Source organism: Doryrhamphus excisus, linkage group LG21, assembly GCF_037039965.1.
Source record: "Doryrhamphus excisus strain RoL-2023G ecotype Guam linkage group LG21, RoL_Dexc_Guam_v1.1, whole genome shotgun sequence".
Lineage (NCBI taxonomy): Eukaryota > Metazoa > Chordata > Actinopteri > Syngnathiformes > Syngnathidae > Doryrhamphus > Doryrhamphus excisus.
Window position 1 is genome coordinate 11,513,902 of NC_136377.1, and position 111,782 is coordinate 11,625,683.

The 111,782-nt window shown below is 39.9% G+C and overlaps 6 protein-coding genes across 6 annotated transcripts; 4 read left to right on the plus strand and 2 right to left on the minus strand.

The window, feature by feature from the left end:
• Nucleotides 1-1,061: 1,061 nt before the first annotated feature.
• LOC131138741 (cationic amino acid transporter 2) lies at nucleotides 1,062-109,478 on the minus strand. The gene is made up of 17 exons (XM_078787597.1): nucleotides 109,414-109,478; nucleotides 70,363-70,419; nucleotides 24,673-24,854; nucleotides 24,294-24,423; nucleotides 22,600-22,970; nucleotides 19,772-19,927; nucleotides 19,484-19,640; nucleotides 18,605-18,738; nucleotides 18,227-18,449; nucleotides 18,020-18,156; nucleotides 17,844-17,946; nucleotides 16,537-16,667; nucleotides 16,302-16,468; nucleotides 16,113-16,221; nucleotides 15,866-16,041; nucleotides 9,515-9,627; nucleotides 1,062-1,255 (listed from the first exon to the last, which is right to left on the minus strand). The coding sequence occupies exons 4-15, from the start codon at nucleotides 24,380-24,382 to the stop codon at nucleotides 15,923-15,925; spliced, it is 1,896 nt and encodes a 631-aa protein (XP_078643723.1). The 5' UTR covers nucleotides 24,383-24,423; nucleotides 24,673-24,854; nucleotides 70,363-70,419; nucleotides 109,414-109,478; the 3' UTR covers nucleotides 1,062-1,255; nucleotides 9,515-9,627; nucleotides 15,866-15,922.
• Nucleotides 10,273-15,149, plus strand: cdc23 (CDC23 (cell division cycle 23, yeast, homolog)). Its single transcript, XM_058087947.2, has 16 exons — nucleotides 10,273-10,424; nucleotides 10,807-10,879; nucleotides 11,269-11,406; nucleotides 11,471-11,513; nucleotides 11,576-11,681; nucleotides 11,748-11,880; nucleotides 11,953-12,130; nucleotides 12,203-12,300; nucleotides 12,385-12,466; nucleotides 13,090-13,243; nucleotides 13,312-13,431; nucleotides 13,509-13,584; nucleotides 13,656-13,717; nucleotides 14,259-14,337; nucleotides 14,470-14,589; nucleotides 14,673-15,149. Exons 1-16 carry the CDS (start codon nucleotides 10,312-10,314, stop codon nucleotides 14,835-14,837), a joined length of 1,740 nt encoding a protein of 579 aa, XP_057943930.1. The 5' UTR covers nucleotides 10,273-10,311; the 3' UTR covers nucleotides 14,838-15,149.
• Nucleotides 26,565-35,381, plus strand: casr (calcium-sensing receptor). Its single transcript, XM_058087938.2, has 6 exons — nucleotides 26,565-26,683; nucleotides 28,236-28,542; nucleotides 30,718-31,557; nucleotides 31,637-31,858; nucleotides 33,927-34,050; nucleotides 34,123-35,381. The coding sequence occupies exons 1-6, from the start codon at nucleotides 26,580-26,582 to the stop codon at nucleotides 35,256-35,258; spliced, it is 2,733 nt and encodes a 910-aa protein (XP_057943921.2). The 5' UTR covers nucleotides 26,565-26,579; the 3' UTR covers nucleotides 35,259-35,381.
• On the plus strand, nucleotides 36,717-43,203 carry b4galt4 (UDP-Gal:betaGlcNAc beta 1,4- galactosyltransferase, polypeptide 4). The gene is made up of 7 exons (XM_058087953.2): nucleotides 36,717-37,031; nucleotides 38,594-39,010; nucleotides 40,493-40,725; nucleotides 40,813-41,000; nucleotides 41,457-41,579; nucleotides 41,645-41,749; nucleotides 41,820-43,203. Exons 2-7 carry the CDS (start codon nucleotides 38,749-38,751, stop codon nucleotides 41,953-41,955), a joined length of 1,047 nt encoding a protein of 348 aa, XP_057943936.2. The 5' UTR covers nucleotides 36,717-37,031; nucleotides 38,594-38,748; the 3' UTR covers nucleotides 41,956-43,203.
• Nucleotides 47,426-60,906, plus strand: arhgap31 (Rho GTPase activating protein 31). The gene is made up of 12 exons (XM_058087937.2): nucleotides 47,426-47,879; nucleotides 52,130-52,232; nucleotides 52,443-52,587; nucleotides 53,922-54,004; nucleotides 54,104-54,211; nucleotides 54,295-54,437; nucleotides 54,500-54,704; nucleotides 54,811-54,932; nucleotides 55,182-55,238; nucleotides 55,330-55,974; nucleotides 56,142-56,281; nucleotides 56,362-60,906. The coding sequence occupies exons 1-12, from the start codon at nucleotides 47,780-47,782 to the stop codon at nucleotides 58,297-58,299; spliced, it is 3,789 nt and encodes a 1,262-aa protein (XP_057943920.2). The 5' UTR covers nucleotides 47,426-47,779; the 3' UTR covers nucleotides 58,300-60,906.
• On the minus strand, nucleotides 64,835-66,204 carry gsx1 (GS homeobox 1). The gene is given in 3 exon segments (XM_058087955.2): nucleotides 64,835-65,518; nucleotides 65,606-66,129; nucleotides 66,131-66,204. Coding segments are annotated over 3 exon segments (954 nt in total). The 3' UTR covers nucleotides 64,835-65,162.
• Nucleotides 109,479-111,782: the final 2,304 nt, after the last annotated feature.

Below are 111,782 nucleotides of genomic sequence, written 5' to 3' on the forward strand. Positions count from 1 at the left end.
TCCTCTTTTATTAGTATCGGACTTTCACAAAGGCAAGATGACAAATGATGTTGAAGGTTGGTTTAGAAAGAGAGAGAGAGAACTTTGCCTTGAGTTACTTAAAGTAAAAATCAATGCATGGAGATCTATGTAATCAGGAGATGACTGCAGAGATGTCCTTTGGCATATCTCACACAAGAGGATATTACAAAAAGTAATGTACATTTTTGCCATTTAAAGTATGAATCTACAGCTTTTTAAGCCTTTAGCAAAACAGACTTCCCCGTTTTTCCACCTTTCTTATATTACCCAAACATATTTATGTTGAATTTACTCGCACCATTTCACTCAGAGCTATTCTGCATCTTGACAATATAATTGAATAATGATTACATCAGCTCTGTGAGGCCACAGGCTCACTTTGGCTCAGCTAATGTATTTATAGCTTGAGGTCATGCCTTTTTGTTGTGCCGCTGTTGATGCATTACAAAGATATTTTTTATATGACATCGGCCTCATAAAATGACATCATATGACTTCATGCGCCGTACATGTTATGACTGGGCTTTGAGTTGTGCACAGTACCTGAAAAAAGTCAACACTATAGTGATGAGGATATACAATAACTGAGAGTAGTCAGTGTATAGCAGGGGTGGGCAAACTACGGCCCGGGGGCCACATCCGGCCCGCCAAGTGTTTGAATACGGCCCGCCCAATCTTTCCAAAGTATTTCATTTAAACTCAACATACAACCTGGCATCATAGCCTGAGCCAACCTTTTGATGGTTTCATCAATTAATTATATACAATATTATTGTTATATTTGCATATTTTATATAATAATAATATTATAATTATTATTTTAATTTTATTGTAATTATTATAATATTTTATTATTTTTTAAATATTTAAATATAAAATAATAAATAATAATAGCAGATTGCATGACAATTTTACAGATACAATAATACCAGGTGGACTGTTATATATATAGTCTGCCCCCCCCGTAAATTTTGGCATATCAATGCGGCCCGCGAGTCAAAAAGTTTGCCCACCCCTGGTGTATAGCTTGTACTCCAAATTGTGTCCAAAAACATCTTGGGCATGGAATTGATTGGAATCCTCTTCCACTGCTCCATGATGACACTACTGGTGGGTCTGGTGGAGGTTCGACACCTCATGCTCTTCCACCTTCTTTCCACTTGAGGATGATCCACAAGTACTCAATTGGGTTCAGTTCTGGAGATGGCATACTTGGCCGCTCTATCACCTTCACCTTTACCAAAAAAAAAAAAGGTCATCTTTGGGCAGTGAACCGCAGCTCCCCAGCACTCATGCAGCCCCTACATGACACTACCACCAGGCTTGAATGTTGGCGAGACACAATTATCTCTGTATTGCTAGCTATTAAGACTGCTATTCAAGCTGTACACCGGCTACTCTATCTATCTAAATCTATAATATTTAAAGCTTCATTTTAATACACTGAAGACCCTGCAATGTGACTAAACATGAACATTCTTTTTTTCCAGTGATGTACAGTTGCGTGTCTTCCTTTTCCTTTTTCTCCCGTCACCCTCCTTTGATTGACAGGTGAGTCCCTTTAACTCCTAAATTCAATCATCCCTTCCCTGCACATCCACATGCAGAGTCTGCACGTCTCTAATGTAGAATAATTAAATCAGAAATTAAAACAAAGACTCGGCCGGGTGCTGTTTTTTTGAGCTTGGTTAACCACAATAGATCTTGACAGGAAAAAGATAGACGTAAGAATAGACACACCGCAGTGGCTATTCTTAGATTTTACCTTGTGCGGGTAAAAATGTCAGTCAAAATCCACTTTTTAGCTTGCAAATAAAGATAAAAGTCACAAAGTGGTGAGTGTATTTTCAAATCAGCTGTCTGACGACTCCTTTGTCCTTATCCGCTTGATTATTCAGCTTTCTTTTTAATTAATTGTGTTTAAAGGCAACTTTGTTTTAAAGTGAATCAACTCGACAGAGAGAGAGGTTTGTTTTTTTTGTTTTTTTTTTTTTTACTTACCAAACGAATATAGCTTCTTTCTTTTTAAAAGCTGAAAGTGTTTGGCATGTACAAGCATGAATAATGTGTGAAGCAGTCTGAATGGAAGGGATAAAACGTGGCACAATGGGGACTCAGTGATGTTTCGCTTTTCTTCAAGCCTTTATGAGATTTCCAGCGTGCTGCTTCTTCTGGCCTTGATCTCAAACAGAGCCGTCCACGTTATATCATCGTGCACAAAAACGTTCTCTGTGCGGCCACTTCGTGTCAGCAAGTTCATCAAAAGTGTCCTGAGATGGGGTTGAGGCAGGGAGGAGGGGGAGGGGAGGATTGTAAGGGGTCAGCCATGACGTGGTCACACGGTCCCAGCAGAGCTAGCGGGAACAGGCGGTGTGCATCAGCGTTTGACATGAACCACAGTGTGAGTGTCGTGTTTCGTCTGCAGGGTCACGTCAACTGTTGCTTGTCGACAGGCCGCACAGGAGGTAAATTGTGTGTGTGTGTGTGTGTGTGTGTGTGTTCCATGTTACCAAACAATACATGGCAACCTTCCACTAGGGTTGGAATGCAACACTGGGAAAATAGTATTTCAGTTTGTGTGTCACTGTGAAAAATGTGATGTCGAGGTGGGGGGGGGGGCATTTAAACCTCTAGCATACATCACTGTTGTACCCTGATTTTTATTTTTTTAACCAGAATTTCATACGCTTGACCCCCTCTGCCCTTATAAGCCGTAGGGCTGCAAAAATCATCATATTCTGCTCCTTTCTAAAGATATACACATTCCCAGTCAGCATGTTGAAGCAATTCATTGATTATTTGCTCTGACAGACAAATATGAATGTTTTTACATCTGCACCAATCCTTCCAAATGATATGATGCACTTAAAACGACCTGACGTTTTGCAGTGTTCAATCATAGCCACATCATGAAAAAAACATGTAAAGAGATATCGCTACAACAGGGGTGCCCATCACGTCGATCGCAAGCTACCGATCATCGATCATTAAGGTAGTATGGATCGATTGCATAAACTTTGTAGATGTCAGTCAGCTAATATTAAGCTCCACTTCTGATTCGCAGAAGCCGTTAAAGGTGCTTCCCACGCTACTTAACAGCACCAGACACTAAAAATAATGTTTGTTATTTGATTCCAAAGTTCCTGTACTTGATCAGTATTATCTGTGTAGGAGAAATTGTGTGTGTATTTTGCAAACAGTACATCAATAATGACTTCCACTTGCACATCATTTTACAGGATGCAATTACAGTACATATCCGAGCCACTCAATAAAACCATAATAGTCCTGTCAGGTTTTTGTGTCCTTTTTCCCGCTTAATATCCACAATGAAATCATCAATCAAGAAAAAGACCAAATGTTATTCATTCATTCATTCATTTTCTACAGCTTATCCTCACGAGGGTCGCGGGCATGCCGGAGCCTATCCCAGCTTTCTTCGAGCAAGAGGCGGGGTACACCCTGGACTGGTCGCCAGCCAATCACAGGGCCAAATGTTATCCAATATTCATTTTTATCTTTACTATGCCTTTTCGCTATACCAATTACAACCATGGAATTTATCCTGTAAAGATCCCTGTAAAGGTCTCTGCCGGTTCGGAGAACATGTTATATACAGTAAAGTCTCGTTATATCGATATTGTCGGGAGTCGGAAAAAATATCGATATAACCGGACTGTCGATATATCCGAACTGCGCCGAACTGCATTAAAAGTGGGCAATAATGCACTCGACAATGTCGAGCAGCTTAAATCAATCTTTGCTTAAGGATTTCAATACCAAAAAAAGAACACGGCGAACGGCTGCTTCCAGTCAACTTTATTTTTCACACTTCCACCACCAGAGCGCAGCACACACACCGATTCCCGCACTTCCTGGTTCACAGGTCATGCTCAACCCGCCCCACATAGCTGGCCAAACACATGCCTGCAACAGAAGAACCAACTGCCTTCGTGGTTTCTCTCGTGTGTATAGATTCTATACACACGAGAGAAACCACGAACGATAAAAAGATATCTGAATACAACACAATTAAATACATGTATTTGTACACTTGTGTCTTCGTTGGAATAGGTGTGTATGCTATGTCAGTTGGTTCTTCTGTTGCAGGCATGTGTTTGGCCAGCTATGTGGGGCGGGTTGAGCATGACCTGTGAACCAGGAAGTGCGGGAATCGGTGTGTGTGCTGTGCTCTGGTGGTGGAAGTGTGAAAAATAAAGTTGACTGGAAGCAGCCGTTCGCCGTGTTCTTTTTTGGTATTGAAATCCTTAAGCAAAGATTGATTTAAGCTGCTTTTGTATCGATATAAGCAGACCAAATTGGCTGGCGGGAGATGAAAAGGGCATCGTAGTAACCGAATTATCATAATAACCGGGTATCGTACTAACGGAACTAATTATATCATAAAAGACTAGAAATTTGCCGGGAAATGAAAATAGTATCGTAATAAGTAGTAATTCGTTATAACCGATATTGATATAACGAGACTTTACTGTAATACCGGACCTTTCTGCAGTGCACGCTCAGTAGACTCTTCATTAGGTACATCTAGTTGCAATGTAAATTACGAGGTTCAATATTTTTACTGCTTGTATAACTGCACTGCATCATACTGAATGAATATATCTCATATTTAAAGCAGTAAAATAGGTTTCATGTGTGTGATGAAACAAAAATTTGCTGCACCAAGACTGCATATTTGTTGAAATTACATATTTAATGTTGGTGTTGTTAGCACACAGGCCTCACAGCTTGGAGACCCGAGTTCAATTCCACCCTCGGCCATCTCTGTGTGGAGTTTGCATGTTCTCCCCGTGCATGTGTGGGTTTTCTCCCGGATACTCCGGTTTCCTCCCACATTCCAAAAACATGCTAGGTTAATTGGTGACATTTCCACTGTCTGGGAAGGGGAAGTTTCTGATTCTGGTACGTTCTATTCAACATCATCCTCAGTTGTAATAATTTATTTATTTTCCTTTTTGTCGTTTCTGGAACCGGACCATAAAAAAATAATAGTTTAATTAACAGACCACCTGGGAGAGGTGTTATAGCTCATCTCTTTTTATTCATTACCGCAGTGATGGAAGGAGAGAACAAAGAACATGCTGTCCTAAATGAGTCATATCTCATTTGAAGAAAGGGAATGAATCCCAAAATGTATGTCCAAAAAAACACTGAATGATGGATTTAGTTAAATATTGTCTACATTTCTTTGACCTGAATTACACTTGTTGATAACAAGAACTCGAACCCAGGTCTTGCTGTGTGGTCTGCGTGCAAACCACTCTAACACCGTGCAGCCACAATAAAGAATCAGCATGTTTTTATCACTTTTGATATTTGATGGGCTGCACGGCGGTCGAGTGGTTAGCGCGCAGACCTCACAGCTAGGAGACCAGGGTTCAATTCCACCCTCGGCCATCTCTGTGTGGAGTTTGCATGTTCTCCCCGTGCATGCGTGGGATTTCTCCGGGTACTCCGGTTTCCTCCCACATTCCAAAAACATGCTAGGTTAATTGGCGACTCCAAATTGTCCATAGGTATGAATGTGAGTGTGAATGGTTGTTTGTCTATATGTGCCCTGTGATTGGCTGGCGACCAGTCCAGGGTGTACCCCGCCTCTTGCACCAAAAGACAGCTGGGATAGGCTCCAGCACCCCCGCGACCCTCGTGAGGAAAAGCGGTAGAAAATGAATGAATGAATGATGACGCAACCTATACAGACACAAATAACAAATATGAAATAAACAAATAAAATCCCTATTCCTCAAAAGAGAGGGCTATCACATTACAGCAGATAATAGTACTGGTGTAAAAGCATATCCCTGACAGAGATTTTCCATATAAATTGGCTAGCTTTATGCTCCCAGCGTCCTGTGGACTTAAAGTGGAGCGTGGGGAAACGGGGGGCTCACGTAACATTAGATTCATTGTGTCTGCTCCCGCTCCTCTCAGCACCTGTCTCAAAGGGCAAATTAATCCTGTACCCAAAACATCCACCCTCCTCCCCTCCAGTGTGTACAGACGAGACACATCTGTCTGTCTGAGGTCTCACCCGCGGCCTGTTGTCCTTTTTTTTTTTGGTCCAAATCACACACCACCTTCACACTGGGGATGTGTATTGCAGCATCCCTTTTGTTGTCCCTCTTTATCCTCATTGAGAACATTTACTTTGCAGGCAAAACATGTGGGCATGGAAATGTCACACTACCCCACAGGAGACAACCTATCTAAGCCAACCTTCATTTAAAATCAACATTACCAATAGGAAATAATGGAAATTTCATTCATATGTTCTGTGCCAAACTGTCACCTTTATTACGTGTGAAAACAATCTTTTAAGAAAACTATATACCACCATTTTACCATCAACGTTTATTCATTTAGTCATTCATTTTCTACTGCTTATCCTCATGAGGGTCGCGGAGGGTGCTGGAGCCTATCCCAGCTGTCTTCGGAGGCGGGGTACACCCTGGACTGGTCGCCAGCCAATCACAGGGCACATATAGACAAACAACCATTCACACTCACATTCATACCTATGGACAATTTGGAGTCAGCAATTAACCTAGCATGTTTTTGGAATGTGGGAGGAAACCGGAGTACCCGGAGAAAACCCACGCATGCAAACTCCACACAGAGATGGCTGAGGGTGGAATTGAACTTGGGTCTCCTAGCTGTGAGGTCTGCGTGCTTACATCTTGTCCATCGTGCAGCCCATCAACGTTTATTGTAAAATTTAAAAAAGAATAACAAATCAACTTCAAAGTGAGTTTCATTTTTGAATGATTTAACTTTAAATTCAGCCAGTAATCCATGTGGAGTAATGGTACACGCTTCTCCCTCGTGACACGTGGGTTTGATTCCTAGTTGCATTCTGAATGGCACCTGGAGTAAAAAAACTAAGTCAGACAAAATAGAGGGGTGTACTTCTGCTGTATATTCTTCTTATCCTATTTTTATGTTCTTCTCTTTTTGAGGCTTTTTGAGACACACGCATCCTCACCAAACGTTTACGCAAGATTTGCTGACACCTCACATGCAGATTTTCCCCAAACCTCTGGTCAAATACCAAATTGTACAACTTCAGCACCATTCCGCTTGCGAGGTTCCGTTGTCCACTGCTGTCAACACACAAGAGCAGAGAAATGCCACAGTGCCCCACAGGACAAACACAGTCCATTGCTCTTTTTTTTTATTTTATAGCCCATAAATGTGTTGTGTATTAAACAGCATGCTCTCCCATCTATCCGAGGTAGCGATAATGGTAATGGCATGCAAATAATGCTGTAAAAGCATGAATGTCAGGCCAGTGCTCAGGTGGTGGCTGGCCCTGATGAGACATGGCCGTTGGCTTCTCTTCCCCTCCAACTGAACATCGCCGGCCAATCACACAACTCCAAGCCGGGCCCTAAAGATTGAAACCCCGGGGACTGAGCGTGTCTGTTAAGCAGCTTTTTCATGCTTACTTACACAAACGCAACAGATGTACATAACTGCTTTGCCCACAAATGTGCTTATTTTTATGGCCTCAGACATTTTGGCCGATATTTTCAGGTTAGGATCTCAGTCGAAGCGCCATATTGCAGCACAGCTGCAATGCATCTGAGTTGTTTTTCATGCACATCCATATCACATTTCTGATTGATAAATAGAGTGGTAATCTATTTTTTTTTCATGTTGTATTGCTGCATGACGTGGACCGCCAAATGTACACACACACACATTCACTCACTCATGCATACACACAAAACAATCACAATGTCGGTGTGTTTCCCATTCAATTACACAGCTGTCTAAAAATTCCTTCTCAGCAGCTTCTTCTCACATTTTCTATTCCACTGCTCGTACCTGCAGGATATCCACATATGCGTGGGATGTTTAAGTGCAGTATTAGAGAGGTAAAGACGACCAAAAGTGTGCCCGGTTGCAAGAATGAGAGCAAGAAATGGGAACACGATGAGAACAAGAAAGCGAGGAAGGACTGAGTGAAAGGGATAGCTTCTATGGCCTGTCTCTGCACCTCTTTCAACCTGCTCACTGAGCCATGCGCTCGGCCTTGTAAACTGCAGTCTGACTTGATTACTTTGTCAGTCTTCTTATGTAAGTGGCTTTTGCTCGCCGTGCGAAATAGGCAAACATGTCCTGCAAAGGGTAAGAAGTGTGACGAGGCAAGCGGAGAAAATCATACTAAATTTGAGGAAAATTGTATTTTGCAATGTGCAAGAATAATATAGCATTTTTGTCCATATCCTACCATAACTTTTAAAAACTTTTTTTAGACTTTTTTTAGGTTGTGTAGCAAAGCAAGCACTAAGAAAAACACAAAAATATCTAGTTTAATTTTAGCTTCCTCTGCTAAATTAACGAAGAGATGATTGCACTATTTCGCTTGCACTTCTGCATAAGTGACAAGAATAAAGTGCACTTGCAATATTGTTTGTATTTACAATCATTCACAAGCGGTGGTAACACAACAATATGGCAGTGACTCACTATCACCTCTTGAGGTACAAGGTGGTATCATACAAGGCCATACATACATTTTCTATATACCTGGAGAAAACCCACGCAAGCACGGGGAGAACATGCAAACTCCACACAGAGACGTCCGAGCGGGGAATCAAACCCAGGTCTCCTAACTGTGTGGCCTGTGCGCTAACTACTTGTATGTTAACCACTTTTTAAAATCAAATACTAAAAATGGAGACTTGATACAATTAATGCCAAATTCAAATCCCATATATGAAAATAGCAACAACAAAAAAATCCCACTTAGGCAAAGCACACCATTAAGTAAATTTATTCAGCATTATTACATTATTAATTATGTGTTCTAATCTTGGATTCAATGGGGGTTTTGGTTCGCCTACTCAATGGTAATCTAGTGAAACACTGCCACCCCATGGCCAAATTAGGGACCATCTCTCAGACAGTTTCCATTGTAAAACACTTACTGCAATATTAGCGTGTTATGATTAGATTTTCAAATTCAGTTTGATTCAAATGTATTCCTATTATTATTATCAATAATTTTGACATTTTATTTATTCTTTTAATACTGCACAAGTTTTGTAGTGACATTATTGTAACTCCTATTTGCTTCCTGTTTTTTTTACACCACTATTTCCTGCCATACAGGAAGTGAAAAAAATGTGTGTGTGTGTGTGTGTGTGTGTGTGTGTGTGTGTGTGTGTGTGATTTAGCGATGCTAGGCAGGCAAAACAATGTATTTTTCTTTTTGTGCCTCAACAGTGGAAAACCTATGCATATCATGCATAGGTTTCCTGCTCCAAGACTTTCAACACAAACATGCATGCTATTTTAAGAGCGACCTTTCAACCTCATCAATGCACATTTGGTGGCTGCCATTTAGACGAGGGGGCTCCTAAGCAGCTCAGGATGCACCTGTTGCACTATTGTCTCAGGGTGCTGACTATAGATATACTACACATTGTCCTATATACGAGGAAATAGGCCATGCTCATCTTACCTCCGTGCCAAGATGGAAACGCCAAAGCCTGTGATGTTCCTGATGGTGATGGACAGGAACATGATGAGCTGTGCCATGCTGAAGCAGTGCTGTGTGGAGGCCAATGACAGCAGCTGGACAGGCCATTAAAAAATACACATTATTGTTACAAGTCAGAATCACAATGTACATGTTCTTTCAAAACCCACTGTTGAGTTATTGCTCATGAGTCACTGCAGCATACATGCAAGCAAGCAAATGTGGAAGTACATGCGAGATTTTATCATGGATGTGTTGTGAGGTTCATGCCTGATGAGGCACTGACTCTTTTGGATTATTTTTTATGTTTTTGATGTCAACAACAATTCACTTTTGTTTACAAAATGTCTTAATAATATTTTAAAATATTTCTTAGTACCATTTATTTATGCTTCATTAACTGTAAAAAAAATGCGTGTTCTTTTTATACAATTTATATGCATGTGAAGTCCATGTACATATAACTGATCCTATTCTGTTGTACTTGGATGCAACACGTTTGACACCTTGGACACATGCTGACCGAAGATATTCTTGCTTTCTGTTTTAACAAATACTTTTGTATAGTTTGATGCATTTTATAACGTAGTGCTTATTAGCAAAATGTTTGGTTTTAATAAGTCATTATACTGCAATCAATAACGTAATTGTCTTTTTACATTTTCAATTGAAGGTTAAAAAAAGACTGCTGTCACCTTATGAAAATAGGAAGTGACGTCATATTATAGGCGGTGCTAAGGTTTGTAAAGTCCACCAATAGTGTGTCTGCATTATCCGGTATGAACATGGCGGCGCTCCACAGTGACTTTGGGGACCTGGTGCAAATAAAGAAGCAGCTCATATCTGTGACATGGCTTTGTAAAGAAAGAGGACTCTTACAGAGCGCCAAGTGGTGAGACTGACTCTTAATAATAAACATGGCATTTTGTGACTCTTCGTTGGCCGCCGAACGACTCTTGTTTGTCTGTTAGCTACATTAGCACACTGTTATACAGACGCAACATTATACATAAACTAGCGTAATGCGTTACTTGTATAAGACTCGCTGATTTTCTGTCATTGTTTTTCATTCAGAGTGGAAGAAAGTCTTTCTTTTGTTGTAAGTTGTAACAATGTTGTAATGTAATGTTGTAATTGTAATTCATAACAAATAGCTTGTCTTGACAAGTTAGCTGATAGTTGGATAAAAAACGTGTACAGTAATGAAGTTGACTGTGATACATAAATTAACTGTATTCCGTGTAATTGATGTTCTTGTTGCGTTTGTGATTTAGGGCGTCTGAGTTGGCCTTTGCTTTGGATCCTCTCCCCAAAGATGCATTACCCACACCACAGCCTTTTTCAGAGGTTTGTTCAAGCCATTCAACCATTTTCTATACTGCTTGTCAATTTCGATGTGTGTAGATTAATGCACTTTTTACCATACATGTTTTATACCGTAAATAATGACTCCATTCTCAGACTACGTTCGAATTATTTCATTATTTTATAATCGATATTTTCGTTTCTTGTATTTGATCATTCGTCTTTTTTCTTCCTGTGTGTTTTTTTCTTTTTGTGTGTGTTATTCAACAGTAAAGTTCCAAATTAGCTTCTTAAATACTGCCCCCTGCTGACAGGTTTTCATACAGTCTCATATTTTCTCAGTCCCTGCCATGTTTACTTTGTAAACAGTAAAAACAACATAGCCAATAATGGATATCTAACATTCTTAATTACTTGTCTTCCACATACAGGAGGACATACAAGACCTTGATGCACTTTCACTCGCCAAATCTTACTTTGACCTGAAAGAATATGACCGCGCTGCCTACTTTCTGAAGGGCTGCACCAGTCAAAAGGCCTACTTCCTGTACATGTATTCACGTTACCTGGTATGTGCTTATTTGGGTTTTATGTCATTTTTATACTTGATATGATTGAGTTTTTTGTTTGCAGTCTGGGGAGAAAAAGAAAGATGACGAGACAGTGGACAGCCTAGGTGAGGACATTAGTGATTAAATGTGTATTTTTCAGTTTGATAGCTGATATGTGGTCTTGTAGGTCCTCTGGAGAAGGGTCAGGTCCGCAATGAAGGTTTGCGAGAGTTGAGAGTGGAGCTCAGTAAAAAGCACAGTGCGGGAGAGCTGGATGGCTTCACATTGTACCTGTAAGAAGCAGCCTCACTCTTTCTCGTCAGCGCTACGGTCTGTTGAGTGTATTTGTGTCATGGCAGGTATGGAGTGGTGCTACGAAAGATGGATCTGCTAAAGGAGGCGGTGGAGATTTTTGTCAAGGCTATTCATGCACTTCCTCTTCACTGGGGGGCGTGGCTGGAGCTCAGCAACCTGGTCACTAACATCGATATGGTTAGCTAACAGTTGGAAAAAGCCAGATCCTGCCACATGAAATCATCTTAAAAAATAACCTTCCTCTTCTAGTTGAAGTTGCTGTCTCTGGCTGACTGTTGGATGAAGGACTTCTTTCTGGCACACATGTACACTGAGTTGCAGATGATCAAGGAGGCGCTACAGAAGTACCAGAACCTCATGGACGCCGGCTTCTCCAAGAGCACTTATATTATCTCGCAAATGGCCGTTGCCTACCACAACATCAGAGGTTAATCTTCTAGCATCTCAGGAGTACATCCTCCTTCTGTAACAGTTCATTTCTTCTAGTGTTTCATTGCAGACATCGACCAGGCGGTGGCTCTGTTTAATAAACTGAGAGAGCACGACCCATATCGCATCGATAACATGGACACCTTCTCAAACCTCCTCTATGTCAAAGTAAGTTATGTGAGCATTTAGTGTATATTAGGACCTTTTCTCTAATTTTTTTAATGGTTGTACATGTGTGGTGTTCTTCTGCAGATCATGAAGCCAGAGTTGAGCTACTTGGCCCACACATTGGTGGAGATCGACAAGTACAGAGTGGAGACTTGTTGCGTCATTGGTATGTTTGATCATTAGTCAACCAACATGAATGATAAGGTCATTAAAGACTAGCAAGGCCCAGGTGTGAATGTGAGTGTAGATACGTGTCAGTACTACGACGGATACACAATGATACTACTGGTTTGTTGATGTGACCTACAAGTTTGAGGGAAGAGCTGCTGCCTACTGTATATCGGTATCAGTAATGACGTGCTTTTTTTTCCTCTTAAAATAACCTAAATGAGTGCTGCACGATGGACAAGTGGTTAGCATGTCTCACAGCTCAATTCCACCCTCGGCCATCTCTGTGTGGAGTTTGCATGTTCTCCCCATGCATGTGTGGGTTTTCTCCGGGTACTCCGGTTTCCTCCCACATTCCAAAAACATGCTAGGTTAATTGGTGACTCCAAATTGTCCATAGGTATGAATGTGAGTGTGAATGGTTGTTTGTCTATATGTGCCCTGTGATTGGCTGGCAACCAGTCCAGGGTGTACCCCGCCTCTCGCACCAAAAGACAGCTGGGATATGCTCCAGCACCCCCGTGACCCTTGTGAGGATAAGCAGTAGAAAATGAATGAATGAATGAATAACCTAAATGATAGTTTTAGAGGTTGTCATGGAATTAAGTGTGTGTTTTCCAGGTAACTACTACAGTTTACGCTCACAACACGAGAAGGCAGCTCTGTACTTCCAGCGGGCACTCAAACTAAACCCTCGCTGCCTCAGTGCCTGGACCCTCATGGGCCACGAGTACATGGAGATGAAGAACACCTCGGCTGCCATCCAAGCTTACAGGTCCGTCACAGCCAGGCTCTGTTGTGTAGAAGACATATAACATGCCAGATTGTGTTTGTGTGTGTCAGACATGCCATTGAAGTGAACAAGAGGGACTACAGAGCCTGGTACGGTCTTGGTCAGACTTATGAGATTCTCAAAATGCCCTTCTACTGTCTGTACTACTATCGAAAGGCTCACCAGCTCAGGTTTGTATGTGACCGTATTGGGAGCGTTAAATACAAAAAAAAAGACACATTTGGGTGACACTGATGTTGTCATGCAGGCCCAATGACTCCCGTATGTTGGTGGCGTTGGGTGAAAGCTATGAAAAACTGACGCAGCAAGCAGAAGCCAAGAAGGTAGACAATACTAATATGTACATTTTCTTAGTGCTGTGCAGTTTTTATATCTGTATTTATTGTATTTGTAGTGCTACTGGAGGGCCTTCTCTGTTGGAGATGTAGAGAAAATGGCCTTACTCAAACTGGCAAAGTAGGTAACACTCACAATGCGGCACACTCGGAAAATATTCACCTCTTACACATTTTATTATGTTACGTTTTGTTTGTTTTTCCATGTTATTATCATTATGGGATGTGGGGGTGAAAGAATGAATGTATTCCAATGTGGAAGAAGCTGTAAAAAAACAAAGTATGAAAAAGCTTCTCAATACACTGTAACATATTTTTTGTAGTTTTTTTGTGCAACTTTATGTCTCTAGAGTTTTTGATTAGGTAGGTAGGAAGTCTTTTTATTCGGGCTGACAAACGATTCAAAATTGTAATCAGTTTTTAAATTAGTCATGATTAATCAATTAATTAGCAATTATGTATGAAATATTCCTGTATTTAATGTAGAGAAAGATACATGACACAGGACAAAATTGCATGTGTGTGTATGTCACTGAAATGTGAGCATTATTATTTTGTTAGGGCTGAATTTTTAAATCCACTTCATACGTTGAATGTCTTAAACCTGCACCGAATGAAGTCTATTTTCCCGCTCTTATCATCATCTTGATTGACTCTTCAAGGCTCCACGAACAGCTGAATGAGAGTGATGATGCTGCTCAGAGTTACATGCTTTACATCCAAGACGTCTTCTCCTGTGGAGTAAGCCATTTTAAATGGACTCTTGTGAACAATCCTAACCTGCAAAGTATTGACGTTACGTCGTAATTGGCGCGAGAAGGAGCTCGTAGCCTCAAAGCCGACTTTGCTCAGGATAAATGTCGTCTTGCACAGGAACAACTGGAGCACACTGAAGTGAGCACAGCCCTCAAATACCTCGGTCAGTACTATTTCAAGAACAAACTCTACGACGAGGCGTCTCTCTGCGCACAACGCTGCTGCGACTACAACGACGTGAGTGTTTAACAAATGTAAAATTACTTGGTATGCAAGCAAGGCGCTAACCGTGCTGTATTTTTATTTCCTTTTTTCGAAAGGCGCGTGAAGAGGGAAAAGCATTGCTGAGGCAGATCTCTCAGGTGAAAGATCTGGCCGAGACGCCACCAGGTGTTCTGTTTGCACCTCTCTCAAACAATAACAACAACAACACAACACCCGTTAGGAGGGTGGTACCACTCCATGTTATCCCCTTCACACCCTGACCCCCCTGCTTGTTTCCTCGCGCTTGCAAGGACAATATTTGTATTGTGTTGCTTAAAAAAACATTTAGAACACTTTGATAAATCCTGTTAGAGAGGTTTTTCTTGTTTTGTGTTGCGTACAGTTGTTTGTTATTAAAACTACTTTTCTTCATAAAATGTGCAATCACTTTTACTATTACTATTGTAATGAATACTACAAAAAGCTCTATCTGGGGCCACATTTACTCTATGTATATTTCAGGCGACGTAACACAGTGTGAGTGATGTTGCTTCGTGGATATCAAATATATAGGTTGCGGATGTACCATAATGTTTTGCAGGTGTACCTATTATTTGGAGTGTACTTAAATTTAAATTAGGCTGCAGGTGCACAGATTTTGGATGTACCTAATATTTCGGGGTGAGGTGTTTTGATTTTTTGGGTATACCTGATACAGTAATTTGGCCATGGCTGTACCCCATATTTTATTATTATTATGTATTCTGGCTGTACCTATTATCTTGGTTCAAACTGTACCTAATGATTTGGGTGTTTTATTTTAGTAAGACAATGAACCTGCATGTGTCCCTACTTGATATTTGGGGTGTACCTGATACAGTAATTTAGCCACAGGTATACCTAATATTTAGGCCGAAACTATCTTGTATTTTGGGTATAACTATTATTTTAGTAACAGATTTATCTTTTTTTTTTTTGCCCTCGGTGTACCTGATATTTGAACTACCAGCCTAGACAATATTGTGGCCTCATATTTTAACTATATCTATTCTGGTGACAGTGTGTGTACCTTGTATTTCTCGATGAACGTGTGTAGTAGTAAATAATTGTGACATCGGTGATGCTCGGTTGGTTGAGAAATAACGGAATGTGTCATTATAATATTACAAACGGCAGAACCATTACTAACCATTACTACTAGTAAATTGCGATTTTAATTTTTATTTCCGTCGTATAAAACACAACAAAAATGAGTCAAAGGGATAAAATGTGATTACAGAATACAACTTTTTAGGAAAATCATACTGACCATGTGCTATTACTCATTGGTTGGTTTTGTATGAATAAACCAATGAGAGCAGTCGATTTAGTTGTCGTCATCAGTGTTGTCCCCCACAGTGGGAATACTGACTTGGTTGCATGAATTTTGGAGCCTTTGCTTCTGCACACTGTGCTGAACGCCGTAAGTAAAGTAAATGATTAAACCTGTTTGGACAAAAAAAATATACACAGTATTCACTCTCTCGTAGTGATGATTGTTCATATTCTTCACATACCTATGGCCATCCACAGGGTATAGCGTATCCATGTGTCTGATCCAAGTTGAACCATCAAGTAAATGTTGATCAAGGTGCTCGCTATAGGAAGCACTGGCACCAAAGGAACCTGTTTGTATGAATGGACAGAAAACGCCATCAACATCAAAAGGTGCTCAATGGGGTTGAGGTCAGGACTCTGAGCCATACCATGAAAGCAGCTGTTGTTGAACTTTGTGGTTGTCTCCATATGACGAGGACAGTGAAGATGAGCATCACGGTCACCACGACAACACAAAGTATGCTCCACCACTCTGATGCCTGCAGCGAGGACCCGGCTTGGGATATGAACAGACTCAGGATGGTGGCTAAAAAGACTGAGAAAACAAATCAATTAAAAACCACTCATTGTACGTCATTATAGTCATGGATGATGAATACTCACCGATACAAGCGCTCAAAACAGACACATTCTTTGAGGTCTGTGTGGTAGATTGTAAACCAGGGAAAAATAATCCACTGAGTGTAAATGCTTGTTTGGTGTCATTAGGAACATCATTGAGGTCCGCTTGGTACCTGTACAAGTGAAGACGTTGGGGTGGATCAATAAATGCTCAAAGACTAAATCGGACAGCTATTCTTAAGGGATGGTGCAATTGAAAAAAAATCTACTCCAAAAACCTTGTCAGTGATGCTTTATCTTACAGGAGCACTTGGTACGTTTTAGTAACGCTAGTCAACATCCTCTAGTCCAGGGGGGTCCAAATTGTAGCACATGGTTGTCTTTTTATTGCCCCGCGGCACATCCCAAAATTAGAATTTAACAAGAAAATAAACATCAAAAACCGCCATATTTTTACAAGAATAAAGTCAAGACAAAAAAGTTGTAATCTAAGTCATATTAAGTCATTATTTTTGCAAGAATAACACTAATATTCTTAGTTAAAAAAATAAAATTTTAGTAGCATAAAGTTCAAATATTATAGAAAAAAGTTGTAATATTATGGGAAACAAACAAAACTATTAGGAGAATAAAGTCAGAATTACCAAAACAAAATTTACCAGAAGAAAGTTGAAATAGCTGGGAAAAAAAACAACCCAAATTTTAAAAAACAGCTGTAATTTTACAAAAATAAAGTAAAAATATGATTAGAAAAAAGTAGTATTCTTATGCAAAAAAGTCTAAATTTTACAAAAATAAACTCATGATATTACGAGGGAAAAATAATGTCATTCTACTTACTAGAATCTAGTAGCATAGAATTTAAATATTAAAGAAAATATGTTACTTTTTAAAGTTAGTATTATTAGAAAGGAACAAATTCAAATCTTTTTTTATTAGGTTATACTATTGTGAGAATAATGTCAAAACATCTTGAGAATAAAGTCCTAATATTAGAGGAAAAAATGCTAATATTATTTGAGAAGAAAGCTGAAATATTTGGAAAATGAAAAAAAATGGGGAAAAAAGAGCAAAGAAGTTGATACTAATAATAGGCTTTTTTACCTATACATTATCACTAAGCTGAAATGCAGTTTTTAGCATATGTCAAAATATCCAGGTGGCCCTCGCATTCTTTCAGTTTCCATTATGTGGCCCTTACATTGGGACACCCCTGCTGTGATCTGTTAGTTTTAGCAACCTGCTCCATGATGGCTGCCGTGCAGTACAAATACCACATTACAAAGATGATAAGCATCATCCTGCCATGCACTTTGCAACAAAGTTACTGCATGTATGATGACTATTACCTTAATATGATAATGCATATGGCAACAAGAGTGTAGGCAAACAGGGTGCCAATGGACATCATGTCCACCAGTGCCTTCAGGTCAAACAATAATGCCATTATTGCTGCAAAATGACAAGCAAATAGTAAGCAATGTGATTTCATTGGCTTTGTATTTTGTTTACTTGTTGTTTTTACCTGCTACAACACCTGAAGCCAGAGTAGCTATGACAGGACTTTGTCTGTCACTCATCTTGCTGAGCAGGCGAAAGAGAAGGCCATCCCTCGCCATAGCAAAGAGCACTCGAGGCATAGGGAACATACACCCAAGCAGGCTGGGAGGAAAACACATAGATACGTCATCTCTACAGATAAACATGAGTGGCATGTTTGGTTGTGCCGTACCTTGTCGACAGAGCACAGAGGGATCCCACGGCTACAGCGTACTTTGCAGAACCCCAGCCCACATAGGTGAAGGCCATAGGAAGAGGGCTATTCACACTGAGCAAATAGTACGGCATCATTAGGGTGAGGGCGGCCGATACACCAAAATAAGCTAGGAAGCATATGAGGAGGGAAGCCACGATTCCAAGCGGGATAGCTTTTTGGGGGTTTTGAACCTCCTCTCCTGGGGGAAAAAGCACATGAAAGCACATGTGACCCTGTAGCTGTGTGAACGTACGATGGAAACCTGACTACCTGGTGTCTTAAAGAGCTGGGATAGAGAGTGGCTTGACACCTTACACACACAACAACCATACAGGTTGGATCGTTTTCGCTTACCTGTTGTTGCAATGCAGTCAAAGCCAACAAATGCATAAAAGCAAGTCGCTGCTCCTGCTAATGTTCCCTCAAAACCAAAAGGCAAAAAACCCCCGATGCCAAAACTCATCGTTTCATTTGCGGATGTTGTGTTTCTGTGAAAGAAAACAAGGACTCCATTTAAAAATCTACCCCAAAAACCTTGTCAGTGATGCTTTATCTTACAGGAGCACTTGGTACGTTTTAGTAACGCTAGTCAACATCCTCTAGTCCAGGGGGGTCCAAAGTGCAGCACATGGTTGTCTTTTTATTGGCCCGCCGCACATTCCAAAATAAGAATTTAACAAGAAAATAAACATGAAAATCTGCCATATTTTTACAAGAATAAAGTCAAGACAAAAAAGTTGTAATCTAAGTCATATTAAGTCATTATTTTGCAAGAATAACACTAATATTCTTAGTAAAAAAAATACATTTTAGTAGCATAAAGTTCAAATATTAAAGAAAAAAGTTGTAATATTATGAGAAACAAAACTATTAGGGGAATAAAGTCAGAATTACCAGAACAAAATTTACGAGAAGAAAGAAAAAAACAGTTTAAAAAACAGTTGTAATTTTACAAGAATAAAGTAAAAATACAAGTAGAAAAAAGTAGTATTCTAATGCAAAAAAGTCTAAAATTTACAAAAATAAACTCATGATATTACGAGGGAAAAATAATGTCATTCTACTTACTAGAATCTAGTAGCATTTAATTTAAATATTAAAGAAAAAAAACAAATTCAAATCTTTGTTTTAATTAAGTTGGACTCAAAAGGACTCAATTTACTTAATTCACCAACAAATTATCAATGTGTCTCAATATGTTATGGTAGGAAAAGAAGAAGAACAAATGCATACTTATATGCCATGAGGAGAGCCTCTTCATCGATGTACCAGTTGGTGATGTCCCCCTTGATGAAGCCAGCAAGGATAACAAAGAGCAGCACTAAGATGTTAACTGCTGTAAAAACCTTATTCACTATGGCCGACTCTTTAATGCCGAATGCAAGGATACCTAAAGAGGACAAAAGCACACACCACCATCATCATCATCCAATGCATCAGTGAGCACATATCAATTTGATAAACAAATCCAAATGCATATTTTGGTATATTATAACAAGTGAGGGGTGAGTAAACACATGCCTGCCAAGAGCAGAATAAGGAGAGCAGCAAAGAAGTCTGGGTAGGGAGCTAATCCTGGCAAGTCCATGGCTGCCTGTTTCCCCAGGGAATTGGCAATGACATTTCCAATCAGGTCATCGAAGGTTCCACTCCACGCTCGGGCCACACTTGATGTTCCTAACCACAACATGGGCATTATAAGTGGTATTATTAGGAGAGTAGGGTGGAATGGTAGGGTACAAACCACTTCTTATTGTCTGCTGTCTAATTGCAATGTTATAAATATCAGATCAACAAAATTCCTCACTTTCACTTTGTTGGACCGCTTGTTGCTAGGCGGATTCCATTGGTCACAATTATTGCTGTAGCACTTGTTGCTACGCAAATTTCTTACTCACAAAATAATTCCTTGGCACTTGTTACTAGGCAAATTTCATAAGACTCAATTATTGTTGAAGCACTTGTTGCTAGGCAAATTTCTTCCAACACACTTAATTCCATGGCACTCGTTACTAGGCGGATTTCATAAGACTCAATGACTGTTGTAGCACTTGTTGCTAGGCAGATGTCATAAGACACAATTATTGTCGTACCACTTGTTGCTAGGCAAATTTCTTTTAATTCCATGGCACTTGTTACTAGGCGGATTTCATAAGACTCAATTATTGTGGTAGCACTCGAAAATGGCTAGCAGATCAACAAAATTCCTCACTTTCACTTTGTTGGACTGCTTGTTGCTAGGCTGATTCCATTGGTCACAATTATTGCTGTAGCACTTGTTGCTATGCAAATTTCTCACTCACAAAATAATTCCTTGGCACTTGTTACTAGGCGGATTTCATAAGACTCAATTATTGTCGTAGCACTTGTTGCTAGGCAAATTTCTTCCTGCACACTTAATTCCATGGCACTTGTTACTAGGCGGATTTCATAAGACTCAATTATTGTGGTAGCACTCGAAAATGGCTAGCAGATCAACAAAATTCCTCACTTTCACTTTGTTGCACTGCTTGTTGCTAGGCGGATTCCATTGGTCACAATTATTGCTGTAGCACTTGTTGCTATGCAAATTTCTTACGCACAAAATAATTCCATGGCACTTGTTACTAGGCGGATTTCATAAGACTCAATTATTGTTGAAGCACTTGTTGCTAGGCAAATTTCTTCCAGCACAATTAATTCCATGGCACTTGTTACTAGGCGGATTTCATAAGACTCAATTATTGTGGTAGCACTCGAAAATGGCTAGCAGATCAACAAAATTCCTCACTTTCACTTTGTTGCACTGCTTGTTGCTAGGCGGATTCCATTGGTCACAATTATTGCTGTAGCAGTTGTTGCTACGCAAATTTCTTACGCACAAAATAATTCCATGGCACTTGTTACTAGGCGGATTTCATAAGACTCAATGACTGTCGTAGCATTTGTTGCTAGGCAGGTGTCATGTGACACAATTATTGTCGTACCACTTGTTGCTAGGCAAATTTCTTAGGGCACAATTAATTCCATGGCACTTGTTACTAGGCAGATTTCATAAGACTCAATTATTGTGGTAGCACTCGAAAATGGCTAGCAGATCAACAAAATTCCTCACTTTCACTTTGTTGGACTGCTTGTTGCTAGGCTGATTCCATTGGTCACAATTATTGCTGTAGCACTTGTTGCTATGCAAATTTCTTACTCACAAAATAATTCCTTGGCACTTGTTACTAGGCGGATTTCATAAGACTCAATTATTGCTGTAGCACTTGTTGCTAGGCAAATTTCTTCCTGCACAATTAATTCCATGGCACTTGTTACTAGGCGGATTTCATAAGACTCAATGACTGTTGTAGCACTTGTTGCTAGGCAGATGTCATGCGACACAATTATTGTCGTACCACTTGTTGCTAGGCAAATTTCTTTTAATTCCATGGCACTTGTTACTAGGCAGATTTCATAAGACTCAATTATTGTGGTAGCACTCGAAAATGGCTAGCAGATCAACAAAATTCCTCACTTTCACTTTGTTGGACTGCTTGTTGCTAGGCTGATTCCATTGGTCACAATTATTGCTGTAGCACTTGTTGCTACGCAAATTTCTTACGCACAAAATAATTCCATGGCACTTGTTACTAGGCGGATTTCATAAGACTCAATTATTGTCGTAGCACTTGTTGCTAGGCACATTTCTTCCTGCACACTTAATTCCATGGCACTTGTTACTAGGCGGATTTCATAAGACTCAATGACTGTCGTAGCACTTGTTGCTAGGCAGATGTCATGCGACACAATTATTGTCGTACCACTTGTTGCTAGGCAAATTTCTTAGGGCACAATTAATTCCATGGCACTTGTTACTAGGCAGATTTCATAAGACTCAATTATTGTGGTAGCACTCGGAAATGGCTAGCAGATCAACAAAATTCCTCACTTTGTTAGACCACTTGTTACTAGGCGGATTCCATTGGTCACAATTATTGCCATAGTACTTGTTGCTAGGCAAATTATTTTACGGTACAATTAATTCCATGGCGCTTGTTACTGGGTGGATTTCATAGGACAAAATCAATTCTGTGGCACTTGTTGCTAAGCAGATTTCATTTCTACATTGCAGAAATGTGTTATACCTATATTTTATATTAACTGAATTTTTGCTTATAATTTTATTATTAGAATTTGTACTTGTTTCAAGCATTTATTGTGAGATCATTTTGCTTATTTAAAGTAATATAAGTCCCACTTGGCTGTTTGAATTTCTAACTCGGGGCCTTTGGATATCCTGTCAACAGGAACAGGAAGTGATAAACCAAAGGAATTAAATCCAAAAAGACATTTGTCCTACAATGTGAATAAATTCTGGTATTTACCTATGACATAAGACAGGAGCAGGTTCCATCCAGTGATAAAAGCCCATATCTCCCCCACTGTCACGTAGCTGTAAAGATAAGCTGATCCAGTCTTGGGAACTCGAGCTCCAAATTCAGCGTAGCACAATCCCGCAAAGACAGAGGCTATGGCTGCTATCAGGAAGGAGATGATGATACTGGGCCCGGCCACGGTTCTGGCCACTTCTCCGGACAGCACATAGACACCGGCACCTAATGTGCTGCCCACCCCCAAAGCCACCAGGTCAAGGGTCGTCAAGCAGCGGCGAAAGTTGGACACCTCCCCTTCGGGCTCCAGCGGTTTCTTGCGTGTGAGACTCTGAAGGAAGAGCAGGATCTTTGCTCCAGGCATCCTAGGTTACAATATTACTAATGAATGAACATTTTCACCGTATTATTCACATTCTTATTACCGATATGGCAAATATTTGATGTAATTTTGCATAATTTCTGCAAGGCTTGGTGCATGTGGTCATTCATTCATTACTACAATGTTTCCACACAATGGCCAAAGCATGCACACACACGCTAAAGCACACAAAAACTAATTATATATAGTATAGCACAGGGGTGGGCAAACTACGGCCCGGGGGCCACATCCGGCCCGCCAAGTGTTTGAATACGGCCCGCCCAATCTTTCCAAAGTATTTCATTTAAACTCAACATACAACCTGGCATCATGGCCTGAGCCAACCTTTTGATGGTTTTATCAATTTCGTTTTTTGACATGGTCTGTTGTTTACAAAGTGCTCCTGAAAAAAGGGACACAAGCACATAATAATAATAATAATTATTATTATCAGATTATTATTAGATTATTAGATTATTATTAGATTATTAGATATTATAATTATTATTAGAACTATTATAATTATTATATTAATGCTAATTATTATATTAATTATATATAATATTATTGTTGTATATATTGTATATATAATATATATTATAATATATATATATATAATATTGTATATATATTGTATATATAATAATATTTGCATATTCTACATAATAATAATATAATAATTATTATTTTAATTTTATTGTAATTATTATAATATTTCATTATTTTTAAAATATTTAAATATAAATATAAAATAATAAATAATAATAGCAGATTGCATGACAATTTTACAGATACAATAATACCAGGTGGACTGTTACGTGTAAAATATATAGTCCCCCCCCCCCCCCCCCCCCTTCGTAAATTTAGTCATATCAATGCGGCCCGCGAGTCAAAAAGTTTGCCCACCCCTGGTATAGCAGGGTTATTCAAATGGTGGCCCGTGTGCCAGATTAATCCTGTGAATTACAGCAAACCGGCTCGGATGTTTAGTTCAAAACGTGGCAATATTTCACTCGTCATATAGAGCATCTTTGACTGGTGTTTTTGCAGTACGTACTCATATATAGAGGATCTTTGATCTTTGAGCATATTTTTGAAAAACAGCAGCATGCTCCTGTGAAATGGACAGGATGTACAAATACTGCTTATGATTAGATTTAGGACTTTATTCACATCAATATCAATTATTTTGACAATATACACACAATAAGGGAAAATTCTGGAAAATGTGTCGCAAAATAGGAAATTTCTTTGGAAAGTAATGCACACTAATCTTCCATTGCAAAGCGGATATTTTATACTTTTATGAAGACAAGGAGTCCCTTACCTTTCCAGCAGTGTCCTGCAGCATGTGAGTACCACCACACTTTCTGTGAGAATACATCCATTCCGTGTGGACTCTTCACAACTCTGCATTTTTGATGCATTATGTTACATTTCAAACGTACGTGCCATTTCTGGTGGAGAAAAAAAAAACAGAGCATGAAAGATGAATGGATTGAAGACAGTGAGCGACAGTCATTTCATAACATTACTGGTAGCCGATGGTAATTTGGGGTGTGTCTTGTCTTTGTGTGCAGACGATTAGTCTGAGGAACTGTCAAACATTAGGTTGTTTGATCAGAAAAGACATTTTACGTGAAAAAAACTGTGAAAAAGGTCAACACCATGCTAAGTAACCCTTTCTTACATCTCGTCATACGTACAGGATGTTCTATTGAGGATGCAGCATCAGCGTGGGGACACAAAGGAGTCAATAAGTTGTAAAGTGAAATAGTTTGGAGTCGAGACGTGTGCTCAGCAACAGATTGAGGTGTAGTTCATCAGAGCAGAAGGGGGACTGTTTGAGGAACCTAATGGTGCAATCCACAGCTTCTAGGGTTCTGTCCTGTAGATCAGCACATAAACATGCACATCATATCCAATGTAAAGCCAATTAGCAAAAATAAAAATACAAATCCAATCTAATCTGTTGTATTATTTAGTACTTGACTAAAACCTTCACACGCTTTCAGGAAAAGATTTTAGGGTGAGTAGCCTTTATTAGCTGAAGGAAATGGACAGGCCTTCTCCTCGTTAATGATTCATCAGGACCAAGAGAGCTGAGAAAGTAATTGTCCACTCAAGTCATTCTGCACTCAGGATATTTTGGTTAAACACCTTCAAACCACTTGCTTTTTAAATTTTTTAAATTTGCAGTATGAATATAGAGTAGATATAGTGAGCAGAAGGACTTGATGCGGTAAGTAATTTTTTTATTATACAAGAAAATATGTGACACTTGTTGCATAAAAAAACAAATTTTGTCAACTTCCACATAATTTTCACATTTTTAGTAATGAGTTTTTTTTCTTGAAAGTGCAAAAAGGTGAAGTTATTTATGTTTTGCTGTTGAATAGAGTGAATGTAGATTCAATGAAGAGAAGAAGTTGAAGTAAACATATGTGTGTGTGACAAAATTTACAGGGGGGGGGGCAGACTATATATTTTACACGTAACAGTCCACCTGGTATTATTGTATCTGTAAAATTGTCATGCAATCTGCTATTATTATTTATTATTTTATATTTATATTTAAATATTTTAAAAATAATGAAATATTATAATTACAATGAAATTTAAATAATAATTATTATATTATTATTATGTAAAATATGCAAATATAACAATAATATTATATATAATTAATATAATAATTAAAATTAATATAATAATTATAATAATCATAATAGTTCTAATAATATTATAATAATCTAATAATAATACTAATTATTATTATTATTATTATTATTATTATGTGCTTGTGTCCCTTTTTTCAGGAGCACTTTGTAAACAACAGACCATGTCAAAAAACGAAATTGATAAAACCATCAAAAGGTTGGCTCAGGCCATGATGCCAGGTTGTATGTTGAGTTTAAATGAAATACTTTGGAAAGATTGGGCGGGCCGTATTCAAACACTTGGCGGGCCGGATGTGGCCCCCGGGCCGTAGTTTGCCCACCCCTGGTGTAGAGTGTATAATATACTGTATATTCTGAAAGTGAAGGTACCAAGTGCAAAATGGGTTGCTGATTTATTGATTATCATTCATTTATATGTACTGATACGATGTACTACTGTAGCTTTTTGGTGTCTGGGAATAAGCAAAAAGGATATAGTCCATGATTGGATATGAGACTGTGAATAAAGGAGAGGCAAAGTGCAATTCTGAGGGTAAAGAGGTGAGAATATGGCAGCAGTTACTTCATTACCACGCCTCTGCCCCAGCATTTTTCCAGCAGTATTAGCGAGCGAGATGCAAGCAGGCTGCTTTAGGCTGTTCTCCACGGTGACTGGATTCAATGGCCACGGCAAGAGGCTCATTGGAGTGTGACTCCTCTCTTACCGCGTTCCCTTCATCACAACATTTGTGTTTCTTCCAACATTCAGATATTCTCTCCGCACTGTGAACATGAACGTCACACAGCAACACAGCAAGATCGATGAGCAGAGATAAACGTCGGCTAAATAAGATTCATTTCTGGTAGAAAAGATGTTATTTGTTCTCTGCTGTCTGCTGCTCTTTGGCTCCGCCTGTGTCATTTCCACCTACGGACCCCAGCAACGAGCGCAGATGACGGGTGATATCTTGTTAGGAGGACTCTTCCCCATTCACTTTGGTGTTGCATCCAAAGACCAAGACCTGGCAGCACGGCCCGAGTCTACACAATGTGTCAGGTGACCTATCAGCTTTTGCAAGGACAGTAATGTCCCTTTTTGAAGCATTTAGATTTAACGTGTACATAATAAAATGCCCAACAAGCACAATGGGACCTCGGTTTTCATAATTAGTTCCAAAAGGTCTGGAAAAAACCAATATATACAAAAAGTGATTGAAGTGATCCGAAAAATATGATCACAATTATAGAGAAGCTTTATACATTCACAAACCAATGAAAAAATTATTATATTAAATAATTATAATTATTAAATAATTATATTATGAATGTGAGTGTGAATGGTTGTTTGTCTATATGTGCCCTGTGATTGGCTGGCGACCAGTCCAGGGTGTACCCCGCCTCTCGCCCGGGGGACAGCTGGGATAGGCTCCAGCACCCCCGCGACCCTCGTGAGGAAAAGCGATAGAAAATGAATGAATGAATGATAATTATTAAATAATTATATTATGAATGTGAGTGTGGGCGGCACGGCGGTCTAGTGGTTAGCGCGCAGACCTCACAGCTAGGAGACCAGGGTTCAATTCCCACCCTCTGCCATCTCTGTGTGGAGTTTGCATGTTCTCCCCGTGCATGCGTGGGTTTTCTCCGGGTACTCCAGTTTCCTCCCACATTCCAAAAACATGCTAGGTTAATTGGCGACTCCAAATTGTCCATAGGTATGAATGTGAGTGTGAATGGTTGTTTGTCTATATGTGCCCTGTGATTGGCTGTCCGACCAGTCCAGGGTGTACCCCGCCTCTCGCCCGAAGACAGCTGGGATAGGCTCCAGCAACCCCCGTGACCCTTGTGAGGAAAAAGCGGTAGAAAATGAATGAATGAATGTGAGTGTGAATGGTTGTTTGTCTAAATGTGCCCTGTGATTGGCTGTCCGACCAGTCCAGGGTGTACCCCGCCTCTCGCCCGAAGACAGCTGGGATAGGCTCCAGCACCCCCCGCGACCCTCGTGAGGAAAAGCGATAGAAAATGAATGAATGAATTATAATTATTAAATAATTATATTATGAATGTGAGTGTGAATGGTTGTTTGTCTATATGTGCCCTGTCATTGGCTGGCGACCAGTCCAGGGTGTACCCCGCCTCTTGCCCGGGGACAGCTGGGATAGGCTCCAGCACCCCCGCGACCCTCGTGAGGACAAAGCGGTAGAAAATGAATGAATGAATGAAATAATGATATTAAATTAAATGAAATCAAAATTTAGAAGGCTTGGAGGGACGCCATCTTTGCCATCTTCATACTTTGAGATGAGTTCCTTCTTGAATTGAATAGTGTTTCTCACCTGCTGTATCAAATGCAGGATTTTTTTTTGGCCCCATGGTGAGTTATTTAGCAGTCACACTCAAGTCATCAACACATGGAGTGCTTTGGGCTCTGGAATCCACAGCATGATACAGTACAGGGCAAACAGACTATTGTATGATGACCAAAAATCTGAAAATGTTAATCGAAAACTGAGCCATAGAAAACTGGAGCGTTCGAAAATCGAGGGTCCACTGTACATTGAGCTCGATGTTGTTAGTGTTTTCTTAATCCGTGTTATGTTGCATCCCAGGTTTAATTTCCGTGGGTTTCGCTGGCTCCAGGCCATGATTTTTGCAATCGATGAGATCAACAACAGCAGCATTCTCCTACCCAACATCACCTTGGGATACAGGATCTTTGACACGTGCAACACGGTGTCAAAAGCGCTGGAAGCTACTCTCAGTTTTGTGGCACAAAATAAGATCGATTCCCTGAATTTGGATGAATTTTGCAACTGCACGGATCACATCCCAGCCACCATTGCTGTCGTAGGAGCTGCCGGGTCCGCAGTTTCCACAGCGGTGGCCAACCTACTGGGCCTTTTTTATATTCCTCAGGTAAGTAAAGGATATCCTGACTGTACACTTTATTCAGCTATGAAGCGTATTTGAAAATAATTGAAGGCGAGTTTGTTTTTATGTTATCTAAGTCAAGAATAAGTTTGTATTTTTTTTATCTGCCATTTTCAATGATGTGATTCTCAACTGGTGGGTTGTGATAAATTATCAGATAAAAAATATTTAATACTGTATACAGCTGACATCTGAATATTTTCCATCTCTGAAATGAACTTTGCACGTATTTACATTTTGCACTGTTGTATCTTAAGGAGGTTCTAAGTAGAGCTGGGAAGGTGAACAGAATATTACATGACATCCACATTTTTAAAATTGCTTACTCAAAATTATTTTGTCTCACTCCCATTTCTTCTTTTTGCATTTGCTCTACTTAGAACCTACTAAAGATCCAACAGTGCAAAATGTAAATTCATCCAATTTTCATCATGAGTGTAATTGTGTGTGTTCATGCTTTAAAAGTTTACACATGCCATTTAAAATTATAATAATGATGGGTTGCAACTCAGGATGTCAATATTGGTATGGAAAATGAGGCAACAACCTTACTAGCTCTGGTCACGGCATTTGTAATACACCTAGATATATAATCTACAATGACTGTAAAGGGCTGCCAGGGGGAAGTAAGGCGGCCTTTTAATATTTCTAATCTATTTATGACACTTCAGGAAGAAGCACACTGAGTCCCACGGAGCTAGCGTACATACTGTAAAGTAAGAAGAGACCGGAGCAGTGCTGAATTGATTGTATTAGTCCAGCATTTCATACTTTGCACTTTACTTTGTTCTTATATGGAGAGTTGTGCCACATACAAATGTGCATCTTTCAAAACTGTATGGTTGCTAGCATTATTTAATTGGATTCTTATTTGTGAATTTGTTAGGTCTAACCTGTCTTGCTTGTTGATAGATGGTAGAACATGTTATTATATTTTATATATGACTTGCTGAGGGTATTTTCATTTAGATATGCATAAAAACTCAAAATGCTAAAAGTTAGCATGGTAGTCCCAAAGTGTTAACGCGGTCCCATAGTGTCCCTACGTCATACCATGTGTGCATTTGCCCTTAGACATGAGTAAATTAGCTATAATGCTAACATGCTAATGGTTGTCATGCTAGCACCTAGCAAGATAACCTCAAGTACCGAAAGTGCCAAGGCTGTGCTATAACCTCCCTGCATAATGCCATGTGTGTATTTGCCTTTAGATATGAGTAAATTAGCTAAAATGCTAACATGCTAATGGTTGCCATGCTAGCACCTAGCAAGATAACCTCAAGTACCGAAAGTGCCAAGGCTGTTTTATAACCTCCCTGCATAATGCCATGTATGTATTTGCCTTTAGATATGAGTAAATTAGCTAAAATGCTAACATGCTAATGGTTGCCATGCTAGCACCTAGCAAGATAACCTCAAGTACCGAAAGTGCCAAGGCTGTCCTATAACCTCCCTGCATAATGCCATGTGTGTATTTGCCTTTAGATATGAGTAAATTAGCTAAAATGCTAACATGCTAATGGTTGTCATGCTAGCACCTAGCAAGATAACCTCAAGTACCGAAAGTGCCAAGGCTGTGCTATAACCTCCCTGCATAATGCCATGTGCGTATTTGCCTTTAGATATGAGTAAATTAGCTAAAATGCTAACATGCTAATGGTTGCCATGCTAGCACCTAGCAAGATAACCTCAAGTACCGAAAGTGCCAAGGCTGTTTTATAACCTCCCTGCATAATGCCATGTATGTATTTGCCTTTAGATATGAGTAAATTAGCTAAAATGCTAACATGCTAATGGTGGCCATGCTAGCACCTAGCAAGATAACCTCAAGTACCGAAAGTGCCAACCTCCCTGCGTAGTGCCATGTGTGTATTTGCCTTTAGACATGAGTAAATTATCTTACATGCTAACGTGCTAGCAATTAGCATGCTAGCACTTTTCAAAATTGTTATATGTGAAATGCCTCCAGCGGCATTACAGTTTCTTTGTTAGTTTGACCAAGCAGCTCCTTCCAATAACAGATTTAATTCATATCGGTATTGGTAATGAAGTGCTGGACAATACCAGGGCATCGAATATCGATAAGAAAGCCGTTATTAAGCATCTTTTGTCGCAACTTAATAACAATAGGAAAATGTGGGTCTATGTATTATGTTTCAGATCAGCTACGCCTCATCGAGTCGACTACTGAGTAACAAGAACCAGTACAAGTCCTTCATGAGAACCATTCCCTCAGATGTTTACCAGGCCACAGCAATGGCCGATGTGATCGAGTATTTCCAGTGGAACTGGGTCATCGCAGTGGCCTCTGATGATGACTACGGTCGGCCCGGTATAGAGAAGTTTGAGAAAGAGATGGAGGAGAGGGACATCTGTATTCACCTCAATGAACTCATCTCTCAGTACATGGAGGACCATGAAATTCAAGCATTGGCTGACAGGATTGAGAACTCCAGCGCCAAAGTCATTGTGGTGTTTGCCAGTGGTCCAGATATGGAGCCTTTAATCAAAGAGATGGTCAGAAGAAACATCACAGATCGTACTTGGATCGCCAGTGAAGCTTGGGTGAGCTCATCTCTCATTGCTAAACCCGAGTATCTCGATGTTGTAGCGGGGACTGTTGGTTTTGCTTTAAAGGCAGGACACATCCCTGGATTTAAAGAGTTCCTCCAACATGTCCACCCAAAGAAAGACAATCAAAATGAATTTATCAGGGAGTTTTGGGAGGAAACATTCAACTGTTATTTGGAAGACAGCCCTCGACTCCATGAAAGTGACAATGGCAGCACAGGTTTTAGGCCTTTGTGTACCGGTGAGGAGGACATCACTAGTGTCGAGACTCCATATCTGGACTACACGCATCTTCGTATCTCCTACAATGTCTATGGTGCGGTTTACGCCATCGCACAGGCCCTGCAAGACATCCTCACCTGTACACCTGGACATGGTCTTTTTGCAAACAAGTCCTGTGCAGATCTCAAGAAAATTGAAGCATGGCAGGTAAATCTTACATTTTATCTACAACCAAAGCTGATAAATACTTTGAACTGGAATCCAAATGAGTGTTTGTGCTACACAGGTACTAAAGCAGCTGAGACATCTAAACTACACCAAGAGTATGGGTGGCAAGAGGCATTTTGATGAGGGTTCAGCAAACTACACCATCATAAACTGGCACAGGTCTGCAGAGGATGGGTCTGTGCTGTTTGAGGAGGTGGGATACTACAATATGCACTCAAAGAGGGGAGCCAAGCTGCTCATTGACAAGACAAAGATTCTGTGGAATGGACACAGTTCCGAGGTACATGTAGTACAAGTTCAGCTTTTCATGGTACAGTAATGTGTTTCTACGGTAGGACAGGAATGGTAACATCATCTAAGTAAACAATGTGACATCATACCACTTCAGTGGATTAACCAAGCAAATAACTGCAGTGTTTAGCTTCGCCTCAGTGACAGGGTGTGGTACAAATGACTATGGTGCCTTTCATAGCTAAAAACACCTTGAAACACCTAAAGAACCTTGATGAGAGCAACATTTAAAGAACATTTCTACACAATCTCTTTATGGGCTCAAAGCCTGTGATTGATAACTTGTCATGGGTGTCTACTTTCAGTCTAAGTCAGCTGGGTAGGCTCCAGCACCTCCTGTTACTTGATCCGGCTATGGAAAGTGAATGAATGAATGATGAATGGGCCCTTTGTAGTGCCAGAGGGAACTATTTACAGTTGACTCTCACTTTTGTGAAGTGATACTTTTTTGGGTTTTTTGTTTTTTTTTTACATAAAGTTGTATGACATCCAGGCTCCAGTTTGCATGTTCTCCCCGTGTGTGCATGGGTTTTCTCCGGGTACTCCGGTTTCCTCCCACATTCCAAAAACATGCTAGGTTAATTGGTGACTCCAAATTGTCCATAGGTATGAATGTGAGTGTGAATGGTTGTTTGTCTATATGTGCCCTGTGATTGGCTGGCGACCAGTCCAGGGTGTACCCCGCCTCCAGCTCCAGCATGCCCACAACCCTAGTGAGGATGAGTGGTACAGAAAATAGATGGATGGATGTATAACATCCCCATCGGCAGTGTAGTGCATCACTGGTGACTTGGTAACATTACTAAGTTAGTTCTGGTCGGATTGATCTGGTTGGTAATGAGGAAACGTAATTCTGGTTAGTTACTGTGGTTACTTGAGTAAAGAGTTTAGCTTCTCAAACCAACATCTCAAACCAAAAAAATCGGATCTCACAATCCTGTTGTGTTACTTTCTCTCTTGTGTTGTATCACTGCATGCTGTCGCCTGTCCATTGTTGTGTATGTGGTGAAGATGGCTGCGACACTCGCATCTTTCACTGCTTTGGGACATATATAGTAAAGTCTCGTTATATCGATATTCTCGGGAGTCGGAAAAAATACCGATATAACCGGACTATCCATATATCCGATCCTGCGCCGAACTGCATTAAAAGTGGGCAATAATGCACTCGACATTGTTCTATAGTATAGAACACGGCGAATGGCTGCTTCCAGTCAACTTTATTTTTCACACTTCCACCACCAGAGCGCAGCACACACACCGATTCCCGCACTTCCTGGTTCACAGGTCATGCTCAACCCGCCCCACATAGCTGGCCAAACACATGCCTGTATAGAATCTATACACACGAGAGAAACCACGAACGCCAGCATGTACATATGAAAAACAGTGATTATTGCAAGCGATAAAAAGATATCTGAATACAACACAATTAAATACATGTATTTGTACACTTGTGTCTTCGTTGGAATAGGTGTGTATGCTATGTCAGTTGGTTCTTCTGTTGCAGGCATGTGTTTGGCCAGCTATGTGGGGCGGGTTGAGCATGACCTGTGAACCAGGAAGTGCGGGAATCGGTGTGTGTGCTGCACTCTGGTGGTGGAAGTGTGAAAAATAAAGTTGACTGGAAGCAGCCGTTTGCCGTGTTCTTTTTTGGTATTGAAATCCTTAAGCAAAGATTGATTTAAGCTGCTTTTATATCGATATAAGCAGACCAAATTGGCTGGCGGGAGATGAAAAGGGCATCGTAGTAACCGGATTATCATAATAACCGTGTATCGTACTAACGGAACTAATTATATCATAAAAGACTAGAAATTTGCCGGGAAATGAAAATAGTATCGTAATAAGTAGTAATTCGTTATAACCGATATCGATATAACGAGACTTTACTGTATATGTAAACAAGATGGCGGCGACGCTCATGTAATGACACCATCACCAAGTAGCCGGAATAGATGACAGTGTACAAAAACTATTTTTTGGAAATAATTTTCATACGACTGTAATATGTTCAGGATGGGGCCTTGCTTTCTCTGATGTCATACTTTGTCCAGGTGCCCTTCTCCAACTGCAGTGAGGACTGTGAACCTGGCACCAGAAAGGGCATCATAGACAGTATGCCCATGTGCTGCTTTGAGTGCACCGAGTGCTCGGATGGAGAGTACAGTAACCACAAAGGTACGTTACAGCCGATGACGTTGGATGTGTCATAAAAATGTTGTTCTAATAGTCATCTTATTGTTCACACAGATGCCAGTATTTGCACTAAGTGTCCCAATAACTCCTGGTCCAGTGGTAATCACACCTTCTGCTTCTTAAAGGAAATTGAGTTCCTCTCCTGGACTGAACCATTCGGAATAGCTTTGACCATATGTGCAGTACTGGGTGTCATATTGACAGTTTTTGTAATGGGAGTGTTTGTTAAATTCCGCAACACGCCCATAGTGAAGGCCACAAACCGAGAACTGTCTTACTTGCTGCTCTTCTCGCTCATTTGTTGCTTCTCCAGCTCGCTCATCTTCATCGGAGAGCCACACGATTGGATGTGCCGTTTGCGTCAGCCAGCTTTTGGCATCAGTTTTGTACTTTGCATTTCTTGTGTCCTTGTCAAAACCAACAGAGTGCTTTTGGTGTTTGAGGCCAAAATCCCGACAAGTTTCCAGCGTAAATGGTGGGGGTTGAACCTGCAGTTCCTCCTGGTGTTTCTCTTCACCTTTGTCCAGGTCATGATATGTGTGGTGTGGCTTTACAACGCCCCCCCTTCCAGTTATATGAACCATGACATCGACGAGATCATTTTCATCACTTGCAACGAGGGCTCTGAGATGGCTCTTGCCTTTCTCATTGGCTACACCTGCGTCCTGGCGGCTATCTGCTTCTTCTTTGCATTTAAATCCCGTAAACTTCCAGAAAACTTCACAGAAGCCAAGTTCATCACTTTTAGCATGCTTATATTCTTCATCGTTTGGATCTCCTTCATCCCCGCCTACTTCAGCACTTACGGCAAGTTTGTTTCAGCAGTGGAAGTCATCGCAATTCTGGCATCCAGCTTTGGCGTGCTGGCCTGTATCTTTTTCAACAAGGTATACATTATCATCCTCAAGCCCTCCAGGAACACCATCGAGGAAGTCAGGTGCAGCACGGCGGCCCACGCCTTCAAGGTGGCCGCCAAAGCCACGCTCAAACATGGCACGGTGTCCACGAAAAAGTCCGGCAGCATCGGGGGATCATCCGCCTCTTCCCCGTCGTCCTCCATCAGCCTCAAGACAAATGGTGATGGCGGCGAGACACCTTCTGGGAGGCACAAGCCGAGGGTGAGCTTTGGCAGCGGGACAGTCATGTTGTCTTTGAGCTTTGAGGAATCCAGGAGGAGTTCTTTGATTTGATAGTCGAACTTTTACATATTTTACCTTGGACTTTAAGTAATGTCATCATCTCTAATGTGCTTGTTTGAACTAATGTAATATTTGACACGATATTCATACATATTTTGTATTCACATTTGTTTATGATTACATAGGGATGTCCATAATCTGTCTCGGGAACACTTATGGACACTTTATTTTTTAATTTGCCTGCTATAATACTGTACACATTAAATTAAATGCACCATAACGTTATGATGGAGGATTTTCACTCCAAAAAAATGACAAGATATCCAACTGACACTAATAACTATTTTCTAGTTTAATAGAGAAAATGTGAAGAAAATATCAATAGTTAGCTGAGGTCTAGCTGTAATTTGTTGTCATAGCAAAGGGAACTTGGGAAGCCCTGAAAAAATGATGTTCTACCAATATTTCAATAAAAATGTCCATTATAACAGTGATGTTGCCAAAGTCTGAAGAGAATTTGTGAATTTGGAGTGTTTCTTGTTTTATTTTTGCACATCACTCTTTATTTGCTTATGTCGAGTATGTGACCAAAGCAAACAGTGCAGATGTTTCTCACGTGTAAATGCTATTCAGACTATGGGCCTACAGTAAGCGGCTGTGACGTAAACACACATGCAGTAGGAGCACCTTTACGGATGGCACTATTTGTTTAAAGCCAGAAAGCAAACGTGGATCATTTCCTGTGTGACTTACCCGAGAAGCTTGTTTGTTTTGGGTGAAACAAATTATTACAGTACAATGACACAGGTTTGAATTATATGGCTGTGTCAATTCCTTTGTATTCATGTTAGTAGTTACTTGTATTAACACAAAATTTGAAGTTAATTCAAAATATTAAGCATCATGTATAGAACAATTCTATCATTTTACTGTATGAATCATGTCGCGGTCTAAAAAAAAAAAACTTTTGCTGAAGCTTTATTTATTGTCGTGCAAAAAGAGACTGAAATGTTTTGTAAGGGTGACACGCTGGGACTGTCAGGGTCATAGTTGACCTAAAAGAGGCTGAGAAGCAGCTGTATAAAGAGCCTCTACACATGTGGATGTCCAGTAGAGACCAGCATGGTGTCCACATCTGATCTGTTGTGTGGAAGCAGACGTTTAAAGACATTTAATTCATGTCAGTCCTTGTTATTAATTAAGAGCTTAATATATAATAGAATAATAGAATGAAATTCCAACACATGCTAAAATTACTTTTGCGTTTTATTTTGAAAATAATACATCGGAAAAAACGCAGTTACTGTACTTCCTAACTATTGAGGTTTTCAAAACAAAATTAGGCAAAATATAAAATTCTCCGGAATAGCTACTACAAAGTTGAACATACCGTTTTGGCTTGTCAGGTAATTACATTTTATATCAATATATGGATGTAATCTGATACGGCACAGTTAAAACATAACACTTTTATGCTATTTGGTTTTATTATGAAGCCTTCCTACCGGAAGTGAATGTATGTAGGTTCACTTACAGCCGCTGCCTGGGAAATGGGAAATTACATCTTTTCAACCAAAGTGACACAAAAAATATTCTAAAATGTAGCAGGGATCGGGCTTATCGGGGCGTTTATGATGCGCGATGCACTTTTTGTAACGACTTTTAAAAGCTTCCGTCTCCGTTGGTCGGCTAACGTTAGCGAACTACTGAGATAGCCCATGTAAGGCAAAGCTACTGAGCTTGGATGGCCAGTTTGATCGAGGACTTCTTGTACAGTATGTAAACATGGAGAGCATCCGGGAGGAGAAGGACGTGTCGTGAAAGGTGCTGTGTCCTATCACTCACATTTTTACATATAATGATATAATGGATATGAAATAGTATTCACGTTGTGATGTTGCCTGAAGCTATAATCAGTGCTAGCTCAACAGTGGCCAAAAGACTAGTAGGCTGTTGTCTATACATTAATTTAGTCACGTGTGTGTGGTTGCTAACGAGTAAGTAAATGTATCATATTGTCAACACATTTTCATACTACCCTATTCGCTTTAGTGTAACTCACAATAGCCAGTTCCATTTTGATGCATGTGTTTTATGCAGAATTAATTATTCATTTGGAGAAGGGCACGTACTAAGCAATGAATATACAGTAAATGAATACGTGAGCAATATAATAGGTCACCTGCAATGTGATAGGAAACTAATGTTCACTTTACTACACTTCTATTCAAGATGTCCATTTTGTAGTGTCACTAATGGCTGTGAACTGTTAGAAAATGAAACATTTCCTCACCCTAATAAGTATTAAGTGCTACTTTTTCTATTATTCTTTGTTACTGTACTGTGCAGTTTTGTTGTTGAGGGCGTGGTTGACACTGAAGGACATCCAGTACAAAAACTGAGTATGGATCATAATAGCCGGTTTTTAGTTACACGGCCACTTTATGTGTCCGTGGTTGATGGCTGTAGTTTGCATTGGTGCAGAACAGCACTGGACAGAGCATTCCTAATGTGGATGAAACGAGATAATACCTCCAGATTACTACAAACTACAGTGGAACCTTTTATGTTGACGATCCTGGGAGTGGCTGAGTCACTTAACATAACAGAAACCAAATATTACCATGGTTTGACATGAGATTGGGATTTTTTTTTGTTAGTTTTCCTGTTTTTGTATACTTCATAATCTTATTTAATAGAGCTGCTGTGGTCATTTTGTCCTACGTGTCCGATGGCTCGCAAAAAAATGTAGTATGCCTGCTGGACAATAGGTTTCCTGCAAATTATTATATACTGTACTACTATATAGTATAAATGTACTGTGTGTGTACTGCGCGTTCTCACTGGGACAAAGAAGCTGAATGACTGACAGGAGGGTTCACTCACCCTGTTAAATCTGCTATAGAACCAACACGCCCAGGTGTTGAGACAGATGTGTATTCACTTCCTGTATAAAATGTAATTTAATTTAATGTTTACTTTTACTTTTTAGACGGGCCGTATTTTGGACAACCCTGCGCTTAACAGTCATTTGTAGCCGTTTTACACAGTTGAGCGATAATAATGAAATTAATGATGTAACACGTTGACACACAGAGACCTATTTTTGATGTAAATTTTATGTTGACCATGTATGTCAATGTTGGTTTAAGCGGGCAGTAATAATTAAAACACAGACATGGACAGCTTTGTTGGCACAATCAGGACTGACCTAAACTGGTTCCACTGGTTCAACCAGTGTTGGGGTCACTGTGTCGCTGGTGTCCGTGATTCCAGTAATGGGGCCTCTGGTATGAGTGATAGGGACCAGTCCAGGGTTCAGATATATGTTTACAAAGGTGTTTGTTATCTGTACTAACTCTCAACATGTCATCTTTCTCTGACAGTTGACGTGTTCCGTCAAGCTCAGAGTGCAGCACCAAGCTTCAGCCATGGAAGGTGGTTGTACCATCTGTAAAGCAGCAGCATGCTTCATCATCGCAGGATGACCGCTCCATCCAAACAATAAGAGCTAGAACAGTCGTGAGGTCATCACACCACCATGGGCATCTGTACATCTGCGTGCAAGATGTTGCGCAGGGGGAAGTACTTTTTCCTGCTGCTCCTCTGCTTGTCTGTGCTGGCATGGATCGCAATGTTTTCAGGAGAAACGGTCAAATCTGTTCCCGTCTCCTCAGCGGCACCGCAAATTCTTGTTAAAGGGGAGAGCACGCACGATACGGTGCACTCGTGGACATCAGTGGCAGATAAAGCAATTACTCCAACACCAGTACAGGAGTGTCCTCGGGAGTCGCCGCTGCTACGTGAGTGAAGATCCACAGTCGCTGTGGTGTTTGTTGTGTTTAAAATGAACACCTCTGCCCACTGTACACAAACCTGTTAGGCCAGGGGTGGGCAAACTTTTTGACTCGCGGGCCGCATTGATATGACAAAATTTATGGGGGGGGGGGGGGCAGACTATATATTTTACACGTAACAGTCCACCTGGTATTATTGTATCTGTAAAATTGTCATGCAATCTGCTATTATTATTTATTATTTTATATTCATATTTACATATTTTAAAAATAATAAAATATTATAATAATTACAATAAAATTAAAATAATAATTATATTATTATTATGTAAAATATGCAAATATAACAATAATATTATATATAATTAATAGAATAATTAACATTAATATAATAATTATAATAATCATAATAGTTCTAATAATAATTATAATAATCTAATAATAATAATAATTATAATAATCTAATAATAATAATAATTATTATTATTAGACTATTATAATATAATATATTAGTATTATTATTATTATAAATATAATAATAATAATTATTATTGTTATTATTATTATTATGTGCTTGTGTCCCTTTTTTCAGGAACACTTTGTAAACAACAGACCATGTCAAAAAACGAAATTGATAAAACCATCAAAAGGTTGGCTCAGGCCATGATGCCAGTTTGTATGTTGAGTTTAAATGAAATACTTTGGAAAGATTGGGCGGGTCGTATTCAAACACTTGGCGGGCCGGATGTGGCCCCCGGGCCGTAGTTTGCCCACCCCTGTGTTAGGCACACGGACTGGCATTAGAAAGGAGCAGATCAGTGGATGTTAAGACCAGACTGAGATGGTTTGGTCATGTGAGAAGGAGGGATTGTGGCTACAAAAATGCCTCAGATGGAGCTGCCAGGGAGGATAAGAAGGAAAAAGGGGTTTCAAGGATGCAGTTGGGGAGGACGCAGGTCTGACAGTGGAAGATACAAAGGACAGGGCAAGATGGATCCACAGTGGCCACCCCTAATGGGACGATCCCAAAGTAGTAGGATAAATATAATAATTACAAATAGCAAAAATCAATATCAATTCTTTCTAAAAGGTTCTATGAAAACTGAGGTTATTTTTTCAATAGGAAATCCTGTAAAGCCAATTAATCTTTCTTTAGCCTCATGGTGGACTATTTAAGCAACCGCATAGGATGCTTTGTTTGGACACTCGATTTCCCTGAAGGATACAGTACAATACAAACTAGCTTGTTATGTGCAATACTATACAAGTCAAGACAGTGATATAACATTTAAAAGTTCACCACCTCAGAGTTTTCACAGACAGCCTGTTCCTGGACACCAGCAGATACTGGATTTGTTTAGATTTGCATGGACAATGAAATGTTGCACAGAGTAAAAACTCTTAACTTGACAAAAAAAAAGTGAACGTAATGTAAATTAATTAAAACATCATTGATTGACTACTATACATTTTTTTTTAATTCCGTAGAAGGAGCACTGAAGCTGAACTTTGAGCCCTCCCTGACACTGAAGGACGTGGAGGCTGAAAACAAGCAAGTGGCTCAAGGTCAGTTTGAACCTTCATACTGCACGGCCAGGCACAGCGTGGCCATCCTTATTCCCCATCGCAATCGAGAGCGTCACCTCCTCTACCTGCTGCACCACCTGCACCCCTTCCTGCAGAGGCAGCAACTCCATTATGCAGTTTATGTCATCCAGCAGGTACTCATCCACACCGCGTACACGATGGTATTGCTGTCATTCAAAACCAACATCCTCTTACATGAATGTTCCTGCTGTTTTGAAAAGGCTGGTGATGCCACTTTTAACCGTGCCAAATTACTCAACGTGGGTTACTTAGAGGCACTTAAGGACTACAAATGGGACTGTTTCATTTTCCATGATGTGGACTTGGTTCCTGAAAACGACCACAATCTCTATATCTGCGATACTCAACCCAAGCACCTGGTGGTTGGGCGCAATTCCACAGGATACAAGTAAGTACATGGCAAAGATTCCTGTACAACATTTGTGAATTCTGTAGGACCCATTTTGCTTGTGCTAAACACTTATATGTGTATATTTCTTAGTGTTAAGTTGCCGTGTGATGAATTTAGCATTCACCGTGACTTAGAGTGTTCTATCCTGCAATTTCCAATGGGTTGACTGTGGGCTGTGAGTTTTCTCATGATAAACACGATTGTCTATCACCTAATCAGCTAACTGCAACCAAAAAAGACCTGAAGGCCATAACAACTGTAAATCTAATTGGAAGTCAATCCTGAATTAGAGGTGAATAAAACAAACAGAAAAGGCTCTAATGCACATTGTAATGTCATACAAGTGCTGGTTTTCAAATATGGTGACCAAGTCACAGTTTCATGTGGATAGAAGGCCAAACAATGTTTTCTTTAAATACTTGTGGCCTCAAAGGAATATATTTCTTCCCCAAGGCTGCGCTACAAAGGCTACTTTGGAGGCGTAACAGCCATGAGCAGAGAGCAGTTCCATCAAGTCAATGGCTTTTCAAACGGCTACTGGGGTTGGGGAGGAGAAGACGACGACCTCTGCACCAGGTAAAACACAAACAGGAACTTTTGGTAGCGGCCATTTAACCGTACTGTACGATGTTTACTGGTAGGGTGGAACTCCAAAAAATGAAGATTGTGCGGCCGCCTGCTGACATTGCCCGCTACACAATGGTATTTCACAAACGGGACAGCGGCAATGAAGTCAACAAAGATAGGTTGGTACATTTTTTTAAATTGGGAAAATGTTTCCTTAATGATTTTTTTCCACCCCCTTTCCGCTTCCAGGATGAAGCTTTTAGGACGAACACCTATGGTATGGAAAAAGGATGGACTCAATAGCTGCTCGTATAAGACCTTGTTAGTGGAGAGGCCGCCGCTGTATGTCAATGTGACCGTGGACATTGGGAAGCCACAGAGCTGAGGTTTCAAATCTCAAATCAAATTGGTAAACAGAAAAAAACTACAACCGTGTAGTGTGTAAGACAATACATGCACACTTGCTGCAATGTGAAAGTTTATGCTGATCACTTCTTTGTCTTGTATGGTAATGCAAAACCTCAGCTGTGTTTGGGGAGAGGGGGGCGAATCTGGACAATTCCAAGAGCCCCCGACTGACAGGGTCTCCCCAAAAATAGACATGTGGTGACAGAATTCCTGGTGGCACCCCTGGCTGTGTTGTACAACATTTCCACACATTTGTGTGACGTAAAAGTGCCCAATTATAGACGCAGTACTGTTAGATTATTAAGCATTGAATGTGATTTGTTTTGGTTTTTTTTTAGCCTTTTTTTCCATTCAGCAAAGCTCATTTGCACTTTTTCCACATGATATCTACATATTATACTTTGTCATGAGACACATTTCAACATATCTGTGACAAAATGTCTTTTGAGGAGTGACTGAACCGCTTAGCCGAGATCAAATTCATGTTTGGACTTAATCAAGTTGCATGAAGTTGAGCACTCTTGATATTATTTGTAGACTGACACTGATTGAGCCTAAGTTCACTAAAAGTAGCGCGACAACACAAGTACTCAGTGGAAACTTAGAACTGAGTAACGTTTCCTACTGTATGTGCAGTAATATTGTATACTACTACTGTATTTACTTCTAATAGTGAACCTCAGATGGGCAAACAAGTTCCAAAACACTGCCTGTGATAAAGCAAGTGACCTTGTAGGATTTGGTGGATTCTGTAAAACCTTCCTCCAATCACCTCATTAAAAATAGTCATGTTACTTGACCTCCTCTTCTTGGTAAGGACTTGTTTTTAAAGTAAAATAAGACAGAATACGACTTTGTTACTATATTTATACAGGGCCTTATATATTTGACTTGGGTGGTGGATTATTATTATTTACCTTATAATGTGACCAATCAAAATAACCTGTTACTCGGTATGTAGACAAAACTGCACGCATTTTGAGGTGCGCATATTGGTTTATGTTATCACCATCAAACCTTTGAATGACACTTCCTGATCATTCCGGATGCATTGCCAATCCGGGAAGACTGATTTTGCTGTTTTATTTTGAATTTGAGAATGTCATCGGTGGGTGTATTATTTTGGGATGGTTGATGGGAGAAGACATTAAGACTGAATATGATACATTTCATGACTAGAAAGTAAATTAATCTAATCTAATAAACTATTATGTTCTTATTGTGACATGGTTTTAAGTGTTGTCTTCTATTGGGAGTTTATGAAAAGTCTATTTATGGATTGCAGTGTCTGCTCTTGGCCACTCGGGGGCACTATTCACAAGGTTGTTCGTTCTGTAACGTGAGCATTTCGTCATCAGTCACAAACAATCGATACAATGCAGGAACTCTGTCAGAAAAGTCTTTCCAATTTAGTCAACAATATATTTACTTATTTTTTATCTGTATATGAGGTACATGCACGCGCCTCCAGGAAAAGTTACAATACTTTGTTTTGACATACTGATAACCACCTGGATAGATTGGGTATATATTGTTAAGTTTCACTGCACATTTTGTATCCAGTAAAGCTATAAAACTAAGACTGCTTGTTATTCGCTTCCAGTGACCTCTCTGCAACTTTTTTTTTTTTTTTAAACGGTGCAAAGAAAGAGCGGGATGTCTGAAGCTTTGTATGGACAGAATGATGTCATGTCCTCTTCCTATGGTGCAGAAAGAAGCTTTGTCTTCCAGAGGCCAAGCCCGGTCATCAAGCTCACATGTGACACACAAACAAGCACATGCACTTTATAAAACAACCTCTGTTGGTACCATGTTGTTTCACAAAGTGCTATTGTATTGTTTTCTGTTATGTGGTCTATGAGCACATATAGAAATCGTCTATTTGGACATACAGTATGTCACAATACTGGGTACATCACTTTTCAGCTACCATTTTATACAGTATCTTAAAGGAAATACTACAGAAATCATTGTGGTTAATTGGTTGCGGATCCGACCACGACTGGTGAATTTAGTAGGAGTTCTAGTTCTTCTTTATGAATGGAGTTAAGGCAAAGAAACATGTTTACAATCTTCTAAACACAGTTTTCAACATTATTAGAGCACTCCACACATGAAATAACACCAATTTAGTCACATTTAAATTCATAGTAGTCCATGTAGTCGATAGAATCAGACAAAATAAGCCATTGAAGACATAAATAAAACTTGTTCATTACCTAGCTGCTGCCATATACTACATATATACATGTATACTACATATACTACTGCCTTATAGACTTCAGATTTCAATACATGCACACCATGCAAGACAATGTGTGGAGGCGGCACGACGACGGCATATTCAAACATAATATACACCAGCTTGACAATAATCACAAGTTCCATCTGTGCTAAAATAGGATTACAATAAGTACTCATTTATACATCAAAAGTGGTGTGAAACTGTTTGCCCCCTTCCTGATTTCTTATATTTTGTGCATGTTTGTCACACTTAAATGTTCCAGACCATGAAACAAATTTCAATATTAGTCAATGTCTACAAAACTGAACACAAAATGCAGTTTTTAAGTACGGTGCTTGTCTCAACAAACATAGAATACTACATTCATAATTAGAATGTTCCTTCTTAATACCTTATGTTTGCATTTTAGTTCATTTCTCTATTTGAAGAGCTTGCAACCAAAAGGCGCTAAATCCAATTTTCACTAAGTTGCATGTTTTTCATGAGTTTAATAGACCTCTGTCATGTGTATCCAAATCACATATCTTGGTCTTGAAATCATTTTAAAAAATATGAAAAAAAGTGATATGAAATGTATGCTTTCAACCAAAAGGCGCTATTTCCATTTCAGATTTCAACCAAAAGGAGCTAAATCCCTTTCTTTATTCTTTATTCTGATTGGCCCAAGTTTCCTATCTATTGATAATCTGACCAATCAGAGAGAAGAATACAATTGGCACTGCACATACAGAAAGCCAGTATCAGTGCGCATCCTGTTTTGTTTGTGTACATTAAGTACACGTATGATAGTTACAGTATGTTATGCAATTCAGGAGAACACAAATTGTGTTTTTACAGTATTCTGTAACATGGAAGTTTTTTTTTACGCCATAAAAGGCATGTCTCTACCTTGACACCTCCAACTTTCATGAGAAACATTATTTTACTTGTACTAAAAAACATACAATGTAAAGAGTTTGTAATGAGATGATTTTTGTCACTGTCACCTTCATGGTGCAGTCAAATATGAGCACTGCTTTTAATAACATTTTTATTAATTTAATTAATAATTATTATTTTGTATTGAATGTTGAGAATGGCTTCTGTGTTGTAATTATTTTATTAACATAGCACATTAAAGCACCTTACATTCTTTTACAACAATGCCATTGAAGAAGTTAAAGGTGACTTCAAATTTATTTCAGCCAAAAGGCGCTAAATCCATCATTTCAGCCAAAAGGAGCTAAATCCGAAAAAAAAATTAATTAAAAAAAATATATAAAATACATGGTGTGTGCAGGATTTTTATAGCATGCATTTTTATGACCTATATTGATAGCTCTTTCATTTGCAACATAGACTTGATGACCAAATAGATTGATATGTGCGTAATTAAAAATCATTGATTTTCTCGAAATCAGTCAAAATGGATTTAGCGCCTTTTGGTTGCAAGCTCTTCATTTTTATGCTTGAAAGTTCTTAATTTAGGTAAAAACAGCATGACTTATACACCATCATTAATGTCTATGCTGAGAGTGAGTACACCTCACAGTAAATATGTCTAAATTGTATTGACAATTTGAATATTTAGTCTTAGCACCACTGTTATGTTGCGTTGCCTTAATCCTCTTGGGCATGGAATTCACCAGAGCTGCACTGAATTCTCTTCCACGCCTCCATGATGACTTCACTGTTGGATGTTAGACACCTTGCGCTCCTCTACCCTCCCTCTGCTTGAGGACGCCCCATGGTTGATCAACTGGGTTCAGGTCTGGAGGAGCCACTCTATCGCCAACACCTTCAGCTACCTTCGCAAGGCACATGCCATCATGGAAGTGTGAAAACTGCCACGCCGCCCACTTCCCCGAGGGATGGGAACATGCATTGTTTCTCAATGTGACTGTACATGTGGGAATTAATGCTAGCGTTGTCAGCTATTTAGATAATAATGGCTGTACTGCAGTAAAACCGGTGTCTATGAGATGCAGTACTGTATAGAACAGGGGTGGGCAAACTACGGCCCGGGGGCCACATCCGGCCCGCCAAGTGTTTGAATACGGCCCGCCCAATCTTTCCAAAGTATTTCATTTAAACTCAACATACAACCTGGCATCATGGCCTGAGCCAACCTTTTGATGGTTTTATCAATTTCGTTTTTTGACATGGTCTGTTGTTTACAAAGTGTTCCTGAAAAAAGGGACACAAGCACATAATAACAATAATAATAATAATAATTATTATTAGATTATTATAATTATTATTAGAACTACTATGATTATTATAATATTATATTCATGGTAATTATTATATTAATTACATATAATATTATTGTTATATTTGCATATTTTACATAATAATATAATAATTCTTATTTTAATTTTATTGTAATTATAATATTTTATTATTTTTAAAATATTTAAATATAAAATAATAAATAATAATAGCAGATTGCATGACAATTTTACAGATACAATAATACCAGGTGGACTGTTACGTGTAAAATATATAGCTGAGACATTTCAAACCTCATGAGATGAAATTTGGGGTTGCGGGTGTGGGAACACTCAGTCAATCATTGGAAGCAGTGAGTCTCACCCCACTGCAGTGATGATATCCACTTAAGACACTTGGAATAGTGAAGGAAAGCGTTATGCATTTTGTTGGAATCCAAAGGTAAAATGCATATAACAAGAACCATGTGTCCATCTCCTAACCCTAAAACCCCTCTTGCACACCCCCCACATTTCCCATCTGTGCCCTTCAAGCCCTCACTTCAGTCACCTCCCACTTCCCTCCTTCCTTCACAACCCCTCTGTTTTTGTTTTCCAGCCTGGGCGCTTTGCACAGGAAATTGTATACACTGGGAGCATTCAGGAAGGCAGAGAGCAGCTCCAGTTTGGATAAATGGAAAGGGAAAAATGATAAAAGAGGTCAGAAGTGTCCAAAATATGAGAAGTACAAGTCAGCTGTTATTGAACCTCAACATTTCTTACAGTCTGTGCCACACCGCGGCCACAAGTTCAAACACAACTCAAACATCTTGCAGGCAAACTGGATTATAAATAGAACGTTCTTGAGATGATTGGCCTTCCTTGTATTGGTTGGTGTTGGCTACAGAGGAGCCAGTCAACGAGGAGGCTGTGGAATGACGGAAAAGAGGAGGAGATAGAAAGGAGAAGCAAGGACTGGCCAGTGGAAGAGGGGGGGTGGGGGGGGAGTCCCAACAACAGGAAACCGAGCGATTCTAATGCACTTTCTGCAAGTTCTTCACTGATAAAGCAGTAAAGCTGCTACGTTACTGCTCAAGTCCAAGTCTTACTGTGTCATTCCTGCCGAGTAATGCCACACTAAAAGTTTGAATGTTTTAACAATTGACGTCACTTCTTGCCCTCAAGCCCCCAGCCGTACGCTTGAGTCAAAATGTGAGCGGATGCAGGAGCACATTTGGGAGAAGATTGCCGGCGACTTCTATGAGATGGCTTTTTGATCCAAGAGCTCACCCTCGTCGGAGGTCATATGGATCCATCGTTGTATTTACAAGGAGCCGCTAATCATCTGGACCGCTAACTGGAACCACATGAAGAATAAAGGGACCAAGCAGAAGACCAAGAAAAAAGGAAGTGAAAATGCGTTCGGCTGTGACCTGACAGAACATATCCAGAACTCAGGACAGGATGGTAACACACTGCTTTTCTCTTGTACTTTTTCCGATAACATGACCTTGAATTAGCCAGAATAAGTCCTAGAGAGGGAGTTGGCACCACTAAATGTAACATAGTAGTACACTAGTACACAGTAATGGCTTTAAATGAAGACTAATGGGATCTATAAATAACAAACAAGGATGTGAGTGCTGGATATTCTTACATATTATGGATATTTTTACATTGAGTTACCATTCATTCATCTACTGGCCTGACTCAATGGTCATTTTTGAAGCTTGGGTGTGGCTGTCTCTCATTTTTTTGGGTCAATTTCCTACAGTGACGAACAGTCTCAGTGACTCGCTGTCTGGGCCTCGCTGCTGCCTACAGGAAACCAGCAGAGACACAAAGAACAAGATGGTCAAACATGACTTTATTTTTCTCCCACTCATGAGAACCTTTTGGGAGTAACCTGTTAAGTAAAAAAAATGGGGGGGGGGGCATGTGCAGAAGCGTGTAAGGCATATGCGAAGGTAACTTGAAGGTAACTTGAAGGAAAGGAGTTCACAATGTAAGGTGGGGCATTGGGTCCAGGAAGCGAGGGAGTGGGGTATGGTTACTTGGCCATCCACCACAAGCTGGACTAGTTAGCATGCAGGCCACACAGTCGGGAAGATCGGGTTCGATTCTCTGCATGTTCTCCCCGTGCATGTGTGGGTTTTCTTTAGGTACTCAGGTTTCCTCCCACATTCCAAAAACATGCTAGGTTAATTGGTGGCTCTTAATTGTCACAAATTGTTTGTCTATATGTGGCCTGCAATTGGCTGGGGACCAGACCAGGGTGAACCCCGCCGTGCGCTTGAAGACAGCTGGGATAGGCTCCAGCATACGCACGACCCAAGTGAGAATAAGCGGTATAGAAAATGGATGGACGGATATATTTCAGGGCTAACTGTATCTCAGCTTTGTGATATACTGTAGGTGAAAACGCATATTTTTTATATGCACCGTTATTGCCACTGTTTTTTCCACCAAGTAGTTCAACTTTCTTCTCAAATAATCTGTGTAAATTTTCTTCTCATAATATTACGACTTTATTCTCACAAAACCGCCACCCACAAAAAAGTCAGACCTCTCAATCGCTTTGCGTTATTTTCTTTCCGTTTGTATCACTGTGATGTGACTTTGTCACACACGTTGTCAGTCTCTCTCACTATATCATTGTCACTTTTGTCTCGAGACAAAGTAGTAGTCTCGAGACACCGCGCAGTAGTCCAGCCTTTCAAAATCCATTTGTGATAGCGTATTTTTTGACACACTATAATCCTTGCAATCCTACCTCCACTCGGTGTTCCCACCGTCACTCATTTGCTCAGACACAAGACGCTCTTTCTCATCAGCCATCCAAACAATCTGTAGCTGTAGGTCTTCAAAACGTGATATTAACGTCCACTTAACACATCCAATTCACTACTTCCTGAAGCTGCACTCAAAGCACCATGGGAACTGTAGTTTTTAGCCATAAATTAGTCTCATCACTGTACAATATACTGTAGGCCGCACGGTGGCCTAGTTGTTAGCATTTTGACCACATAGTACCGCTTATTTGATCCACACAAATACGTGTAATAAGGGTCTTGTGGTGATGTCCAACCTGTCGCCTTTGGGAGACTGTATTGAATATGAATACCAAAATCTGTGAGTGACAGCCATGAATACCACTTATTTTATTTTTTAATTTGTTCTCCCTGATCCTTAAATTAGCCTAAAACGATAAAGCTAAACAAAAATCTAAACATTTCTTCCAAATGATAATTTTGTCCCATGAAATAGTATATCACATACAGTAAAGTCTCGTTATATCGATATCGGTTAAAACGAATTACTACTTATTACAATACTATTTTCATTTCCCGGCAAATTTCTAGTCTTTTATGATATAATTAGCTCCGTTAGTACGATACCCGGTTATTATGATAATCCGGTTACTACGATGCCCTTTTCATCTCCCGCCAGCCAATTTGGTCTGCTTATATCGATACAAAAGCAGCTTAAATCAATCTTTGCTTAAGGATTTCAATACCAAAAAAGAACACGGCGAACGGCTGCTTCCAGTCAACTTTATTTTTCACACTTCCACCAACAGAGTGCAGCACACACAGCGGAAAACACCCGTCCCTCGCGCCTACCCCTCCGGGTGGCAACACCTTCCCTATCGATAGTTCCGGGGTGAATTATGTTCCGGGGTGAATTATGTCCCGGTAACCGGTAATCACTACAGCGTAAGTTTATTTTTATTTACTGTAGTACAAAATGTATTGTAGTACAAAAGCATGCTACATACGCAATCCATGAACTCAAGGAGAAAATTACATGCCATATCAAAGATCCGCCCACTTTTAATGCAGTTCGGCGCAGGATCGGATATATGGATAGTCCGGTTATATCGATATTTTTTCCGACTCCCGAGAATATCGATATAACGAGACTTTACTGTATATCTTTGCATACATGAATACAAGTTGGACTACTTCCTTTCAGTTATAAATATCTGCATACAGTCACTCTCCAGTTTTTATATTATTTAGTTTCCTTAATAAATTTCACCCAAATTTTACTCCAGTACGGTGTTCATACGATATTGCACATAACAAACATCGCTCAACAATGTTGAGTGCCCAAACAAAGTGCCCTACGTATTGCTGACTCACTGTCAGTACTTTTTCATTCAGTGTGACTGCTAAATAACCCGTCATGGGGCCAAAGAAAGTATTGTGAGTGCCAGCAATTTGATAAAGAATGTGAGAAACACAAGATGAATAGGAAGTCCCCACCAACAATCGCAAGCATCCATTCACCATTTATATTTACTGTTTTCTGCAAGTAAAACAGGTTTGTAATGCGGGTTTGAATTATCGCACAGCATCATAATAATCAGAATAATATGGGGTTAAATTGATTATTTTCTACTATATTGGGTACAAGTATAAAGGTGAGTATGTGGATGCTATTTCATGTCTAGAGGGCTCTAATGATGTTAACAGTTTTTTTAAGTTGAAAATATTTGATTTATACATAAGGAATCCTACTTACATCACTTATTATGTTACAGTCTGGTACCAATTAACTGCAAAAAACAAGGGATGACGGTATAATATTTTTTACAGAGATTTTGTGGAACACGGTGAACGAGTGGTTAGCACGCAGGTCACATAGCTAGGAAACCCGAGTTCGATTCCACCATCTCTGTATGGAGTTTGCATGTTCTCCCCGTGCATGCGTGGGTTTTCTCCGGGTACTCCGGTTTCCTCCCACATTCCAAAAACATGCTAGGTTAATCAGCGAATGCAAATTGTCCATAGGTATGAATGTGAGTGTGAATGGTTGTTTGTCTATATGTGCCCTGTGATTGGCTGGCAACCAGTCCAGGGTGTACCCCGCCTCTCGCCCGAAGACAGCTGGGATAGGCTCCAGCACGCCCGTGACCCTCGTGAGGATCAGCGGTAGAAAAAAGAATGAATGAATGAATTTTGTGGAATATTTTGCGATCTGTGAGACAAATGTGTTAGTGAATTTTAAGGATCTTGTAAGGAACACGGGATTCAACTGCAAGAGTGGAGAGTGTCCCTTTGTTGACGTCTGAGTGCACCGACATAAATCAAGACTGCGACACTGGTCATCATCCAGCGTTCAACCACAGGCATGCAACCTAGTGTCCAATCAAGTCAAACATACAAGAACATGACTGGAAGACTCTTTGAGCCTGAGTTGAGGGCAGAAGAAGCGCTGCTAAAAATAGACTGTGAACTAGCCTCACACCAAGATACATGCAAGTGAGGGCGTATTTCAATGCAGGAATAGTCTGCACTGGGCAGAGTGAGCATAAATTACATGGACATGAAATACAACAATGCACATTTAAAAAAAAAAAAAGTAAGGCATCATGTTAGTGCTTTAGTTAGACTAGAAAGTCCCAACTTAAGCCGGTCCAGCCAAACAGAAGGTGATGTACCGTAAGTGAACAAAGACGTGTCGGTCACTGGTAGCCGTTTTCTATTAGAGGAAATGTCGTAAGTAATACCCGCTACAAGGGCTGGGTGTGTCAACCTTCCTCTGAAACAAACAAACCATTTTTAACTTCCTGTTAAAGGCCACCTACAATCAGTAAGCCTTAGGGACAGTAAACAAGCCCATACCATTAAACGATGCTGTGTTAGTCACCGCCACTCACAAAATGTCAATATTATAGCAGATTGAACTCACAAAAACATTTTCTACTTCAGTTCCTCAGGTTCTACAGAAATGTGCAGAGTTTATCGAGAAGCATGGGATTGTCGATGGGATCTACAGGTTGTCGGGGGTCACCTCAAACATCCAGCGGCTCAGGTATGCTGTGATGTCTTAAAATAGGTCACAAGTCTGTGATCATTGCATATCTCATTTTGGGTACATAGACATTGTAATGAATACATTAATGCCATAATATTTTCTCACATCTTGCATGTGTTGCTGTAACATAAATATTTTGATTGTGACCGATCCGCAGCGGTGTTATACAATCAAAGTGTGTGTGTGTGTGTGTGTGTGTGTCTGCAGACAGGAATTCAGCTCTGAGGCGTGCCCTGACCTTACAAAGGAAGTGTACCTCCAGGACATCCACTGTGTGGGTTCCTTATGTAAGCTGTACTTCAGGGAACTACCGAATCCTCTGCTCACCTATGAACTATACAGCAAATTCACCGTAAGTATGCTGCATAGGCTCAGGCGCAAAGGGGTTCAAGAACAAAAGCAAACACAGTAATGGTTCCATATGATACAAGTTTTCAACAATAACATTGAAAGTGTTTAGCCATAAATCTTGCCATGGTGTTGGTTCGCCCTACTAGCATTGTGTGTGTAGCTTTAATGCTAATGAACTGTTTGTCCACACCTGTATCCAAGAGAGTGTTTTTCCAAGAAGTACTATTGTGTACTTTATTCACTTTTAAGTCTTAATAGATGTATCACATACACAAGTGTGACATTCAGAAGTGGGACAAACCTTAACAAAGCTAGCATAGCATAGCTACTATATAGCATACAGTCACATTCTAACAGCAACATTATGCTAGGTTAGCTTTCTCACTGAAAAAAACAAAATTATCAAACTTACGACTCACTCTTTTTTCTACATAACTAGCCACTACAAGCGAGCGGATATTTAGGAATAAACATATGCATCTTACCACTGAGTTAGTTTATCTGTAATCATAATAATAAAGATGAAATATACATCTCTGTTTGTAGCTTGAAATATTTCTTCGCCACTTTGCCAATCTTTGTCAGCAGCGAATCAGTAAGGGAGCTTAATGTCAGCTGACTGGGCATCCCTGCCGTAGTTTACCTGAATCTCCGTTCTTCATTTTATCAAAACAGTTTGTCCGATTGTATGCTTCCTAAAATGTGAGAACAGTTTGGGAAAGACTCTTTACTGTTCCAATGTGATCCACAAAGCAACACATTTGGTCCAAATAGAACAAAGATTGTGAGTCAGGCACTCTCATCAATATAACTCACACCAAAATCTAGAAGAAACTCTTCCAAGGGGAGTGGAAGCTGAGCCATCTCTTACATTTCTTCCAATTCCACATCCTATAGATACAATAGGTGTCCAAATACTTAGATCCCCCTTTTTTTTGCTGTCTGAGCTTTGTGTTTAATTTGGCAGTGGTACTGTGATACATCATTTGTAGGTGATTTTGGACTTCCTCCCATCCCCAATAACCTTCCTGGAAGCTTACAGGGTATACAGTATATCTGTCAGCCTGCGCTTTATTATTATCATGCTTTTCCTGGAACCTCGCCACCAGACATGCTGCCAAACACAGATGAGACGACATAAAAATGATTTACGTTGTTCACACACGAGGAACCAATGTAGAATAGCGTGTTCAGGCCTCAGTCTGAACTGTTTGACACACACGCTCGTGTCTGTGTCCTTAGGTGGGAGCCTACTTGGTTTGCACAATCTTAGGAATTCAGTTCCTATTCCAAATAAAGCAGTGATTGGAATAAAAACATTCGTTTCACATACAGGAGGCAGTGTCAGTCTACGGGGATCATGAAAGACTTCTACACATTCAAAAGGTGGTCAAGGAATTGCCGACACCACACTTCAGGTGAACTACAGCACTTGTTAGTTTGACATCTAATCATGTCATAATAAACCCTATATGCAATAAATATACAATAAACCATAACAATGTCTTTACCTTTAGGACTCTGGAGTACCTTACCAAGCATTTGGCCCGCCTCGCTACCTTGAGTGCCCAGACCAACATGCATACACGGAATCTGGCCTTAGTTTGGGCTCCCAATCTATTGAGGTGAGTTAATGCTTTGCAGGATAAAGATTCCAGGGATTTTACTATTTTGCCAAAAAAAAAATTTTTTTTTTTTTTTTTTTTAGATCCAAAACAGTTGAGGCCTCATCTGTTAATGGAGACATGGCTTTCCAGGAGGTGCGAATTCAACAGTCGGTGGTGGAGTTCATTCTAAACCACACTGAGCAGATCTTTAGTGGTGATTCTGTACTAATTAAACCTAAAGAAGGTAGGGAATTCATTCAATACAAACGGAAACAACAAACAAATTGACTGATTGTACGTCAACAGGACCAAGTTTGACGTGTGGAGAGAAGTACGCCACACTTCCAATCAGTGGGCAATGTGGACCGATGAAACTGATGAGCCTAGAAGAAGCCCAGGCCCGCTCTTTAAGTCCAAACCATCCTGTTCACAGAGAACGTCAGCGAGAGAACAGCCTGCCCGACACCAGCACGGCCACGCTCTACCACACCGTCATAGACTTGGACAGCAAGTATGTAAAACTTCACTGTACCGATTGTACAATCTGTTCCGTCAACACAATACATGTGTTCCTTATTCACATCATTCATGCTTAGCAACAACTCCTTATCTTTCAGGAGGAAGTTTTCAAGTAAATCTAAGAAATGGAAATCCATCTTCAATTTGGGACGGTCAGTGGACTCCAAAGGAAAACTGAGCAGGAATGGGAGTGTGTTCATAAGAGCTCCAGGGTTAACAGGCAAGTGTCTAAACATTAACAGACAACTCATCAAGAACAGAAAACCATCATCACAAGTCATAAAGCTATATCACCACCCACCTAATGCCTATTCATTTGATCAAATTGTGCACGATGAATCAAAATTGGTAATCCAAGTCATCGTACCGATCCCTAGTCCATTTTACTGGAAAATTCTCATAATTCCGTTACTGTGCTTGAACTATATTGCGGTTCCTTTCTTGTAACATTGTACAATATTGCCCTCAGAAAAGGCATCTCTGCGACCATCCAGAAGCATGGAGTCACTGTGCTCCTTGCCAACAGGTAAGGTCTTTCACGAATGATAAATGATACGTACAGTACAAACAAATGTCATAAAATATCAAATTTTTGATACAATTTCTGTTGTTCCCAGATGATGACAGAACCGGAAACAGTCCATCAGCGGGACAGGGCAACATTACAGCTTCAGATATAAAATCAAGAACTCTGGGATCTGATTCTCTTTATAACCTGAGTGAACAAGACCAAAACTGGGAGTTTAAGGGGAAAAAATCTGGTGGCGCAACAGGCGGTTGGAGCTCTGGTTTGAGTCAAAAAGTCTCACCAGCTGCTTCGGCATCCCCTCAAAGAACACTGCCAGAGCAACTGAAGGTGTTCAAAGGAGAAGACCTGAGCGGCTACCAGCCTACGTCGCCTAAAAACAGGAGGATGTTGTACTCCGGTTCGTCATACAACAGCTCCTCTCGGCCTTCCTTTGCAGGAAGCTTCTTCCCACTAGAGTCATCGCCAAGGCATCAGAGAAGAGCCGTCAATATATCAGAGCCGTTCGCCGTATCAGTCCCACTGCGTGTGTCAGCCGTTATCAGCTCCAACAGCACGCCGTGCAGAGGGCTTGCCAAGGACAAGATGGCTGCAGCAAGCCTGAAACCCTGCAGAGAAACCTCAGAGCAGAGCAGCAGTGGAAAAACTAACACGTTTCCTCAACTGGAGCCTGACAAAAGAGAAGGAACAAAGAAGAAAGACTCATTGGAGCTGACCCAAAAGGTCCCATCAAAGGGTGAGAGCTTCTTCCTTGAAATCATTTTAGAATTTGCCCTGCCTTCATAGACTCTTATCTTAGTATCGTGGCCTTCAAGGTTTTGTTGAATTTCAGGTCAAGGCATTGTTTTACAAATCATAAATTCAGGACTACCTGTAACTCATAAAAATGTGTTTTTTCCTCAGAAACTAGCAATGATGTCTACCGGGAACCTCAGGAAGTGAGTAAGACTCCATTGGAAGAGTCTTCCATTGTAAGTAAAGGCACAGATACAACGCCATCTTGTGGACAGCAACTGGACAATCGGCTCATCATTGCTCAACAGGTAAAACATTTTTCCGTTGCTGAGAAGAGCATCTTTATCTTAATAATTTATTGTTTGACAATTGTTTTTATGATCTGCAGGACAAGGAATTATCCATAGCAAATGAGCTTTGGTCTGATCTCCACCTAGAACGGACGACAAACAAACCTGAAACTGACCAGCTGGATGAGACAGTTTTACCTTACGAAAACAAAAGGTTAACCATGGATGTCAAGTCAAAAAGAAGCCGCAGCTCTCCATCGTTGTCTTTATTATGCAAGGACCAATCTTCAAATACCTCTCTCAATGATCGTCTTAATGCTCCTGGGTCTAGATCTACAAAAAAGCAGCCTTCGGAGTCAGATATCCTATTTTCTCTCCATAAAAATGATGTTTGGGTCGATGGAGACAGAAAAAGTGTCAGCCTTACTCTGGATGAAAAAGACAAGAAGGTTCAGAAGATCCTGCTACAAAGTCCTCCTTTGGATAAAGATGCAGCTCACACCAAGCAGCAACTTATTTTAAAGGAAACATGCTCAAGTGATGAAACACAAACAGCTGAGTGTGATGACTCAGCGACAATTGATGACCAAAGACAATCAAGTCGTGAAGGAGACAAAAAAGTCTTATGTGACGTGGAGAAGATAACTGATGCTATTTCAAGGATTTCTGTATGTTTGGAGGAAAGACCCAACTCTCTGGAGCTGCCCATTCATGATGAGGATGAAGGATGTGCAGGAAACTCTGAAGAGTTGGACCTGGTGGAGCCTTGGGATGACCTCAGTTCCACCAAACAGTGGGTCACCAGCCCACTGCACTCACCGGATTTGGAGGAACTGTTCAAACAACAGTCACTGTTTAGCTCTGGAGAAGGTACTCTGAATTCAGATGAGGAACGAACCTCGTTTTCTTCATGCAAACAATCCAACAAAACATCCCTGGCAAAGAGCTTGCCTGTAAGCATTCCTCAAGCATCCAGCACCAAACATGAAAATAAATGGCCCTGTTTGCTTAATTCTTCACAACCCAGCATCAATGGCAGCAATGGGACACCAGCTCCAATGGGTAGAAGCAGCGCAACAAAACAGAAATCATCTCAGCGGTTCCACAGACAGATGTCTTATGAAGCAGCGGCTCCAGAAAAAAGAGAAGAACACTTTTCTAAACACAGACCATACTCCCTGAACTTGGATCTGGGACCTCGGTGCATTAGGGATATTTCTAATCAGCAAAGCAGACCTTCATATGAGATTTCGTCCTATCAGAGGAGTTTGTCTGTAAACAATGGGCTCCTCTCAGAGTTGGATTTGTTCCTGAATGATGGTCAGGCACCTTTGCGGCGGAATTCAGCCCCTGTCAGCGTGTCATCAGTCCGGACGGCATTCATGATAAAGACATGCCAAGCCAAAGCCGTGCCTGTCATACCTCCAAAGGTGCAGTACACTCAGATACCTCACTCTAGGAGAGATGGTGACTTTGACACAGCAAAGGAGCAAGACAAGGAGCATACTAAAACAAGTGCAGACAAAAGTCAAGTAGGACCTCCCCCTATCATGACTGACCTGAAGGAGGAGTTGGAGAATAAAGAACCCGTGCCTGAACACCAAACCCAAACAAATACTGAGAAAGCTGCTGAGACCACAAGAACTTCGAGCACCCCAGAGCTGCCGGTCATCAAAAGGCGACACACTCCCAGTCTTGAGGTTTTTGTTGATTGTCCCAGACCCAACAGACCAAACCTTTTACAGAGGCCGTCTTTTAGGAACCGACAGAGACCACAAAGTCTTATCCTGTTCAGTCCCCCTTTTCCCATTATGGATTACCCTCCATCAGGGGATGACGGCAAGCTTCTGTCATCCATTAAGAGTCTGAATGAGGCATCAGCAGTGAAAGAGGTGTCAGGCGAGGGAATTGCGCTCCAAAATAAAATGACTATTCCAAAAAGCGGTCAGAGACTAGAAACTTCAACCAGCTGCTTCTACCAGCCGCAGAGGAGATCCATGGTGGTTGACAGCAGGAACCACAGACAGATAGAGTGATCATGCAGACTGGCTGAATGTAAATAAACCTACTGACATATACAGTATCTCACAAAAGTAAGAACATGCCTCACGTTTCAAGGAAAAATACACATTTTGGGAATTTTGCCACAATCCTTATGTGAGACATGTACGCACGTCTCTCTTTTTTGTGCTTTTTAAATATTGAAAAACTGCTAGCATAAGGCAGCTAATCATGCGATATAATGGGATTCACCTATTTTGCCAATACAGTGCAGTTTTCCTTTAAACAACAATGTTATTATATTCCAATTAAACTTGGATATAAATCACAGTAGTCAGTGTACTCCTGGGAAAGTAGTACAAATTTACTGTTGATATTGTCAATATGGGCTGCACAGTGGGCGAGTGGTTAGCGCGCAGACCTCACAGCTAGAAGACCAGGGTTCAATTCCACCCTCTGTGTGTAGTTTGCATGTTCTCCTCGTGCATGCGTGGGTTTTCTCCGGGTACTCCGGTTTCCTCCCACATTCCAAAAACATGCTAGGTTAATTGGTGACTCCAAATTGTCCATAGGTATGAATGTGAGTGTGAATGGTTGTTTGTCTATATGTGCCCTGTGATTGGCTGGCGACCAGTCCAGGGTGTACCCCGCCTCTCGCAGCTGGGATAGGTTCCAGCACCCCCGTGACCCTCGTGAGGAAAAGCGGTATAAAATGAATGAATGAATGAATATTGTTTAAATAGCTGGCAAGTGAGTACACCTGACAGTGAACATGGTGTCCTTGGTGTCAATATAGTGTGAACAACATTAATCTCTACCACTGCCTTAATCCTCTTGGGCATGGTATTCACCACAGCTGCTCAGATAGAGCGATGACGATGACATTTCTACTGGATCTTAGACACCTTTTGCTCCTCCGCCTACCACTTGAAGATGTCTCACGGGTGCTAAATTGGGTTCAGGTCTGAAAACAACCTGCAATGGGGCCCAGTTTCCCCAAGCGAGGGGATCAGGCTCTACTTCAGACTGTTACAGTACAGCTACACAACAGACCATGACACTACTACCACCATGTTTGACTCTCAAAAAGACACAATTATAGCTGGAGTATTTAGACAACAATGGTTGTGTGTTCACTCATTTTCAGTAACTATACCGCTATACAAGCTGTACACTGACTACTCTAAAGTATTGTTTTAAGGAGATATGCCATAGTAAAAATGTTCTGAAATGTTTGGGGTGTACTCCACTTTTGCAAGATACTATATGATAACATGTTGTAAATCATACTAGAGTATACTTTTTTATAGAAAGCTTTGAGGGATATTAATTGAGTCCTTTATATAGCCATGAAGTATTTAAGAGAAATGTAAATGTATGTGATCTGAGGTTTTAAAGGTGACATCTAAGAATAAAATACAACATTTTTTACATACAATATTTGAATGATCAGTGAGCTGTAAAATTTACTTCAATGCTCCGATTTTATACTTGAAAATCAACAAAGATTAGTCCAGTAAGTGTTGTATAGACGTATGCTACCTATTTGTGGTCTATAAAATCCACCCATCCATTTTCTATACCGCTTAATCCTCACTGCGGTAGCGGGGGTATGCTGGAGCCTATACCAGCTGAGAGAGGCTGGGCACACTCTACTGGAAAATAAAAAATAATGTGTTTTTTTTTTTTTTTTTACTGATTTCATGCTTTGTTGCATTTACAACCACAAAAGCCCATTTTCACTAAGCAGTGCAGTTCAGTTCAATACACAATTATCCACTGTGCTTGTGAAGGGTACCCAAATTAGGTGGTACCATGTGACATTTTGGCACCCTTTCACTAAGATACACAGTGATCGACATAAAAACACTATTTTGGGGCCACAACGGAATTAAGTAGAAAACCAATATTTGATTTTATTTTGTTGAATCCGTTTTTGGCTACCCTGTGTTTCAACTGCTATGATGTCGCACTATTCACGATGGAGCAGGACTAGGTAGACCAAACCGTACCGTGACAAGCTGGCCTGAACTGTATTGCTCTAGTGGAAACACAAATTGGAAGATGTTGTGCTGTAACATTATGAAAATGAGCTATGAAAGAACGTATTTTATTTTATTTTAGAGTGATAATGCCTCTGTTTAACTGTTAACCTGCACTGGTTATATAGCTATGATCATATGGATGGCAGGAAATGTACTGCTGAAGATGTGTTTACTGGTAACGTGAAGTAAACTTTAAACATATAAGGAAATTATGTGTATTTAGCTATTGTGATTAATGTGATATTTAAAAGGAAAACAATACATCGGAAGATAATGTCTATATATTTGTTGTATTTCTTTAAGTGACAAAGATGCCAAAGCAACCTTGTGCACAGGGACGAGTGCAGGTGATGGAATCTACAGTACATTTTTAAAAACTAGCATTGATTCGGTTGTGCATGTTGACTGTATCGATGTGTTTGGATGTTGGTGATGCTTCAGGATCCATGACAGCATCTGAAAAATGTATTTTTGGATCTAACTGTCATCCAAAAGTCCTGGATAATACACATTTGGATTTATTTTCATTGTTTTGTATTTTTTTTTTATTAGTTGATGCCTAAAACATCACAAAAATAAAAAGTTATGAGAATAAAAAGTGACATACTGGATGTGCGTATATTTCTTGTTGCATGTCATTACTTTTAAACCTTAATTTAAAGTCAAACTGTCCCGTCTCTTAATGCATTCATTTATGAGGCCACTGTTCCATCTGGGTCCTTACATGGAGTCCACATAACTGCAGGACTGTTTATAAGAGGTATACTCTTCCAGGGGGGGGCCTTTGAGACACCAGAGACATTGACGCTCAAGTGGTTTGTTTGGAGCCAATGGAGGCACTCTGGCCTTGTACATATTCGTAATATTTTGGTACCAAAATAGCACAGTGGCCTGCAGTGCAAGTATCACAAGCAGCTTTAATAGTATTTGTCTAATGTACAATTTATGGACTAATTGACTCATTTATAAATAATGCAGGGAACAGGTCTGAATTATATAAAGACATTAAATATTCTAAAGCCTGATTGCATAATTGTGCAATTTTAACATGCAAAAAAACTAATTTGACTTGCATTACTTGGCACCTCACTGTGGAACTGCTCCAAAAGTCTGCTCTTTTCTTTACCAGCAGGTGACGCTCCTGCGTCACCCTGCAGGAAACCAAAGTGTTCAATCCAGCTGATTAGTGTATGTGTGCTGCTGCTGCTGGTGCTGCTGCTGGCGCACAAAATGTTTCAACATATAAATCATTCGGTACACATCAAATCAAATGTATTCTGACGCTCTTTGGGAAAACACAATGGAACAACAGACTGTTTGTGCGTAAAAATGTTCAAAGTTATCGGTTCATTATTGCTACTTGCCACCTTAAAGTTACGACAGAGTACAAATCTAATATTCTAAAGTTACGCTTATGTTTAATTTGAATTCTTTGTGACAAAACCAGAACAACAAATACAGTCAGTTGGAATCTCCACTCCAAGTGTGGACTTATTGACTGCTGATGAAAGAACCCAAAAACGTCCAAAACGTGGCAACCAAAACGCACGCATGACGGACGCTCTTTAAGTTGTCACTCGCAGAGGTCACTTCCATGTCTGCGTCAGTTCATTATTTGTCGACCTCTGACACCGCTTCTATAAGCAGAGACCGAATTAAAAAGGCGTATTCTCAGCACCCTGGAGAAAAAAAAAAGGCAAAAGCAAAGCACGGTTGCGCGCGTTGAATATTCAATTAGCAGGGGGGCACATGAGGGAGAAGTGAAGCTGCAGCATGCGTGCCAGTCCTTCATCTTACATTACTGATTAGCTGTTAAACACATTATATGCAGCTGAATGGGTTCAAATGTTGCAGCAAGAAAACACTCAAGAGTTCAAGGTGACAGTTTGGCAGGATTTGCACACCAAAAAAGGGGGTAAAAAAAACAATAAAAGAGAATTAGATGGCACATGTTGGAGCAATTGTAATTAAAAACATCATGCAAAACAAAAGCAAAGCCTGGATGTTATAGTTCATTAAGTATTAGTTGGCTGTAAAATGTGGGTACCAAAAAGATATGTCTTTTGTGTGTGCGTTTTATAGTTGCAGTGCTTATTTTTCTTACTTAAAAAACACTATAAATTGTGATTCGATAATAATGCAGTAAACAAAGAAAAAAAATATATGTTATGTGTTTTGTTTGTCTTTTTTCTATAATAAAAATGTGCAAAACAGGAGGTTGCAAGAATGGAGTGTGCATGCATGTGTCCTTACAATGGAGCAAACACACAATTAAATTAAAAAAAAAGTGTTTACAAACACGATAGAGTGTTTTGTTCAAGTTGCCGAGTGTGCAAGTTAGGTCGTCTATAAGTTATTTACTGCGCCTGAGAAGTTTGAAAGTAGTCGAGTGTGCACGGCGCCATGCACAAGCAAGAGCTCTCATTGAGAAGCCACGTGTCCGTTTGCAAAGCCTCTCCAACTTAACCACCTCCTTTGTACCACTAACCCACATCGGCAGCGTCCCTCCACATAAAGGGATTTGCAATTTCAAGATATTTCAGCTTAAATGTTTTTGACAGTTCCCTCGCTTTTACCTCGGCTTGGTTATTTTAACTGTGCCAAATGGGTCACCTTGGGTTGCTGTCTGCGCGCAAAGGGCTTTTGCGCGCATTCAGCCTGAATTTTTTCTAACTTTCCTTGACGGGGAAACCAGCTGCTGGTCGTGAAAAGACGGCTTATTAATTGTCCTTTGTCATGCAGAATTGCTTGATTTCTAAAGAAACGTACAAAGGCTCTTTTTCAGGATTCAAGTATTTTGTTTCGTGCGTATTTTCAAACCATCGAATCAGCTGCAGCGCTGCGCCCGTCTACCAGACTCTGAGGTACTGACTGCCTGCTCCCTTTGTCCCCTTTTAATGCTGTTGTAAATCGTGCAGACTGATTTGTTACAAGCCGTTCTTTTAATCTGATAGATAAGAGACATGTCAAAGAAAAGCCGTAAATAAAAAATTAGCCGGGATAAAGACAAGGGCGAGTCTGCTAGATGGGCGCCTGTTGACTCAAGCGGCTCTCCAGCGTCAGGGGAGCCCGCTCGTCAGCCCCGTCGAGGTTACGTCCACAATTCCCCTTTATTCCCTTTAAAAAGACACCGTGCTCCTTTTTGCTTCAATGAATTGATCGGCACAAAATTAAGAATAAATAAATTAAGCATTTGGAGGGCCGGGCGTATAAGCTCCCCCAGGGCGCATACCCCCGGGCTATTGAATGGATAAAGGGCGCTTTACAGAGCACGTTGGGAGCAAAATGGGGGCTATATGATGCAATTAACAAAATAGTCTAATCCCATATCTTAACAAATGCAAATATTGGAGTTTTGTTAAAATGCTTAAGTGAACCATTAAAGGGAAGTTTAAAAGCGAAACGCAACAACCAAAAGGGACATTGATGCAAATGGAAGACTGTGTGCACTTGAAGGAGAGGCTATTTTTTTAGCCTATTTGACAAGTCTAAAGATGTGTTTAGAATGAGGCAGATATAATTTAAAGTCTATTCAATATAATCAGATCGTTTTAAAGTCCAAACAGTGTGACAGAAAGCAACTAGAACGGTGCGTAAAAGATGGGCGAACAAACAAGGCAACGTTCTGATCCAAGCACATATATCATGAACAAATACGACATTTGTGTTTGAGAATGCATCCTTTGACAATTAAACAGTGTAATATCACCATATTAGTGTATGAATTTCACATATATACAAATATTCCTATAAAAAAACAACATTGCCACTAAGCTGAAACACACGGTGGCATTTATAAATCCACCTGCAGCGACCATAAACTTGACCACACTTACGCGCTGACAACACAACAATGCAGGTCATGTGTCTTACCCTCGTTTCATTTCATGCCAGATCGATATCGTTGAAAGTTACGCACACGTCTTAGTGATGGGGCCTTTTATTCAACCAGCAGTCACACGAGACTTCATCATTTCATCCATGGCGAATGAATGAGTGAGTGAGTGCTATAGTGTTATCTGCTTTAAGGGCTCCCTCCCCTGGGGAGAAAGGCTATAGAAAATACTAATTATCTTTATCACTTCAGCAATATAAAATGACCATTCATTTCATTTGGTATTATTATTATTATTGCTTATTTGCAGCACACACATGGAAACCAGTAATTATAAGCAATCCACAGAAATCTATAAATATGAACATTCCATGTAGATGCACATTTACATCAAAAAATGACAATATTTCTGTTAAAATGAGGGGATACTCAAACATATGTGGTCATGAAGAGATCTTCTGGTAAAAATGTCTGAAATACAGTTAATATTTGATGATAGTATTTTTTTAAATATAACCAACAGGCTTTACGAGAGCAGCTTATATGATTTCTATTCGAAAATAGAGCAAAGTCACATGACCTCGGCTGTGACCAAGTTTACGCGCGTCCCCAATGCGCACTCAGTGGCGCGCAAATAAAGACCCACAAGACAATGTGACCTGTTAACGGTTCAGAAATATGTTTTTATTTCAACATTTTTAAATAAATAAATATTTTTGCAGTAACAATGAATATAACACTTGAAGAGTGGGCTCATAGGGAAAAGTTTCCCCCCCAAAATATACACCCAAATACTGAATGCTATTACTCGATGTTCTTGAATTCATTTGGGGTTCCAAATAAAGCCGACAACAATTTGACTGTTTTCAGAAAAAAACTACATACAAAACATACAACATGTATACTGATCTATACAATAATTCAGGACAATAACCTGATTAAATATTCTCTTTGTATGTACACAAGTGGAACAGTCTTTTTGGTTTGTTTTTGTTTTTTAATCCACCAGATGGGAGTTTTAAGGGGAGACGGACAAGTCCACATCATCCTTCTCGGAGGACGATGAAGGGGACACTGGCATGTCATCCTCCTCTTCCTCCGAGCATCTGGCTGCTGACGAGCATTTGCAGCCATGAGTGGCAGTCCTTGGGCCGCCTGAGCCGCTCTTGCCTTCCTTTTTGTGCTTCACCCTTCGGTTCTGGAACCAGATTTTGACCTGCTTCTCGGAGAGGTTGAGGTAGGTGGCGATCTCGATGCGCCTGAGCCTGGACAGGTACATGTTGGAGGTGAACTCCCGCTCCAGCTCCAGAAGTTGCGTGCTGGTGAAGGCTGTGCGCATACGTTTGCTGCTCTGGAGTTTGCTGTTGCTGCTTTCTGTGAAATCACGAAAAGAAACAAGTCAGTAAATGTGATGACACAAAAGTGAAAGTCTGTTTCACTAACGAACTTCCGGGGACTCACCGATAGAGATGCAGTGGTACTGGCGTGGGTCTGGGACCGTGTAGGCGGCCTGGTACATGGCGGCTCCGTGGCCGAGGTTGATGCTGTTGGATGAGGAGTGTTGCCTGGAGAGGGCCGTGTGGCAATACTGCGAGGAGAAGGCCGGGAAGGAGGCTTTGAGGAGCGGGAGTGCCGGTGGAGAAGGATGCAGCTGCGAGGCGGCCATGCAAAGCGGGCAGAAGCAGAGCAGCCCGGCCTTCCTGGAGTGGCAGGACCCCGGCAGCCCGTGCGGGTGGTGGCCGGCAGAGTGCACCGCGTAGGGGAATAGAGGCGGGCTGTTCTCGCTCCCCTTGTCGTTGGCTTCCCTTAAAATCAACGAATCCACTAGAAAAGATCTCGGCATGGTTGCGGAAGAGCACGCAAGTCGTGGGTGAAGTTCGAAGCCTGTTGAGTGTGGGGAGGTGCGCGCGTGCTCTCCCGTGGATGGGTGGACAGCGAAGTGGTGCTGAAGGCGCGCCGGAGGCTCCTTAAATAGGCGCCGCGAGTGTAGCGGCCATGTGACGGTTACGCTGCAAGCGGCCAAGAGCCCTCAATAGGGTTTTGTGCTTTTCTCTCGGCATTCCCACTGCACGCTTCCCCATTATTTCACTTGTTAACTAAATGAACTGCATAATGTAGTCTATTCTTGTCAGCCCCACCCACGCTGCGAGAGGCGGCACTGCCCCATTCTGCCTTTTATCATCACTCTTATTTTATCATAAAACACTGCTTAAATTGACACCCCCCTTCCCAAAAGAAAAAAAAATCCAAGACAAGATTGACGTTAAATCAGCCTCCAATATTGTGTGCTTCTCTGCACAGATATCATAAGAAGGTGCATTTTGTTTCACTTTGTACCCAACAGCTGAATTGTAAAGTTTATGCATACCAATTTAGGGTTAATGTGTCATTTCTGGCCACAAAAAAAAAAAAGAGACAAGTCATTGCCTGCAGGCAGTTGCTGTTAAAGAGCAGTGATTAATTCCTTTGCTCGGGCCCCTGTCGGGAAGGGGGTGTGGGTGGTGGTGGTGGTGGTGGTGGTTTGGAAGAATATGTAAAAATAACCAGGTTTTCACTCGGCGGCCCTTATTGAATGTCATTGTGGAGGCTTTTCAATGAGGGAGAAAGAGAGTCGAATTAAAGTGTGTGACAGCGGCGGATAGACGCAACAAAGGCTACTCTGTCATGGAGGAGCGCGGCCTCGCCTTGCGCGCTCATTCAATTAACTAATAGGAAAACATTTTCTTTCACTTTAAAGGGCTCTAAACACGACCCTCGAATATGAGAAAGTTAGACATTTTGAAAATCATTAACGTCCAAGACCTTGGATTTAAATTATAGACCACACTTGTTTGAGTCCGGTTGTATTTTTTTTTTTTTTTTTTTTTTGCAGGAGGATAAATGGGGTCTGTTAAAAGAGACCCTAATGTGTTCAGCATCACACCACTAATGTCCAATAAAGCTTGGACCTGTAATTAGGGTTCACCATTACAGTAAATTAGAAGCAGTTGAACCCTTTTAGAGAGGTCTGTCATCACTGAGACACACTAAAAAGCTGTCATTTTTATTTTGTTCATTAATTGGACTACCAGAATTTAAAAGCAATGTGCATTATTAGAAATTGCAAGCAAATAAAAAATAGATGTGAGGAGAGGGGGGGAAAAAAAGTTCCAAAATGTGCCAACTTGAGTCAGTATTCCGCATCAAGTTGTTATTAAATGCACTAATTCCCACATGATGTACAGCAGTCACCCCGTGGATAGGAATAGAGAGTTCCGTGGGTCGTCACGCAGGGAGGCTCATCTCAATTTGCAATCCCAACTGGAGACTGACAAATAGTTCTGACCTCCCTCTGGAGGCGCAGGCCAGAAGTGCAAAGAATCTCATTCCCCATAATCACTTGTTACTGAGGGAAATATCAGCAAATAGCCCACTCATATTATACTTTCCTTGCATGCATGTGGAGCCACTTATGAAGAGAATCAGGCATCATCATAACTTCTATACGGCAGCTACAGCTGTTTGCAGATACTTCCAAATCATGTTGGATAAAAGGGGAAGGGATAGCGTTGGAAAGAGTAAATTATTTATAAGATATTAAGTTGGAACAATTGCCATCACTCAAAATCACCCCTGATGATCACACTGACCATGCAGTGCCTGCTGTGCTGCAGGAGGAGCTCATTTTTAGGGGCTTTTATGCAATTACACCCAAAGATCTCGTGCCCACTGACATAAAGAGCGCAGTCTGTTTATGGAGATGTAGTCAATATCTCCTTTTCTTTCGGTATGAATAATTCATAGTTTAAGACACTATCCCCCCTCACTTAATATGTACGCGCACTTAAACACCCACACATCTCTAATACAAATGATGGTTTTAGCTGACAGTGTAACAGGATTTAAGGTCCCAGTGGGGTTTGGGCCGGCCGCCGATGGGCGCTGTGACTGTCGACGTGACACAGAGGGCCGGCTGCCCCTCCTAATCTCCCCCTGAGGCAACATCACAGAGCACAGATCCTGCTGCACCTCTCTGGACACACAAAGGCCTGATTATCATTCATATGCTCAGCAGAAACACCAGTCCAATAGATAACAGATGACACATAAGTACCGGCTGAATGGTGCAATATGTTTGGGCTGCTGGAGTCTATAGGGACCAATGAATCTTTAAGCGTGATGGACGCTGACAAAAAGGAGCTAAGAGGTAATGTGACAAGGAGGGGTGGGCGGGAAGAGGCCTTAACAGGTGAACGTGGCCTTGAGTGGACTGGTGGGATTTGTACAAGTGGAACCTCAGTTTTTGTTATTCATTTGCTTACAGTTTGAGAATACAGTAAAGTCTCGTTATATCGATTATAACGAATTACTACTTATTACGATACTATTTTCATTTCCCGGCAAATTTCTAGTCTTTTATGATATAATTAGTTCTGTTAGTACGATACCCGGTTATTATGATAATCCGGTTACTACGATGCCCTTTTCATCTCCCGCCAGCCAATTTGGTCTGCTTATATCGATACAAAAGCAGCTTAAATCAATCTTTGCTTACACACACCGATTCCCGCACTTCCTGGTTCACAGGTCATGCTCAACCCGCCCCACATAGCTGGCCAAACACATGCCTGCAACAGAAGAACCAACTGACATAGCATACACACCTATTCCAACGAAGACACAAGCGTACAAATACATGTATTTAATTGTGTTGTATTCAGATATCTTTTTATCGCTTGCAATAATCACTGTTTTTCATATGTACATGCTGGCGTTCGTGGTTTCTCTCGTGTGTATAGATTCTATACAGGCATGTGTCGAGTGCATTATTGCCCACTTTTAATGCAGTTTGGCGCAGGATCGGATATATGGATAGTCCGGTTATATCGGTATTTTTTCCGACTCCCGAGAATATCGATATAACGAGACTTTACTGTATATTATTACACACCACAAGTTTCTACATGAATGTCTTTCATGTAAGCGGGACAATAAAAAATATACCAATGTCATAGGACACTGGCAGTACTGCTGCAGCCTGAAGGGGTCAGGTATGAGTGAGCTTGAAGGTGCTTGTCACTGATGTTGACCCACATGAAACCTTATTCCTTATGGTTTGTAGTCAAGCCAAGTCAAGTGAAATACTTTTGTGTATTATAAATCACACTTTCCCTGCAAAATCCCTTTTGTGCTATATTATTAATGTTACATTACAGTTTTAATTGCCTTTATTGCTACAATGTACAGGATATCAAAAAATGCAAGAGAAAATGGAAAACATTTCTTTTTCAATCCAATAATTTCTGCAAGATGTTGGCGTATGGCTTCAAAATGTGTTCGTTTTTAGAGCATTTGTGAGATTAGAGGTGATAGTCTGTGGTTGTTAATCCCATTTGAGTTTGATAGTCTTGAGGTCAGGCCTCTATGTAAATTAAGGCTAAAAACAACCAATTACCTAAAAATGTCATCCAATACTTCTCTACAAGAGAGGAGAAATATGATCTCAGGGAAGAACTAAATTTGAAACACTTATATGCTAGGACTACGTTAAAAAGCCATAGCTTTTCAGTATGTGGAATCAAACTATGGAATGGATTGAGTAAGGACCTCAAACAATGCACAACGATGAGCCAATTCAAGAAACGATACAAGCAGTTGATGTTTGCTAAATACAAGGATGAAGAGTCTTGAACCAGTCATGATGTGCTATATATATCACTATATTGACACTTACTATGGTACCCATTATGTCATTGTATGGTCATATCACCTTGTACTTCGGTACCAGGTACGTACATTAAAAAACAAAACAAAAAAAACCTTGAACTATATTAGGAAAGCAGGAAGTGAACAAATGTAACAGTTACTGATTGTAAAAGTACCAGATGGAGGGGTAGGATTTAATAAGCTTTGCTTCTTCCTACTCCTTTTGGACATGTGGAACTGTGAACTTATTATGGGATGCGCTCAATTGTAATCTGATGCATGTTCAAATGAAATTGAACAAATTGGACTGTGAGTGTACTGGGGCACAAACATTATAGAACAGAAAAGGGCCTTCCCTAAACACAGTAGGAAGCAAGCAATTGCCCAGCATGTCTTCATAAACTGCATAATAGTAATGCAAGGGGAACCTGGGGGAGTCACAAAACTGAAGGACTTCAATGTTTCAGTGGCTTACACTGAGTTGCATTTCCGACTCGATACATAGCAAAAAGGGAAAAATAAAAGTTTCTTACTAGAACTGTTGATCCCATCAATGCGACCGGGAGCACCATGCACTGCAACAGGACGCGCTGTCAAAATAAAATGTGAAAATTCAGTTACACATATTAAATACATAAAAGTATAAAAGCAGGACTGTCAAATATAGCGCGTTAACAGCGATAATTATTTCATAAAATTTTTCGTGAGACGCATGCGCATCATGTCAAGTCATATGTTTCTGTTATCATGACAGACAGAAGCATAGCGTAGCATCCCCACAATGTCTGACGATGTTGCTCTTTCATTACCTTATTCTGACCTGATCATAACCTATTCTGACCTAATGAGGAATGCCCACTGCAAGATCTGCAGCACCTGAAGCTCCAGTGTTCCACTGAATGACAAAGCACCCCAGATCACGATGGAAGGTGGTATCACCTTGTCATGCCAGTAACTTTGGAAGCCATCTGGACTAATAAAAAATTAATACAACTTTTTTCCCACATTTCAATGTCCCATGTTTGATGCTCCCTGGCAAAGTCTAAACGGACAGTTTTGTGGAGTTGAAGGAGACCAGGTTTCTGAAACCCTTTTCCCACAGATGCCGTCTGACGGTTATTGTGCTGCATTCGGCAACAGTAAGGGTCGAGGATCAGGTGAAAAAATTGCTTTTGCATATTGTAGCTCTTAAGATTTTGATCAAGTCTGTACAATGCCAATGAGTAAGGAACTCAAACAATGCAATTCAAGAAACAATACAAGCAGTTGATGTTTGCTAAAGGATGAAGGATGAAGAATCTTGAACCAGTCATGATGTGCTATATATATCACTATATTGACACTTACTATGGTACACATTATGTCATTGGATGCTCATATCACCTTGTACTTCGGTACGTAACAAAAATAAAATAATAAATAAATACAAAACTTAAACTATATTAGGAAAGCAGGAAGTGAACAAATGTAACAGTTACTGATTGTAAAAGTTCCAGATGGAGGGGGAGGATTTAATAAGCTTTGCTTCTTCCTACTCCTTTTGGACATGTGGAACTGTGAACTGATTATGTGATGCATTCAATTGTAATCTGATGCATGTTCAAATGAAATAAAACCATTACCATTACATCACCCAAAAGTTCAAGGTCTGACTACTTGATGCAGGTCATATTAGTTTGGAAACGTGTATATAAAGTTATATTGCAGTTATGTTTATCCTCAATATTTTATTTTTGTACATGTGCATATGTATGTATGCATGTATGTGTAGATGTGTATATACATATGCATATGTATATGTGTATATATATATATATATATATGTGTGTATGTGTACGTATATATAAATGCATATTTTTTTTTCCCTTTCTCCTCTTTAAATGTTACTCGTTATTTTGGTTGCTTGGTTGTCGGTAGCCACAGGAAAAAAAAAATTGTTAATTTTGGGGGGAGAAAAAAAAAACTGTCTACATTGGTGGCACTACTGAATTTAATTTAGTTGTAAATTCGATGAAATGTGACACAGTATAAGCTAAGTGTCTGTTTATAAATATAAGTGGGAATATAATTTTAATAGTGATCATTCTACTGTCTTGTCATCTCTGCTGGAATCTCTGATTGACTGATATGAGAAATGTAAGAATATTACCTTAATACCTTTGTAACTATACATTGTTAGAGGTACCTAGGCTAACATGCATAAATATAGAGGTAGTGATTATCATTATTATTATTATCATTAATTATTATGAATTATTACTTTACAAAAAATAGTAATAATGGACAGCAAGACATCATTGCTTCAAAAATTGGTTTGAGCACAGACCTAAAACCTTGCTTCCTAATGCACAAGACTAGACACACACAAACTAATAAACACGTCTAAAAACCTCAGGGAGGGTTTAACAAGAAGAAACTGATGTTTGGGTTGGTCACCTGTCCAGACACAGTCTCAAGTTCTTGTTTTTTAATGCATAAGATTAGAACACATGCAATCCAGAAAATAAGTAAATGTCACAAAAAAGTGGGCAAATAAATCGACACACAAAGACTGTAGATTTCTGAAAATAACAGATGAAATTTCTACACTCTATGGAAAGTTATATTTTAATTGATGTAAGAAATGCACTGTTATGATTCATATATTTGCCCAAATAAAGGGAAAAAAAAAGTTGAGGTTACAATCATTTTCGCCTTGGCCCGTTTTTAAAGGGATGCTGACCCCAATTCAAATGCAATGTCTGATTTTTATTGACTAATTTTTATTAAGTTTTATTATTACCTATGTCAATTCTACGTTTCTTTGACCAGTGGCATTTTCTTTCTTTAACAAAAGGGTACCATCAATTTAGTCCATGTGCGTAGATGATAGAATTTAGCACTCTTTCATTGTAAAGAACATAAACTTAAGCTGAGGTTGGACGCGGTAAGACTCTTTTGAAACCTCCAATTGACAACATTCGGGGATGTATGGCGAGGGAAGTTTACAAAAACCGACATCGTTTCCCGGCAGTGGATGTCCTCCATGAAGCTACCATCACCACCTTGAGTGACATTCCCACTAGCCTCCTGGAAACGCTGGCATCAAGCATGCCCAAACCAATTTTTAGAAAATGGATAGATGGATGAATGGCTATAATTAAGCCTGATAAAAGTTGTTCAATATAAATTCCTGAGGACAGACAGTGCTGACAAGAATAAATGGGAGATAAATGCAAAGCTGACAGTCTAGCCGTCCTAATGAGTCAATTTACATCTAAATGTCACAGCGCTGTGGGAACTGAGAGGCTCAGCACGCCATGTTTATTTCATCATCACCGACCAACACATTATCATGACATTATCTTGTCATAACATAGGCTGCTTACATAATGCTTCTGATGCACCTTATTGGTTCTCACACTTGAGGTGCTGTGCATCTGAGGGTAAATATTACAAGAAAAAAAAAAAGTTCACAGAGCCATTAGAGGTGTAACTATCTTTGGATGATTTCAAATTCCCTTTTGATGTAAATCCATTTGTTCTGCTATAGATATGTCTCCAACTTTCCTTTTGACCCTATTCATATAAAAGCCTTGAAATACTCTTCAAAGGGGTTTGTTACCCTGCGAAGGTCACTAGGCGATTACGTATGGCTGCCTCACATTTTTCCAAATCAGCAGACTTTTGGCCTAGAAATAACAGGTCAAACCAATGAATTTAATGAACTCCGCGACACAATGACGGCTTCTTGCCATTTGAACCCCAGCAAAGGGATATGGGCAGGTCAGCAAGGTCTTTCAAGGGGTCTGTACACGACTGTGACAGAGTGGAGGCGCTTGAGTGTCTGCGTTGACAAGTTGTTCAAAGTGCTGGGGATGTCAGTGATAGTGCCTTCATCCACACTGCCCCCTTTTGTTCCACGTTTTGTGTCCTTTGCGCTTCCATGAACAGTCCCCCCCCAAGTACAAAAGCCCAGGCGGCAAAGCGCCTTTTGCGATGTTCTGTTTGCCTTATTTCTCTCCGCCGAATGTCATGCTACAGGCCAACATGCAGAAGACGTTATTGTGGCCAAAACAAAGCGGAATTGCGGCACAGAACAACTTTTGATGGCTACTTTCCGCTCCTCCCTCCTTTTCACTTGACTTTTCTGATCCTCCCTTCCATCCCTCCCCTTATTCACTGTTTCACTTTCCTGCATTGTCACTCTCCTCTCCGTCGCCATTTTTGGCACTCTGATGTTTCCACTGGACATTATTCTAAATGACAAAAGATTACAGAGACATATAATGGGAGGATATTTCTTCTTCACCAAAGTTCCCACTTCGGGCCGCTCCCTCGATGCAGCTGCGAGGCCGTTTTGTGAGAACTAACATCTTAAAGCATATGGTATTGGTGTGTTCACTTAATTGAGTCAATTGGAGGCTCATGGGAAACCACAGAGGGGGGTAAGAGTCAGGGAGAAGGGAGGTCAGAGAGCAGGGAGAAGGAGGGGGGGGGGCATCAAAACTGCAAGAAACAACTAATGCAAACATTATTTACTCTTTTTTTTATCTCAGTATACATCAAGATTTACATCAGTGGAGTGAACAGAGCCCACATAGTGTAGTGCTGAGGTTAAAAGCCAGGACTCTTACTCTTAAAGGGAAGACTAACTAAGCCACCGGGACTCCTTTGGAAGTTTATGGTTTTCTCATTAATGACCTCCTGTGGTTTGCACTATTTCCTTCCTATTCATCTCACATTAGCTTCTTTTCAGGGGTTGCCTTTGTTTTGGAGCGGCCTTCGTTTTTGTTTTTTTTTTTTTGTTATCAGGGCCTTTTGACTGCCAACACAAAACTGACTTCTGAATTACAGACAACCGTTACAACTTTTATTTTTAAAAACACAACGCTGTGCAAAAATCTAGGCCATCATTAGATTTGTTGGAAAGTTGTTGCTAAAATGACCATGTGGTACCTCAGTTTTCATTATCAGCCTGTTCCAAAGGGTCTAAACTAAATCAGAAAATTATTTTTTTTTAATGATTCCCATAGGCAATTTAAGATAAAAGTAGTAAAGACTATTTGAAGAGCTTGCAACCAAAAGGCGCTAAATCCATTTTGACTGATTTCAAGAAAATTAATGATTTTTAATTACGCACATATCAATCTATTTGGTCATCAAGTCTATATTGCAAATGAAAGAGCTATCAATATAGGTCATAAAAATGCATGCTATAAAAATCCTGCACACACCATGTATTTTATATATTTTTTTTAATTAATTTTTTTTCCGGATTTAGCGCCTTTTGGCTGAAATAAATTTGAAGTCACCTTTAACTTCTTCAATGGCATTGTTGTAAAAGAATGTAAGGTGCTTTAATGTGCTATGTTAATAAAATAATTACAACACAGAAGCCATTCTCAACATATAATACACCCCCACCCACCCACACACACACACACACTACAGAAACAAAATGTTATAACCTACCACTAGTACACTGTTACTGATAAAATGTTGTTAAGATATTATAGCACACATTAACATCATCCACATTCCATGATGATCAGCTTTAACACAACTCAACATACCCAATCATACCCACATGAAAAACAACAATTTGCAGACAATAATAAAAATGTTATTAAAAGCAGTGCTCATATTTGACTGCACCATGAAGGTGACAGTGACAAAAATCATCTCATTACAAACTCTTTACGTTGTATGTTTTTTAGTACAAGTAAAATAATGTTTCTCATGAAAGTTGGAGGTGTCAAGGTAGAGACATGCCTTTTATGGCGTAAAAAAAACTTCCATGTTACAGAATACTGTAAAAACACAATTTGTGTTCTCCTGAATTGCATAACATACTGTAACTATCATACGTGTACTTAATGTACACAAACAAAACAGGATGCGCACTGATACTGGCTTTCTGTATGTGCAGTGCCAATTGTATTCTTCTCTCTGATTGGTCAGATTATCAATAGATGGGAAACTTGGGCCAATCAGAATAAAGAATAAAGAAAGGGATTTAGCTCCTTTTGGTTGAAATCTGAAATGGAAATAGCGCCTTTTGGTTGAAAGCTTACATTTCACATCACTTTTTTTCATATTTTTAATATAAAAATATGTGATTCGGATACACATGACAGAGGTCTATTAAACTCATGAAAAACATGCAACTTGGTGAAAATTGGATTTAGCGCCTTTTGGTTGCAAGCTCTTCATTTTAGTAATCAAGTATTCTATCAATTCATTTGTTTGATTGCGGGGTGAGCGTACGACATGCCGGGGGCCATATCGGGCCCACCAAAGTGTTTGAATCAGGCTCACCAGTTGCTTCGAAAGTATTTAATTTTAACTTTTAACATGCAACCTGGCAACATGGCTTTCAAGTAGTCTGAGTCAATCTGTCTGGGAAGTAAAAGGGAGAGGACTTTCACATACTCATTAATTGTCAATGTTTTATCATTCATAGTTCATACTGTATAACAGAGATCCTTGATTTATGTACATACTGGGTGTTTTAGTCTGTAAAAAAAAAAAAAAACATAAAAATGTTGTGATGTTTAAAGTGCCCCTGAAAAAAGGGACACAAAAAGTAGCAGATTGCACAGCTAAAATAAGGTAAATAATTCCAGTTGGAAATGGTTGTAAAAATTACAACACAACATAAATTACACATAAATGTATCAAAACTAAAGTCTAGCAATAAAAAAAAGACAATAAAACAAACTGAAAAAATTATACATTCACTCATGGAAAACAATAGACCCCTTTTTCTTCGTTCCTGATCCTATCCATCCTGGTCACTCCCAATGAGAACCTCAGCAATCCTCATCTCTGCTACCTCCAGTTCTGCTTCCTGACTTTATCTCCAAGACCTCTAACATGTAATGTCCCTCTGATGTACTCGTTCCTGATCCTATCCATCCTGGTCACTCCCAATGAGAACCTCAGCAATCCTCATCTCTGCTACCTCCAGTTCTGCTTCCTGACTTTATCTCCAAGACCTCTAACATGTAATGCCCCTCTGATGTACTCGTTCCTGATCCTATCCATCCTGGTCACTCCCAATGAGAACCTCAGCAATCCTCATCTCTGCTACCTCCAGTTCTGCTTCCTGACTTTATCTCCAAGGCCTCTAACATGTAATGTCCCTCTGATGTACTCGTTCCTGATCCTATCCATCCTGGTCACTCCCAATGAGAACCTCAGCAATCCTCATCTCTGCTACCTCCAGTTCTGCTTCCTGACTTTATCTCCAAGGCCTCTAACATGTAATGTCCCTCTGATGTACTCGTTCCTGATCCTATCCATCCTGGTCACTCCCAATGAGAACCTCAGCAATCCTCATCTCTGCTACCTCCAGTTCTGCTTCCTGACTTTATCTCCAAGGCCTCTAACATGTAATGTCCCTCTGATGTACTCGTTCCTGATCCTATCCATCCTGGTCACTCCCAATGAGAACCTCAGCAGTCCTCATCTCTGCTACCTCCAGTTCTGCTTCCTGACTTTATCTCCAAGGCCTCTAACATGTAATGTCCCTCTGATGTACTCGTTCCTGATCCTATCCATCCTGGTCACTCCCAATGAGAACCTCAGCAATCCTCATCTCTGCTACCTCCAGTTCTGCTTCCTGACTTTATCTCCAAGGCCTCTAACATGTAATGTCCCGCTGATGTACTCGTTCCTGATCCTATCCATCCTGGTCACTCCCAATGAGAACCTCAGCAATCCTCATCTCTGCTACCTCCAGTTCTGCTTCCTGACTTTATCTCCAAGGCCTCTAACATGTAATGTCCCTCTGATGTACTCGTTCCTGATCCTATCCATCCTGGTCACTCCCAATGAGAACCTCAGCAGTCCTCATCTCTGCTACCTCCAGTTCTGCTTCCTGACTTTATCTCCAAGGCCTCTAACATGTAATGTCCCTCTGATGTACTCGTTCCTGATCCTATCCATCCTGGTCACTCCCAATGAGAACCTCAGCAATCCTCATCTCTGCTACCTCCAGTTCTGCTTCCTGACTTTATCTCCAAGGCCTCTAACATGTAATGTCTCTCTGATGTACTCGTTCCTGATCCTATCCATCCTGGTCACTCCCAATGAGAACCTCAGCAATCCTCATCTCTGCTACCTCCAGTTCTGCTTCCTGACTTTATCTCCAAGACCTCTAACATGTAATGTCCTTCTGATGTACTCGTTCCTGATCCTATCCATCCTGGTCCCTCCCAATGAGAACCTCAGCAATCCTCATCTCTGCTACCTCCAGTTCTGCTTCCTAACTTTATCTCCAAGGCCTCTAACATGTAATGTCCCTCTGATGTACTCGTTCCTGATCCTATCCATCCTGGTCACTCCCAATGAGAACCTCAGCAATCCTCATCTCTGCTACCTCCAGTTCTGCTTCCTGACTTTATCTCCAAGACCTCTAACATGTAATGTCCCTCTGATGTACTCGTTCCTGATCCTATCCATCCTGGTCACTCCCAATGAGAACCTCAGCAATCCTCATCTCTGCTACCTCCAGTTCTGCTTCCTAACTTTATCTCCAAGGCCTCTAACATGTAATGTCCCTCTGATGTACTCGTTCCTGATCCTATCCATCCTGGTCACTCCCAATGAGAACCTCAGCAATCCTCATCTCTGCTACCTCCAGTTCTGCTTCCTGACTTTATCTCCAAGGCCTCTAACATGTAATGTCCCTCTGATGTACTCGTTCCTGATCCTATCCATCCTGGTCACTCCCAATGAGAACCTCAGCAGTCCTCATCTCTGCTACCTCCAGTTCTGCTTCCTGACTTTATCTCCAAGGCCTCTAACATGTAATGTCTCTCTGATGTACTCGTTCCTGATCCTATCCATCCTGGTCACTCCCAATGAGAACCTCAGCAATCCTCATCTCTGCTACCTCCAGTTCTGCTTCCTGACTTTATCTCCAAGACCTCTAACATGTAATGTCCTTCTGATGTACTCGTTCCTGATCCTATCCATCCTGGTCCCTCCCAATGAGAACCTCAGCAATCCTCATCTCTGCTACCTCCAGTTCTGCTTCCTAACTTTATCTCCAAGGCCTCTAACATGTAATGTCCCTCTGATGTACTCGTTCCTGATCCTATCCATCCTGGTCACTCCCAATGAGAACCTCAGCAATCCTCATCTCTGCTACCTCCAGTTCTGCTTCCTGACTTTATCTCCAAGGCCTCTAACATGTAATGTCCCTCTGATGTACTCGTTCCTGATCCTATCCATCCTGGTCACTCCCAATGAGAACCTCAGCAGTCCTCATCTCTGCTACCTCCAGTTCTGCTTCCTGACTTTATCTCCAAGACCTCTAACATGTAATGTCCCTCTGATGTACTCGTTCCTGATCCTATCCATCCTGGTCACTCCCAATGAGAACCTCAGCAATCCTCATCTCTGCTACCTCCAGTTCTGCTTCCTGACTTTATCTCCAAGACCTCTAACATGTAATGTCCTTCTGATGTACTCGTTCCTGATCCTATCCATCCTGGTCACTCCCAATGAGAACCTCAGCAATCCTCATCTCTGCTACCTCCAGTTCTGCTTCCTAACTTTATCTCCAAGGCCTCTAACATGTAATGTCCCTCTGATGTACTCGTTCCTGATCCTATCCATCCTGGTCACTCCCAATGAGAACCTCAGCAATCCTCATCTCTGCTACCTCCAGTTCTGCTTCCTGACTTTATCTCCAAGGCCTCTAACATGTAATGTCCCGCTGATGTACTCGTTCCTGATCCTATCCATCCTGGTCACTCCCAATGAGAACCTCAGCAGTCCTCATCTCTGCTACCTCCAGTTCTGCTTCCTGACTTTATCTCCAAGGCCTCTAACATGTAATGTCCCTCTGATGTACTCGTTCCTGATCCTATCCATCCTGGTCACTCCCAATGAGAACCTCAGCAATCCTCATCTCTGCTACCTCCAGTTCTGCTTCCTAACTTTATCTCCAAGGCCTCTAACATGTAATGTCCCTCTGATGTACTCGTTCCTGATCCTATCCATCCTGGTCACTCCCAATGAGAACCTCAGCAATCCTCATCTCTGCTACCTCCAGTTCTGCTTCCTGACTTTATCTCCAAGGCCTCTAACATGTAATGTCCCTCTGATGTACTCGTTCCTGATCCTATCCATCCTGGTCACTCCCAATGAGAACCTCAGCAGTCCTCATCTCTGTTACCTCCAGTTCTGCTTCCTGTCTTTTCCTCAGTGGCACTGTCTCTAGACCAAACAACATGACTGGTCTCACCACAGTTTTGTATACATTTCCTTTCATTTTAGCTGAAACTAAAATACATATATAGACTTTGAATATACTAGAGTTCGAGTTAGAGTTTACTATGGAAAAATATATGCTGCTATATGACAACTTTTGCAGTACTGTATTTTGGGACAGGTGTAGAGCTACACATTTGAATGATGCATAGATTTGAGACAGAAGCATGGGTAAAACAAGTGCCTCAGTTTTTTTGATTTTTATACACCAATAACCCCTTTTTCAGACTGTGTGTTTTGGCGTCAGCTTTTGTTAACATTTTTTTTCTCCTCGCCCACTTTGTTGTTGTATTTTCCTCCCCCTCTATCCCGATGACCCCATGTGACAGCTTTTTTACTCCGTTCACGCTCTGCTTTTGACAGAACTGGGAATATATGACTCCTCCTCTCTCGCTCTCTCAAGAGTTATGACACAAGCAGTGTGAAAAAGAGATTTAAGCTAATTCAAAGTCTATATACGAGCATGTGAGAGAGTCGGTGCTGACGGGTCACTGCACATCTCCCTGAATCCCCCCACCCTCTCTCTTTTTTCCTGCAGATGCACTCTATTGGAGAGGCGACACGCGGCAGGACGCTGTTGGGAGGTAGTTAGTTTTTGGCCATTGCCATAGAAACAGACACACTAGCTCTCAGCTGGTCAAGGCCGGGGGTCCGTCGAGCTTCACATGACTGCAGCACCATGGCAGAAAGTGAAATGAATCGCAGCACTCTGAATAATAAGCATTTATGCTCGGTTCGGTGATAAAATGAGCGGTAAAAAAAAAAAAAGCTGGCATCCTATTCATAACGAAGATGGGAAAACACTAACACCATACTGTTATGTATTCTAAGCCATTGATGTGAACAACGAGGAGCTGCAGTCAAGTAGAAAAAAAGGAGGTGTAACGAGGACTGATCTCTATTACATACTGATATAATATACCTGGAAAAGTAATGTTGCTGAAGTGCACCATTGCACTGCAACTAAAAATCCTTAGACCAAGCAACTTAAGTAAAAACTTTTTTTTTACTGCGTTTGTTAATATTGCTGTATTTTTTCAACTTACCCCATTCCATGTCAATTTAAGAAATAAAACACCTGATTATCTATAAAATGAAACCAATTAGTCGTTCATTATTTGGTGATATGTTTGAATTTTTCTTGTGAATTTAGCAAAGATGTTACTCAATTAGCTGCACGGCGGACGAGTGGTTAGCGCTCGGGCCACACAGCTAGGAGACACGAGTTCGATTCCACCCTCGGCCACCTCCCGGTGGAGTTTGCATGTTCTCCCCCGTGCATGCGTGGGTTTTCTCCGGGTACTCCGGCTTCCTCTGACATGAATGTGAGTGTGAATGGTTGTTTGTCTATATGTGCCCTGTGATTGGCTGGCGACCAGTCCAGGGTGTACCCCGCCTCTCGGCCGAAGACAGCTGGGATAGGCTCCAGCACCCCCACAACCCTCGTGAGGATAAGTGGTGGAAAATGAATGAATGAATACTTGATTACTAAAATATTCTATAGCTGCAGCCCTAATGATTTGTTTGATATCCATATACAGTAAACCTCGGATATATCGGAAATTCGCTCACAACGAACAGATAAAAAATAACCGATTTTTCTGTAATGCATTTCCAATAAAAATAATTTTTTATAACAGATTTCGTTATAATCTTCAGCTTTGGCTGTGAACATGGATCAAAGAAAGTTCCCCCATGGCATTGCGCGTCCGTGTAATGCCAATCCCAAAACAGTAGTGAGGTTAAGATCACGTAGGCCTACGTTATGCTAATCTTGTTGATGTCACTGGCTATTGTCTTTCTCCTGGCTCCAGATTTAGGACAAATATAAAAGTGAGTGACGTCAATAATACTAGCACAGCAGTGAATGAGATCTTAACCTCACTATTGGAAATAACGTAGGCCTGACGGGCGTAACAGGGCCTAGCTTAATTAACAATTTGTTATGCTCAGAGTCCAATAAAGTTAAATTCTCATTACCTTACGTCTCTTTTCATTGCCCAGTCCAGGTACATTGGAAACATAGTCAAGGAAGTGCCTTTTTATAATGAATAAAATCCGATTTACGCATACTATACCGGATATAAATCCGATATATGCGTAAAACAGACATTTTCCGGTATATACGCATATAACGGGTTTCGCTTATATCGCACAAAACCAGTGGGAACAATTGAATCCGATATATCCGAAGTTTACTGTATTTTCTATGCCGCTGTCTTCGGCTGAGAGGCGGGGTACACCTTGGACTGGTCGCCAACCAATCACAGGGCACATATAGACAAACAACCATTCACACTCACATTCATACCTATGGACAATTTGGAGTCGCCAATTAACCTAGCATGTTTTTGGAATGTGGGAGGAAACCGGAGTACCCGGAGAAAACCCACGCATGCACGGGGGGAACATGCAAACTCCACACAGAGATGGCCGGGGGTGGAATTGAACCCGGGTCTCCTAGCTGTGAGGTCTGCGTGTTAACCACTTTATCACCGTGCAGCCCCATCATTTGTCATAATAACAGAAAACTTACAGATGTAGCAGCAGAACCGGAGTACCCGAAGAAAACCCACGCACAGGGAGAACATGCAAACTCCACACAGAGATGCCCAAGCGGAGAATCAAACCTAGGTCTTCCCGATCTCCTGACTGTAACCAAAAAAGTTATGGACATCGGGCCCCCAGGCAAAACCACAGTCTAAGCTAGTTGACTGTCTAAAGTGGATGTGAGATGTAAGCCACTGCCTGGGAAGTTGAGCCAAATGTTATTGTTTACCACACCAATGGTGCACAATGTCCCTAGAGCAGGGGTGGGCAAACTTTTTGACTCGCGGGCCGCATTGATATGACAAAATTTACGGGGGGGGCAGACTATATATTTTACACGTAACAGTCCACCTGGTATTATTGTATCTGTAAAATTGTCATGCAATCTGCTATTATTATTTATTATTTTAGATTTATATTTAAATATTTTTAAAATAATAAAATATTATAATAATTACAAAAAATAAATATAAATTTTGTTATAAAAATAAAATAATAATTATTATATTATTATGTAAAATATGCAAATATAACAATAATATTATATATAATTAATATAATAATTAGCATTAATATCATAATTATAATAATCATAATAGTTCTAATAATAATTATAATAATCTAATAATAATAATAATAATAATTATTATTATTATTATTATTATTATTATTATATAATATTATATATAATATAATTATTATTATTATTATTATTATTATTATTATTATTATTATTATTATTATTATTATTATTATTATTATGTGCTTGTGTCCCTTTTTTCAGGAGCACTTTGTAAACAACAGACCATGTCAAAAAACGAAATTGATAAAACCATCAAAAGGTTGGCTCAGGCCATGATGCCAGGTTGTATGTTGAGTTTAAATGAAATACTTTGGAAAGATTGGGCGGGCCGTATTCAAACACTTGGCGGGCCGGATGTGGCCCCCGGGCCGTAGTTTGCCCACCCCTGCCCTAGAGCCTTGGCATAGAAAAGTACAGTTGGGGCGTCCTCGATGTATGACGTATATATTACATGGTAAGGGTAATAATTGGGCATTGTGAAAGGTACCAGGTCAGAGTTCACCATTGATCCTCTCACCCCTGGCAGGTGCAGCTCACAGGAGCGAGGGGAGGCGGCCCCTCATCTCTCCCACCTCTTCACGCTGCTCAGCGAGAGAAAGGGAGGAGTGTAAATGAGTGCACTCCAGAAAGCCATCACCTGCTCCCTCCACCCCTAAAATCCCCACCGACTCCAGCCAGACAGAGATATCCTGCCACCCCAACCCCAAATTTCTGCAACTCCCGATTAATGAGTGGGACGCAAAGGAGAGAAAGAAAGACAGGCAGACGGACAGAAAGAGGGAGGCAAAGGGAGGGAGCCAGGGACAGGGAGTTGAAAAAATTTTAACTATTAGCATCCATGCCGTGATTTTGTTTTTTGTCTGTTTTGTTGTTTTGAGCATCAACACATTCACGAGCAGCAAAATGTACATTTGTCATGCCTATACAAGGAAGTGAATTGGGCTGGAAGGAGCATTGAGTTTGTGCGCACAGAGAGCACAAGGGTGAGGTTGTGTATTGATGGGTGCCCCTCCCAGCTTCTCCCAGATTCCTCCTCTATTGTGACTTTGAGTGAATGTATCCTCTTGCTAAGGGCAGTGGAATGTGTCTCCTCAACTCATGTGATGGATGGGGCCTTGTTTTGCACTCCTCCGCCCCTCCCTCTGAATCCCTCTTTCTCTCCCCCAGCCTTTGACTCTTTTATCGCATCCTTTTATTCGCCGCCAATAAAAGTCAGCGATTCTTCATCGGCCGTTGTGCACATCTGAGGGCGGCTGTTATTTTTCATCAGGAGTGTGTCACACATCACCATTCAGGCCCTCAGTCACACAAATTCAGACGCTGGCACGGAGGCCAAAGCAGGTGGAGATACACCATCAATGAATTATTCAAATGAGACACTCTCCGTGTCCTTTAAATTTCATTTAAACACTGGCTTAATGTGCTTTAGTGGCTGTTTATGGCCATTTTTGAGTCTTTTTTTTTTTTTTTTTTTTTTTGCAGAAGCTCGGCGCCATTCATAACAACAATAAAACACGAAGAACCAGAACGCAGACATAAAACCAAGAGTGTCTCCCATAAAAACTGTAATTTATATCACATTTACATGATATCATATAGATCAGGGGTCGGGAACCTTTTTGGCGAAGAGAGCCATGAAGGCCAGATATTTTAAAATGTGTATCTGTGAGAGCCATATACATTTTTTTAAACATTGAATGCAATAAAATGTGTGCATTTTTATGTAAGACCAACAGTTTTAGATAATGGGCTCTAATTACGTAGACCAGGCACACTACCCCACGCCAATGGGGTGTGGCCAGCACACTTTCGTGAGCAGCGCAGTGTCTAATAATAAATCAAATACTTGTTGCCATTAATACAACTTCTGCTGCTGCATAGTTTTGCACCGTACTCCGTAGACGTATTTCATTCTTTTGGCCATCTTCGTCAGAAGGCTTGGTTCTGCAGCTTTAGCTATTTGACTAAAGGAGGAAAGTTTACATTTACATGTTTTTTTGACATCTCAATGACCGAGGTAGACTACCGCATTACCCAGTAATAATCAAGTTTTGGTGTTTGACCTGGAAAATATCATCAGGAAAGATAGATATGGTTGGCCGTATTGCAGCAGAATATAGATGGACGAATTAAAATGCATAAGAAAGTTGTTGATTTTGAATATTATTTTTAACAGTCATTTCTGTGATGTTTACTTTAAAATGTTAGCAAAAATACATTTTTATTGTGGTAAGAAATGCTTGAGAGCCAGATACAGTCATCAAAAGAGCCCTACCTGGCTCCCGAGCCATAGGTTCCCTACCTCTGATATAGATCATCACTGACTGCAATACAAGCATTTTGCATTATTTTGTCGGTCCAACGCTGTGGAAATCACAACAAAACTATTTAAAACATATTATTCAACACATGTTATATAAGAAGGAGTCAAATGAATCACCAGCTTTGGCGTGAAGCAATAACAACCCTAACCTGTCAGCACTCATACGTAGAGAGGAAAAAAACTAACAGTTAAAACACTGTGAGTTTTTTTTTTTCCTTTATTTGGGCAAATATATGAATCATAACAGTGCATTTCTTACATCAATCAAAATATAACTTACATTTGTATTCAACTATCTGATAACAAGCCCAAAAGGAGTAGGCTGAAGCAAAAGCTTATAAATGCCTACCCCTTTTTGCAAGATATAATCATGTTCATGCCACTGTCTTGTTTCCCCTGTTATTATTATCATTGTAATATTTGTATTATTATCATTATCATTATTGTTATAATCTTTATCATTATTACCATCATTATAATCATCATTAATATTACCATTTTCATCATTGTAGTTGAAAATTTTGTGATTTTTTATTTTTAATGATTTAATTTTACAGACTTCATTGCTTCTTGTACAGTGTAGAAATTTCATCTGTTATTTTCAGAAATCTACAGTCTTTGTGTGTTAATTTATTATTACAGTGGACCCAATTATTACAGTGGACCCAACAGTAAATACATATACAATTGCTGATTATGCTGAGACGAGCAGGGTTGTTTGAAGCAGTTTGTGAAATAAATTTTTGTCATGCTAAATTCATCGCCCATAAATCCACTACCGAAGGTGATCTTACCAGAGAAGGTGAGTGTCATGTCTTAGTAGTCTAAGTAGCTTCTGCAGTGCCGCCTTGTCTACAAGTAGGACAGCACATTATATTGAATACAAGCCTATCCTGGGATTGCTGAAGCAGCAAAACATCCCCAGACCATCACACTACCACCGCCATACAGTATTTTACGGTTGGTATGATGTTCTTTTTCTGAAATATGGCCTTACTTTTATGCAATGGGAAACACACCTTCTAAAAAGTTTAACCTTTTGTTCGAGAAAATGGTTGTTTTTGTTCAGCAGTGGTTTTCGTGTCGGGACAGGCAGTTTTGGTGGAGTCGTGAACACTGACCTTAATTAAGGCAAGTGAGCCTGCAGTTGTTGTGGGGTCTTTTGTGACCTGTTGGATGAGTCGCCACAGTGCTTGAAATTTTGTCTGCCCAGCCCTTTCTGGGAAGGATCACTTCTGTTCCGTGTTTTCGCCAATTGTGGATATTGGCTCTCACTGTGGTTCACTAGGGTCCCAAAGCTTTATGGATGACTTTATAACTTTTTCCAGACGGATAGATCTCAAGGGGGCAACAGGAGGGGCAATCACTTTTCACACACATGTAGATCACGTAGGTCAGAGGTAGGGAACCTATGGCTTGGGAGCCAGGTGGGGCTCTTTTGATGACTGTATCTGGCTCTCAAGCATTTCTTACCACAATAAAAATGTATTTTTGCTAACATTTTAAAGTAAACATTACAGAAATGACTGTTAAAAATATTAAAAATCAACAACTTTTTTATCCATTTTAATTCGTCCATCTATTTTCTACTGCAATACGGCCGACCATATCCATCTTTCCTGATATTTTCCAGGTCAAACACCAAAACTCGATTATTACTGGGTAATGCGGTAGTCTACCTCGGTCATTGAGATGTCAACATGTAAATATAAACTTTTCTCCTATAGTCAAATAGTCACCTAGCTAAAGCTGCAGAACCAAGCCTTCTGATGAAGATGGCCAAAAGAATGAAATATACTGAGTATGGTGCAAAACTATGCAGCAGCAGAAGTTAATTAATGGCAACAAGTATTTGATTTATTATTAGACACTGCGCTGCTCACGAAAGTGTGCTGGCCACACCCCATTGGCGTGGGGTAGTGTGCCTGGTCTACACAATTAGAGCCCATTATATCTAAAACTGTTGGTCTTACATAAAAATGCACACATTTTATTGCATTCAATGTTTAAAAAAATGTATATGGCTCTCACAGATACACATTTTAAAATATCTGGCCTTCATGGCTCTCTTCGCCAAAAAGGTTCCCGACCCCTGATGTAGGTTGTAGGCATGTAGGTTTTGATTTTTTGGGGGATCACATGTCAATGACAATGTCTAAATTGTTGTACATTGACATTCCATTCCCAGCTGCCTTTGGGCGAGAGGCGAGGTACACCCTGGACTGGACTAGACAAACAACCATTCACACTCACATTCATACCTATGGACAAGGCAGCTGGGATAGGCTCCAGCACCCCCACGCGACCCTTGTGAGGAAAAAGCGCTAGAAAATGAATGAATGACACTCCGAGTGAGGTTGTTGATTCTGGATGATGTTCTTACACACTGAAATAGTTATTGAGAGGCAGCAAATATTAATGTTATCTGTTATTGTTATGTATTACTTAAAAAGACATATGATTTTGAAAGCTGGTGCATGGAATCCATGCAATAATTTGGGGGTTTGGTGCGGATTGAGTAGGTTACAGATGTTTTTAATGCTGTTCATGTGTTTGTGTATATATGACAAACCCGTATGTTTTTTAAAAAATCTTGCAGCCCAGGAAAATGGCAAAGGCATTAAAAACATAAAAGGGAAAAAGGGCAGCAATGAAGTTAGCGGAAAATGGACATTAATGGTATTAACATTACTCATGTTCCATGTAACAAATTATTGGAAATTTGACAAGCACACCAAATTATCTCCTCATGCTGGCCAGGAGTGTGCTGAAGTCCTCTCTACCTGCTGAGGAAAGACAATTTCTGCTCATTTCACTATTTTTAACAATAGAACCAAGCCATTAAGACAAATTAACGTCATTATCAAGTCTCTATGAATATGACAAATACCACCGTTTCGAGCAGCTTTAGAGGCTATTGACAATAATGAAATTCGCTGTACAGGTACTGAAAAGAAACACTCCAAGTAATTATTTTCTAGTAGCTTGTTTGTCTGCCATCCGTTCATTTGCTTTCAGCTCAATTATCTGACTCTGTGAGCATGTGGAGGCGCATAGTGCTCTGCGGCCCACGGAGCGAGGGCCCTAATTGGGCAATTACCGTTCTGTTTCGGGGCTTTTAGCACCGGTGGAGAGTGGAGGGAGACTGCGGTTTGTAAAACCATGAGGACCTTGCATGCACAAAACCGCACACTCTGCTTGAACAAAAACAAAACCACCACAGTTATATGGTGGCGCTTGGGAGCAGCTTGTGCGACCGACACTAAAAACATGAGAAGTGACGGGCCAAAACAAACTCTCTGCATCAAATGTGCAACAATGAATTAGGTGTGTTGCTGCAAACATGCCATTATATCACCGGCTGTTTACCTCTCTGTGCATTCCACCAGGTTTAAACAACATCCCATCGGAGTAGTACCAGCTATAGCTAGCCATGGTTTGCTAATCATTCTGTTTTAGGGAGGCTGGCTGGTTTGAGCTTGTAGTCTTGCATATATAGAACCACTTATAAGTTGGGTCAGCCTTTATGTTGGATTTGTTTGGTTTACATTTGGTAAAGTGGAACAAGGCAGAATACAGAAATGGATAAATTAATTAAGAATGACACTCAATAGTTTTGCAGTATTTAAGCAAACATATTATTACATATAAGTATATCTTCTCTAGGAACAATACTATAGTTACTAAGTTAAACTTGGATATACATGCATGTTAAGTTCATTTGCGACTCCAAATTGTCCATAGGTATGAATGTGAGTGTGAATGGTTGTTTGTCTATATGTGTCCTGTGATTGGCTGGCGACCAGTCCAGGGTGTACCCCGCCTCTTGCCTGAAGTCAGCTGGGATAGGCTCCAGCATACTCACGACCCGAGTGAGGATAAGCGGTATAGAAAATGGATGGATGCATAAAAGCGTAGATTTATGATCGACACAGCTGGCAGCACAAGCAATAGATGCAAGCATGGCGGTGGTATGAGTGCTGCTGGCACAGGGGAGCTGTGGTTCATTGATGGAAAACATTCCGACATGTACTATGACATTCTGAAGCTGAGCATAATGTACATGATACCCTCCCTTGGGGGAAACTGGGATGCACATTTTCCAATATAATATGTAAACATAACTCAAAGAAGACAAATGTCTATCTGAGCGAGCTGAAGGTGATGGGAGTGGCCTAGTATGTCTCTTCAAGACCTTACTTCCAGAACTTGAAATAGCGCATCTTTACATTATACGTTTACTTCTCAGATACAATGACAACATTGTCCTGTCATAACAGACGCTGGATTTAAAAGCAGTGAAATAAAACTTTGGCACCCACTCGCCAACCTCCACCACCGTCCCCCTCACTCATTTTCATATCATCCCTGTGCTGCGCTCTCCCCCTCACTTTAACATTCTGTCATGCGCTCTCTGGATCATGTAGCTGTTGTTAATTAAACCCTCTTTGGGATCATTTCCTTGCACAAGTGGCCTCAGTGCAGCGCCCATTAGGCAAAAAGCTCTTATCTGAATTTCCAAATGTAGCTCAACATTTATTAAAGTGAAATTCAACCAGTAATTGCTCGCCTCAGTATGCCCCATGCGTCCCTCTTACCTCCAGGGCCACCTGCTCGGAGGCACCAACTATTTGCCGCCGTGACGCAGGGTAATTAGACCTTTGACCCCACCCAATAAGGGACAGGTAATTGCATTAATTTCAAAAATTAACAGCAGCAGCAGGAGGATCATTATGTAAAAATATCTGGTAATGAAGGATTTCAACTGGATCAAAAACAGCTACAGGTATGCTAACATTTGTCATGTCTCAATAAGAGTTTGGGGGATTTGTTGATAATTATTGACAAGTCTATTTTTCTCAAAAGAAAAATCTCTGATAATTGTATGCTATAGGCATAATGTGCTTAAGCGTCATAGAAAATGGATGGATGGGAAAATGTATGCTATGGACCAAATATGACCTCTTCTGTACTATATATAACAAAGTCTTAAAACAGGTGTGACACATATGACTTTCCATCATAATAGAGTATAATGTTATCGTCACCAGGTAGTCACAATCATTTCTTGATGAATTACAACTTATTTTCTTCTCTTAGCATGAGTCAATGTTTCCCATGTACAGCAAAGCTACACAACAGGAGTGTTTTTCATCTTTATAGCGACACCCTCTGGCTGAACAGGATAACTGCACTTCCATTTTGACAGACAAGGCAACAGCCTTCAACAAAGCTCCATTCTGTAAAAAATAAATAGAAATAGGTGCAAGAAAAAAAAGTGCTCATTCTTGTCATTAGTATTTTAACTAAAAAAGTTAATGTTGAATGTGCATTAAGTTTGGTAGGCTTGGTTACATCCTCGCCTGCAGGATGAGATAAGCTCTCTGAGATTCAGATGGAACAGACCCTACGTCATTCTTAGGAATATCTACAGCCTAAAGACCTGTGGATATTTTCTGATACAAACAAAAATCAATTAGCATATGAAGGTACTATATTTGGATATAATGCTCCCTATGGTCCTATTAAAATTAGTCCTGCAGAGCACCACAGGCTCCCTACGCTTATCGGGTTAAAATGAAAATCCCATCACTCCATTGTCCCGAGAGGTTTTTTTTCCATCTTGGAATCCTTGACAACATAACATCACATTCCTAAGCATCATAACATACACTACAGTCGCCCCTCACTACATTGCAGTTCAAATATTAGCAGTATTAGTATAATGGTGACTACAGGGGTGTTACTTCATGCTTATAGGGCTCTAATGTTACAAAAACATTTTTTTGGTTTTCTATGCTCTAACTCAGGGGTGAGCAAACTACGGCCCGGGGGCCACATCCAGCCCGCCAAGTGTTTGAATACGGCCCGCCCAATCTTTCCAAAGTATTTCATTTAAACTCAACATACAACCTGGCATCATGGCCTGAGCCAACCTTTTGATGGTTTTATCAATGTCGTTTTTTGACATGGTCTGTTGTTTACAAAGTGCTCCTGAAAAAAGGGACACAAGCACATAATAATAATAATAATAATTATTATTATTATTATTATAATTATTATTAGAACTATTATTATTATTATAATTATTATATTAATGCTAATTATTATATTAATTATATATAGTATTATTGTTATATTTGCATATTTTACATAATAATAATATAATAATTATTTTATTTTAATTTTATTGTAATTATTATATTTTATTATTTTAAAATATTTAAATATAAATATAAAATAATAAATAATAATAGCAGATTGCATGACAATTTTACAGATACAATAATACCAGGTGGACTGTTACATGTAAAATATATAGTCTGCCCCCCCCCCCCGTAAATTTTGTCATATCAATGCGGCCCGCGAGTCAAAAAGTTTGCCCACCCCTGCTCTAACTACAATACTTAATGTATTAATATTGAATCCTACACTCAAAAAAAAAATGTTTAGCCTCAACAAAAAAAATCAACGCAACAGTTTCCATTAGTCTTTCTTAGTTATGACAACTTAATTTGAAATTGCTTTGAACCAACAAACAATATTGCATTGCACGAAATAGCTTTTCCTCTTCACTCAAAGCTTATTTTAAGTAATGCTTACTGAATAATTGTTGTCATAGGGACAAGTTTTTAAGTTCGTAACTCAAAAAAATATGTTGTGTCAACTGACTTAATCATTTTATTCAAAGTAGTTTAATTTTGTTGTCTACTTAATTATAATAACAATGCACACAGCTTTTTAAGTAGCAGTAACTTAATATATATATATATATATATATATATATATATATATATATATATATATATATATATATATATATATATATATATATATACTTCATTTTTTCTTTTTGGTATTTTTTGTACTTTCAAGAAAGACAGTTCAACCACTGCTTTTGTGCAATTAGCTGCATATTTTTATTTTGAACGTGAGCGTTGCAAAAAGAAAGTAAGAAAACAATCTTACATTTCAACTGCTCCTCTGTGACAAAAGTTTGTAATTCTTATGTATGTTTGTGTGAGCAGCTCAAAATAACCAGATACAAAGTCTTCATGGATATATAACAGCAAAAGACAACTCGTCCAATGTTATGGCAAGAGACAAACTGCAAAAGACTGAAAGCTGCATAGTAACATAAGTATAATCCTAACTAAGCCCGCATCAGCCATTTGAAAACAAACTAAAAACATTCTCTTTGGGCTAAAATATGTGAGTGTAATATACGTATATATGTAAATATATGAGAAACAGTCTCCTTTTCTTCAGTTCAATAAACTAACTTTGGGCTAAAATATGAACAGATTTTTTAACTAATACCGTTTTTGTCCACTGTCACAACTGTCATGAAGGTTGAACATACTTTACAGCATAATACTAACTAGCCTAACAGAAACTAATTTTCAATTTTTTTCTTCGTTGCCTCTTCAAAAATCACGCTGCCTGAAGAAAATGTGACAGTGTCAGTGTTCTGAAACAGAGGGATCTGCAATTTTTAGAAAACAATGTTTTTCAGACCCATGACTTTAGCACTGCCTCTCAGCCCATCCAGGTCAAGAAACAACTTTTGAAAAGATTCAAAAGTATATTTCAGTTTTTTGCAGTAGCTGAGGTTCAGGGCATAAATGACACCCATCAACAAGGCACAGCACCTTGGAATGTCTCTCTCAACCAAACATTTGGTTCCTTCCACAACAATTGCTGTTCCCCAGCGTTCTGATCCAGAGGTAGACCTGTCTCCAACAATGGCGATTTTCATCATGTGACTTTCAAGGCTGGTCTCGAACTCTTGGTTGTCCTTTAAGAAAATGGATTTATTGTCTTTCATGGTTTACATTTGACCTTAAATTTGTCTGTACAGTACATCTTCATGTTTAATTTGTATCTCGACCATGTTATGTTGCATAATATAGGAGAACCAGTTAAACTATTTGTCATCTTTTTCTTTACGTTGCTATCAAAGCTTACATAATATTCCAGCATAATGTTAACCCAGGGTCTAAGACATCACGAGTTTGAGATAACAAAAAAGCTTCTGATATCCACAAATAATGATCACAACAGTCATAATACTACATTAATAGCACAAATAGGGTACATAGTTTGTATTTTAAAAAATCACACTTTTCTCCAGCTACGTCTGACTAATAGTGTGTTCATGGTAACTCAAAACTCTGAGGATTGAACGATGTGACCTTCCAAATGAAAAACCAACCAGAACATTTGATGGCTCATATTATACACTAGCACCTAATTTTACTGTTGATGAAGTATGGTGTTGCAAAATGCCATGTTACAAAAATATGCAGCAGTGGTGCGTTTGTCTGAAGTTGCTGGAGAAGAGAAGGAGGGTTCTGTTCTCGTCTTTTTAAAATACAAACAACGGGGGTGCTCTACTTGGACTTACGGTGTGTTACACCTGGATAAAAATTGCAGCTTTAAAAAAAATGACTGGCACTGAGTAGTGTGAGAGCAATCTTACATTACCTACCCCAAACTCTATGAACAGGTCCTCTTCTTTCTCTCCAAGGTATACAACAAGGCACCGGATGGCTACTTCTCTCCGCATTTCAATTGTATTGTGCTATATGAAACAAGGGTAGAGTAGGTGTCAGGACAAAGTATTCAAATGAGTCTATTCTGCATCTGTATGTCTAACTGCCCATAGCACATTTCATAAAAAGAGAAACTCTAGATATTTATCATACCTCAAGAAGTAGGTCCTTAATTTTCCTGATCCTTTCTCCTGAAGCTCCTCCTCTTGACGAAACCACATCCATTAGTTTCTTGGTGCACTGATCAAGTCTGGCCATGAAAGTCGCTTCCAGGTTTACTGTAGTTATTCTTTTGAACTCATCATTTATCTGTGGAACATAACATTAAGATATTAGCTTCAACTACTACTTTCCAATAGCATTAATGAGGAAAGTGGTATTTTTTGTTCAAATAATAGTGTGTGAGTTTTGAAAAAACATTTGTTTTTAACTGTGTTGCATCAAGTGAGTGAGTGAAATTTTAACAAATATTTGTTTTTAACTGTGTTGCATCAAATAATGGTGAGTGAGATTTTAACAAACATTTGTTCTTACGTACATGTGTTGCATCAAATAATGGTGAGTGAGAGAGTGAATGAATTTTCAATAAATATTTGTTTTTACCTGTCTTGCGTCAAATAATGCAGGCCAGCGCTGCATGAAGTCCCTGATTGCTGGGGCCTCATGTATGATTTCTTTCCTCCTAAGAGAGAATGTCTTGGCCATTTTTTCAGCAACCACCTGACCATTTTCCATTTTCATTACTTCGCACAAGAGCTCAACTCTCTCTTTCTCCAAACTTTCACTGGTTTCACCTTCTGGAAAAGGAGGTAGGTAATTTACTTCAGCCTTTTTTGTTTTTTTAACATTTTTCGCAGGAGTCTGCTCATGTGACGCTTTCCTCTTGAGGGAGTTCACCACAACTTCTGGGCAGCCAGTCCCACGAAGTTTTGACCTGAAGTTGTTCATTTTGTATTTGAGCCGCTGGATCCATCCATAATATCCATTGAAGGATCCGGGCTCCTTGAGGCAGGGATGCTTTTTTACCAAGGTCTCTGCTACCTGACTTAGTTGGGCACTTGATGGATATGCAGTGTATTCGAAAATTGTTTCAGCTAAATTTCCAAGAATGTCTGGCAAGAGTGAGACAAGATCTTTGGTACCAAACAGAATCCCAGAAGAAATGAACTTTTCATTGCCTGACTGAAGCAGAATCTCTGTGTTGGTGGAGAAACGAGGAACTCGAAATTCTGCAGGCCACACCTTTGATCGCTGAGTGAAGCTTTCAGTCAGGGATGTTGGAGAAACATCTAATGTGTCATGGGAGGATGCAGATGAGCAGACATCATCAGATAGCACACTATCACTTATAGTTGCAAAGGAGCCCTCCACATCTGTCAAGGTCAGAGTTACGGTTGGAGGCTCATCAATATACACAACCTTGATAGTTCCCTTGTCGACAATGTCAGTTGTTGAAAGCAAGGAGAAAAATTCATTTCCAAAATTAGCATCCTTGAAATGCAGACAGAAATCTCTGGGAATACCAAATGTAACTTGAACAAGTGAATGGAGCTCTTCAACTGTTGTTGGAATTCCAGATGGTAATGTCAGTTTCTGAACATCATGGTCTGACAGTATCACTCGGAGATGAGCTGGTTGCGCCATTGATAAACCTATAATACACAAAATGTTTGAAATTAGTTAGAAAGTATTATAGCCATGTTCAAAGAAATATACAGTTTTTTCTTTAACCCTTTCATGCATGGTCCTCACTACTACAGCGGACAGATATTTGGAAATAAGTTGTACACCCATCAGGTTTCAGTACCATGTCAAACTACCAGGTGGTTAATTCAAAAACCTGTATCCTAAGTTTCATAAAAATATAATCTTTGCATATTTTTTACAATATCAATATTTTGCATCATTAATCTATAACAACAAGTGAAGGGCAATTTGGGTATCATGCCTGTATTCAGATGTAACATCATGTTGTATTTTTTATTCCAAATTTTTGTGTGATTCACAAGAGAACAATTTGATTACAGCAAATATATATACTTCAAATTTTGTTTTTTTCTTTCATTTTAAATGTGAACAGATGTACAACTCACACAAAAATAACATAAAAAATACCAAGATTTTAACTTGTTGAAAGTGAAAAACAATCACTTTTAATAATACATTTTTCTTTAAGATTTAATAATTCATGCATGGAAGGGTTAAACAGTGCTTGGCCAAAACTACTTTTTTGTAAATACTGTCAACCTGTTCATAAGAATGTCACATAAAAAATAACAACCAACTCAGATAACATACTCTGTCCCAGCATTTTTTTATACATCTCAATGTAGGTTAATAGTACCATAACTCATTATCAAAATGTCATTGTTTATTACAGAATCCTGTTGGTCTGGCTTTTTCTTTGATTCGGTTACCTGTTCTGTTCTTCTGCCAGGATATAATAGCAGTCTATGGAACACAAATGTACCGCTTCAGGGTTACAATGCTTTTTCCACCAAGCACATAGGATGATAATGGGAACATGTCAGACAGTTCTGTGGGCTCTAGCACCTTCACAGTGCTTGTTTTCTCAAGGGTAAAACTCCTGAGATGCTCAACTGACCAAGCGATCAAACTTTTCACAATGAACAGAATTGTGCCATTCACAACAATGATTTGGATCAATTCTCCAAAATCTGTGAGACCACCTGTTGACCCATTTGCCAGAACCATCCCAACTGCATACTTTGTGCCACTGTACCACACATTGTTGGCTATTTGAACATGCATCTTGCTGGGGAATTTAACTTGTAGTGCTTTTCGGATGTCCTCTCTTAGCACAGTAACATCCACAGATGACAGTTGTGTAGCCTGTAACACAGGTCTCACAACACTGGAATCATGTTGGTTGTATGCGATCATCAGCTGATGCTTCATAGCCATTGTCAGCAGAATATTTCTAAAGCAATGAGTGTGCCGGACAATACGTTTAAAAAAGCTGTGTTTCGCCTCGAAGCGCATAGTCCAAAGGAACACAAGTGGACCATAGGCCCTGATCAGCTGCGGATAATGTTCCAGAAAGTGCAGTTTGGGGATGATTTTTTCTTGTGGGAAAACCTGGAGAAACCTGTGTCTATGTTCAGAGATCTTACTGTCTAGGTAACATATAGTCTCTTCTGTGTGAACATGACTTAGAACAAGCTCAACAATGTCTTTGAGCACCAGAAGTACTTCCCAAGCTGGTTCACCCTCAGGGATTTTTGGTCCAATTATAAGGGGTAGCAATCGCAACAATGACCAGTTTTCATGGGCGTTCCCTCCAACACTTTTCTTAGCTGCAAAGTTTAGAGGGACCTGCTGTGGGGCATCCGTCTTATCCGACCATTTGTAGGGGAATGTTTTAATGCCTTTGTTGAGTTCTTCGAGAGTGATGAATTTACTCTTAATGAACACTTGAAGACACAAAGCCAGTTCCCGGGGGACTATGCCCTCAAACAGATCGTGTAACACATCAGGTGGATAACCTGACAAAACACTGAAGTACTTCAGATTCTCTGTAAGTGCACACTGCCTTTTTACTCCACAGACATGTGTCAGAAGAGGATTCTCCTGTACAGTCTGCACATGTTTTTCATGTTGTTCTTTGGTTCTGGCTTTAAATGCCCCTGTTCGAACCTCTTCCACCTGGAACTGTGAATGTTCACCCACACAGAATCTGCACACATAAGAACCTGAGAAGTTTTCAACAAACCCCCCCATCGAATGTGCCCCAAGATTATCTGCCACAACACAAAACACAGTTCCTTTCACTTTTCTTCCTAATGCTGGGATATACAAACCCTCCTTTTCCAAGCTCACAAGATCCTTTAGCAGTGGCTGAAGCACAGTACTACAACCAAATCTTTTCACATCATCAGCCTTGCAGAGAATTGCTAACAAGATGGATGACAGTGAAGATCTGAGCAATCCAGGCATACCAGCTAACATCCAGTACACAGCCGTGACTTTGTGTTTTTTTCTGGATGTACCTAAAGGATTACAAATCTCAAAGTCATCCATATAGAGAATTATGGCAATGGTAGGATGTTCTGCACAAAACAACTCATTTGTTTTATAGTAATTGCCATCAGAGAATGTCCTGTATTGAAAGTCACTTTTACTTGGAGATTCATCATGAAAGACAAAATCCTGGATCTCTTTCTGGGCCAAAGTCTGTAGCAATGACTTGAGAAGAGGGATGTACTGGAAGGTTCTGTTTTCCTCCTTACTGAGTACATACTCTACTGGTTCAACCACACCAAACTGCTCCTTAAAAAATGCTCTTCTCTTGTAAGCAGTAGAAAGTGGACCACTACAACCCAGGGTAGAGGTCAAGGGGTTTGCGTTACAAAGCTCTGTTACCATGTCTGACAACACAGCCTCATCAATCTCACAATTATGCTTTCCCAAACAAGACTGTAAAATGTTTTTGATGATGGGACCTGATGCTGAATGGGAGATGAAGTGTAACTCCTCAATAACTTCCTCAATACATCTGTTGGAGACATTAAATATACTCTCAAGTTTTAGAAACAACAATGCCAATCTTTTTTCAAGGAGGTTTGGTAGATCTTTGATATCATCATCACCATCATCTGTCACAGAAAATTCAACATCTTGAACCTCCATGTCACTGTGGTCATCTGCATTTGGAGAGGATACACAAGTCTTCTTCAGCACATTGTCTTTAAAGTCTTGCAGTGTGTGAGGAGTGTGTTTTCTGCTTTTGTGAGAGGCAAATGTCCCTTGGATATTGGTGCTAAAATCACAGTTTTTAAACACACATAACACAGTCTCGTATTTTTTCAAATGGTGACTGAGGTGGACAAACAACTCTCTCTCTGATGATATTGCACTAGTGCTACAACATTGGCAAGTGAAGGAAAGAGTTTCTGACCTGACACCTTGCTGAGCTTCACGGGAGTGATTTCTTGATAAATGGGATCTCAGGCTACCCCATGTTTTAAATGAACAAAAACAGTGCTGGTGAATGCATGGCAGACGTTCCCCACCATGGCCATGACGCAACCTGTAGTGTTTTAGCAACCCAGTTTGTGTAGAAGTTTCAAATCTACAAAGTTTGCACTCACAACCCATATTTTAAAACAATGACACATTTAACAAATGTAAATCTGATTAAAGTAATTTAAGATTACATCATTGTATTTACATGATGATAAATTTCCACCTCCAGATTTAAACAGGTAGACAAGATAAAGAATGTACTTACTACTTTGATTCCTCTCAGAACATCAGATCACCATTTGGGGGAAAGACCAGCTGCACATGTGAATGAACAAAATATATTTTTTTCCTGGAAAAAATGTGGCTGTGGCACTTGGGTAACAGTTGCTGTAAGTAGCAGTTACACGGCTAAACTAGCTAGAGGAAGAATACAACTAACATGTGGTAACAGTGCTATACAAGCTAGCAGTCACATGTTTAAACAAGCTAAGTTTTACTCATCTCAATGAAAGTCTACTGTGACTAATTTAAAGCCATCACTTCAGTAGAACAATTAGAAATACTTTACTCACCATGAAATGTTGCTTCAGCCTCCTGCACTGTCTTGTCTTGTAGGAGATGGAACTTAAAATGGAAAGGTTAATGTTGAGAAAAATTATGTTGCCTAGCTAATTTTATTAAGTCATAGCAACTTGAATTTTGTTTTAAGCTTACCAACAATAAAATTTGAGTGTATATGACATGCTAAATTAAGTTCATGTAATAGCCAACATTATTATTTGAACATAACTTAAAAAAATAAAGTTAGCAACTGAGAAAGTTTATCTAAATCAATTAATTGCATTTTTTACATTGCATTTATGTATTAAATCAAGTGGTGTCAAAAGATACTCTGAATTATTTTTTAGAGTGTACATCCCGGAAATTCACACTCCTTGGTCGGGTCTGGAACCACGATACACGAGAAATGACTGCCCGGAGAAGGTGTTATTCAAGTAGCCACAGGTCTGCCCGATGACAGGTGATTGAAGCATCTGTGAAGGGAGCAACAACCATTTATAACCAGAGCCCACATATTCCATCCCATCTCCCACCGTCCATCCTGGTCAAGGAGAGAATACATCACAAACCCCTCCTTCAAGGCCATCCACAACATCAGCCCTCCTTATCTGACTGACCTCTTCCATTTCAGCACCCCAGTTCAATCCTTCAGATCCTCCCAGCCATCCAAACACCATGAGGAGCAGAGCTTTCAGACATTGGAAATATCGACTCACTCCAGGTCTTCAAATACAAACTCAAACCTCAACTGTTCAAGACTGCATTCTCCCTTTTATAAATGAAATTCCACTTATCAATGGAGTCTCAAATTGCTTGAGATGACCTCTAAAAACCTTATATTACATTGAACACAGTTGTGTTAGTGAAAATCAATTATGGTAAAAATTATTGTGTCATTGTATGGTCATATCACCTCGTACTTCGGTACGTGTCAAAAAATAAAATAAAATAAAAAAACGTATATTTACTATACTTATACTATATTAGGAAAGCAGGAAGTGAACAAATGTAACAGTTCCTGATTGTAAAAGTACCAAATGGAGGGGTAGGATTTAATAAGCTTTGCTTCTTCCTACTACTTTTGGACATGTGGAACTGTGAACTGATTATGTGATGCATTCAATTGTAATCTGATGCATGTTCAAATGAAATAAAACCATTACCATTACCAAAATAGTTTACAAGACATACTGCATAAAGGTAAGGCCATAGGTCAAACTGACCTATATAGTAGCTCATTATTATGCAATGTACCCTTCCAATGTTCACTTATTTGAATCCCTTTTAAACATACTATATGCAAGCCAACGAGGTGACCGATAATGAATGGCAGATAAATGTACAGGTTCTCCTTTGACGAGGAGCAACACCACATTTCTTTGATCTGGCTGGCTGAATAGCGAGCTGGGATGTGGCCTCACTCATTGCAGACAAGCTAAGTTGGTATTTACAGCATGGTGGGGCACTGACCTTCACACCTCACACCCCATTCATTCACGTTACCAAAGAAAGGAACTGTTTGCTGTGAAAAGATACAGAGGGTTTTGTGGCTTGACTCAACTTTTTTTGTTGTTGCAAACCGTGTGGGATGGTGACACAAGGAAACGGCATCCAATTAGCAAATGAGGGACATGGCCGTTGTTGAATGCTCTTTCGGACATCTTTTTAGTTCTGATCGCTCAAGCGTGCAATCATCCACCTGCTACTTTTAAATGACATTCTTTTTCAGATCGCTGTTTAAAAGGCTTTAAATTGTTTCCAAACTTGCAGAATGATGTAAATCACAGGCAGTCTTTGGGGCTGATGGACAATAACTTCCCTCATTATAAAAGCTCCTTTTGACAGGAAACAAGGTCCACAATCAAAGTTCAGCTGAAATTGATACAGAAAGCAGTTTCCAATTAAAAAGGCTGTGGTGGATGTGAAAGTTCTGACCACACAACAACACTATCAATCAGTACGGCATGGGTTAAAAATATATTCATTTATTCATTCATTTTCTACCGCTTTTTCCTCACGAGGGTCGCGGGAGCCTATCCCAGCTGTCTTCGGGCGAGAGGCGGGGTACACCCTGGACTGATCGCCAGCCAATCACATATAGACAAACAACCATTCACACTCACATTCATACCTATGGACAATTTGGAGTCACCAATTAACCTAGCATGTTTTTGAAATGTGGGAGGAAACCGGAGTACCCGGAGAAAACCCACGCATGCACGGGGAGAACATGCAAACTCCACACAGAGATGCCCGAGGGTGGAATTGAACCCTGGTCTCCTAGCTGTGAGGTCTGACCGCCGTGCCGCCCCTCATTTATTTGTAATTGAAATTTATTTTAGGGCTGCAACTAATAACAGATTAATCAGTCGATTATTTTTTTCAATTAATCAACACATTTGATTATTAAAGCACATTTTTAATTTGAGTGTCTTTATTCAGAAATAGAAGATTTGACCATATGACTGTGAGTGGCTGCACAGCGGACGAGTGATTAGCGCGCAGGCCTCACAGCTAGGAGACCCAAGTTCAATTCCACTCTCGGCTATCTCTGTGTGGGTTTTGCATGTTCTCCCTGTGCATGCATGGGTTTTTCTCCGGGTACTCCGGTTTCCTCCCACATTCCAAAAACATGCTAGGTTAATTGGCGACTCCAAATTGTCCATAGGTATGAATGTCAGAAAAAAGGCAAAAAGGCCCATCGTTGTTTTCCAAAGTCAAAGCTGATATGTGTGAATATCTTCTTTTGCCTAAAACACCAAAATAATACATCGGTTTTCATGGTGGACTAAGGAAATTAAACCATATTCACTTTTGAGAGGCTGAAATCAGAGAATATTTATATTAATCAATTACCAAAATAGTTGTTGATTAATTGGATAATCAATTAATCGATTAATTGTTGCGGCTTTATATTTTCTTGTCATCTATAACACACAGCTAAGATGTAAATGTTTTGTGCAGATAGCTTAGCATATATTGGCCTACATTGGATTGGCTTCAGCATCTTTAATGTATAAAATATCGTATCAACGTGGCCCCCTCCACATCTTTTCATTTTTCTGTTTGCGGCCTTCAGTGGAAAATTGTGGACAGCCTTGCCTCCAATGAATGTAAGTCCGGCAAAAAAAAAATTATACTATTTTGTAGTACCACTCATTTGTAATCTAAACGTATAGGCAGTGAGAACGTAAACCTGTGACTGGAGGGGGTGGCGATGTGGCAGTTATAATAGTTGTTTAAAACACTTCACTAACGCTTAAGTTAAAGCCGGAGAAGAAAGCAAAGATTAGAGTCTCTTTGTGCTGCATGGCATTAAACATATTTATCTTTTGCTGATCATCTGACTGTGAAATCTTTGAAAAGCCTCGTTCTAAAGACCAGGGAGAGAAGCTCTCGCTTTATTTCAGTTTTCCCCCTCTCTGAAAAAGTCTGTAGACGTGTTTAAATCTGTGCAACAAGTGTGTGTTTTGACTTTAAATGAGCAAACAATAAAAAGGTACAGTTTTTGTACAAGTTTTTGATTTTAAGACATCTGAGTTGTGGTAACAATTGCCTCTTCATTGAAGCATCTAAAGGGGCTTTTCCTTTGAAGGCTGCCTGAGCCAAACAATTCTATCAGACCCCCGTCCTTCTCAATGAAGGCCTACAAAGAGCCATCGCTGAAAAGACATTTAGTTGTGGGAAATAATAGAAAAGCAAATGTTGAGAAATTAGAGCTTAGAAGATTAGCAAATTTGATAGAATGTGTACGGATAGCATTAAGTGCCATTCCCAGGAGAGCGCGGGAAAACAAAAGGCCATCAGAGAAGGGGTACGGAGTGAGGTCAAATCGTGTCGGGCTGAGTTACGTGCAGATGAGTGCACTGAAGCTGACCTGTGTACCAAGTGTAGGCTTGCAGTGGTGTCTTGAAAAAAGCCAGATTGTATCGGAGTTCCTTGATGTCATTCTATCTCCAGTGGGCCATGTGCCGATAGTTGACAGCCTCCCGCTTTGACGACATTATTTTTCTCTCAAAGCTGCCTATCCTTGAAAGCGTCCAGATAATGTCCACGTATGTGAAAGGGCACATGTGTGATCCGGTAACAAATTAGGCCATTCATAAATTTGGAACAATGACAAGGGATGAGGGTCACAGTCATCTGCTGCTAGCATTGGAAATTATTTGGACAAAAATTAACCCAGTACATTACCCACTGACATTTGGGCAATGACGGAGTCTTATTTACGTGCAGATGAACAGAATATAAATGAATACATGACAATTGTCTACATATGTCTATTCTGAATATTGACTCAAATAAATGGCATCCATCTGATTCAATAAGACATTACTTGAACTGGCAGCACACAATCATTTCATTACCTCTATATCCCCCTTGTGGTGAGTAGTCGGTACTACACTGATGAGTCAAGCCCACTAATACATTTGAGTTAGGTTAAACCAGGGGTGGGCAAACTTTTTGACTCGCGGGCCGCATTGATATGACAAAATTTACGGGGGGGCAGACTATATATTTTACACGTAACAGTCCACCTGGTATTATTGTATCTGTAAAATTGTCATGCAATCTGCTATTATTATTTATTATTTTATATTTATATTTAAATATTTTTAAAATAATAAATTATAATTACAATAAAATTAAAATAATAATTATATTATTATTATGTAAAATATGCAAATATAACAATAATATATATAATTAATATAATAATTAGCATTAATATAATAAATATAATAATCATAGTAGTTCTAATAATTATTATAATAATCTAATAATAATAATAATAATTATTATTATTATGTGCTTGTGTCCCTTTTTTCAGGAACACTTTGTAAACAACAGACCATGTCAAAAAACCATCAAAAGGTTGGCTCAGGCCATGATGCCAGGTTGTATGTTGAGTTTAAATGAAATACTTTGGAAAGATTGGGCGGGCCGTATTCAAACACTTGGCGGGCCGGATGTGGCCCCCGGGCCGTAGTTTGCCCACCCCTGGGTTAAACCATAACTTTTCGGTTGCATGCCTTTTGACTGTTTTGTAGCTTCTTTTTTACCCTACATTGGGCCTATTATAAACTTCAGTCTTACAATTTTTTCATAAAAAGATAAAACCTATTGGTTATGTTTTACAAACATAAGATCACATTTAGATAAATGTGCTAAAACTGTAAAATATATTGTCTACATGGAGCCAATAGTAGATGAAAAAAATGTTTTTTGAAAATGATAGTCCATAGTAAAGATGATTAAAATTAATTACTCCTTTATTTGGGAATTTTGAGTTCCAATGGTTTGTTTCCATGAGGACAAATAAAGTTGCAAACTAATCATTTCCTCTTCATATGTCTCTTAGCACTGTGGAGTAGGCCTATAATTGAACTCACGTGCCTCCAGAGATGTGCCCTGACGGCGGTAAGACCATTTATTTTTTGGGGGCCGCACTTCTTTTGCAAAAGACATTGTCCCTTTTTTCTCCAAAGCAACTAACGCACACGATGAGATTCCTTGGCGCACACAGTCACACAGGCTTTTAGACACTCATTAGCCCCTGCTAATACAATAAGTGTCACCTTCCATTACATGGTGCAGGTTTGGATATCACGATTGGAAAGCCACCAAATCTCCACACAAGAGGCGCCACAGTCTCATGCCTACTATTGTCTTTCAGCCACAATGTCGAATTGTTTTCTTTTGCTCTGATACCAATGCCAAAATTAAAATAAAATTACAAACGTACACATAAAGCAATCATAGTGAAGTTTTTTTGGTTTGGTTTGTTCGCACTGGCGAGTTAATGAAATGGCACATTCCTTCATAGTGGGGATCTTGATGGGTTTGTTTAGGAGTGGGCAGCTGTATAAGGAGTTGCCACACCCCATTCTATTCAAGCCTGTTGTCTCGCATATGAGCAGCACATGCGGAGTTGTTGAAAATCTTAATCAAGACTCGTAATTCTCCATGCTGTCGTCTGAGCAGCCCTGTGTGCTCACGTGAAATGCAGACAAACACATTGTGTCGGTCTATGGCAGGGGTGGGCAAACTACGGCCCGGGGGCCACATCCGGCCCGCCAAGTGTTTGAATACGGCCCGCCCAATCTTTCCAAAGTATTTCATTTAAACTCAACATACAACCTGGCATCATGGCCTTAGCCAACCTTTTGATGGTTTTATCAATTTAGTTTTTTGACAAAGTGCTCCTGAAAAAAGGGACACAAGCACATAATAATATAATAATAATAATAATAATAATAATAATAATAATAATAATTATTATTATTATTATTATTATTAGATTATTATTAGACTATTATAATTATTAGAACTATTATGATTATTATAATTATATTAATGCTAATTATTATATTAATTATATATAATATTATTGTTATATTTGCATATTTTACATAATAATAATAATATAATTATTATTTTAATTTTATTGTAATTATTATAATATTTTTTTATTTTTTAAATATTTAAATATAAATATAAAATAATAAATAATAATAGCAGATTGCATGACAATTTTACAGACACAATAATACCAGGTGGACTGTTACGTGTAAAATATATAGTCTGCCCCCCCCCCGTAAATTTTGTCATATCAATGCGGCCCGCGAGTCAAAAAGTTTGCCCACCCCTGGTCTATGGCGTGCAGGTTTGGGGGGATTTTTACACACGACACATGATGAGGTGTGGGGGCCCATTAGAATATATTGAAAACTAATAAAATGTGATTTTCACAATATTGATGCAAACATTCAAAATAACAGAAGATGTGTATTTTGTATGCAACAAAGGCAGGAAAAATTCAAGGGAACATGTGCATCCAGCACTTTATGCAAACTACAGTACAGACGTGAAAGTACAAACGTCAAAAATCACAATTCATAAAGTATTCAAGAATTTTCAGCACAGCATAAAAAAAAACAATAGTGCCACAGAAAGGGCGCAGTACATCCCACTACATAACCATAAGTGGCGGGGACTCTCCTTGTGAGCGGTGGCCAGGGGCATGCAGTCTTCCTCGTGCAGCAGATGCCCCCGAAGACGACTTGCGACAGATGAGTCCAAAATGAGCGTGACGCGTGTTTAACAGGCAAAGCCCCCGCTACACTGACGTTTGACAAGATGATATGCGTCGGTGATCATTATTATGGTCTCCACTTAAGCGAGCAGGAAATATTCATAATACAAACGGCCCTGAGGAGATTTCCATAAAGGAATACAGCACAAGGAGCAGAATTGTGGACTAAGATGCTTTTCAATGCGTGAGAGCATTAGCATATTTAAGTTAAGGCAGTGTGTGTTAAACAGGCTAACTGTTTGGTTAAAATGATGCAAGAATTCCTTCCCATGTGACTTAGCACGAGTTGACCTCAGTCCTTCCTTCCTGACAAAAAGGTGCCAATGATGGCAAGTTCGGTATGAGGGTGAACATGCCAAGGAGGTGCCCCACACACACCCCTCCCCTCCAGAACCATTTGGACCACAGGGAATGGGTTAATCACATTAGAGGCCCAGAAGAGAGATGGGAAGTAGACAGTACCGTGACAGCCGGGGTAGCACTGGCACGACTAATCCCGTTAGAGCGAGGAAAAAGGGGGACGCCATCGCGCCTACGAGGCTGAGAAAGAGAAAAACATTTTCCCAGGAATGAGTTCACCTGTATGGTAACTGGGAGAAGTTGGCCTGCTGATGCCTATTAGACAAACAATCACACTTGGCACATCCAAATGTTTTTTTTTTTCCCTTCATGCTGGGCACCACTTTATTGTCAGTGCTTGGAGAGAAAAAGAAACCAAAAAACAAAACAATCGACAGCAGACAGTGGCATTGCGTGAGATCCTCTTTCATGCCACGGTAAAAGCAGCCCCTTTCAACTTGGTGCCATCAGCCTCCCAAACAGTGAGACGATGAGGAGAGGGACGGGGGGGGGGGGGGGGGGGGGTGCTGTAAGAAGGACAGAGCTTACTTCATCTGCCATTGTAAGTGCACCCGAGTTCAACTTTAATGTAAACCTTTGCAGGCAGGATATGAATGGGATGCTCTCTATAAAAATATATCCTGCTGGTTAATCCGGCAGATGGCCACAGCGGCGGACACTACAAGCACGGCTGGCCACTGCAGGGGTAACAGGGAATGTCCGATCAGCCGCCACTCTTCAGCCTGGGAGATACGGAATCAAGATTCCTAACTCTCCTTTGGCAACGCTGGGAAACAGAGCCGTCACTTTGGATCCATCAAGTTTCTTGTTAATCTCGCTCGCCATTTCTTTTTTTCTTTCTCCCCATTTTTGCATCGGGCCCTTTTGTTGCGGGGATTAAGCCAAGTGGTAAAACAGTGATTTAATGATCTTTCCATGGCTATGTGCACCACTTAACCATGAGACAAACAAGCCGAGACATTCTTAGAGTCACCCCCACTTAAGGCGGCGGCTCAGGAACTGTGAAGGCTTTTCATGCAGCATTAAGCTGCGCCTTATTATTTTTCTCGCTGTTGTGTGATGGGTGGTGCGCCACTATGGGAAAATTCAAGGTTTTGTCTTTTGCTAATACCCATTGTAAACAAGACGAGAAGACAACAGTTGCTTAATTACATTGTGATAGTGTCATATTGATGTATTAAAAAAAAAAGCCTCAGACCAGAACTTCTAATAAAGAGTTTATAAATGATAATTTTTCTTGATGATCATCTTCCTTGTATTGGTGATGATTTTTGTTGAGACAAAACGTTTCAAATGAATGGTACTTTTTCTATAACTTACATTGCATATTGCAGTATTTTCCCGATTTTGTATACACAGTGTTTATTTATGACATTCATCAAGTGATGTGTTCAATCATTACATGAGATGTGACCGATATCGGTAAGTAATACAATATCAAGCATCGCCACCTTCAATTAGATATACAGTAAAGTCTCGTTATATCGATATTGTCAGGAGTCGGAAAAAATATCGATATAACCGGACTGTCGATATATCCGATCCTGCGCCGAACTGCATTAAAAGTGGGCAATAAGGCACTCGACATTGTTCTATAGTATAGAACAATGTCGAGCAGCTTAAATCAATCTTTGCTTAAGGATTTCAATACCAAAAAAGAACACGGCGAACGGCTGCTTCCAGTCAACTTTATTTTTCACACTTCCACCACCAGAGCGCAGCACACACACCGATTCCCGCACTTCCTGGTTCACAGGTCATGCTCAACCCGCCCCACATAGCTGGCCAAACACATGCCTGCAACAGAAGAACCAACTGCATTCGTGGTTTCACTCGTGTGTATAGAATCTATACACACGAGAGAAACCACGAACGATAAAAAGATATCTGAATACAACACAATTAAATACATGTATTTGTACGCTTGTGTCTTCGTTGGAATAGGTGTGTATGCTATGTCAGTTGGTTCTTCTGTTGCAGGCATGTGTTTGGCCAGCTATGTGGGGCGGGTTCTTTTTTGGTATTGAAATCCTTAAGCAAAGATTGATTTAAGCTGCTTTTGTATCGATATAAGCAGACCAAATTGGCTGGCGGGAGATGAAAAGGGCATCGTAGTAACCGGATTATCATAATAACCGGGTATCGTACTAACGGAACTAATTATATCATAAAAGACTAGAAATGAAAATAGTATCGTAATAAGCAGTAATTCGTTATAACTGATATCGATATAACGAGACTTTACTGTATATATATATATCTCAAAAACTAGCATGTTTATTCTTTAATAAGTTGACACCTTACCTGCAATTTCTCATGAAGTGACAGGAGCATGTTATCCATTAAAGACATTTGAGACATCCTCCACACAGCTGCAAAAATCATAAAGGAAAAAAAAACATATTATACATGAATATACGGTATAATCAATACACATTCCTGATAGCGAATAGCTTGACATTGAAGAGCCCTTCAAATCTCTCACACATACTTTTCCTGGAATTAATTTGCAAGAAAAGGCCAATCTGATTATTTAGCAGGGTTACCGCTAAATGTAATTAATCAGGGCGCTTTTTACATGATGCTTTTATTTTGTTAAAAAGCAGAAGCTGTTTTGTGTTTCTCCTACTAGTGAATTTACGTGTGAACACATCAAAAATAAACTTGAAGTCTATCTTTTGAGTCACGTAAAAAAAAAAAAGAGGCGCAAGTGAGAGGCACGTGTGTGTCGGTATGACATGCTGCTACGCCTGTGCAACATTACGTGTGATGTAAATTTGGCTTTGGGCTGTCACTTTAAGTGCTCTCAGCAACATTGCCATTAAATTATGTTTTGCAAGATTCAATTTTGCTCTTTGTTGAAAGCAAGTTAAATAAATAAGTCATCATAAATTCTCATTTTTCATAATAAAATAAAAATTCCAGATGTAGCAGCAGCAAGACACAGCGGTGGCTCTGTCCATGCAGCCCACCATCACAACTTCAAAATCCTGTTTCGGTAAAGTGTGTGCTACTAACAATAGCCAGAAGATGGCATCAATGGGAAAGTGAGAGGGAATCTTTAAACCATCATTGCTAAGGACAGGAAAATCTACTTAAAATAAACATGCATAACAAGATTAAAACTGACCAGGGGACGCTAATAATAAACAATGTATTCGTAACATGTCAAGATGATGGCAAAAAGGCATTTCTGGTAATAAACATTGAGTGCACTGGCATTAATCAATCAAGATAAATAGAAAGATATAATAGAGGAATACATCAAATGTAATGGATGACAAACACGTATGTGTGGAGGGCAGTTAGTAGAAAAAGTGAGTGATAGCCTGCAATGGAGCACACCAGGATGGTGATAATGGGGCAGTGGTCTAAGTATTATATTGAGGTTAATACCTCTCATCTGACTAAGATTATGGCACCATCAAAAACACGGAAAAACCCGAAGTGACATGCTGTATTCCAATGTCATCACACCATAATAAAAACAATTCCAAGAAAACAAATAATGGGCTTAAGAGTATTAAATAGGAATGGAAATATGAATGCGTTGCGGGCCATGGGTGGAATAAATGAAAGGCAGGAAACACAAATCAAAGGAAATACAGCTGTAATAGGTGCAGATTCTGAAAACTCTAAAAGGTTTTCTGTACAAATGGTCAAAAAATGAGCATAATAGGTCCCTTGTAATACTAAAACTGCTACAAATAACGCAGAGCTTTGGAATACTCTGTGATTTAGTTACAACATATAAAAAATATAGGCACTTCATCCTTTGAATTATTTTGGACTGGGCAAGCGTAAAAAGTCAACCCCTGAATGTTAAAACTTGTCAGCGTCAAAAGTGCCACAAATTGACAACTTTGTCTGTTCTTCTGTTGGAAGAATTGTACATAAAGTTATTCTATTTTGACTATATTCTTATGACCTACATGTGTTTCATATCACTCACATAGCAAAGTAAGATTAATGCTGTGTCCTTGCACAAGTAGTGTACATTATGATTAGAGAAAACAGGACGTTCTCATAGCAGATAATTTAATCACATCCAGAAGATAACATGCTAAAGGTGAAATTCCTACACACTGTGAATAACATATTGTTTTATCTTGTTTAGTTAAACCCCCCTTCCCTTAGAAATTGAAATTGTAACTAGGGCATCCCTAACTAAATAAAAGGCAGGAGAAATGGGGACTGTTCAGAGTTGGTTGGGAGGATTGTAACAGTGCAGTCTCCATCATCTCTCCTTGCAAGAAAAAGAAACTCATCTCTCTGTGTCTTCCTTTGTACAGGCAGTGTTTAAACCTGACATCTTCCTTTTGTACTGAGCAGTCAGGACAGAAACTACTGCTACATCACAACACATTTCAAACTCAGGCAACCTCCTTATGTGCCACTTGCAAGACTCCAGCTGTTTTCATGATTTGTTTCTAGTTCCTAAAGTGTACAATACACTGACATGTAACGTCATGCTTTTAGGATTAAACCATGTCTTCATACAAGCAGCACACTACTGTTTGTTGTATATAGTTTGACGGTGTGCTAGTCATAAAGATTTAAGCCTCCATATCTGGGTTACACTGCTCCCTCCCACAATCCAGATGAGGCCATCTGTGAAAAAGAAACTGTGTGTGTGTGTGTGTGTGCAGGAGATGCTTTCAAATCAAATGGTG

Excerpts from the sequence above, each read along its gene's own strand:
- b4galt4 (XM_058087953.2), top strand. The coding sequence starts at position 38,749 with ATGGGCATCTGTACATCTGCGTGCAAGATGTTGCGCAGGGGGAAGTAC. Across the intron at positions 41,580-41,644 it reads GACGACGACCTCTGCACCAG|GGTGGAACTCCAAAAAATGA; the intron begins GTAAAACACAAA and ends GTTTACTGGTAG. Across the intron at positions 41,750-41,819 it reads AATGAAGTCAACAAAGATAG|GATGAAGCTTTTAGGACGAA; the intron begins GTTGGTACATTT and ends TTCCGCTTCCAG.
- arhgap31 (XM_058087937.2), top strand. The coding sequence starts at position 47,780 with ATGAAGAATAAAGGGACCAAGCAGAAGACCAAGAAAAAAGGAAGTGAA. Across the intron at positions 52,588-53,921 it reads AACTATACAGCAAATTCACC|GAGGCAGTGTCAGTCTACGG; the intron begins GTAAGTATGCTG and ends TTTCACATACAG. Across the intron at positions 54,705-54,810 it reads GTCATAGACTTGGACAGCAA|GAGGAAGTTTTCAAGTAAAT; the intron begins GTATGTAAAACT and ends CTTATCTTTCAG.
- LOC131138741 (XM_078787597.1), bottom strand. The coding sequence starts at position 24,382 with ATGCAGAGTTGTGAAGAGTCCACACGGAATGGATGTATTCTCACAGAA. Across the intron at positions 18,739-19,483 it reads GCTCTCCTCATGGCATATAA|AAACACAACATCCGCAAATG; the intron begins GTATGCATTTGT and ends TTTCTTTCACAG. Across the intron at positions 18,157-18,226 it reads CTCTGTGCTCTGTCGACAAG|CCTGCTTGGGTGTATGTTCC; the intron begins GTACGGCACAAC and ends TTTTCCTCCCAG.
- casr (XM_058087938.2), top strand. The coding sequence starts at position 26,580 with ATGACGGGTGATATCTTGTTAGGAGGACTCTTCCCCATTCACTTTGGT. Across the intron at positions 26,684-28,235 it reads GAGTCTACACAATGTGTCAG|GTTTAATTTCCGTGGGTTTC; the intron begins GTGACCTATCAG and ends GTTGCATCCCAG. Across the intron at positions 34,051-34,122 it reads AGAGTACAGTAACCACAAAG|ATGCCAGTATTTGCACTAAG; the intron begins GTACGTTACAGC and ends TTGTTCACACAG.
- cdc23 (XM_058087947.2), top strand. The coding sequence starts at position 10,312 with ATGAACATGGCGGCGCTCCACAGTGACTTTGGGGACCTGGTGCAAATA. Across the intron at positions 10,880-11,268 it reads CACCACAGCCTTTTTCAGAG|GAGGACATACAAGACCTTGA; the intron begins GTTTGTTCAAGC and ends TTCCACATACAG. Across the intron at positions 13,718-14,258 it reads GCCTTACTCAAACTGGCAAA|GCTCCACGAACAGCTGAATG; the intron begins GTAGGTAACACT and ends TGACTCTTCAAG.